At 36.6% G+C, this 130664-nt stretch overlaps 1 protein-coding gene across 9 annotated transcripts; it reads right to left on the bottom strand.

Annotated features, from left to right (window-relative positions):
- Window positions 1-17216: 17216 nt before the first annotated feature.
- Window positions 17217-127598, bottom strand: DOCK9 (dedicator of cytokinesis 9). Of its 9 annotated transcripts, none has more exons than XM_088051585.1 (53): window positions 127431-127598; window positions 91438-91554; window positions 83730-83819; window positions 81928-82010; window positions 80799-80868; window positions 76716-76811; window positions 75970-76104; window positions 72221-72395; window positions 70918-70985; window positions 66981-67055; window positions 66756-66896; window positions 66191-66391; window positions 65938-66060; window positions 63484-63566; window positions 62909-63031; window positions 61098-61177; window positions 60826-61013; window positions 60638-60703; window positions 60010-60102; window positions 59624-59747; window positions 59114-59235; window positions 57669-57755; window positions 56971-57060; window positions 55578-55693; window positions 55374-55443; window positions 55109-55234; window positions 54907-54978; window positions 52531-52677; window positions 51760-51843; window positions 51028-51139; window positions 48476-48654; window positions 47566-47682; window positions 46757-46877; window positions 46130-46263; window positions 42881-42995; window positions 41945-42011; window positions 40467-40514; window positions 38591-38727; window positions 35718-35833; window positions 33872-34009; window positions 33388-33570; window positions 32669-32782; window positions 32313-32528; window positions 30533-30590; window positions 29576-29682; window positions 26483-26605; window positions 26028-26141; window positions 24388-24534; window positions 23396-23606; window positions 22491-22681; window positions 21211-21311; window positions 20866-21004; window positions 17217-18452 (listed from the first exon to the last, which is right to left on the bottom strand). In XM_088051585.1, the coding sequence occupies exons 1-53, from the start codon at window positions 127542-127544 to the stop codon at window positions 18330-18332; spliced, it is 6270 nt and encodes a 2089-aa protein (XP_087907711.1). In that variant the 5' UTR covers window positions 127545-127598; the 3' UTR covers window positions 17217-18329. The 9 variants fall into 9 exon arrangements, with proteins under 9 accessions (XP_087907711.1, XP_087907714.1, XP_087907716.1 ...); XM_088051588.1 differs by having other exon boundaries at window positions 38591-38658; window positions 127431-127597; XM_088051590.1 differs by lacking the exon at window positions 38591-38727 and adding an exon at window positions 38032-38075 and having other exon boundaries at window positions 127431-127597.
- Between the last annotated feature and the right edge of the window lie 3066 nt (window positions 127599-130664).

The raw sequence follows: 130664 nt of genomic DNA, 5'->3' as shown, positions 1-130664 counted from the left end.
ACCAGTGCCTGTGACAAGTTAACTAATATGGCAGATGTAGACCTAATGAGTTAATGGTAAACAATACACTGTGAAGTCACTCCTGCCAAGATGCGGGTTTATTCCTTTTATTTTTGCCAAAAATATAACTTGAGGTTGATAACTCCGATTGTTTTGTTTCCCCTTCATTTACTCTGATAAATTTGTTTCCTTGGTAGAGCCAGATTTAGCCCTTGTCTAGTTCTCTCTCCATCCATCTCCATCTTGCCAGCACCTTTGCTGCTGTTTCCTTCCATGGGTTTTCCCCTTGGGGAATCCGAGTTTAATAGGAAACCTTGGAAATTCTGGAAATGCAGGTCTGTATGGAAACCAGCCTCAGCTGCCAGTTGCAAGGAGGCGTTCAAAATCTTCACTTGGGACTTAGAGATGTGACCACCCCTTCCAGCCCTGAAAGGCCTTTGTGGTTCCAGCCTTCAGCCTCAGTCTTTGTACCACAGGCACAGCCAAATGCAGAGCACTCACTGTGTTGTGCCTTTGCAACACATGAGGCATGAGATGAGGAGAACAGAAACACACACAGTAATCCCAGATTTCATGCTGATTTATGGTCAGATGTTGTGCAACCCATCTCTGAGGCTGGGAGATTCTCTCTGCCAAGGGAGGGCACTCCCAGCAGGTAAATACGAGTGTTAGCATAAGTATTAAGGGCAGCTGGCAAGGGAAGTAGGGCAGAACAAAAGAGCTCCTGATTCAAAGTCTTTACATACTCCTTTCTACTACAGATAAACACCTGTTTCTACCCCTGAAGTATGTGACTGTATTCAAGAAAAAAAACACCAACAAGTGTATGAGTATCCTTCACCCAAAGCTTTCACTGGGTGGTGAAAGCTTCTTCCTTTTAATTCTGAATTATGTACCTCTGCTTTCCTTTATGTTAAACTTGAATTTGCCTGACACACAGCATCACCCTCTCTTACCTAAGGCAGTGCAAGGATGCTGAACGTTGTTCAAAGCATCTTGGAACCATCCAAACATCTCTTCAGTAGTTTTTTTTCTTTGTACTGCCACATTGTTATTCTTCTGAAACTTCAGATCTGTGCAGTGAGACCTGAAATTTTTGAGTGAACTTTTGATCTTCTCATTGCATTTTATCTGCTGAAGTTTCAGTTCTGACATGTTTTTAGCCAAGTTGTGTTCACGTTTTTTTTCATAAGGAGAGCACATGAGAGTGTCAGCAACACAGCAGCTGCTAGGTAGAGCTGGCTGGATTATCTTGTCAACTTATGCAACCAGCCCTACAACATGAATCATGTTGTTGACTGGACCACGCAAGTATAAGTGTCATCTCTTGACCAATCTGTGTTTTGACTCGAGCAGATGTTAAAAGACTGGACTTAAACTGGCACAACATTTAGGAACTGATGTGAGATTTGTATTTAACTTGTGAATATACTTAAGGGATTATTTTTAAGTGATGCACTTATACACACACACTACCCCCAAATAAACCATCTTACAAGACTGAATGCTCACATTTTCAAGGGAGAGCATCCTAACATCCTTATACTTTATACATCATTTTTTTGGTGGGTGAGGCAGTACTGATGTACAAAGCATACCTGATTTCAGATGATATCAAAGTCCACAGTGGAAAAAACATGTTTTGAATTCAGGTAACAGGACTAGATAATATCATTTTCTAGGGACACATTTTCCAGTGTGGAAATCCCGCAGCTGGAGACCAAGAGCTGACACTGTCTACCTGTTGAAGCCCTGTTAGACATTTGCAGATGGACTCATTCCTCCTGAAATGGATTTTCATGTTACTTATACATTCATATTTTCACCACAGGTTACAAAGCTTCCTTTTTTCACTACCCAGAGCTGTCCTGTGTATTGCTCAGATTTAAATGAAAACTTTAACAGCAGTATCTGACAGAATTTAATGTGCAATTGGATTTTGAACAGATTCATTTATATTGCTGCTCTCTCATGAAATTTCTACAAAGCCAATATTTGTATTTCATCTTAGAAATCTTGGTCAGATTGGTTGCTATTGAAAGATCACAGCATCCAGAGCTCAACTGGATTAATTCACCTGTGCACTGTAGAACCCTGACTCCCTGCCTCTCCACTTCTTTTTGGTCTTTTCCAGTAGCACCTCTAACCTTCTCTAGGTAGTCTCCTTATTTTTGTGATATTTGTTCAAATTAGCAAAAAGATGTGTTGGGATTGATCTCTGTAGTTATATTTTTACTTTCTTTGTTCTTGACACTCCTGAGCAACTGATTCCCAATAAGCACCACAACACAATCCAATTGTTGTCAGCTTCTAGAACAGGGAGATCCTCTTACTTTCTCACACTTAGAAAGCCCAGGGTCTGCTATCCATTACTTTGCAGGAAGTGTAAACAAATCCAATAGGTCAACACATTTTCCCTCTTAGGAGAGTGGGAGATTTCGAAAAGAAAACAAACAAACAAACCCCAAAAAAACCCCAAACCACAACAGAAGTCCAACCAATGACAGCTTTTCCTTCTTACACAGGCATCTGGGTAAAATGCATTCCACACAAAGGTTACACTATGACAGTACGTAAACCACCTGAAATTACATAATATATTTCATAAACTGAAACTGCAGCACATAAATAATCTACTTGTCAACATAACATGTTGCTGGGTCATTTGCTGCTTCCCCCAACATAAAAAGCTTTTCCAAGGAACAGGAAACTGTCTTTCAAGAGGAACCAGAGAGAGCAAGAGAAGCAGCAAATTCCCACTGAGCAGTGCTGTTATGAAAACTTACAGGGAACATACTCAATGACAGGGAAATATTTTTTTAGTAAATCATTAAGAATTTTACCATGAAGGTTAATACTTTTTCTAAAGATGAAGCGAATTGTGTTCATTTTAGGTATTTCAGCAATTGTGTTTTTCCTTTGGGAACCCAGCTGTAAGGGCCAAAGAGTACCAACAGGTTTTTCAGCCTCTACCTAAAAATAACTTTGTAAATACAGTCAGATTAATCCACTTGGGCTGAAAACTTTGGAGCATGAATTTCAGAGGAAACCCCACAGATACTTGAAAACATCCCATATGAATATTTTCATGTCAGGACAAAAGCAAAGCCTGGGAGCTTATTGCCTGCTCCTCAAATGGTTGGGCTTCTTCCTGCTCAGTCTACACTCATTGCTGGAATTCACCCAGCCATTTCTCTCTTTTAAGCACATGTTTATTCTTATGTGTTGAAATATATTCCCTTTGTTGTAAACATTTCCTGGAGATACCAACAAAAAAAAGATTGTCTATGGCCTTGTAGTACATTCCTCATCAAAAAAGTAGCATCAGCAACACAGAAATTTTAGTTCTGTAATGAAAATTACTGCAATTCTGGTGCTAAAAGCTATCCTGAAAAGAGTGAGCAGAGACTTTTTGGCAGCTCAGGCTGGAAACATCTATTTTCAGATGTTTTACAGAACCCTAATCCTGGCAGACAGGTTCCTTTCCACCACTGGGTCTTTTTATCTTTGTTTCTCCCTCTTCCTCCTCTCATGAGATTGAAAATCAAATGGCCATCTCTCACTTTCTGCCTAAAATCATTTTGCTGATGGAAGGTTGCAATGGGAAGGAGAATAAAGCATATTACATGATTGAGCTCTTGCAGTTTTCACTTCCTAGAATCATAGAATCTACCCATCTTTTAAATACCTGCAGGGACAGTGACTCAACCACTTCCCCGGGGAGCTTGTTCCAATGTGTTACAGCCCTTTCAGTGAAGAAATTTTTCCTCATATCCAGTCTAAACCTTTCCTGTTGCAACTTGTTTCCTCCTGTCACCTGTTACCTTGGAGACCACCCCCACCTTGCTACAACCTCCTCTCAGGTAGTTGTAGGAAATGAGGTTTCCTCTGAGCCTCCTTTTCTCCAGGATAAATAATCCCACCACCCTCCTCCACTGTTCACAGGATGTAGGTTTCAGACCCTTCACCAGCTCTGGTGCCCTTCTCTGGAGGCACTCCAGCACCACAATATCTTTACTAATAAAAAAACCACAAAACTGAGCTCAAGGTTCTTCTGGTAGGCATGGCTTCTAGGTATGGAGAAGGCAATGATCACAAAACCTACCACTATTTTTATAGTTTAAATGTTTAAAGATAATATGCTGCCTAATCAAAGGTTATATCTTGTTCCATATATTCAGCGAGACTTAATTTTGACTGCTTTCTGAACTGTCAAAGTTTGCATAGTGTGTAGTTACTTTTTGACTGTGCATTTTTGTAAATGAACAAGTTTTACAGAGAAAGCTGTTATTAATCAGAAAGTAACAGCCCTAGCGTGTTGAGAACGAGGGTTCAGAACTGAGAGCTTTGCTATTTCTTTCTTTGCTATTGACACACTGACACTTCAGTGAATCATCTAAACTTTTCAGTCTGTAAAAACAGAACAGCTATGAATCTTTGCAGACATTAATCAGATTTTCATGCTTAAAATTTTTACTTCTTTTCCCTAAAAAGGCTTTATAACATGATGATAACTTGCATTCTAAAATATCACGTCTGCTTATAATGAGATCATCACTTAGCACATTGTGATCCCATACACATGCTGCATGAAAACCTTGTAAAAGAAAGATTTCAAATTGCTTGACCTAGACAACAGATACACTATGTATGCAGGAAGCATTTTCTGTAACAGAAGCAGTCCCTTCACAATGTAAAAGCAGAGCAATCTTTGCCTGTAATCTACACTGAAAAGCAAAAGAAAAAGGAAAAAAAGAGGAAAAAAAAAGGGGGAAAGAGAAGGGGGAAAGAGAAGGGGGAAAGAGAAGGGGGAAAAGAGAAGGGGGAAAGAGAAGGGAGGAAAGAGAAGGGGGAAAAGAGAAGGGGGAAAAGAGAAGGGGGAAAAGAGAAGGGGGCAAAGAGAAGGGGGAAAAGAGAAGGGGGAAAAGAGAAGGGGGAAAAGAGAAGGGGGAAAAGAGAAGGGGGAAAAGAGAAGGGGGAAAAGAGAAGGGGGAAAAGAGAAGGGGGAAAAGAGAAGGGGGAAAAGAGAAGGGGGAAAAGAGAAGGGGGAAAAGAGAAGGGGGAAAAGAGAAGGGGAAAAGAGAAGGGGGAAAAGAGAAGGGGGAAAAGAGAAGGGGGAAAAGAGAAGGGGGAAAAGAGAAGGGGGAAAAGAGAAGGGGGAAAAGAGAAGGGGGAAAAGAGAAGGGGGAAAAGAGAAGGGGGAAAAGAGAAGGGGGAAAAGAGAAGGGGGAAAAGAGAAGGGGGAAAAGAGAAGGGGGAAAAGAGAAGGGGGAAAAGAGAAGGGGGAAAAGAGAAGGGGGAAAAGAGCAGGGGGAAAAGAGAAGGGGGAAAAGAGAAGGGGGAAAAGAGAAGGGGGAAAAGAGAAGGGGGAAAAGAGAGGGGGGAGAAGAGAAGGGGGAAAAGAGAAGGGGGAAAAGAGAAGGGGAAAAGAGAAGGGGGAAAAGAGAAGGGGGAAAAGAGAAGGGGGAAAAGAGAAGGACGAAAAGGGAAGGGGGAAAAGAGAAGGGGGAAAAGAGAAGGGGGAAAAGAGAAGGGGGAAAAGAGAAGGGGGAAAGAGAAGGGGGAAAAGAGAAGGGGGAAAAGAGAAGGGGGAAAGAGAAGGGGGAAAAGGGGGGAAAAAGGGGGAAAGAGAAGGGGGGAAAAAGGGGGAAAAAAGGGGGGAAAAAGGGGGGAAAAAGGCGGGAAAAAGGTGGGAAAAAAGGGACGGGAAAAAAGGGGGGGAAAAAGGGGGGGAAAAAGGGGGAAAAAGGGGGGAAAAGGGGGGAAAAAGGGGAGAAAAAAAAAGGGGGGAAAAAGGGGGAAAAAAGGGGGAAAAAAAGGGGGGAAAAAAATCGTGGGGGGGGGAAAAAGGGGGAAAAAAGGGGGAAAAAGGGGAAAAAGGGGGAAAAACGGGGAAAAGGGGGAAAAAGGGGGGAAAGGGGGAAAAACGGGGGAAAACGGGGAAAACCGGGGGAAAAGGGGGAAAAGGGGGGAAAAGGGGGGAAAAGGGGGGAAAAGGGGGAAAAGGGGGAAAAAGGGGGAAAAAGGGGGGAAAAGGGGGAAAAGGGGGGAAAAGGGGGGAAAAGGGGGGAAAAGGGGGAAAAAGGGGGGAAAGGGGAGGAAAAAAAAGGAAAAAAAAAAGGGGAAAAAAAAGGGGAAAAAAAAAGGGGAAAAAAAAAGGGGAAAAAAAAGGGGAAAAAAAAGGGGAAAAAAAAGGGGAAAAAAAGGGGAAAAAAAAGGGGAAAAAAAAGGGGAAAAAAAAGGGGAAAAAAAAGGGGAAGGGCATGCAAGCAGAAATAATTGCTCTATTTTTTGTTTGTTTGGAAACTGATGCAGAACAGATTAGCCTGCAATGTAGTGCTTTCTTCCATAAACAAGCAATTACATTTGGTCAAAAGCAAAGCTGATTAAAATACTTCTAGCTAGTTACAGGTAAAAACTCAGAAAAAAGAGGCCTAAAATGGATGGGCTTGTTATTATGGAAAGGCCTTAAGACCCTTAAACATTTTTGTTATAGGCTGTAAAATAATCTTCCAGAGAACAAATGTAGTATCAGCTTCTGAAATTGTTTGAACTGGAGTGGCTGAGAACTGACACTGTATCGGAAGTTAATCCAGGTTTATCCATCCAAAAGTGCCAAAGCTTCAGATGGAGCTTACTAGAGTAGTAGAATAGTAAGTTCATAGTTCATATAGTAAGTTCAGATGAACCTTACTAGAACAGGGCCCACATTTATCTGTTTCAATACTGGTGTTAAAAACTTTTAAGTTAAATATTTAACCTTATATGTTGTTACAATTAACCAGTGCTTTATTAATAGCAGTCCCTAGGCCATTTAAAAATTCTTTTTAACTAATATAGTATTGATCAGAAGTGCTTTCTTAACCAAGTCCTGCTACTGCTGCAGCAATACTTCTCTTTTCCTTATGGCAAAAAATCAAGTATGTCCAAGCAGAAATGGTTTATCTGTATTCTCTCCAAAGGAAACAGAAATGCATTTTCATTATGGTGTACATATTGAATTGTTTTTTATTTTGCGTTTTCCTTTCTGATAAAATCACATTGCTTGCCTATTACTTATTGGTGGGTCCCAAAAAGAAGTATCCACAGATACATTAAGCCTCATATTTAAACAGACAGATTTGGGTTTTGAGAGCATTCTTAAAAGGGGATGAGAAAATATAGTTAAAGAAAAAAGTATCATCCTCTCACTCCCATATCTATTCACTTACAGTTCCTGGAGACAAGAAGTTCCTGCATTCTACTAAAATGACTTCCTATTCTTTCTGTTATCAGATAACTGGAACTTCTAACACTGCCTCTCAGCCATACTTGGCTTTGTTAATATTCACACTGACCTTTTCCTTTATGATTCACTTGGTAACAGCTGATGCTGGGTATCTGCCTGGGGCTTGAAATACTCCCTCCAATAACCCTTGATGAGTTCCTCTGAAGGCCAACAAACCTTTCCAGAAAAAAAAAAGTGTTCAATTGCACTCAGCTGAGTCCCCAGATGCTTTTCATAGGGCAAAAATTGCCTACTACAGAAAAACCCCAGTATGCTGAGAAATCATGTGCAGAGATGGATGCTGTCCCACCAAGGATCCTCACTAACACCCCCCATTTGCTGCCTGGGCTTATTAATAAGCAGATATAAGACATCTCTGGTGCAAGATGCCCATGTTCAGAATGGACTGAGGTGAGATTTGGGTCACCATTGTAGTGCAAGTGCACAATTCTACATATTTGTGTCTAGCTCACCTTAAATACGATGAGCTGAACCCTGACATATCAAGATGTTCTGTCTGGTGCTGACCATATTGTTTGAACATCACCACTGCTGACATGTGCTTTGAAAGAGCAGCTGAACACAGCAAAGGACTTTGGATAAATGGCTTATCCACAGGAAAGAAAATTACCTTTTTTTCTCCCCCGGAACACCACCAGATCTGAAAAGAATGAAAATGGCCAAAAAAGAGTGCTCAGAGACTGGGCCTTGCAGATGGACTGGTGAGGGGAAAAAACTGTGGACTTTATCTAAAGAAAGCAATGATATAGACAGGACCAAAAATCTTTCAGCAGCTAGGCTGCTGAAACTGAACTGGCACAAAAGTCAGGTGCAAAGGTCAATCCAGGCAGAAGGGATGCACTGCACCTGACTTATCTTTTCTCATGATTAAGCATGTATTTTTCACTCCTGCTGTTATGCAATGCAGCTGTACAGTATGAAACCATTGCCACATCCTCCTAACAGGTGCTGCCACATTTTGTATCGGGGTGAAGCTGGAATCATATTAATTGTGTTTTAAATTATTTGGGATAGAAAGGTGCCATTTAACTTTCACTGTAGTACCTCATTATTTTGTTTTTTTTAACAGCAGTTTGACATATCTGGTAACAAGAACAGACAGAAGGAACAGAGATGATGAAACACAGCTAATCTTTTATGTAGTGGTTCAGTTCTCCTAACAAAGAGGTTTTAAAGAATTAAGGTTTCAGTAAAGGAGAAGTCAGGCCTGAGGAAAGGTCAGGAAGATGAATGATCACTCTTACAATCCTTATGGGTTTCTTCCAACTTTGAATATTCTGTGATAGTAAGATGCTAATATTGCCAAAAATAAATAAAATAGATATAAATTATTTTAAAATACAGAATCTGAAAAATGGTTCTGATGACAACTTTTATATATAAATAGCTTGCAATACATAAAAAAGGGAAAGAAAATTTAGTGCAGGTTTTGGGCAGGAATTTGTAAATTTCAATGGCAATGTAACACATCCTGCTAGAAGAGGAGGGAGATCTGTCTTAATTTACATACAGTGATATAATTAGCTCAGGATAAAGTCAGGTTGATACGTATTAGTCTTAATTGAAAGGAATAAAAATAATTAAAATATACAAAATAAATGGATTAAGCAAATGGTGTTGAATGAGGTTGAATTGAAATGCTTTCTATCAAATATTTAACTGTTTGACAATTAACTCTGATGTAATATGACGTGTACTTGACTTGCAATTTGGTAGAAGGGGGAAAAAAAAGCCAAAATGAAAGACTTCCAAGCTCCAGGAGGACCACACCCCAATAAACAGCTTTTACAATTAAAGAAGACAACAAAGTATACTGCAAATTTTGTGACATGCTTATTAATTTAAATTAACTCAGTTTGCAGTACAGCCCCAGTCAGATATCTGGAATTTGAGCCAGAACAAGAACAGCTACAAGAACTTTCAGCCATTCCCAAGACATCATTCAATGGTTATATGGAGTTTGAACAGTTTAAAAATGACCAAAAATGACACAAGACACATCATGGGTGAAATTCAGTTAAGAAATTTCAGCTTCTAAGAACTTCAGCCCAGGATTTTGTTGCTTTTGAGAGGATGAGACAAAATACAATTTTCATGCTGCATGGACCAAATGACATACCTGTCTTGTAGAAGCTAAGTACTACCTAAAACTGAGATAAGTTTCTTGTTGCTACCTGAAAAGTGGAGGCAGAGAAAAGGAACAAGATTGAAGTTCTAGAACATTCATGCAAGACACTATTCTCTGAAAAAAGCATCCCATGAATGTCTTCATTTATAAATTTCAAATCACTTCAAACACTAGAAATTTTAGGATGTAGTTGCCTGGAAACTGCTTCACTAGAGCTTGTGGTACAGGTTTCTGCCGTGATTAATGCCAAGCTGAAATCTGGCTGTTGAACACAAGTCTTGTGGTAAGTACCAGTGTGCTGTCCCAAGTTAAAACCCAGTCAACAAGGAGACCATTTTCTAAAATTATCACGTTACAGACTGCAGTCCTCTTTTTTCAGAACATTGTTATAAAATAGCCATTAAACAGAACAGGTTAACAGTAACTAACATCAGCTTAAGACAGCTAATGATTTCAGGATTTCAAATTCTGGTTTTAGCACTTAGACCAAAGAGAGACCATTAGCTCTGAATCACAGGTTAACCATACCTGAAATAAAATTGTAATTAAACAACACTGCATCAGTATCTTTGGAATTCAGCACCTTTGATAGTGCTCAATGTAGTTGCTGACAGGGATTAAGAATCTGATTTGAATTTCTAATCTGAATTTCCCCTGCTTCAGTATCCAATTTCTATTATGTCTTCCTCAACCAAACTAAAAAAGCCTCGCAGCATTCTCTATTCACTTAGGAAAAAATGGTTTTGGGCTGTAAACTCCTCAAATTTCTACTTGGTAAGTTGAAGCACCGTCCTCCAGATCTCATATCACATATTCCTTGAGTATGGATTTTTGTAGCTCTTACATAAATTCTCCAGTACAACATTTTAAAACCTCAGCCCTGGTGTTGACCCAGTAACAGCGTGGTTTAACAGTGGTTTCACAGGTTCTGTAAGACAGGATAAAACCACCACAACGCATTCTGTTTACATCCACTTGCTGCAGTCGTTCTCTTTGCCACAGAATTACATTAGGAGTTTGTTTATGGGAAACTCTGATTCCTTAAATCCATTTCACTGGTGCTATTTACCAAGGCAAAATGTGTATGTTTAAAGTTCTTGTCCTGTTCCTAGAAGCAAGAGTTTGTAGTGATAACACACTAGCAATAGACAGTAGCATAGTGTTTAAGGGTATGGTGCAATTAAAACAGAAGAGACTGGCCTTTGTTTTCATGCAATAGGCACGGTTTTGTCACGTTTGTTCCTGGAATACCAGTGAAAACGTTGAATAGTACCACTATGACACCAATATGTTTGGGAAAGACTTGTAGAAAGGCTCCATCAGTGGTCTCTAAAAACATTTGCCAGGCTGCACTTCAACATTTGGACACATATCTGTTATAAAGGCCTGTCCATGTCACACTGCTCCAGGGAGCTGGAACAGAGACATTAAGAATGGTTTGAATGAAATATGAGTGAGAATTATTTATGTGAAATCATGAGCAGCAGCACAGTTGCAAGGAACAGCATGAAGTGATAAGTGATAACATGACTAACAGCAATTAAGCTAGTAAATGCTGAGGAATGTGCTCTTTACATCAAGACCAGGAGGCCTGAGCTCTGATAAGGCCATGGCAGGATGACTTGTCAGCAGAGCAGGATAGCAGGAAGATGGCAGTGGGGTTCCAGCACAGTGTGTGACCACTGCTTCTTACCCCAGCACGGAAAGGCCATAAAGTTACTGAAATGAGGAAACACACACAGGTAACAACCCTCTCTACGATTTATGGGTGATGAGGTAAGCAAGATTATGATGGAACATCACCTTGTACTAGCTGAAGGATACAAATACCTGGGTGGCTCTGGTGTTTTTATCTGGTATTTAACCCTGACAGGCAGCTCAGCCCCACAGGCACATGTTCATTCCCCTCCCAATGCGATAGGGGAGAGAACTGGAAGGGCAAAAGTGCGGTAACTTGTGGGGTTCAGATAAACATAACTTAGTAAATTTAAAAAAAAAACCAAAAAACCCCCACCAAATCACCATGATGACCCCCTTCAAACAAACAACAAACAAAAATAAAGCTAAAAAAGGCAAAAATAAATAAGCCCTAAATCAAGAAGTGTTGCCAAAAGCCCAACTGCTCATCAGTGACAGATGCCCAGGCAGTCCCCAAGCAACTGCTGCTCTAGCTGACCTTCCTCCCCTCCAGATTAATTCCCGAGCTCAACGACATATGGTATGGGATGTCCCTATGGCCATTTGGGATCAGCTGTTCCAGCTGTGTCCCCTCCTCCCAGCTCCTTGGGCACCCCCAGCCTGCTCCCTGGAGGGCTGAAAGGCAGAAGAGGCTTTGACTCTGTGCAAGCAGTGCTCAGCAACAGCTGAAACATCCCTGAGTTATCAACACTGTCCGGCAAAAATCCAAAACAATCCCATACCAGCTACTGTGAAGAAAATTAACTCCATGCCAGTCCAAATCAGCACAATGAAAGTTTTCCACTGCCAAGGAAGAACCCCAGACACATGGCACTTACTCAAGGGTCACCACTCCTTTTCTCTCATGGGAGGCTGGAGTGGCTGCTTTGACATGGGCTTCTTGATGCTTGTGAACACATGGGTGTGAAAATAGAGCTGGGTGAAATCTCTCAGATTCAACATAAGTGACTGAAATTGGTTGTGTTTAAAATAAAGGCCAACTTCCTTTTCTTTCTGGCCTTGAGTTGAATTTTGTCACATTAATTTCATCCTGCATCTTTTTTGATAAGCAATTTTTACTACTAGCTGTGAGTCATTTTCCTCTGCAGATGTGCAAGGCAAGTTAATCCTCCAGTTCTGAGCCCACATTTTCACAACACAACTCTTCACCAACACATTGATGCCTCGTGCTTTACCAGCTGGTGCATTCCTTCATTTCTGTATCAGTTCCTGCATTTTGAAATTATCAGTATCACCAAAACAGATAACAAACAATTTTAGCGTAGGGTGTCACTTCCCCTATTTTATCTCTCAACTAAATAAGTAAAAAAGAAGAAAATAAAAATCACAGTCACATAATTTGTCTAGGCACATTAAAATTTTTTTTTTTCAAAGCTTTATTACTGTGTATGCATTTTTATAGTCTCCTAGCACACTGTAATCAGGAAATATTCAGCTGTTTCAAATTATGGATGCAGAACAAGATCCGACACTGCTGACAATGAGAGAAAAAAGCTTTAAGCAACCTGAAAAAAAATCCCCCTTCAACAGGCTGTTGTTGACAAAGAGATTTTCTGTCACAGGCCTTTTAAAAGTCTAAATAGTTATGTTGACAATTCTTCCATCTCACAATGCCAATTATAAAAGGCTTTAGTCCCCTTAGTGCCTTGTTATTGATTACTATGGGTAACGTGGCTACTAAAGCTTCACTAAATGAAACACAGCTCTGGGCTTGTCCCTCCCCAAGCAATATTCATGGAGTTCTGAGGGTAATGGAATGAACAATGAATTGAACAGTTTTGCTGAACTAAGGTCCTTTTCTTACAGTTACCTGTATATCCTTGGGAACTTCTTATCTCTTCCTTTTACAGTCCAGGCCACTGAAAAAACCCAGGTTAGTTACCAGTTCTATCAGAAGTTTCACTTCTGTCTTGGTGCTAATAACATTGACTGGAGCAAAATGATGCAGTCACCTTCTTTTCAGACTTCTTCCATGCTTCAGAATCCGTGTTTTTTTCAAACATTAAATGCTAACTCAAATTTACTTATTCAGTGGCTACCAGCATTTTCTTGTATTAAGTCTGATAAATATATTAGTATTGTAGACATCTGCTTTCTCTCATACAATTGGAAAAAAATCTGATGTGTTACTTCAATTAATTTGAAAATTGTATTTGTATAAAGCAGCTTAAATCTTATACCAATTCTTAAAATATTTAATTGAAAAAAAACTAATTTAAAAGAACTTTTATTCTGGGAGATGAGTGTATTTTGAAGACCTCAGCTGCAGTTCTGCCAATTATGTTCACAATTTTCATTGTATCCGGTGTTAATGAATCTTACAGGACAGGGAGAGGCATACAAAAAAAAAAAAAAGATGTTCTAAGGATTCACAGTGAAAGGTCACTTACCTAAATCCCTTCAGCCTCCTCTTTTGGTCTTTCCAGCTAATCTTTTATAGCATAATCCAAACAGCAAAACAGAACCATGCAGCTAGAAAAACTCTCAGTGCTTTTTCCATCATTTAGAACATGTAGCAGTTAAACAGGGTACTCCCAAGGTATTTTACTAATATCAATCACACCTTGTTTTTGCAGGAAAAAAAATAACTTGCAAGTTTTTCATTGAGAGAAGAAATTACAAAACTCCTTAATCAGAAAATGCCAGACAAACACCTCTAATATCTACTACAGTTAACTTGAAAGGGATATACTGCCTAGGCTCTAGTTATAATTTAAATTCAGTATTTGTGTTGAGACCAAAAGATATTTAGAGTCTAAAAGCTTCTAAATAACTCATTGTATATTCACCATAATACTAAAGAAAGGGAAAAACCACCATCAAAATATTTTGAAGATGTTAAAATGGTCATTTCCACAAATACTATAAAAACAATTGAATTTTGTCATTATCTGCCAACACTTTTTTTTCTTCCCCAGGAAGCTCCAGGACTCGTAGTCTTAACACAATTAAATACAGAATTTTTTCTGTTCATGAAAAACCACAGAACAGCAGTCTTCACAAATTTTAACAGCTAACTTTCATGACAGACAGTGACTCAGATGTCTCCTATGTACTGAAGTCTTCTCATGAAGAAATCAAAGATAATAGAAATTAGAAAATAAGAAAAAACGTTGCCTGATTTACTAGACTAGGTGTTTTCATTAAGAGCCAGGTCCGTCTAAATACACTGCTTTATTTGAAATAATTCTATTTACCTAAATACTATTTAAAACAATATTTATAACAGTTTTGTTAAGTTTAATTTACTGCTTACCATGTCCATCCTCAGACCCAACTGCAAAGACCCCCATGACCTCTTCCAAGTTGCTGTCATGTATGTGGCAACAGTAAAACAGAGCACACTCAGCACCATGAAAACAGATTTTTGAAGTGTATGAATCGGAAAGGTCCAGTTTCACTTGTCCCTACGCCTCTTCATCTTTACTGTCCTTAAGCCCAACCTGCCCCCTCACTCCTTGTTCCTTGGCTTCCTTCTTCCCTGTGGAGCACGACCGACTGTGTCAGCACAGACCGATGCAGTCCAGTGGAGGGGTCTCTGCTTTAGCCAGCGTCTGTTTCTATGGCCTCACATCCACACACCCTCTCTTCCCCTCAGCATTCCTAAGCAGTGCTTCATAGCCAAATGTCAGCCCTGGCAGAGCGCTAAGCTGTGTTTCTGCCATAGCTAGGGCATCCTTTTTTATCAAATATTTGATCTCCAAGATCCTGCACTTGTTCTGTGGTGAAGTCCCGGAGTGTCAGAGGCGACAATCCTTGTCACCTGCCCATATTCTCCCACATTTTCTGCTGCCCACAACCATACTGCCTCAGGATATAACCCTGTGTGATAATCTTTAACTAACCTTAGGAAAAGCTGGAAAAAAAATACTTGAAACATGCCAGTAGGAATATTTTAGTTACCAAAGGGTATTGAAGATGCTGAAGAGTTATACTAAAAAGGGAGAAAACATCTACCCTGTAGGAAAAGAAGGGGAAGGTGACACTCTTTGTTTTGTCCACCAAGTGGTTCCTGGAAAAGGGAAAATGTCTCATTGTTCAATGTCTTCAAGTGATGGTTCCCAAAGGGCAGGGAAGGTAACAATGCAGGGCCCAAATACCAGATTAGGCTCAAGGCCAACTCTTTTATCATAGTTCTCCCAGGCAAAACACAACCAAATGACACACTGCAAATTCAGCCTTTAAAAAGCTCTAAAATTTGATGTACAGCAAAATGAATAGGGAGCATGACTGATTAGATAAACTAATACTGTTGATTTACTGAACAAGTAAATCAACACTGTGACCAACAAGTGACAAACAGATAATACTTATCAGTTCCTTCTATAACACACTGTGGTCAAATCTGTTATCTCAAACCCTTTAAGCCTGACAGTGGGTGCCAAAACAGGACTGTTGTGGTTCAACTTCACCCAGCTGCTCCCTCAATCCTCTGCAGCAGGATAGGGGACACAATGAGAAGGGTAAAAGTGAGAACATTTGTGGGTCCAGATAAAGACAGTTTCATAGGTAAAAAAGCCAAAACAAAACCAAGAAAAAGCAATTATGCAAAATCCCCTCAACTGGCTTGGCAGCAGCTGATCAGTGCCCAGCTAGTCCCTGAGCAAGTGCTGGCAAACTGTCTGCAGCTTTTATTGCTGTGCATGACACTTATATGGTACAGGACATCCCTGTGGCCAGCTGTCCTGGCTGTGTCCCCTCCTCCCAGCTCCTTGGGCACCCCCCAGCCTGCTCCCTGGAGGGCTGAAAGGCAGAAAAGGCCTTGACTGTACAAGCACTGCTCAGCAACAGCTGAAACACCCTTGAGCTATCAACACTGCAGCACAAATCCAAAACACAGCCCCATACCAGCTACTGTGAAGAAAATTAACACTACTCAAAAAGCTGCAGAGAGCCCAAGTCATTATAAATAAATTAACCCACACTGGATACTTAATTTATGTGTTACAGAAGTAACAATAGAGAAGGGAAGCTGGTACAGAAGGAATTATTCAGGAGGGAAACGCCCACATTTATGACCTTAATACATATAAAACTAAAACAGTAGAGGGTGTGTTCCCTCATATAAACACATCACAAGAGATGAAGTCTATAGACACATTGCTTATGTATTAATCATTAATAATTTAAGCCCATGTAAACCTACAGAAATGCCAACTAAGTTGTCTGTTTTTCATAGGCCAAGGTTCAGCTAAACAGTTACACATATATTTAGATGTGTGTATATATATATATACATACACAGATACATATTCAATTCTGAATACATACTACATTTATAGGTTAGTTATCAGACATGTCTTCATCCAATTGAGGTCTCAGTGCAAAAGAGAAACTGTCAGTTCTGTTTCCAAGGCAAAGTGGAAAAAGGAAGAAAAAATGAGGCAATTAAAAGAAGCCATCGTGATATACACAATATCTCTTAACACATGGATACAGAAGTCTTCCCAAATGGCAAAACAGTTTCAAAGGATATATTCTCCCAAGAATGAAATACCTTTCAGGTAGGCGTTCCTGCACCCATTTCCACAGATGAACAAAAGTGTGAAGAATTTAGGGCAGAGGAAAAGAAAAGGGTCTCCACTTCTTAGATCATTATAAGTTCACTGTCTAGAAGTGTATGATTGTTTTCCTCTTTGAGGAAAAGTATTTTAAACAACCTGAAATTTTGTTTCAGAAACATAGAGAAAGCAGAGTATATTCAGCATTTCACTGCCAGGATGAGCTGCTTTAGAAAAAACCTTTGATGAGTAATGGCAATATATGTGTTTCATGCCATGCTACAGAAAAACGACAGTAAACCTTATGTCATAAGGAAAAGAAAATTTCTACTGCCATGTGATGAAAAGTTTTGAAGACTGTTCTGGTGAATAACAAACAACCTGTATTTCCTGTAACATGGTACTGGAGTCAAATGTGAGGGACTCAAAACTGATGTCTTAACTAATAATCTAATCCTCTTTCTTGACAAGGAATGTGAAATGAGACCTACGGGTGTCTGCATCTCATATGCAGGATGCAAAAAGACATTTTCTTAAAATCAAGCTTTCATTTTTCCCAAATGTCAGGGATGAATCTGAAACAAAAAAACTCAGCACACAGTGAGAAAAGTAACTACCTTTTTCCTTTTAATATAGATGTAGTACAGAATGTTTAATTACAGCAGGACAGTGCTTCCAGTTAAATAAAATTAAAAACCTTTATTTTCCCCAAATATAAAATTACTAAATTAATGTCTTAAAAGAATAAGAATATGGAAAAAGCTTTAAATTATACCACCATTTACCACAGGAACCATGATTACCAATTACATACTCCATTGCTTTGGCAAAAAAGGTTTTTCTTTTAATAACTGCATATAAACCTAACATAGCAAAGACTGTATACATCTTTATATTGCACTTATTTATATACAGGGATAAATGAACTGTAAAGTCTGCATATACTTGGAATGAGCAAATTTTCAAAATAAACTGAAAGCAGAATGGTAAAAGCTGGTATGAATATTAAAAAAATGCTTAGAAATGTAATACATTTATGTACAGACTGTATGGACTGTATTAACAAACAATATGTACATAACAATTTACTACTATTGATATTTTAGTATAACTCAGTGTTCATTAATGCAGACCTTTGGTTGTATTTAGTTGTTTAGTAAGATCTAAGCTCGTATACCTCCAAAATGCAACAAGGTATAAAATAAAGCACAACAATTTGCCAAATGGTACAAAAACTACTATTGTCAGTTCCATTAAACCCCAAAAACTAGTGTCTCTGTCTAGCCCCAAAATAGTTCTTGTACTTGGAATCTCTATGTGCCATACACAAAAAGAACACCTGAATGTTACATATCTGCAAAATTACATCCCACAACACTTTTTTTGTAATGTGCAATTCATTTTAATAATACTTTCTAATGAAAAACAGAAGCTAACTTCAACTTCATAATTTTCCAACACGCACTTCTGCAATGACATTGTGAACACTTTTAAATTTTACCAGCAAGATTAAAAAATATATATATGTGTGCCTCCCTTATTCTAAAAGACTATTACCAGTAACTGCTATTTGCTAAGTGTGCTCAGACATTCGTATGAACTACGCAGCTTGCATGTGCCCAACATTTAGCTTCAAGGTCAACCTGAGTTTGCACACAATGAAGCAAATCCACAAACTTTAAAAGAAACAAACATACTTTCCTTTACAAAACAATCATGCAACTGAAGAAGAACTGGGCATCCCATGAACTGTTGTGCTTGTCGGAGTTCCACTGATGGCGTTGAAAATGTGTAGTGAGTTGGGCATGACACTGGCCTTTTCTTCCACTGGAGTAATCTTAAAATGAAAGACACACATTTACCAAAACATTACAAAATGGCACAGGCATGTCTAAAACAGATAACTAATTTCTTGATGTGCTGCTTATTGACTCAGCCTCTCAGCACTTTTTCAACTGCACAAAACTTTTTGGAAATGGCTACTCTTTGCAGCCATCTTTTCATACACTTAGGAGAAGTTACTTCTCCAGTATCAGTTCTCCTAACTCAGATATTACACTGTCCTCTGGAGAGGATGCTTGGACAGTTTCTATCATTCCTCCTGTTAACTTTCAAAAGGAGTTTCATAGTGACAAGCTCACTTTTTGCCCTTTTTTGGTTTTCCTTTTTTTGACTTAGAGGTATGATTTGAGCATTTCTTACAAAAAGCTATCAAAGCACCAAAATATTTAATTCTTAACAGCTATAAACAAATTGATGCTAAAATTAGAAATACCATAAAAGGGAATTATATAAAGATTAGACAAACTAATAGTAAAGAAGTAGAGAAAACTAATTACCATCCCATCTGATCATATTGGCAAGCAGCAGAGGAGAAAAAAAAAATCTGTTAAGATTCTTTTATGCATTTTTATAACAAAGTTTTTGCAGTTGTTAAGACCTTGAAGATATAACAGCTAATAGTTTTTTCAGTGATGCAAAGCTCTTTCTCCCAAAACAGCAATAGGCAGATTCATAAAGGAGATATTTTCAAAGATTTAAGTGAAGACCTTCATGTTTCTAAGCATTCAGGGGAATTATCAGTCTAATTGAAAAAGAAAACAACTACAGCAAAACTACCAACAACATTGCATGTTTTAATTACGTACAACTAATTACATTTGTATAAGAACACAGTGGTAGGCTAATAGTACATGTTACTGCAGCCAGTGCTGTACTTCCATATTCTGTTCACAGTACCTTATGGATATCAGTTGTTTGTCTAAATGTAAACCAAGAGAAGAAGGGGTAATGTGATTTACTCCTGATGTTTCAGAACATGCTTTTTCTTATCATTAATCTTTGGAAACTCACATACTTGAGCATTTTTTAAATATCTACATCTTGTATTGAGTTCAAAGTACTTTTTCTTGTGTACAAATTTTCATTATATTCTTTTACTTTTTCCTGTGCCAGGGGAATGCTAATCTTGCATTTATCATTCAATTCTTTGACCAAAACACTTGCCTCTCCTTTCCAAAGGGGTATTCTGTATCACTGTCAAATTCTCTCATGTACTTTGTTCATCTCAATCAGCTTTCCAATCACTTATCCTCCATTCCAAACCCTCCTCTGCTTATCAATAAATCACACTGAAATATAGTCAAACTGTCCCACTTCTCTTAGCTAAGCAAACTCTTTTTCTGTTCCACAAATCTTTCAAAACTGTTTTCTTCTACTACTGTTTTTTATTAAAAAAACACATCCAACCAGATAATTCTGGAAAAATAGTATCACTTCCTATAAACTTTGGTTCACAATGTTCTCTATTGATCATAGTAAAAAAGAGTTAGTTGTGTCATAAGCTCTTCTCTGTGACAGGATATCAAAACAGGGAAAGGAAAATAAAGTCAATATGCTTCAAAATAATTACATTATATCACAGAGCTACTCAGAACACAGAACACAGTACCTGAGAAACCACATTGGGAAATAATGGAAAGCAAGAAAGCATGGGAAATTAATTTTGGACAAGTGGAACATTTTTGAATAGAAAAAAGTTGCCATAAAAGTTTTGGGTACCACCTAAGCAAAGGCAGAATTAAGGCAAATCTCTCTAAAGAATTATAAACCATTCAGTGGTTCTGGAAGAAGGTTATAAAATTAACTGTGGATGAAAGAAAAGGGGGCTGAAGTGACGAATATGATGAATACAAAGATCAAGAAGGTAGGGAACGAGCACTGAACTTCAGCTCTTCCTGTCCTCCTAGAAATAGTATCTTTGCCTTTGAATGTCATGAGACATTTCTAGCATGGAACCCAGGCGCAAAGGTTGAGTGGAACATCTCAATCCACAGAAGTTTTTGTTTTCCTTCCCCCATATTTCTAGCCTGTTAGTGTTGGACTTCCCTCAAGAAAATGTATTGGAATACCTCTTGAAAGACATTTAACTCTTTGTTGCAACAGCAATTATTTATACCTCCAAAATCAAACAAGAAAGGGCTACGCTTGTAGATCATATATATTGATTTCATTACATTTGTTTTATCTTTATTGTAGTCCTCCTTGCCTACAAAAAACCAGGCTGGTGCCAAGGAAATACACAAGCTAAAAAAATGAAGGTCCACAATTTCATGACAGGCTTATAGTCTATAGAAAGAGAAAAGATAAACAATCCTTTTGTGTAAAGCATTACATACATCTCCCACATTCTTTTCACATTATAGTTACGTTCTGAATGATAGTATGTATAACTTAATTTCAGCACATACTTGTTCATGCATTATTTCAGAAAGCTCTTTTGCCATTTCTCTGTAGTTTGCTTTCATTTCTTCTTGATATTCCAACTGATCTTCCTTTATCAGTCGTTCATTTACACCCAGAGCATGCCCACAGGCTTCAACAAATTGCCTGAGTTAGAGAAAATAAGGAAGTTCTCAAATAGAAATTCAAAAGATTGATTTTAAATGTCAGCTTAAAGTATGTTTTTAATGAATCAGAACACTTTAGAAGTTGGAAGTTTCAAAAATAATTTTTATGAGTCTTGGAAAAAAAGGTCCATTTTTTTCCTTCCCTCTCCCCCATCCCCAAGAAATCCCAAACCTTCCATGCCATACCTAAAAACTTCCTTTAGGAGCTTTACTTTATTGTCTGGATATCTTTTGGTGTTAGTGTCATCTAAGAAAGCTCTTGCATATGCTAGTGGACCAGCATTAACCTAAAAAGAACAAGAATTAAAAACCAGTCAGAGATCTGACATCCTGTCTTAGCAATAACAGGTGCTACAGGTGTTGGATTTTTCTCATGAGAAGACATTGATTTCAAAAAAGCTGGACTTGGAAAACAAGAAAACTGCTAGAGTTGGACCATTAGAGCAGGAGAGGTCTTTCCAGTGCTATAAACCTGTCTTGGCACAAAGAAACCACTTCAATGATGTGGCAAAGTAACTGCAGATATTGCCAATTTGTCATCTCTGTTTATGAAATTAGGGTGGAAAAATTAACTAAACCTACTACTGTTTGGTCTGTGTATCTATTGAAAACAGCTTTCCAAACTGAGAATTCTGCAAAAACCTGCAGAAGTTTAATTGTGCTCTTACAGCAGCTACAGGAGAAGTGGTTTCAGTAACTTCTGACTCATTCTTATTATTTCTTCATATTATTAATACAAGTCTCTCCCTTCTCATCCCAAACACTATAGCTTGACCACTTACTGATTCTGGAATCTTGGTTTGTTTTTTTTCCCTTTTCTGGATCCTTTTCTGAATATGACAGCTGGTCATATCACATGACTGTGTTAACAGTTCGTTTCCAATCAGTTTAAAGTAATAGAGCAGCACTTTAGTCACTGCATTTTCTGAAGATCCTTTCCACATTGACTTGTACATCCTTTACCTGCTTCAGGTACCCTGTTTTAGTGAATCTTTATACATTCCAGTTCCTGCCTGCCTTAGGCAAAAAGGCATGCACAATGAGATTGTCTATGATTTTCTTCTTCCTACAAATTATCACTCACTCTTTACCTCCATAGGGTTCTTACAAAAGTATGCTAGACCTACTGTGGGCAGACCTACAGCTAGGCAAAATATGCTAATTTATCTTCAGGTTCATCTGTTATCTTCTAGCAGTTTCAGCTTTATGCCAAAATCTGGTGGGGATTGGAATGCAACATATTCCAGAGATGAATCTTAATTTTTTTTGTGTAACTGTCTCTGACCAGCTATTTATATGAAATACTTTTATTGCTTTTCCAGTTCAGGAAATAACTACAGACAGTGAGCATATTTCTAATTTAGGACACTCTTGAATGTACAGAATAGAAATTAATTATAAAATGCTATTTATATAATTTTTCAAGGACAGAAGCAAATGAAACAGCTGCATGGAAAAGGTCTTACCTGAACACTGACACTTCCTTGTAGCTTCAGCTGCAATTTGATCATATCTACTTCAGCTGAAGAGCAAAGCTGCCTAAGCTCTGCAACTTTTTTACTCATTTCATCAATTGCTACTTCAATTGGGTTTAAATCAGTGTGGTGCTGGTACATCACTGGAATGCGCTTTTTCACGTATGGGAAACAATGTATAGCTGTGGACAGAAACAAGTTTAACATTGTCAGGAAAAGATTTTTTAATAAGGTGTGCTTTGAGAGAACCTTATGCTAAAATCTCATTTTGATGTAATTAGCTGCCCAATTTAATAACTTATATAATTAGAAATACTACCAAAATACAAGGAAACAAGACCCTAAAATGCAAATATGCACAGCCTTACATGCATCTCAGCAAAGAAAGACCACTGTCATTACTGCTACTAACAACCACCAAAAAAATAAACCACTGAATTTATATGATAACTGTGAAAAGGACTGCTTGACATTCACAGATCTCGAAGAGCAAAATCAAAAATAGCAAAGCTGTATTTTCTATTTCTTCACAAGTACTGGCTATAGACACCTACCAAGTCACTTATTATGAAATCACTTTATTATTATAAAGTCACTTGTTTTCACAAGTGTATTAATACAGAAACTCATACTTCACAGAGACAAAACACAAGAAAAAGGAAAGCCAGACTCCAGATTCAGAATTCTGGAAGCTTAAGGAAAAAGAGATAATAATTTTGAGGATTCCCCACTGAAGAAATCAATTTGAAAAACTTAATTGTGGCCAAAAATATGAAAAGTATTTCAGCTGATAGCTATAAAGAACTTAGTAAGGTGAAATGAAAAAAAACCATATAGGACAAAATTAGACCATTTGAACTAATGCTTCCAGTCAAAGCATTCCATTCCATCAGTACCTGTCAAAATAGTCCGTCGCTTACACTGTTCTTCTACTCCTCCTTGCCTTTTGCCACCCTGAGTAAAAGGCATCTCAAACATAAAGCGACGAATGTTATGAGTCCTTTCAAAATCTGTTTTTCTTTCCTGCAGCTCCTTTTCTTCAAAGTATGGAATTACGTGTGTAACTTGAATATATGCATATTTTGAATCTAAATCCTTGGGATTTACCTTCAAAACAGGACCAAAAAAAAAAATAAAAATCAAAAAGCTACATTGTGAATAAAGTGGATCTAAAAGTAGTCACACAACTTTAGGAAACTGAATTCGTTCTCTTAACCTCTAAATTATTGAAAATATGGGAAATGTTCATGCTTTCACAGTTTTTAACTATTAGGAAGAAAGACAGCCAGATGCATTACAGCACATTGTGGATTTTTTGGTTTGTTTTGGTTTGGTTGGTTTTTGGGGTTTTTTTAACTGCTCATGATCATGAAACCCAGCCCTTTCATCAAGTCCTCCTCTACTTTTAAAGTTCCAATATTGAAATGCTCACCATTGCTGCACTTAAAGGCCAGAAAAAGCACAGGAATTTTTGAATAAAGGATTCAAAAGGATCCTTATCAAGGAACCAAAAGAGCCATGAAATTACACTAAGAGAAAATCACCATAAAGTCTAAGGCTGAGGTGTGGAAAAGGGAAGAGCTTCCAAAGGATGACTGTGCGTGAATTTGCGAGAAATATAGCTAAAGTTGGCACAGAATATGATCATAATCCAAATTTGTTCTAAGATACAATTACTGTTTTGAGAGGTAACGCTACAGAAATTAAGCTTTTTGGTTGTTCTAAAAGGCATACTTAGTAGGAGATAATATTCCTCTCATGCCTTTCCAACAGCAGTTTTTAGATGCAGATGTTTGTGCACCAAATGAGTAACAGTGATCCCACAGTATTTCAACTAAACTAGTGAAAACAATATATAAGAATGTTTTAGAAAGTATAAAGATCATACTTTGCCAGAATCCTGAATCATTTTGACATTTTCAGCTCCAAATTTGTCAGAGTAGAGTTTTTGGAGTCTTTGGGAAATTTCTGAAAGAGGTGTGAGTTTAGGCTCTTTATAGATATATTCCTTTCCATCTTCATCCTCAAAGAAACCCTGTAAAAAAGGAAGTAATCAAAATCTTGGGGAATAAAACATAGGGCAATGACTAAGACGGACATAATGTGTGTGGTTCAAAGGAAATACAAACATTTAACATTAGTATTCAAGCAAACATAAATAGACAGACATTAAAATCTAAGTAGAAAGGTCTCCTAAGAGAATTAAAAAAACAACAGAAAAATGTAATTCTCTACTACAACATGAGTGAAAGATAATGGAAACACAGAGTTTAAATTTTAAAAGTTTGTAGAAATTCTATGGTGTGCCAAGCCTTTGAGATAAGTTTCCATCACTTTTAAATAAAAGTGAACTTGCAGCACTGTTTCACTTGCCAAAACTGGTAGTCCTGCCCAATAGGACTATCTGATTCACAAGTGACTATTTTGGCAAAGGTTTGCATAAAAATAATCTGAAAATTTTCCTTAGGCAGTAATAAAATATTAATTCCATAAGATTAAATTTAATTATGCAAAGATCTTAATTTTATGATGTACAACTGGTATATACTTCTTTATTGTATTACACATGCCACTGTTTTTAAAACCACAACTAAGTGCACAATACATGGGAAGTGAAACAGTTCATTGGTTTAAAACAACAAGCCATGTTGAGTTCATGTTTGAAACCAGAAAATAAATATTTTTGTCATAAACGAAACAGACAAAATAGAGAAGCACAACATATCATGTATAAACACAGGCTAGATTGACAAAAATACCCACACCAAACTAAGGTGAAATGCAGTAGTTTGTACTGCATTGCTTGCTTTGTAAGCGATTACTGTAATTACCTCAACATCTGTTTCACTGTCTGTAAACTGGTATTGCTATAAAGTCATAAAAGACAACAGAATACATGTAAAATTATACTGCTATAAGAGTATTTTACAATTCTCCATGCTCAGCTGGACAATTAAGCAACTGGGCTATATGCATGTAGAGAGTGTACTACTCGATACTGCATGATGCCATAGGGATACAGAGGCATTCTAGACACGTACCAGAGGATGTGAAGCTGCCCAATACTCAGCCAGAACTTTGGTTGGAAGCATGCAATACTGATGCATAGAAAAGAGTGATCCGTTCTCTAAATGGAGCTTGATGTTATTTTTGGACTTGCAATGGCTATTAATGCATACCAATCTAAGAAGCAGCCTTGCAAACCACACCGTAGCACTACAGACATTAAGTCAATACATTGCTAAAAACTGATGTTACAGAAAACTTACCGCTGCCTTAAGGTAGTAAACAAAAGAAGAAAAAAGGAAAAAAGGCAAAAAATTTACTGAGGAAAATTATAAGAATTTTACTGGAATTGATAAAAGTTTTAAAAATAAATTACTGATGGTGTTTCTTTATTTCATACAGAACACGTTCCCTGTGCTTTTTATGTCACGGTATCAATACAGATGATGCAAGAGTAAACCTTGTAAAATAAATTCAGGTTTTTCTTACTGCATGGAGCAGACCAGTGAAAGTAACACTCACTTGTCCAAAGAAGGCTACCCTGAAATAAGTTCCCAGCAGCCTTTTGCCTGTATGCATAACTTCTGTAACTTTACTGTATGCTCGATGGAGGGTGTCATATAAGTGAGCCAGCCTCTGAAAGTAAAAGAAAACAATAATGAGGGAGAAGAACAAAGCAGAACTTTCCTATCTTAAAATAACAGATTATGTCCTTAAAGCCAGTAACAACTGAAAATCTTTTGCTGAATGTTAGTATTAGGTTTAGCACTTGTGTCAGGATGATGACATGTAAAACTAATTTTTAATTATTTATATTTAAAGAGAAAAATTTAACTATTTAAAATTAAAACAAGCATTTAAAAAATCAGTTACTATTTTAATACTCTTATTATGTGATGTCCAATGTGCCATGCAGTTAGACTTGAAAATTCAGGATTTTTTTTCTTGCTCAAATTTACTTTTGATGAATTAAGTACCTCAAAATCCCTCCGTTTTTCATAAATGGGAATTATAAGTTTATATATATCAGCAATGAGTTCATAGCGTTCTGCCTTCCAAAGTCCATCAGCACACTGCTCCAACAATTCCATCAGCACATCCTAGATTTGGAAATGTAAAACAATTCAGTATTCATCAAAAGCACAGCAAATAATTATACCAAAATTCTTCCCAGTGAAAAGGGAAATCTTGCCTCAAAACAGAATTATCTGCACTTAGTATTTTAAGTTTTGACTGTGGCAATTAAAAATTGCTAAAAGGAAACAAAACAAGACAGAAAGGTCTGAGTGTACAGACATTCTCCTTGTATTTACAAACAGCACGTTTCTTTTAGATATTCTTGAAACTTCTTTGGACCTTCTTGTATCATTCTTGCATTGCAGTGGTGAAGCCAGAAGCTGGAAAAAAACTCCTTTCATGCTTAGAAGCCACTCAATTGCACCTCCTTCTTCCCTTTGGTAGAGGACTAAACCAGCTTAAAGACATCACGAAGAAAATCAAGTTTTAACACTGCGAGCGAGCAAAGAGACTAAAAATGGTATCCCTATCCACATGTAGCAACAGACCTTAAAACATCTCCTCCTTTCCCCCAGTCATTATGGGGCTGTACAGACTCCCCAGTATCTCCATTCTCAGCAGCCAAGTGGTGACAAGTGACAGACCAGTGTCGCTGCTGGAGCACAAGGGCTGTCCACAAACACTGGTTTATGACACAAGTCTTAGTTCTGACACCAGAGGGCATCCAGATGTAGCAAAGAAGCAAAATTTTGTTTACAAAAGGAAAATAACATCAAGAGTACAAGCTTCATGTGGGATAGCTGATAGGAAGGAGGAAAAGAGCGCAACATTTCTGAGCCACGTGTCTCAATGTTTTTCTGTTCTCATGGGAAAAGTTATTTTCCTTATATGCAATCAGTTTCCCTTGACACCTGTGAGAACAGCCTCTTGCTCTTTGATGGTGCTCTTTTTGGAAAAGTCTGATTTTTCCACTAACCACTTTAGAAGCTGGACTTTTTCCTGTTTGTTGATACCTGTCTTGACTTTTGGGAGTCAGTGCTGGGCACAAGGTTAGAGATGGGGCTCTGATGATTTCCATTCAACATGGTAGACTGTACAGAGATTTCTTTTTTTTTTCTTTTTTTTTCCCTCTGGTGCAAGGCTTTGCACTTATCTTTGTACAGCCTTGAGAGGACACAAGTGTATCCTCTGCAAGGATGTGTTCCTGCAAGGCTCTTTCATTTACCCATCTGCCAGTCAGGATAATGCCTCTCAAGGAATGTCACAGGCAAACAACTGTTTTGATGAAATGCACATGGTAGCCTTGTTAAAAATGAAAATCCCAAACCAAATTTTGTTTTTTTCATCTGGCTAGCTTAGGTAACCCTGGCATTAGACAGAATTCTTTTAAAACGAGAACTAAACTAAGAATCCCAAAATTTCACTTTTTTTTTTTTTTTAATGAGAAACTATATAAAGTCTTCAGAAAAATTTCACTTAAATTAAGACGAGTTTTTATAAACTGGAGAGTATGAAAGAAATTTTGTCCCTTTTAGAAACATGAAGGGATTCTCTCTGATCCTTCAATACTTTGAAATGCTCCTTTGGAGATTTAATTCTAAAATAACTAGCAAAAAGGGGTATCTCAAGTTTTAAAGGAAGAAATTCCACATGGCTTGTTATTATGTATAGGAAGAATTCTCTTCAGAGCATTATTTTGCTAAGAAGTAGTAAAATACAGCTTGAGAGATCATTCTGGTTTTTGACTTCTGTACCAAATGGACCTAATTTTTTCTCAGACAATAGTTCTGCTTTCTTATGAACACACTGAGGTAACACTCCATTTATGAATATATTCCTATTCCTGAAAGAACTGAACTACCTGTTCTGAAGCATTTCTGAAAAGATTTTTAGTCTGCTAAAGCCAAACAGCTCTTCCCTGTTGCTAATCTTGTCATTATTACTAATATTCTCCCCTGTTATTACTTTTTTTGTGTTTCAGATAACTTTCAGAAGTTATGTGAAAAATAGCAAATTTTTTCAATATTTCATCAGTTGGAGTGCTACATGGTTAAGCTTAGAAAGGGTTTCATGCAGGGGAAAAAATGAAATTTGGCCTGGTTTCATCCTTCTGCAAGCTGTACAGGCTTATAATTTCACTCTTGGCTTATTTCCGTTCCACGGAAATACTGAGAGATGGAAATAAATTTGTGTAGGGTTCAATGACCCAGAAAAAGCAGTATATTCTTTTCGCAGGGAGTGACTAATGAGAAGAAGAATAAAGACATTCCAATTAAAAAAAAAAAAAAGCATAATAATTTAACTCTGACACATGGTCTGGCAGGAAAACAGTGACAGAAATTTTCAACAAAACTTTCCATCAACAGTAGTCACTAGAATTCCTGATCTCCTATAACTCAGAGCAGCTTGCATTTTGCTTTGAGTAACATGCTAAATTTCATGCTAGATCAGAAGAATCAATGACTTTAAAAAGACAGCACAAAAACTGCAAAAACGATTTGCACAGTCAAATAATATTGTCATACAACTTTGCCATACACTAATTAAAACACAGAAGAAAAGTATTTTTGTTGTACAATTATGCTTACAAACCAGGGGGTCTTCCAACATGACTGCTGCCAGAAGTGGTCTGTCCCTCTCTTCCACAATTACACCAGCAAATACATAGTGCAGACACAGCTTTTCATAATGCAAGATTATTCATAATATTTTCATATAGGCTGCTTACTAGTAAAATTTGCTGTAAAGCCAGCACAGGTGGATCAGCAAGGATGCAAGGAGGGAAACTTAAGCCAGAAAAAACACATGGACATGAGTCTGGTGTCAGTAAAATGATGTGCTAGCACTATATTTAAAATACATGTATATAGTAAATTCTCTAAATCTGGGACACCTCACAGAATTTTTTATTTCAGCTTAGGGTATGAATGGCAGATGAGAAAACAATTATTGTATCATTCATGTCAGTAATTCTCTAGACTAAAACATAAAATTTGCAAAAAATCCTCAGCCCTTCCATGTATGTACATTTTAACTTTTTTATATTTACTTACTTCATTGAAGTGAACATCTTGCATTCCAACATCCTCCATCATTGAAGCCTCTTCATCTATGTTTGGTGTGATTACCCTGAAAGCAGTACAACCTTGCCTAAACATCCCTGTCATTGAAAAAGAAATATAGGCAAATTTAATTTTCTCCAGCAGGATAACATTGGGCCATTTTGTGATTGTGGATAAAGTAGAAGCCATGTTTAAATATACCTACCACAAAATAAATAAATAGATCAGCTGCATGATTAAAATACAATGACATTATTGTGAATGTACAAATGGGTTTTAAAAGACTCAAAAATACTAATATCTGGACCTTTACATATCAAACTAAGTAGTGTCTAAATCTTCCTACTTTATCTTAAATTTGTGTCTAATCTACTCCACCCTACATGTAAGATACTCAAGGTAACTTTTGCAGTATTTAATTAAGCTGCCATGAAGTCATGCTGGAACTGCATACAGGGGCAGGACCTGGCATGCCATTTTTTCCAGTCTATTCTAATTCTAATTCCACAGAATATACTACAGCAAGGTGAAACATCCTGAGCACTATTATCATTGATCAAACACCTGAAAATTTGTACAAATTTATTTTGACTCCTTTGGCAATACCAGGTTTCCCTAGAGGCAGTGAGAGAATGACTACTTGCAGAACAAGAATATTCACAGATAACTTTGCTTTAGAAAGGATCTGATTTGAGCTATTAGAAGCTCTGGTGTAAAATAAAAATTTTTACTTTCCAAAAATTTTACTTTGCTTTTATCTGAAATGCTGCCCCTTAGATATGCAAGTATACTCTTAAGTATTTGAGTATACTACCTGGTTAGGTCAGAATTCTTTCCCTGGTGAATACTGAAATAGCTACAATTTCCTCAAGGAAATGACTGATTTTCCCAAACTCTAATAAAAAAATATATATTTGAATATATTAAAATAAGATTTTGAAATCATACCTTTTCGCGTGAGATATTCTGCAACCAGTGCTGCTACATGGACATAGCACATTGCTGCCTAAAACAGAAACAGTAGCAATCTTTTAAAAAACAATTAAAATGGGACCATTAAAAACAAGGTATATAAGGAGAGCAACAGTACAAGACAATTTCTTCAGTTTTCCTTTTTTTCTGCTTTGCAGGAGATATTCTATGACTACTGTAAGAATTCTTCACCTCATTCGTGTAAAACAGTAATTTTGCAAGTGCACTCACTCCTCCTTAATCAGAGCACTGAGTGGCATGGACAGCAATTCACAATCTAAGAGTGATTTGGGTCACAAATCACATGGAGGGAACATCATGCTGTAATAAAAACAAGCAAATCTCTTTTTTTGAGGGGAGGTATTTTAAGTGTTAAGCTATTTATGATTCTACTCAACATTTGGTAGCCCTTCTGCTAACCTGTTTTGTCTGGTTTCTGGCTCCAGACCAAGAAAAATGCAGAAGAAACTGGTGACATGCCATTTGAAAGCAGCAATAGAAATCTGACCTATGAATGGAACTTGAAGGAACTTGGTTGGTGCAGTTTGGAAAAGAGAAAAAAAGGAGAAGAGATTAAAAAAAAAAAGAAGATAATAATTTTTAGATATCTGAGTTTTTTACTGGATTTGACACTGACCACTTTTCTCCACAGAAAGAACCAAAAAAAGAGAAGATTTGATATTCTTGTTTTATTAAAAAGGTTTAGGCTTTCAGCAAAGTATCACTCCAACTGTAACTATCAGCTGAACACTTAAATAGGGAGACTGCACAACCTTAAACAATGAAGGAGGAGCAAAAAGGTAAGAATCTACCGAAAATTCTAATTTATACTTTGCATTGACTTGAACTTGATGATTTGCAGACCTCCCCATCTAGTTGCACAGTCAAAGATTCTACTATTTTAATAAAAAAAATATTTTAGTTCTGAAAAGGACTTAGATAGCTGATGCTGCTCAGTTCAAAAGACAAGCAAATAAGAGAGTAATGTGTATTGTAGCCTTCTGTGCTGCTACCATGTAGAAGAGAATTCTAGTACTAAGAATTGAGTTAGGAAGATAGCACCTCCTATTTTCTTGGAGATCTTTACCTGCTTACATGATGCTCATTTTAACAGATGTTTATGAAATACAATGATTTCATATAAAGCAACTTACTTTCAGATGGAAAAGCCTTCCAGAAAGAGACAAAATTAATCTGTATCCAGCTAAAATGGTAATATTTCATTAAGACATATAACAATCCCCACACCCAAATCTCCTTTTTGCTAGAACTGAGTATTTTAAGAGCACAGTAAAATCAGAAAGCTTTCCTTTTTTTCAAAAAACACAAAAAAATATTTGTAAGTTTTAAAAACATTAGGAGTTGTTTTTATTAAGTAATTTGGAATAAAATCAAGCTAATTCTGTAAAGGCAACTGGAGAGGAATTCAAGGAGTGGCTTTAAGGGTTTAAGCAAGTAATAACAAAGATATTTTTAAGAAAAAGGCCTCTCTTCCATGGCTTGCATTGTGCATTCCATTCTTAGCAGTGTGTCAGCTATAGCAGTTAAACATGTTCCTTACATTAATAACCAGAAATTACTTACAGATGTACTTGGCTAGAAACTTATCAGCTATTGAAACCAATCTGGTAATTCGAAGATTATTAAAAATATTTATTATGTTAACACACTACATTTAGTACATTCCCTTTCTATAAAGATAAGCTTATGCTTATGACAGAGCTAAAACTAATTTGATTTTTTTTTTTCCTCTTACCTCTGAAAGATCTCCATTTTTAACATGGATCCTTGCCATGCTGTCTAACCACGTCTTCCTCAGTTCAGGTGTACTCGCGTAAGACTTTGCCAAGCTGTACTGGAGGTCTACAAGCATTTCTGGATCATTCTCATGTTCCTTCATCTGAGCCGTAGCCATCAGTACTGTACGGATCCGTTTGGTTAAATCCTTAACGTCAGAAGGGAATGTAGTGTGCTAAAACATGGAAAAGTCAGGTTAGTTACTATGATTTCCTAGTCACTGCACAACAAAATGATAAAACATAACTGGAAAAGGTGCTATGAAACAGTCTTCAAGCATCCTTCTACAGTATGGAAATAAGAATAAAAACAGACCTTAATAATTCTGTCGTTATTGGCACAATTGTTGATGATGGAAAGAGACTGCTGAAATCTAGTTCCTCCAATTCCAACCACATCAGCAATTAACTGGCTTACTGAAATAATAACCTTGACAGAAACAAATATCTACTGTTAGTGCATATTTCATGAAATACCCTTGAGATGTACCTATGAAGCAATTACAAAAGAAGTTTTGCTCTTTTTAATTGAAATATTATTATCCTAAATAAAATAATGTTTAGGGGTTTTTTTCCCAGTTACTTGTTCAATAACATAGACAAGATAAAAAAGCCTTGTGTAAATTCAAGACACACGACTGACTGCTAGGTGAACTAGCCATTCCCAGCTTCATTAGGACACACAGTTTCTAACTATTTGTTTTATTTTAGACTATTATGTGCATGCTGCTGCATTCTTTTCCTTCTTCAGATGCAACAGGGTGCACCATTTAACAAACAAAATAACGTCTACAAAACAGAATGTTTGCTCTGACAAATAAAATTAATTTCCTACAAAACACAGGGTCATCCAACTGTTTCTAAGTATTTCCTCGTACTGAATATATTTTTATGGGCATCTTCTTACTCTTAGCACCAGCCTTGCTTGAACCCCAAATAAATTCTTTAATATCTTTATCTGACAGGGCTTTGTATATTGTATGCAACTGTGTACATACATTATTAAAAAAAAAAAAAAAAAAAAGATGTACTAACTTGCAGATGTGTTCGAACAAATGACTTCTTCCCCGTGTAGTCAAAATTATTTCTCATCAAAAAGTACAGTAACTGTGAAGCTTCATTACGAATTGAACTCAGCTTGGAATTACAGTACTTCAGAATTTCATAGCACAGTGCAGAACACATATCAGCTCTACCTTCATAAAATGTGGAAGGAAACTGAAGAAAAAGAACAAAACAAAGAACTTAGTCATTAAAACTAGAGTCAGATCTTGATAAAATAAGCATGTCAAGAAAAACACAAATATATTCATATGCTCAAACTGTAGGAAAAAAAAGAGTTAAGAGTAGCTCATGACACAAAATTATTTTTACAGCAAATCAAAGAACAAGCATTCCACACTGCTGAGATCAATCAGTCCTTATTCATCAATTTTATTTTGGGATGTTAGTTCTTAAATATATTGTTAACTAAAGAACTGGACAAGTACTTGAAGATGAATTTTTTTAAACTTCTTACCTTGTAAATAAGCGCCCTTAAAGCACTGAATACATTTTTCAATGCTGTTTCAGACTGATTCTTTTGAAGGAAGCAGAGGTATACATCAAATACTTTCTTCATCAGTGGATTATGTCCATGATCAGTCAGTAGCTGATTCTTTAAAACAATAGCAAGAATTTAGGAGTTTTGTACAGCAATACATGTAAACTACTCTAAGAATATATACAGATCATCAAAAAGCAGGACATTTATAAAAATATAACCTCTGTGGCACTAACAAGATGTTAAATAACACAGACATACTTGCATTCTAACACTTCACTAATTTTGCTTATAAAGGAAGCATTGCGTCTGAATAGACTTATAGAACACAACTGTTTTTATCAGTGGTTAATTAAATCCATTACTATTAATAGCTTTTTGAGGGGCACACTCAAACTATTAACAGACTTTGCTTACACTGGCTTCAGCAGCTCAGACAGGGGAATTTTCTCATAGCAGCATCTCCTACTGCAAAGTGATTCTACAAGGTCTTGCCCCTTCTGCAAGCTCAGCTTGGTGCACTCTGCTCTTTTCATTACAGTACACAGGCCCCCAAAGCAGTGGAAGAGGGTGGCTTCAGACTGGACATGAGGGGGACATTTTCTACAGTGAGGGTGCTGAGGGACAGGCTGCCCTGGGAAGGAGAGGATGCTCACTTTCTTGGAAAGTTCTTTCAAGGCCAGGCTGGATGGGGCTTTGAGCAACCTGGCCTCGTGGAAGTTGTCTCTGTCCATGCAGAAAAGGTTGAACTAGAAGATCTCTGGAAGTCCCTTACTACCCAAAACATCACATGACTCTGATTTTATGTATTTTAGTGCAGTTTATTGAATAGAAGCTCCTGATTCTAAATCTCCTAACAGTTTTGTTTGGATCTTTGAGACTATTCTGGCATACTCTTTATCAATATACAACACATAGATAACCTTGAAGGATTGTCATTCCAAGGATGATGGGTTAATAATTAAAGGATTAGTGTTAATTCCTCTTTACATCTTTATAGCTAGGTATCTTAATTTTCAGTTCTGTCACCAGGTCTGTGGACAGAACTGGCTCTAAACTCTATTAATTAAATTACCAGAAAAAGAATTTCATTGTAAATAAGGTCATATTTTCTTAACTAGATTAAAGATAATACACTAAATTTGAATCTTCAAGCAAGAATCTGGATATGCTGCCTGTCCTGGTTTAGGACACTGCCCTAATAAAATGAAAAACAAGCTAGAGTTGTCATCTCTCTTCTTTATGGCTTCAATTTTAAAGTCTGGAAAACCTCAAAAAAACAGCCAAGAGGGGTAAGTGAGTGAGTATGCTATATAAAGATTCCACAGGAGAGCTACAGCAACTGATACAACTAAAAGAAGTCTTATTAGTGGACAAATGGAAAAAAGTTACACAAGAGGAACACACAAAGCACTATTAAGGAGTGCATTACTATAATAAGTAGCCAAGCTCAATATGAAAGTCTGAGAGTGTCCAATTATGGTTCTGCCATAGATCTTTCACCTCACATGGCCTTTAAAAGCCACTTTCACCACTAATATTAGGTAGACACTAAAGCTTCTAGAACAATTTTTAAGTTAGACTGAGGAAGGAGCTTTTCCCATAGATTACTGCTGGTGTATGATGTGCAGCTGAAGCCAAAGCATTTTGCTGTGAGATATTATCAGTTTTACATGGAAATAATAAAATACAGTGCTAGAGAAGCTAAAAATAGTAATGCTATTTAACTAGACTATAAAAATGTAATTTAAAAAACAGTTTTAAAAATTACTTCTTCTCAAAGATACTTATGGAAAAAGTTAACACCAAGTCATGAACAAACCTTAAAAGCCATTGTGAATAATGATAGAGTGTCCAGAATTGTAATGCAAACTTCAGTGGCAACATTTGCTTCAAGTAAAGATTGGTGAAGGACATCTGCATCTGAATGGCCATAGCCTACAGAAATTCCAAATGAAGTGTAAGTGCTGGATACACTCATTTAAATGTTCCTTATTTCCAAAAGACTTGCTGAACTAGGAAAAGATTAACAAGTAAAAAGCCTGACAGAAGTTAGTATTCAATACAGGAAAATATGCATTTAAATAGTTTCAAATATGGTCAGATAATTATTCATAACAATTTGCACAGGATCATAAAATATATTAAGTAAGAATTTCAACAACAGAAGCATTAAACAGCAGTTAAAAACTGTGGTATTTCATACATATGTACATGTTTACACACATGCATATACATATATATATAAAGCTACACAGTTATATATATATGTGTATACACACATATATTGGTAAGTACTGCAGTAGGATGAAGTTACAGATGAAAATATGTAATTGTGGCAATTTAGTGATGTTACAATGGTCTCAAAGCTAATCACAAGTCAACCAGGATAAAAATACAAAATAGTAAGAGTTGAAGGAATACAATCCTGCAGTTTAACACCCAAGTAAATGAATTCTGCTCTTGTAGCAATCCAATGCAATGCCTCCATATTTAATAAAACATTCTATCACTTCAAGCTCCATAGTGTATTTTAATAATTTTAAAAACATATCCTGCTTCAGCACTGATAATAATGTGTCACTTATGTTCCCTCACTGGTCATCAAGCACCAGATTGACAAATATGACTGGATTGCTTTATAAAAATTTGGTCTGGGTTATGTTTATATGTTAGTTTTACAGACAACTTAGCATCACTAAATCAATGACAACTTGCTGAGATGAAGTAAAGAACAGAAGAAATGCCATACTCTTCTATAATGACACTTGGCCACTTCTTTCTGCACTTTCTTGCTTCCCTGGCTGAACTATGCATGCATACCCACAACTACAAGTTTCTTTAGATTTATACGTTCTTTCTTTAAGCACAAAACTATAGTGAAATTTCTCAGAGATTAAAGGTAACACTTATACCAGTATTTCAGTCCTCTTTCTAGCTTAGGTGGTTAGAAAGGGAGAAAATAAGTTTATAATTTATTAATAGACAACAATCTGCCCAAAGAATCTTGATTTTAGAAACAAGTAAAGCAACTATTTCCACCAGACACTTCCTTTCTTTATGTATCTCACACAAAATATTTACAAAACTATTCAAGCTCTGAATGCTACTTTGGATACATGATAGAGGCAGACTGACACATAAACAAAACTGGAAGTTAACAACAACAAGATCAAAGATATAAAAATCAATTTCACACTTGATGTGGTTTATACAACAACATGTTTTCAATTTGTAAAACCTTGGTTAACACAACGTGTAATATCCTGATATTTATTAACTGTCCATTAAAAAAACACCTATTGTCAGTTTAGACAAAGTTATCTCAATAAAACACCTTCCTTCATAATTTCCTTCAGTTGGAAAAGAACAGAAAGTTTATTTTAACATATGCATGCATTTTTTAAAATCTTTCAGCTCACTGTTTCCTAAAATATCAGTAAACATTGCCAATTTCTGAAAGCATGAAATCTCTTTGCACAGGGACATGTTATGTTTCTCAGAGTTTTTTTTGTAAACCACTCTTTATCTTCAAAGTATTAAACTGTATCAAACGTGTAGCCACATTATGTAAAGGCTTTCTTTTGTGTATCAACAACCATGTAGAAATTATGATGATACACCGCTAGGAGACTGATTGCAAAGGAAAAAAAAGTAATTTCCACAGACATACTTGTCTGGTATTTTAAAAGCAAGCAATCACATTTCAACAGATGTGATAATGCATTTATGAATAGAGAAGTTTTGTGCTTTTTCACTTTTACACAAGACTGTGATAAGTCTTGTGCAATTAGGCTAAGTTTTGCTTTATATTACAGAAAAAGAGCTAAAAGATTTTAAGGGACAGTTAGATATGCTTTGAGAAATCAAAGAATGAACACAGTGAAAATACAGTTAACTCAAATAATTGTTTATCTGCACACAAATCTTTTCAGTACCAGTGCTGTATTTTACTGAATTAGTCAACCAGTTTCATTGTTTTTTGAAGCTGAAAATTGAAAAATGGTGCTTTAGAATACTTTACATACAGTATATTGCAATTTAGAAGCAGAATGTTTAAAAAGATAGGCCACAAGCAGATTTAGTTTTCAATACAGCAGTCTATACAAGCTGACTTCAACCTGATTAAATCTTACCATTGTCTACAGAAATTCCAAGAATACTTGATATCTTTCTCACACTGAAAACAGAAAAATCACTTCATTATTGGACGCTTTTTTACTTCCAGACAAACTAAATAATGGGCTCGCAATCTTTGTAGAAATTCTAAGAAATTTATTTCTCCTTAGTGGATGTCAAAACATGGAGATATGGTCAGAATACATATACTTAATTTTAGACTAGTAATTTATAAAACCATGTAGGAGAAACAAATTGAAGCTTAATAAAGCAAATAGAAAAAAAAAATACATTTTGTAACTGTGTGCAGCACAAGTTTGAGGCATATGTAGCTAAAAGAAAATCCTAAAATATAGTTTTAGGATACACTGTAGTTAACCATACTCCATGTTGTGGCATCAGCCAGCAGTGATTGTTCTAACACAAAGCAGAGAACAGACCATCGACTGCTTCCAGCTATTCGTTTGACCTGGAACAGTAAAAGTCACTAGGATGCACTGGTGTGGCTCTGGGACCTGTCTGTGGTGTTGTGGTACTGGTTGAGGATGACAGATGTTACCATGTCATGAGACTTACTGTGGTTAAAAGTGAGAGAGTTATCCAGGCTGCTCAGCTGCTGCAATCTGGCATGCATCATTCCTGTTCTGTTACGGGAAACAGGCAATGTCTGAGATTTTCGATCATGAACTATGGATCCTAACCCCTCCTGGTTCCTGCAAGATGGGTGAAATGGGATAGAAGCAAAAGTTAGACATGTCAAACTGCAGCAAGACAGGAAGTGCTGTTAGTTAAGCACAAGAAGTTTTATAGAAAGAATTGTAATGCAACCTATTCACTGTTTTCTTTATAAAACAAAAATAGGTAGCTTAAAAAAAAGCATCACAGCAAACTCTTTCTTAAAACCTCAAAGCATGAAAGAAAAAGCAGACAAGCAGCCACTCTTGAAGTGCTAAATTTACTTCAGGGCTTTTGAAAAAAAATAATTTGAAAACATAAATATTCTGAAAATATTCAGAACCCAAAACTCTATTTTGATTGCATAAATTTTAGCAAAAAAGTTAGGACACACAGCAGTAAAATTAGTAAGCACACATGCAACAGGAGAGCAGGAATTTACTGAGATAGTATCATATACTTCTTACCCAAGCAGGAAGGGAGAAGAGCCATAGACTTTGTTAAATTTGCAGCAATTAAATGAAGAAAACAGAGAAGTGATCTGTGTTAGCAATCAGAACAGGCTAACTTCCTATTGTGTACCACCACCAGAGCTGAAAAATGAAAACCAGTGCTCGAACTGCAGAATTCCCTGTTCCCTTTCATTCTCTGCTATTTGTGTATTTTAAGAGTGCGTGCATTGATTGTGATATACTTCAGTGTAGTGACAATGTGAAAGACATGAAAGTTACATTCACTGGGAAAATTCACAACACCAGATGCTTTCAATAGCTCAACATTTTAAACATTAACATGCAGCACACAGACCAGGTGATCAGTAAACGAAAAGGAAGTGTGGTAGTGTCCTCTATAAGCTAGTCAAACAAAGCAGTTGGAAGAATTTTTACAAAAAGTCTGAAAATTATAGACTCCTGTAAATCCAGAGTTTGATGTACATTTGGACACAAAGATTACAATCAAAATCTCAAGAAAGCCAGATTTATTTTTGAGTTTTTTAGATTATGTGAACTTTTTTTTTCTGCCCCCAGAAAAATCTCAAAGGAGATAGTCAAGTTTGTTGAAGAGGATTCACATAATCTAAATTAAAACAGAAAATACCTAACATTATAGTTAGAATGCATTACCATTCAAAGTCAGCAACAACTTTCTCACTGAGTTGAAGAGGGCCAGTATTTTAACCAAACCAGTTTAATTATAACTGTATTACCACGTCAATCACAGTGTAAGGCCTAAAGAAGTTGCTATATTTTACTCCACTAAAAACCACTTTGCATTAAAAAAATTAATGCAATGATATTAAAATAAATTAATACAAGTTTTTGACTCCCACATATTTTCTTCAGACTTAAAATTTAAAAACAGCAGCATTGGAATGTTCACTACTCACCTTCAAGTAAAAACACTATACATACAAAATTTCTAAAACACTTCAATTTACATGGTTTTATGGCCAACTGAATAAGCAAAACATCATAAAAGTTCTTTCCCAAACACATTATTTCAAGGAATAAATGCTGTAAGAGATAGCAATTAAGGGGTGAATTTTAAAGTCATCATTGACAAACAGCTCAAAGTTCATTTGTAAACAAACACCAGACTTCCAGACAGGATACACAATAGTTAATATGGTAACCAGTTACTTACTCCAAAATCTTATGCATCATTTCACAATAACTCTTCTATTTGTACAATTTATTCGTTATAGAGGTTCAAGGCACGTCTTACACAGTGTAATTATTAGCGAACAAGACAGTAAAATTTAAATTCCACACAGTACCTGGCTATGTATCGTTTTCCCATGTACTGGAACTGATGTAAGCACACTCTGCAGAGAACAAAAGTCAAAGAAGCCACACTTAAAAAAAAACTCTTCTAGATTTATGTTCACTGGAGTTATTCAACAGTTATTGTTAACATTAAACTCTTACATCATAAAAATTCTTTATTTCTCCCAGCCTTAAAATTCCCTTCCAGACCCCAAGCCAAGGAAGGTAAACGTCTCACAGCCACAGTTATTTACAAATGGGCAACAAGCCAGGGTAACTAACATGGAAGAGGGAAGCAAAGAGATAACCAGACATTGCCTATTTACACAATTTTTGTAAATTATGTGTAAGCATTCAAAATAAGGGTAAAACATTTCCTTCCCTCCACCCCAGCCTAAACTCAGTTACCAACTGACTTTTTTTGTTTTGCTGGGTTTTATTTAAGGTCTCCAGATTCTAGGAGAACAACAGGGTTTCTGAAAGAACTATTTTCAAAAGGAAATATGCTTTTATAACAAGATGATGACAAAGACAAATAAACAACAAAACAATTTCATTTAAAAATTAATCTATATTACTGATAAGTGCACAACACTAATGACTAATTAAGTAGAAGTCATATTTTCAAATCAAGAGAAGTGGTGTGAGTGAAGGCTGTAATACTCATAATTTTACTCTTTTCACAACGTATTTATTACAACAATACAGAAACAACATAACAGCCCTTGTTCCTCCATTAAGATGTTCTAAAAGTTGTTCTTTCAAGTGTAAAGCCAAAATGAAAGCCAGTTTTCAGGCTCTGTCTTCCATGTGACAGCTGAGAGCGAGAGAAAAGGCTGCCTTAATGCCTCTTCAACTCAGCTCCATTTTTTGAGACCTTGAGTAGCTTAGCTGTCTCCAACCTGCAAAGTCAGAATGATGTTTACCTTTCCCAAACTTGTCATAATGAGCACAAAATAACCTCAATTCCCCTTTGTGATATCTTCTTGTCTTTTAGATTCTAAGTTTTTCAGATGGAGCGTAAGCTGATGGTAACAAATAGTGGACTCATCCTGTATCTACTCCCTTAGACAATAGCAGAGGACACATAAGCAATGCTAGGAGCATGGTTCTGAAGTTATGCAATTCAATCAGTTTCGCTATGCAACCATATATTCCCTATTTAACAGCTGATGCTAAAAGATGCACTTTAATGCAGAACGGTATCAAGACAATTGGTTCCTCTTCCAAGAGCACTGCAACACTCTGAGCACTACTTGTTGTTCAAGAACTCCCTGAGATCCCTTCTGTATAGCCTGATTCCAGAAACTATCATGGAATTGGACAGACATACAATAGTGGACATCGAGTTAAGGACTTCTGAAAAGATAATATTTTAAAAAAAGCCCACAACCATAAAAAACATTTACACATGCTTATATCCACACTCATATGTTGTTAATGGAACAGCCAAAGATACAGCTGCATGACAAGCACAACAAAAACTTACTCTGTAATTGTGAAAAAATCCATGAGTTCAGATTTTGTAGCCTTGTTCCAATATGTAAACAACGCATCTAGGAAAATGAATAGTAATTTAAAAGATAACAATTACTATTTGAAGTTTTCCTTAAAGCTCATTATACAAATGCACTTATAAATTCTCCAAATGAGTTTCTGCAATGTGATGTTAATTATCCATAATATTCCCATCTAATTTCATATTTTACATAGTAATAATTGTGTAGCCTGTAGTACCTACAGCTCTGTAACAAAATAAGACTTTAGAATATTTCAGGCTGTTAGTCCTATAACCTCTTTCTTTACAGATTGGTCCCAACATTTTTTTTTTTAATTCAAATTTATTATTTTTTTCCTTGATTACAGGCAGGGATGATTCCAAAATGTATGATCCTAACAAACAAGATGTGCCATTCACGCTGTATTTCTGTACCTCTGTAATCTTCCCCAGGATAACATGACCCTTTCAAAAATTCAATGGATCATCTCACAGATATCCCAGGAGAATGAAGAAGTATTAACAGCCCCATATTCCAGAAATGGAAATACATACAGCAATCAAATAATTTGGCTCCCTGTAATACAGCAAGATCTGTAGAATGGAGGAATGAACTAGCCCAAGGCACTTCTACAGAGCAATGAATTACTCTTCACCTCTGTTTTCCAAACCAAACTGTACAATCGCATACAAATATTCACTTTCTTAAAATGTCCTCTAGTTGACCTCGCACTTTGAATAAATAATGAGTGCTTCATCCTTACAAGGTTTCAATCAGAGTTTGAGTGCTCACACATATTTGAAAAACGCAGTAAATCATGGTACTTACACCCAAAATATTCTGCTGATTTTGAAAACTTATTGAAATAACAGGCATAAATCCAGCAGATTACTTTGAACTTATAAAAAGCAGGAGGAATTACCTACCATCTGACATGCTTCTTAAAATGTGAAGGAAACACATGAGCAGACTTTTGATCTCTGCTTGGTCAAGTTTGTCATATCGAACAACAGAACTTCCTAGAGTGCTGCTCTGTTGGTTCTGAAAAGCAAACAGATGTATTGTGGCTGAAGAGTTCTTAAACTGATACAAACTATATTGTTTTCAACTGCTTTAATAATTCCTGCACCATAAAAGGAATCTCAGAATGGAGACAGAAATGTTTCATGTAGAGACAGGTCACTAAAACACACAAAGTATACCAAATTAAGTCTCTTTGCTTTCCTTGTTTTTAATTCCTTCTAGGTACAATTTTTTTCCCCTAGGAACAAAAAGAAAAGTTACCTAAGACTGATTATTAAACAAATTAATTATACCTAGGTACTCACATTGTAGAAATTAAGCCTGACCCTTCTGCTTAGATTGAATACTTGAAAACCAAATGCTACTGTTAGGTGGTAAACATATGTCCTTTGCTTTTCAAGACACTTTATGCTGAACCTGTAGACAGAACTGCCTCTACAAAATTTGTTCCATTTAAAGATCTCAGGCAAAATTTAAAGAACCTCAAGAAAAACATACATGAAGAGCAATAAACTTGTGCTTGCCATCCCCTCCTCCCCCAACATACAAACCCAAATAAAAGCAAAACCCTCTCCCTGTTTAATTTTTTAATGTAAATCCTACACTTGTGGGAAGTTTATCAGCAACCCACAATACCATCATCTGTGCAAAAAGAAAAAAAACTCTACAATTATTCTTTCAAAATGTATATCACCAAACAAAACAGAAAAATAAATTTTTTAAAAATATATAAACTGATCTTTGGGTGAAGATGTGTAAAAGAATAATTTCCACACAGTCAGGTGTTACAAAATACTCAGTCTGAGGCTTTTATAGATATCCTGCATAAACTTTTTCAAGTTTCAAGTACAAATTATGCCCTTTATAGTGCCCCATTCTCACATCCAATATGCCACTTATGCAAATGGGAAATGAACCAGACATTTAGTAAGTTTTCTTACTAAAGTCATTGGTCTGGTACAATTGATCTGTACAACTCTAGCTACAAAAAATTTACAAATTCAAAGGTAGACTCAAGGGAGAAAAGCACTTGGGTTCACAAACTAAGCAGGAAGCAACATTAGAACAACCCATCCTGGAATGGTTCTAACTGAAAGCAGGAGACATGCTAACCATGAAGGAACATTTCACAGCAATCACAACCATTGACTGCTGAGCCCTTTTTATGCATTCTGTTGCATTAAATTCCTTTCCTAAAATAATCTGAGTAAATCTGATACCAGTAAATGTGTAAATCACTCAATACTAGTCATTGAATAGATGCACAGTGAAACTGAATGTGAAACTATGATGAATAGTAGCCAGAAGTTACTGTAATTTAGGAGGTGGACATCTCTATAAGCCTGATTATTGCAGATTCTAAAGACCCTCAAACACTGTTTATCTTTGAAATACCTCTGGTGAACAAGGAGGTGCTACTCTACAACTTTTTGAGTGCTATAACAGAGCAATCAATGGGTGACAGAGCAGAAACAGAATTTGTGTTTCCTATACTTTTAGAAACTGCCCAGAGCACCAGATAATATTCCCACTAAGACTGTTGAACATACACATAGATAAAATAGGAATACTACTACTAATAGCTACTCAGAAACTTAGTTTAAAATCACATTGATAATCTATAAAGTATGCATATTTAAATATACTTCCAGTCTATTCTGATTCCACAAGCATAATGCTACAGATTATTCCGAAAGAAAATTAGAACAAAAACATGGCTCTTGACTATAATGATATCAAGCAATGAGCAAAAACTTGGAGATAACATGCACTGAACAACTAATCTACTAAAAAGAAAGTTCAGAAAGCAACAAATAAGAAGCCAGGATTAAGTATTATTTGGGGAAAATATCAACAGCATGCAAAACATAAATCCTGTGTTACCTAAATTGGCAGACCAGAGTAGAATTTTCAAAGGATGCTGACTCCTTTGAAAACCCCTTTACTTGGTGAAAACACTACACATTAGTAATTAGCAACATGACAACTAAGTAATAGATGACAGCATTGCCATTTAGCAACAGTGTATACCAAGATACTGCTTTATTACCTTGGTCAATACCAAAGAGGAACTTCCAGCTCTATCAAAGACCCCAAGACTCAAATTCTGCAGTTATTTAAACCAACTGGATTTTTAATATTTAAACTAGATCATGTGCCTGTACTCCAGGTTGGACACTTGAACATATTTTACATGGTCAAATTGCATTTATTTGGTTTGAGATTCAACTGTTGCAAAGAATTGGCAAAACTACTGACCACACACTTCACTCAGAAGCTTAACTATACCAAGCACAAAAACCAGATACTTCTTGTAACTGAAGAGAGAAAGTAGTATGCAAAATTTTCTCTGGCAAAGCTGGGATTGTCAGAAGTGAAAAATCCATAGTAACACGGTTTTTCTTTGGAGGGTGAGAATTTTCTTCTTCTTCTCCATTTGGGCGCAAAGCATGAGCAGAGTGCCTTCTGAGAAGCTTCTCTCTCTGCCACACGAAGACATGTCAGAGTCAAGGGGAAAAGGTTAACATGTTGTGACTTGCACAACGAGAGCTAAGAAAATGAAACATGATCAGTATTGACCAAACTCTAGAAAGACAGGACTGAATACCTCATAGCTACTGCAGCCAGAGCTCATAATTCGTAACAGCTTTAAAGTGAAATGGTTTAGAAAAGTCAAACGAAGGTAAAAGAAATCACCCAGAGAAAGCACAACTGTTTTTTTCAACATTAAGTATATTGAGCATAGAAAGGGATGGAGTGATGGTCTCCACAAAATCAAAGAAGCTGTTATAACCAGAATTCAATCCTCTCAAACAAACTTCAATACACTTAATCTAGTGCCTTTCTCTAGCAAAGGAAACAACAACTGCTTGCTTTTGTCTCTACGTTGAAAATCTACTTGCTAATAGATTGCATTCTTTGTGAAATTCTGTTGCATTCTTTGTGAAACAGCTCAGTAAAGGCAATGCAAAAGGAGTTGACAAGATAATTATTCTGCAAAAGTTTTATATAAAATACTGCTTTGAAGTTATTCTAGAAAGTTCATTAACAATGGAGATCAGAGAAGTTAACTTCTATGAGACTTATGATGAAATTTTAGAAATACACCATTAGGGTTTATCTTGGTTTGTTTCTTGGGATTGTTTTTTTACCTTGTCAAGGGAATTGCTCTTGTCACTGTGTCTTTCTGGGAGACTGTTTCCTGAGTCTGTGCTTATAAGAGAGCCTCTTGAGTCAGCATTCCTCACACTATTAATATTTGGAGTTGATGTGGTGTATGGGGAAGCTAAAAAAAAAAAATAAAACCACAACACCAAACATAAAAATCTCAAACAATACACACAGGTCACTCCATAGTTCAGTCAGATTTTTTAAATCACCACATATTTTTTTAAGAAGGCAAATAATTAATTCCATTTAGTTATTTTTAATGAAGACAAACTTATTCTAGAATTTCAGCAAAGTGTACGTGTAAGCAAATACACGCAGACTTCTGTACAATTATGTACATGCATAAAAAAACATATGTAGCAATACATACACACTTCCATGAAGAAGCATGTCTATTTAATTAAAAAAAACAGAATCTTTCCCATTTTTTATATCTTAACTATCACCTTTGACAGGGAAAAAAAGCAGCCCTGCTCCAGAAAATAGCTTTAGTTTCAAAAAGAAGAGCAAACCCCAAAGGATCCCAAAAGATAGATTTCATGTACATACTAAAAAAATAAAACAGTTCCTTTTTAATTATTTTATTCTACTTCTTTTTACGTACTTACCAATGCCAGAGATAACACCAAACAGATCTTTAGGAAGATTGTTATCCAGTGTGTTTCCTGATTTTTGTGGTGTTACTAACTGACTTGCAGTGGGCAAAATCTGCGCATCATCCTTTGTGCTCTGTTTGGAAAAGAGAGCAAAATGCGATTATTTTCCTACATTATGGACTTAGTGACTATGACACATCTTCTAGAGGAATATTTCTTAAGTATTTCTTCCTTAAATTTTAATTTCTGTTAAATATGCTCAAAAGAACGGAGACGTTAACATATTTGCACAAGCTTGGGATACTCCAAAACTTAAGACATCTCAGGAAACACGGAAGAAATGAGTATGAAGTTGAATTTTAAACACTATAAAAGAGATATTTCAAAAAGACTCGCATTACTTTTATTTCAAATATTTATCTCCTTGGAAGAGTTTGTGAGTTTTTTTTCTTAATACTAAATGGAACAGAACGAGATAAGGACAGAAGTAAATTACATGAATAATTATATTTTAGATTCAATAACTGTGTGCAACCATATATACCCTTCACAAATTACATTTTAATTAATTCTCCTGTAGCCCTCTTGCAGTACATCTCTTTCAAAATCACACTCCTTTAGGGTTAAGTTCTCTAATTTCTAAAAAATTAACAATCCTTTTGTGGTCCATTTGTTTCAGTGTTGGACTACATTGAAAAATTGCAGGATTCTGAAGTCTATGAAGTTCCTTCCTTGCCAGAAGTATGAAGTGTTTCTTATACATGTTACCAATAAATTATAATAAGAACAATTCAGAACACCAAACAGAAACTGTCACTCACATTGCTGGAAGGGTTAACAGGAAATGGAGACACATCTTTCACATTGATCCGCTGAACATTTTCTATGAGCAGACCAAAGAGTGGCAAATACATAGTGGCTATTCTTGCTTGATGGCCCTAAATAGAGTTTAACAGTCCATTAAAAAATTAGTTTTAATTTTCAATCACCAACTAGTTTTAACCTATTCACTCCTAAATTACAAAAAAAAAAGATCACTTAATAAATATTTGCCAAGCCAGAGCTCCAGAGCTCACATTCATAAATTCATAAGTGGTGAAAGCAGTGATCATCACTGTATTTCATTCTAATTTACAGAGGATCAGCAAATTTTATTTACTGTCTGAATAAAATGCTGAAAAACTCCAAAATTAATGACATTTCAGCTAAGACTAACCAAGTAAAGTAATACTATGTTAGCTTGATGAATCAATGATACTTTTCATTACAAATTTTTTGGCTTCTCCACAGCACTGCTAATGTTAAAAAGAGTCAGAAAATTAAAAATCACTCAAAATTTTCAACCATGACTTTTAGTTTTGTTATACCCATTTCATAAATAATAGATGATGGAAGGACAGCTGTAAAGTATTAAGAGCTAATATTTAATGAAATTAAGAGCTTAAAACACATTTGTAAAAAATCTGACTACCTTCGGTACAGCAGTCAGAGTACACTATGCTAAAATGCAAACCCCACATATAATTATATTAAAAGATGGTCTGTCATTTCATTTGGCAAAAAGATGGAATTTACAGACTGATTTTGATAAAATTTTCACCACAGTCTGAGCAGAAATAATTTTTCTTTGCTGAAAACTAACATGGGTTTCTTCTATGAAAGAAAAAACTTTCTGTATGTGTGCACACCTAATCTTTATTATTTTGTATTATAGCATAGCAATAGACTTACCCTGGTAGAGTATCTATCATCAAAAGAATGCTTTATCATCAAATTCTTGAGCACACTAATGGCAATCTGACGCACATCTCTGAACTCTTGTAAGGCATTGCCCACCTCCCTCAGAAGCAGTCCAACCAAAAAGTGATTTTTACAGAATTCATCAGTTAATGAATAGTCCAGCTGAAGGTCTGGAAGTAAAATCAATTTATCAATCAACTTAAGGCTGAAGTAAAACCCAGCACATCAGACACAGCAAAGTCAATCTGCTCCCTCTTCAAAGTACTTCTTGTCTAATAAAAGAATCCAGTACATTTTTGTATTGAATTTTTGACATCTTAAGAGAAACTTCAGCTTCAAGGGCTCTAATAAACTGAATTTATCAGAACAGCTGTTTACAGCTGAGGTGTCCAAGAGTTTCTCATGTTCACTGTCATTGCTCAATACAGTAATTAAAAATCAGATGCTAATCTCAAAGCACTTTTGTTTCCCAAAGAACTCTCTCAGTAAGGTAATCACTTAAGTCAGAAAGAAGCGTATCTGAGATGGCACAGCCATTATACAGACATTCTACCAGTGTTCTTGCAACTCACTTAAGAGCCAGCCACACCACCTAAGATATCTTTTGCTTGACACACCAAAACAGAGCCAGAAACACTTCTGATAAAGGTCTTCTTTCCTGGCTGAACTCCTAGTTCCCAGGGAGCATTTTATACTCTTCTTTATTGTGCAATCAGAAACACTGTCTTCTCTGGTTTTGCTATTTTTTAAGCTTCCCTAAGCCAGCAGCTCATAGTCTCTTTTCTATGAAAATATTTATGCAGTGTTATTATCCAAGACACTCCCAAAGGCTGAAAAAGCCAAAGACAGAAAGGAGCACTAAGCGGCTGTTCAGTTTGTGGTCTCAAATCTTGCTTTATCTTGCTCTACCTCCATGAAAGTGCTGATTAGTGATACTCAACTTTACTAACTAGCAGAGTCTACTATATAAATATTTCAGAGAAAAAAAAGCCTATTCTACAAAAATATGTTAGGCAGGTTTACTGATTCCTTGTAAAAGCACCTTCCTTGTCTCTCTTTAGTGATTTCTGCTGTAGTTCACTGCCTGGAAGAAATTTATGTGTCTTCACAGCCATAGAAGCAATAGCTAAAATATGACTTGTTTTGGCACCAGACTGGATGTACCAGGAACCCAGCTGGGCTACACAGGGCTTACAGGACTGAACTCCTACACACACCAAAAAAAAAAAACAAAAAAAAAACAACCAAAAAAAAAGAAGCAAAAAGTGGAAGCGAGAACAATCTACAAAAGACAAATATAGAAGTATTCAGGGAGAGTGCCAGGAAGGCTATAGCTCAGCTACATCTAAAACTGGTAATGGACATCAATAACAACAAGTAGAGCTTTTACCACCACATTAGCATTAAACCCCTGAATAAGGAAAACGTGGGATATTTGCTAACTGGGGACTGTGATTTAGCGACAGCAGGTTGTGTAATGCTGATGTACTCCATAACTTTGTTTCTTTGTTACTTTGCTGACATGATTCCAGGCCTTAGCAGTCCAGAGACTACCTTCAAGAAAGACAATTAGTGCCAGTGGATAAGGATCAGGTCAGGGATCTCCTGAGAGACCTCCAGTTATGCAAATCCACCAGATGAGAGTTAACTGATACCATTGGACGGTTGCTCACTATCACCTTTGTTAAGCCATGGTGAAGTCATTTTTCACCAAGTGAAGGAGAAGAGTGTGACTGGGAATGGCCAAAATAAATTTACCCAGAGTAAATCATGCTTTAAGACTGGTCTGTTTTAAGGGGAAAACAGCAGATGTTGACATGGTCATTGTATCCAAGCTGGAACATTTCAGTCTAAGTGAGGAGACACCCAAATGTGAAAAATAACTATGTGGATCACTGGGCTCAAAAGCTGGGAGGTTAATGGTTTGTACCCTACTTGGAGACAGCTGCAAGAGGAGCTTCCCAAGGACTATCTTACTTAATACAACCTTAGCAACAACGTGAAAGGGGAGAAACAGTACACCCTCATGAAGCTTGCAGATAGTTCATTTGCAGTTCATTTGCTCAAAGGGCAGAGCTGCATTTCAGAAGAATCTAGATTCTACAGAAGTGGCAATCAAATTCCATAAGGAACGATGCAAAATTTTGCACCTGGGATGGATGAACTTCCTGCAATGGCACCAGCTGTGGAAGGACTAGTGCTTCTAGAGAAAGGAAGGCCTGACATGATCAGAGCAGAAAATTGGGCTACAGACCTACTCCTTGAAGTCCCTTTAAACCTGAATATATGAAATATGAAAACTGAAATATAAACCTGAATATATTTATATGAAAAAAAGTTTACCATGTCTTTCTTTGGAAAGATTACTCTGCTACATAAGCACTTCCTTAAACTTTCAAAGAAAGGATTGAAACTTTAGACTTCTATTTAAAAATTTCAAGCTTTCCATTCTCTCACAGACCTGAAGTTACACAGTGTACACACCTAATAATAAAAAGCTGGCATACAAGAAATATGCCATACACTACTTTGGAAGAATTTACCTTGGTATCTCTGAACTCTGCCTTTTCCAAATGGCATCGGTAGATTCAAAGGTATATAGTGCTCATGATTACAGACTACACGAAGAAATTCAAATTTGAATTCAAAAAGAGCCTGAAAAAAGAAAGTATAAATTAAACAACTGATGCAGTGATTTGAATAACATATTAAAAACAAATTTCTAACACAATAGAGTGATTCATTTCAGTCTTGCACTATGTTGGATATAGACCTGTCAAAGTTACCCATGTCAGCACAAAATAAATCCAGAGTAACTCATACTTAACAACTGATCCTATTTACTCTTCCCATTGTTCAAAGTTTACAACCTGATTATGTAAGAAAAGTTTGGACACATAGCAGAAATTCTTTGGGCATCTGATACATGCTTTCCCCACTCCAGTAAGTGTAGCTGAAGATATTCAATATCAACTCTTCCAATTTCAGACTTCTTGCACTCATGTTCAAAATTTCTGCCTAGTGTTGTGTTGGGGGTTAGCACCCCCACATCCCAGCACTTCTGTGATTCACACACTCTTGGGTGGCAAAATTGCACCTGAAGATGGAAATCAAAATAGGAAACAGTGGTCTGATGGGAAAAAACAATGCTCTAGGCACAGAGCAGGGACTTCTAATGTAACTGGGAAAAGGTCTGAAGACTTAATGCAGGACTTTATCCCCATGCATCAAAAAGAGACAACACTTAAAATAGCTTGTTTAAAAACACTGAGTACCTTCGGATCTCCGGGGGCAAAGCAGCTGATGTAGTTATTGATTTGCTTGAAAACAAAGCCTCTATCCATAAAAGTGAAACACCTCTGGGGAGAACAAGTAAAACCAAGATAGAATTGATTTACTACTGTCTTGGAGTTCAGTAATTATATTTTTGTATTTAATAGGTTTATTTTCCAAACACATTATTGACATTTCAGTTTGAATATAAAAAACAATAAAAGAAGCAAACTAAATATATGTGTACATATATGAATACTAAATTTTCCCTTAAGAGTGCTCATCTTAAATCACAAATAAAAAACAGTTTAAAAAGAACTCTATCTTGACAGAAATATCATGCCACTAGAAGTTTTATTTACCACTTAATTCCCATCCTTTTTTATCCCTTGTAAATATTATTGGCTGAAAAATGAAAGACACTAAAAATCTTTCTACATAAAATGCATGCAAATAAAGCACTAGTGAAAACTTCTGCAGGATTTAAAGGCAACCCAGATGATATCTTTAAAGAAAAAAAAAAAAAAAAGAAAAAATCTAAATACATTTTGAATATAATGTAAATTAATTTCTTAAATCTGAATGGATGCTGTATTAATTACAGAAGATGCAAATTATACTTCAATGCATTTTAACATGGACATAAAATTATATTTAGAAGGCTTTATGCATATTCAGCTTTATATGAGTTGGCTTTAAGATTCCATAAAATCCATACAGAAGCAATATTATTGAAAGAATAATCACAGAGTCCAAATCTCTTGTGTACCTACTTTTATAAAGGCAGCCAGGCTATGGTTTGCATTTTTTGAGGCCTCTGGATTGTCTCTGTACTTCTGAGTGATGTGTGGCATTAGCATATTAACAACTGTTTCCACTGCATGATGAAAGGAGGCGGAAAATCTCTGGTTTCTCAACAGCTAGAAATTAATTCAGATGCAATATTAAATACAGTTTATAACACTAGAATATATCAGAAAATTTATTTTAGATAATACATAGATAACCTCACAGGGAGAGAGGAAATAGTTTTCGAATTTCCTCCATTTCTAGACATCAGGGGAGAAGGATTATTTGTTTAAAAGCAAATATTATAAAATGCACTAGCTTCTAGTACTGAAATTCAAGCAAGGCAGTCTTTGATGACATAAACCACACGTATAAAAGCTTCTAAGCATAATGCATTAATATTTTTAAATACTGCAATATACACAAGCTTAAGAATAAGAGGGAGTCTTTTAATTTTACCCATCTTCCTCTCCTAAGCAGACAACAGTTGGTTCACATATACTAACTAGATTATCAGACAGCCCTTTCTGTCTTGAAAAAAAACCTCATTTTTTGCTGTTCTGTAACTATCTTGGTAATAACTGCTTTCACCATTGAGGAAATTATCATCCATGCTTTTCTTTCTCTTACTCCTCAGCAACTTCAAAATCTCAGCTCTTCAGGCATCAGAATCTTACTCTCTGTGTTTTCAAGTTTCCACAATCAGAACTCTTTTCTCTTACTTTTTGGTAGTTTGCCAATTAACTTAAAATATTTCCTCTTCATTCATAATTTCTTTCTTTCCACTCACCACCTATATTATCTTCATCAATGAATTTGTACACTCTGACAATTTGGTCAGTAAGTGCCCTTCAGCTCTTTGGCACTGCAGTCTTTTATTTCTCTACATCTTACATCCTTTACTAAAGATTCTGTCTTTTGTGTGAAGAGAATTAATGACATGAGGCTGATGACATCAGAAATTGTTTCAACTGTATGGTCATCATGTCTTTTCTTTTTGAAAACTGAAACCAAAACATTCACGTGGTCTAAGTACTTTTACTTAAATAGTTTTTTGAACTACATTAAATGCAACATTCCTAGACAGAACAAGTCATTGTCAAGGCCCCTCATATATCAATGATTACATAATTTGCTTCCTTTGTGTTTGAATTGTGGTCCAAAACCTCCAGCTCTAGTTTTAAAAACATTAAAGAATAGACAGTAAGGCTGAAAAAGATCCCTTTATAAATATAAACAGTATTGATGCATGAAATAGCAAATAAGAACTAGAGATTGCTGGTGAGTATGCCAGTGTCCTACAATGCCCTTGTAGCTCAGTCTTTGTTGGGCTGTAATTAACATAATTCTTGCTATAGAAATAATTTTGCTGCACATAGAAATGCATCTTTTTAGCAGATATCATAAGCAGGAAATATCTGAGTGCATGTTGCATTTATTACATTATCTAGTAAGGCAGAAAAAATCTAGCTAAATAGCTTATATTTAAGGGGCCTGTAAATCAAGAAGCAATGTTCAGGGGTGAGAATACTTGCAAACTGTAGTAAATTCTGCTCCTCTCTCTCACATTACAGAGAAGGTAGCAATTAGGTTAGTTAAACTGGGACTCAAACTCTACTGATCATACCACATCATATTAAGTGTGGAACTATCAAGCTTTTTTCCTGATCATTGTACAACTATTTTTTCCCTCTTCCAGTTGTATTCTAAATACACGATGAAAATAGTGATAACAACATCACAACAACCTGATATGTTACTCAGCTGAGCTGTATACTTGAAACTGTCAAGACTTGTTACAATCCAAAAGTAAATAAACTAAAAAGTTGTCACCAAAGCAAAAAACACTGCTTACAGGCTAAGCTTGTAAAAAAATGCATTTCTGAAGTTTTAGCATTCTCCTTCCAACGTAGGAAATAACACAAAATTAAATATTGATATTTCTTACTACATACAGAAGACTGCAAATTTCATGACTCACTGTTCTCAGGGTCATTTAATATCACAGCCACAGTACTGCTCAGGAAAAAGCCCACATTTTTTTGGATAGTGCTTACATCAAAGTCCACAGTGTTATCTACTGCTCCCATCTTCTTTGTACCACAAGAATTACAAATTCCTAATAGAGAGTTTGATGATTTACACAGACTGCTCTACTATATGGATTTTAAAGGTTTCTACTCTCTTATACTATTGTTGAATCCCACCATGTATTTTTTTTCTAGCTAATATTTCAACTGATTTTCCTGATGCCTCTTTCTCTCCCTTTCTTTCTAATATGCAATAAGAAACATGTGACTGGAGAAAGAAGAGACCATATGAATCTTCCTTCGAATATTTTTTTGCAGCAGTTGACATACCTTCACTTTAGAGTTTTCTATCAAATGTTGAGCCATTGACTTTATCAGAACTTCAAAGAAAAACCATGAATACTGTAGAGAAAAGAAAGCATTCAGTAAGATTGCCACTTGCATTCAACAAATATTTCAATACACTTAGTTCCTTGTTCTTCAGTTATGACTAGATAAGAGCACACAGTAAAATGTACAGTTCAACACTTACCTTAAGCAGCTTGTTGCTTGTAAGAAAGTCAGCAGATGGCTTTAAAATTGTTGTCATTGACTTTGTCAACTCTTCATGTACTGTCTTATATTCAGAAGCAACATAGGGCTCTGCTTTATATGCATACTTGGGAAGAAAAAATAGAATTAAATATGAAATTATGGCACAATATGAAAGAATTGAAATTAAAGAGATGCAACTGAATTTAAATATATTCTTTCTTAGGGAAATAAAAAAAGAAAATATTCAATTTACTTTTACCTACCTTCACATATGATCTCAGGTAGCTATCCAAGCCTTCTTCATGACACTGAGCAACAATATGGATAATAACCCTAAACAGAAGTCAGAAAACAAGTAAACCTATAAAGAAAATTGTGATTGCAAGAGCAAAAATGCTACTCAGTTTCAGATTTATGTGATAACCCAGTCATCACACAGACTCTATGAAGCACTTAAAATTCTTTACCTTGTCACATTGACTGCAACTTCCTCTTGAGTTGCTCTGGTGAGAACTCTGAACAACTGGTTTAGAACAGTTGGCAGGAAAGCTATCATCACATGGCCTTCCATAGCATGAAGGCTCTAAAAGAGAGTAGTAATACTGTCACTTCTGTGAATCAACAGCATTTAAATCACAAATTCTGAAACCATAAAATTTATTGCAAGTCTTTTTCCTAAAATACAAGCTGCTTGCACCATTTGGTGTTTATTACCAAAAAATATGGCACAGAAAGCAATTGAGGATATTTTCTAATATAAATGTTTAGTAAATGTTTTCTACAGAAAAGTAAAATAGGGATACAATTAGGTGTTATTAACAGCATTTTAGAAGTATTTATCTGTACTTTTCCATTGACATACACTCTAGGTAATGATTCAGTGAAAAGTCTGTCCATGTGCCCAGCAGCACACTGAGACTGACATTGGTATATTTTGGTATTTCATCCACCAATGCAGACATTTAGCAAACAGAAGTTCCACAAAAACATGCAGATTTCTTACCTGTGCTAAGTGCAATACTACTTATACTAGTTACTGCTAAACAATAAACTAGCAACTGTGTCAAAACCCAGGATGAACTAGAATCCCTAACTGCTTAATGGAAATTGGAGACAGTGAGTTATTAATGACAATTTCTTCCTGATATGCCTTTGCATTCCATCACATGCAAAAGATCCTACAGACATAACCACCCTAACAGAAAAGGCAGTGTATGAAATTCATCCTACAGAGTATTTTGCCACAAAATTCCCTGGAATTAAAGAGAATTTGACAAAAGGAATGTATTTGCTGAAAGTGCATGCAGACAACAAATGTCAAACATTTTCATTTATTGTTAGGTGTTAAGCAACTGTCTTGTCTCTGTTTGCCTTCACACCCACGCTATTCAGGAGACAAAATGGTCTTTCTTCCTATGTGATCTGTGTCAGAAAAATTTGAAGTGAAAACCATGCACTCTATTATCTAATCCTGAAAGAGAACTGAAGACATGACAATGACTTTCTAAGTAAAATTGTAGAAAAATCAAGAGCCGTGACTTCTCATAATATCCACACCCTCAATTCAATTTGATTATTTTGACAAACTAAGCCATTAGTATTTTGAAATTACCACTCATAAGGCTGACCAATACTGTCTCATTATTTCTTTGTGGTTTCCTCTTACATTGCAATTGTAAATTTATTTAAAGCAGAAAGTATCTTTGTGGGTTCTTTCCACAGCATATTCCATTAATACGAGTCACAGTCACAGTACTAATTATTACACTGAAAAATGGGACCTATAAAATGTCTGATGCTCCAAGGTTTTGAAAATGCACAAATGAGTTATATAATCTGTTATTCACTGCCATTTTATACCTTAAGATATTTTACAAGATCAGTTCCTAGTGCACGAGCTCCGGACTCTGTTTTCTGACAGTACTGAAAAAAATTATGCAAGTGCTGGTCCTGTCAAAGACAAAAAGAATAACAAATTAAACAATATCTAACATTGCCATCTATAACCCATTAAAAATATTTACATGTATAAATACATATCTTTGTCCATAGATTCAATTTTCTAAAATAACAGTTGAAGTGCACTATTCTGAAGACTTATTAAATCTTATTTTTTAAAATGAAATTTCAAGTGTTTTTTGAATACCTATTATAGAATATGCTACCCATATTTGCTTCCTACTGGCATGCAGAAAATAGCATACTTAATTATCCCAACCAGTCATAATATGTTTTATATGAACAGGTCTAACAGGACTCAATGCTTTGCAGACATGCCAGTGAACAGCTTTTAGACAGCTATAACCTCTCATCTAACTGGAAAATTCAGACTGGAATGGACGACAGGAGACAAAAGGCACATGTTTTGAATAGCTTCCATTTAAGATCTTCTGTTTTTCACATCTGATGTAAAAGAAAGAGACCATGAGAAGAGCCCAAAGAGACAGAACAGGGATGAGCATACTGAGTTTAAGAATCTTCCCATACATTGTATATGCATACTATAAACATACAAAATTCCTAAAATGTTTTCTAATTAAGTTTGTTTTATAACTCACCTGTGTATACACAGTTGACACCAGATGAGTGGATATTTTCAACAGTTGTTTGCCTCCATCAACCCATTTAATTTCAGGACCAGAATGCTGCACACACACAGGAGGTAGAAAAGTAAAATAATGTAGCAGTAAATTAAAGTAAAACAATTAACAGTACCATTAACACTTCTTTCAAAAAGAAAAAAACAGGTTGAAGAAATGCAGTGTGCAATGAATAAAGTCATAAAAAAAGCAAAATTATGCAGGCAATATTTCCAAAAGCATTTATGAAGCTTAAAATGTTTTTTACAAGTCCCACAGTAGTTTCCTTGATGGCTAACAAAATTGATTCTCTGTGAGTCACAGATTTTGTGCTTCCCCTACAACTCTGCAAAGAAACTTCTGACTAGAAAGAAATATTTAGTAGTTTTCTCAGAAAAATAACACAAGGATTTCCACAGATACTCACAAGGTTTAAAAATTAATGCCTGTCACTGATAGGTAGCAGCCAGACCTTCCTTCTCATCCCATTTCCAAAGAACTGAGAATGAGAATGCTGACCCTGACAGCCAGTTAGGGAAAGATTTTATGGCTAAATCTACACCTAGTCATATTGGTCCTAACCTTCTACCCATAGGCATGAGCAGAGACAAACAGCAGAGGCATAAAGAATACACCTACAACGTGAGAAGATGAAAGATGTGAAGGAGACAATGGTTGGAAAGCTTACAGCAGAGTTTAAAAAAGACCAGGTGGTAGAACAGGAGGAGAGCAGCACCTCTTGATGTTGTTGATTTTAGGTCTCTTCCTCCAAGATTAGTCAATTTTGTCTCTGCATTTTAATCTCTATCAAATTCCCTATCACATTTTCATTTTGTATCCTCCTTGGTATGATTTATATTACCACAATTATGCAAGCTTTCTGCTTTGAAAAATACAACCATAAATTTTACTCGTGAAGTATAGAGATCACAAAAATTAAGATGTGAGAATAACACTTGTTCAGGAATAAAGGACTTACTGAAAGGAGACAGCATGAAATGCTAAAAAAAATTTAGTAAAGGACTTCAGATTATTTGCATACCTTTATAAGCTCAAAATAATTTTAAATGTTTAAAAATTACTGTAACTTCAAATTAATTATTACAGAAAATTAAACTTAAGCATTTCTTAATTTTATCAGCTAAATAACAACAGAAGTAAGTATTTAACAACTTTCTTTTTACAAGAATTTGACTCAACCTGCCCTAATATTTTTTTTTTGTTTCCCATATCTCATTGGGTTTGTGTCCTCTAAGTCAGACATCTGACTTTAGCTAAGCATTCCATTTCAACTATAAAAGAAAATAAATTCTACTGGAAAATTACTTAAATCTTATCAGCAGAATAATGGGGAATTACTACCAAGCCTTCTCTCCACAATGTTTGGGTTCATTTTGAGATTATAGCCATTTTCTACAACATACCTTTCCAATACCCACTTCTTGATAACTAAGATAGCCCGATGGAAGATTTGCTGACACTGGGATTTGTTGCTCATTGGTGACCACTCTTCCATCTTTTATCAAAGGAAGCCAAGAATACCCAACTACAGAATATGAAAGGCAAGTAATTTTAAATATTACGAAACTTCACATACACCCTCACAATAGAAGTATTACCAAATAATTCTGACATGTAATTCATTAAACAGAAAACCTTACTGTAAAAGCCAAATGATTTGTACTCAAACAACTACAAAACATTGAAAGCACGAAGTAATTGTCACTGATTTTGAAAAACACTATACATTTGATGGACACTCTAAACCAAAATTTGAAACATTAAAATTAGAAGAAATATCTTATTAAATATTTCAGTCAGTACTATGTAATTAGAAAGCATTATATGGATCACAAAAATTATGGGTTACCAGATAAGCATACTTCAAAAAATTTCCCTACTAATTACCAAAAGTAAAGCATTAGTGTACAAACCTTGTGTTTCAACAACATCTTTCTTCTTTGTACTCCCTTTGCTTGAATTATCACAGCTGACATGGTAGAAGGTGAACAACAAATGGTGCTTTTCATGTAACTGAGTGGGCAATTCTATTTTAATCTGAAAGGCAAAGAAATCTTTGTAGAAGTTTTCAGCTAGAGCCCTGACATGTATTACTGGTTCTACATTTAAAAAGCAATTCCAGCTTGTACCTTACTTGAAGCTAGACCACAAATCAAACACACAAAACTTAAGAAAAATCCTTAGAAATGGGACCTGATTTAACGGAGAACTTTGCAATCCTCTAATATTTTCTTTTATTTTCAAAACTTACATAGTAAGTTTCTGACCGGGTAAAAGTTTCCTCAGAAAGGCAGCTTACCTCATCATAAAACTCTGGATTTTGATGGTGATGCAGAACAGCAGCAAATGCACTCCTAGTAAATACTGGTCCACCAGGCCTACCATAGATACACTAAGAACAGAGAAAAGGAAAAAAGAACAAAATGACCCTGTGATCCTTTTTACTCCAGCTTAGAATGTCTCACTCAGAATCTGAAGTATTTTAACTTGTGTTTAACTTGGTTTCTTTACATGATGTTTAGTCTGCCTGCTGTGCAGTAGAGCTGACCCTGTGATTTCACTTCAGGACATCTCTCACACTTCTCTACTTCTGTTCTTCCAGGCACCTTTTATATATTGTGATAGCTCATAAAATGGAGCTTGGCTCTGCAGCTGATATAAATCCCAAATGTTGAACTTACTGGGGAGCAAGTATAAGCTACCCTTATTTGCAACAAGTTTATTCTTAGAATTTTAGTAAAAAAAATATTAAAGACATTAAATACTCTGAGGACTCTTTAGAAATCTCTTTTATCAGAAACAAGCAAGCCATCCAGAAGTTACTCTCGAGCCACCATCCCAAACTAGATCAATTAATCCAGTACTACTGTTACTTAGCTAACTACTCACTATTTACTTCTATCAGCCACAAAAACAAGAACACTGACCTTCAAAGGCAAAGAATCCTCCTCATCAGAATCCTTGAACTCAACGCACACTGCAATATTTCTAGCCTAAAGCAGTAGTTAAAAACATAAAGCCAAGCAATTAATCATAAGGATCATCATAGAAATAAATATGTAAACAATCTTAACCAAACCTGAGAAAGAAGGTGGTACAGGTTTCCTCTACTCACCTTTGCAAAAGACTTTTGACTGTCATATTTTAAGTGCTTTGGATAAACATAAAGATGATTGTTGTAGATGGTAAAAGGCTGAGTGCATTTTGGTATACAGGGAACAAACTCCTCTATTTCAAATGCTGTGAGTGTCTTGGTACTGTTTTCAAACTGTTTCATGGGAATGTATGATGAGTTAACATAATCTGAAAATACATTGAAAAAAACAAATAAAGAACAGAAAAGGAAAAAGCCTGCATTTCCATTTAACAGTGTTTGTTAATACTTACTTGGAAAATCTGGTGACACATTGTCAATTGTAACATCCAGATTTCCTAAAATAACAGGAAGTTTGGCCATCTTTTCAGGTCTGTAGGAAGGAAAAAAAAAAAAAAACACGCCTCAATGTCAGGCTAAATGCAAATCAGATGCCAGCAAAAAAAGATAATAGGAAACAGAGGCAAAAGTAATATCCTGAAACAGGAGTATGATAGGAAAGATGGTATGAGGATGCATAACTGATCTGGTCTTGCTTTTTGCCTAGATACACAGTTTTCTTTTCCATTAAATTCTCATGGGGAAAAAAAAAAAGTCTTCACACATGTGTGTGTCAAAGTTCACAGGAAAGCATGACTTTTTCTTTCTTTAAACCAAAAATAAACTCTTTGTCAAAGGCAAGTTTTGTCATTATCATTTGCAGCAAAGAGGGAATCTGTAAGTAATTTTTAAATCTCAGTGGCCAGTGATAAACACTCATGGTAGTAGGATAAAGCAGGGGGAAGGGAAATCAGCAAGTTTCTATCTCCTCCTTTTTCTAGACTAACAAGTCACCCTGCAAAACCCACCAACTACAGATGTTATCATGTAGCTATTTCAGAAAAACGAAGTACAAGTATTTTCCATGCCAATACCGTGCAGAACCCTTTATTAGTAAAGACAGTCAGCAGCATGATTTTTAAAAAAATTAAATTTTAAAATTTAAATTTTAAAAATTAAAAATTAAAAATTACTGCACAACAAATGGATGCAAAGTTTTCCCAAAAAGCAATCCCATGCTGTGAAGCAAACATCTGGTTGGAGTCACGATTCTAATTCCAACAGATACTCCTCAGATATTAAAGCCCCTTTCTTACTGTAATTCCTGTGAAACAGTGTACATGGTTCCACAAACAGGATGCTGAAATAACCAAAAGCACTGCCTTTACTGACAACCTAGTGTAGCGGGCCAATTTACTGTTTGTTTCAATTCCAGTCATAGCGTTTATGGCAAGGAATATCAGCATACAGAGCAATTTCATTGCCACATGAAGTTGAAGAAACCTTCAGCCACTTGCTAAAAGTGAGCTAAAATATCTATTACAAACCTCATCTCCTTATCAGATTTGCTAAGCAAGAAGAAAGAAACCATAGCCTGTGCCTTTTCTGCTTAGTGATGGCTCAAATTAACACCATTCCTGCCAACTGTGCTGTAAGAGATGTGGAAATTTCTTTGCAAAGCAGCAGAGATTGCTCTATTATTTGACATCCTATTCAATAAGGGGATTAACGATTTTGTGAACATGGTTATCTGTAAGTAACTCCTAAATCTTACACACAAACTGATGAAGTCTTTAAGAATACTTTGTAAAAGAATGATAACCAATGTTCTGTTATTTAGGTATCTTGAGTCACACACATTCCCAAGGAAGGAGACTTGCTTGAATCCTTTTCCCTTGAATCTGTTCCTTGTCCAAGGTCAGGGAACAGATGATTTATGCTCATACTTGTTTTCCCCTTTGACAAACAGAAGAGCATATTGTGCAAACAGAAGTGCTAGCCCAGAGATACTTCAGGATATGATGATGACTGCAAGTTACATGTGGGATTACACTTCAGTCCTGCTTGTAGCCCCCAAACCCTCTAAAAGATCTGCATCTTGTTTGAAGGCCTTAATTACATTTATACAGATTCTGTACTTGATGTGAAAGACATGTATAGATATCAACATCAACATATTAGATGTTTCAGTTCAACACCATAACAAAATATGGTGTGGCTTAGGGAGTGAGGGGTTTTAGATTGGTTTGTTTCTATTTTTTTCAAGTAAGAAAATCAGACTTACTTCCTGAAATCTGCTAACAATTTCAACATGTCTTCATTTGAAAGTTTATTACTGTCTTGTCTGAAGAGAGCAGAAAATCTTGCATTTTTGTCCAGGGTTCCTGAGGCATCTTTAAACAATGTCCTGAAAATAAAAATCGTGCTTTCAGATGTGTTTATGAAAATGTTGAAATTGATTTCAGGAAAGTTTTGTATTACAAACCAGAATATACTGCACCAACCTTCATTAATATTCATTAAGCATTTAATATTCTTGTCATTGTAGGTGAGTTTAATATATAAATAGCTCAGTCTAACAAATAAGTGTGAACCATTTCATCCTCAATAACAAAAAATACCGACAACAGAAACCAGCTGGCAATATTGACAGTTTGAACAATAACGTAATGAATCTTTATAATTTTTTTCCTACTACAGAGATGAACTGCAAGTTTGTTGGAAATCTTTGGTTAATTGAAAGCAAAAAAAAAAGAAATAATGTAAATAGCACATGACATTTTACAAGAAGGGAGATGCAAAAAACCATGTTAGAGAAAAGTCAGGAAAAAAATACAGATTGACAAGATTTGTCCTCACCTAGCTGCCCAGGCAAAAGGCATTCTATATTGACCTAATCTCTGGCATGCCTGCTTAGCATTCTTCAAAACTTTCTGTGCAACCTACAAGGGACATAAGAAATAGCCATATTTGAAAAGCTACATTTCTCTGAACCATTAGTACACAAGAAAAAAACCCCACATATTGACACTGATATGAATTATAAAATCTTCTTTAGAAGATTATAGATTAATCCTAAGTATGTGAGGGGAAAGACAATTGATAATGCCTCTTAACTATTAATTTCAGGCTAAGCACAGTGGGCTGATTTCACAGCATTTTGTGGGTGAAAACAGACGCATCTACACTTTGGATAAGAAATACTTAATTAAACGTGAGAAATATTAGTATATACAGAACACAGATGGAAAGCTAGAGCAAAATTAAACTGTTTTTTAAAACAGAACTCCAACTCCAAAAAAACCCCCAACATTTCCCCTCTCACTTGTTCCCCCACCTACATCCACCACTCACCCTACGTTCCAGACCACATTCCTGCAGAAATAGTAGTAAAATATTCTGCAAGACTTTTACTAGAAATACACACAGACTATGGGGAAGAGTTGTATGAAGATCACATGGGCAACCCTATGTATGGACATTGCAACACTGTTCCCATTAAAAGTTCAAATTCTTGATTTTGTAAACTTTTAAATAAACAAAAAACTCCATTATGCAGAACCAACACATACAACAATCAGAGCTAGAAACCCACTGGTTTGAGATGTTCAGCACTGAGCTGAACCACTTGGGTTTCTCTTTTCCAGAAATCAGCTTTTCCCATGTGTCCACAAAGAGGAAAACTCTTTGCCAGAGGCAAAACCACCTACAGAGTAAAACCTCCTGAATATTATTCCTTATCTGTGCTGTTGATATAATAAAGAGCTGACTCTATTAGTGTGTTTGAGAGAACTCTCCATTATCCTTTCCTGTAAAAAGGGGGAAATAGCGCTCGAAAGCACAAAACCTTGGTAAGTAATGATCATTAAATCACTGTATTCAACATTTAAGGGGAGAAAACTGATTATTTTTATTTTTTTTTTTTTGGCTACAGTATTTGCTGCTTCCATTTTCCCTCTTTCTTGTCCAGAGTAGTAATTCTGCAGGGAACTGGAACTCACTCCCTACAGTGGCCCACATGGAAGCCCATATAGCTGGTACTGTTCTATTTTGCTTCAGATTAATGCAGTGTAGTTCCTGAGAAGAAGAACAGAAGTTCAAACTAAGCGTCCATTTGCATAAAATTATAAGCAATTGAACACCAGAAAGTGTAAGTTGATATAACCATGAGCATTCCTATTGCCCACTCCCATCGTACAGGGCCACTACAAGTCCAGAACTCAGCATCAAATGTGGGAACACCTGGGCTTACTCAGCTTTCCCACATGGCTCAGGCCCAAGGACACCAAAATCACCTACACTGAGTTCAGGTTTATTTTAACTCAGTCAACATCAAAACCAGACTCCTAAAATACAATGCTGCTGTTTTCCAACAATAGCTGGGGAAAAAAAACCACAAACTCACACATTCCTGGAAAAACAAATCAGTAGGCTGATCTATATTAAGACCAAGTGAAAAATATATGGTTTTTTACATGCAGCTTAGCCAGCATGAAATCTGTAGGAAAGAACACTGATGCCCTGCAGAGACTGAAAGTTAACTGTTTCTTCTTAGCTGAAAACAGGCAGAACATCAACAGTAGCTGACACTGCTTACAAAAACACTTTTCTCTTATATGCTGGTCTGGCCATTTAAGCATAACTGTAAACCAGAAAAAATTGAACCTCTGCTTCTTCATTAACAAGCGAGAAGTAGCAATTAACAAAACTTTTTGTAGGTATGTTTGATAGAACATCAGAATGTTATGCCATCTGCGATTCCTGGAAATCCTAAAATATTCCAGTGGGTTATTTCCAGAAGTGATTTGGGTTCTATCAAATCTGCCAAGAATTTTATACATAAAACCAGAAGATTAATGATCTCAATGATTCTGGAGGAAAAACCAGCAAGAGTGCAGATAAACTATTGTCACCAAAAGGTGAGACAAAAAAATGTCAACTATGTTACACTAAATAAGATGCATCAACTAAGAGAGACATACAGTTATCATCTGTATTTAATATTTCACTGTTCAACAATTTTCAACTCAACTTTCACAATTAAGTCCAATATTCTTTTGTCAAAACTGTTTACACTAAAGATATTCCAAAAGTTACATTGTCACAATTATAAAAAGTGAAATGTTTCCAATAAAATGTTCCTTTATCTATAATGTAATAAGTTACTAGAAATAACTACAACTTACTAAATCAAATTATCCAGGTACATGACTTTACTATAGAAGAACTAAGATTATGATTTATAATTATTAATTTGAAATCAATCTGCTTTGCCTCAGCATTTTTTTCACACCACAGAAGAAAAAAACATACCTTTGATGAATCTGAACTTTTCATATATGGTTCAGCACAATGTGTAATGCTTCCCTGTAATACCTTTTCTACTCTAGCCACAAGGAAAATGTCAGTATGAGGACATGTGACTGAGAATATTCCCTAGAAATGAAACGAGAGATAAATATAGAAGGAAAATGCACATTTTATATCACATAATAGAAAGCAAATGAAATCATGTAGGAAACTTGTATCCAAAATCCTACTGGTACTTCAGGTTCCTAGTTCTTACCTGCTTTGGATATTGCAAGACAGCTTCATTAATGTCCTGAATTCTGTGTAAGCTGTCACCACTGCCATTCATCATTTGTTGAGATGCACTGGACAGCATGTGCCTTACTGAGGCGTGGTTCAAATCAACATGGAAATCTGCTGAAATCTTCCTGTTGTTTTTAATATCAAATAGTGACAGTGTGACAAAGAAAGGTTCTACCTAGACATGATATAGAAAAAAAAAAAGGATCAAGTGTCAGTGCTGGCATCTAGATCACTGTAAAAATGCACATAAAAAAAGATAAGTAACGTTTTCATGAACACACATGGCCATCACCCTAGGTATTATTGACAACATGTAAAAGACAATAAAAGAAAAATGTCTTTCTTCACCACCCAACAAAAACATTAGCAACTAAGTTACTTTTTGTAGGATTTAGGCCTTCATTTTGATTTAAAAGAGTAAAAATCCCCATAATATAAATTTCTCAATCACAGTAAGGAATCCTTGTCATTAAGGACAGTGCCAACCAAACATTAGGACATTCATTTCCGAATTAAATAGAAAGTAATTAATTATTTACATTTGTTGTTGGTCCTTCTTCATTTTCTGCAACGCAGCTTTGCAAATTAAAAGATAAATCATTACACCTCACAAGAATTTTTTTTCCAAATTTCTCTTCAAATGGCTTCACTTCTGGTTCAATACTGGAAAAGTCAAGTTTCTTTAAAAAGAGAAAAGAAAAATTAAGGTCAGTTTGCTTTCATCTCAACATAAAATACCCCGGTTTCCTTGTAAGAAGTCTAACCTGTGCATCTGGGTCCAGGGCAAAAAGTTTAACTCTGCTTTCAGTTTTCAGCTTGATTTCTGCTTCTCTGGTACTCTGTTCAAAATAAGAAAAGAAGTCTTGATATCACACTATTAAAGTTGGCTTTAATTTCATGCCTTTTTCTGCGATGTTCAAAGCTCCACACATCTTTGATTCATGCATTCATTTCTCCCTCACTCAGCTTTGTACCTCCTTAGTTTACACTCATCCAACATGTCTAAGCACAAAGTGAGAGCCTCTTTTCCTAATGTTTTTTTTCCAGCCCTAGAAGTATAAAACCTTACATCAGCAACATATAGCCTTCCAAGCTCATGGAAAGTACACTTCAGTGTAACTTATGTATCTGCCTCCTTAAATAATAACTTTCATAATCCTAATTTATTCAAATAAAAACACACAGTATGATTGCAGGTTAAAGCTCAGAGCTATCCTGAGACCATAAGACTGCTCAGGAAAAAAAGAGATCACCTAAATTAAGAAACACCATCATAGCTCACTTTCTTTTTTCTTTTTCTTGGTTGCTTTTTCTTTTTTAACTTTTCTTGAGCCCTACTGCCAAAGAAGTGGTTTTCCTGTGAGTAGCTGGAGAAAACCCAAAAACTTCCAAAAGATAAATCTCTCACATTTAAAAGTTACTTTGCAGAGTTTGCTGTACACTGCCTGGGATTTGTGAATACATATCTATTAACAGTAAAACAAAAGTGTAACAAAATAGAATGTGAAAACTGATGGTATACATAGGCTACCTTTGAAAAAGGTATTATTTAAGGAGCATTCTATGATTTTTCAAGTCACAGAGCATGACAAATGACCAGATCCATGTACCAAAATTACCCATGCAGGAGAAATGCCATTCTTAAAGTAGCAGCTGGCTAAACAAGGATACAAAATATTACACTACAGGCAGGTGTTTCTTTTTGGATCAGCCTGTATGGGTTAAAAGAAGTTATAAACCCAAAATGCTCATCACTGACCATCAGCAGGAAGTGATCTACTGTCTACATCTGCTTTGCTGGAGACTGAAGCAACTTCTACTATGTCTCAAGAGAAAGAAAAAATAAAACACAACAAAAGAACAATCTCTAAGAGCTCATAACAGGTTCATAACAGGAATTAAAAAATAATTTGGCTTAAAGGATGTATTACAGAAGAGAAATTTCTGAGGTGCTATTTTGAATATAAATGCTCCAATGGTTTTAATTTACTTTACTTTGTTAACTTTAACACAAAGAGAAGAAAAGAGGAGAGTTGCTGTGAAAGAGACGACCCAGATATTCAATACCAGCAGAGTTCTGGCAGAATTAGCTTCTACCAGTTGAACAACTGGAATAATAGAGAAACACAGGAAATGTGAAGAAGTTTAAGGATGGCAAGAAAGTTGTGTGCATGTTTTGCAAAGGTCATATTTAGTGGCAAGAACTGAGGAAGATAACCTAGCCATAGGAGCTAGACAGAAACAGCATCAGCTAAAGCATCTTGAATATTTTTAGATTCTTTAGTGTTTTGCGCATGAAGATCAGATGATTATATGCATTTTTGACTGACAGATCAGAGGCAGTTGTCAAAACTCAAGAACTGAAATGCACCATGTTACCATGAGCCTAGCCTATAGCACAGCAGTGGCTCTGCAATTCTATTTTCTCATCTGTAAAACTCAGACAATATTTTCCCACCTCAAGGTATTCTGAGACCAGTAACAGTTAATGAGGTGCTTGGGAACACTGATCATGACAGTCAAGCTATTTGAGAGGTCAAATTTATTTTTAGGTTAATAAATGCAACAAAAAAACAAACAATCCCAACCAACCACAAAAAAAAATCTACTACAAAACCCCTTCATTTACTCTTGGTAGTTGACTTACAGATAAAGGGAACACGAAATAGGTAGGAAAGACAGACTGAGACAGATGTGTGCGCATCTATGCACTGAAGTGCAAAATACCATCTTGCTGTTCTACACTAACAGCTATTGATAGAAAAAGGAAAGCTTGGAGATGTATGTACTCACAAGGGTTAAACCCTCCCTAGGAAGTCTGGTTTTTCCCTACTGTCAGGTGCTCTACAATCACCCCTGAAGGAATTTCTCTCTCCTCATAAGGATATGAGGTCAGCTATTGTGAAATTTTCCTTCTAGAACCAACAAAAATAATAGAGTAGCTATAAATTCTTCTAAAAGAAAGCCCAATGCCTTGCAAGGCTTCCACTGGGGAAAAAAGAACCAAATCCAAACAACAGCTGAAAAGACAAGGCAAGAAAGAATAAAGGACAAAAAAATTTCCTCCAAACAAACACCATTTATATAAAGAAATCAAGTTAAGACTCAAAGAGTAATGTAAATGGGCAGATTTGCCCTGTAATTTTCCTCAGGAAAAAGAAGGCTAGGATAATACATTAGAGCAAATTATTTTGAAAGGCAGTGTTTAGTAAAAATGAATTAGAAGGGGAAATTTAAAAAAAATATTTTGAAGGAAACAGAAAAGTAAATGGGTTGTAACAATGGAATAAATAATAATAATAAAACATGCCAGTGCTTAAAGAGCTGAGCAAAAATAATATTCTAAAAAATAATGAGCTACAAGAGCTGCATGCTTCTGATCCAAAAGTTATGGAAACAGGAAGTGGCAACTGTAGTACTAAAACTATATGCAGGTGCTGCAGCCCTGAAGTCCCCTCTGGAAGGAAAATGGACCATAAGCACTATAATAACTGACTGTAAAGAAAAATCTTCCATACAATAAGAGCATCTAATTTCTTATTTATTTCTGAAACAAATTTTCACAGCCTCACGCAAATATGCTATTTGATGCTTACAGCCATTCCAAGGAAACCTTCATTATATGCACCATAATCCCAATTAATTTCCAAGTACAGCCATAGCTGGAGCTAGACTACCACATGACAGATTTTTGTGTACATGTCCTAAATTGATTTCAAAGCAGTAACAGAAAGGATTAAGTCAGCCATCTGATTTGGGTTCTAAAAGCTTGTTAATGTGTTCTGGCTGGATCCTTTGGTATGTTAGCTACTATAGTAGATAGAATTCGGTTTGCTTATTCTCAGTTCATAAACTGCACTACCTTCAGGAGTTACTAGGTCGGACAGATCCTCAGAAAAGAAAGGGAGAGCATTCCAGAGAATGGTCAAGGAGAAAAGTTTCAATACTCCAGACTGTACCACACAGAAGAAAGAGTAAGGAAGTCACAAGAAGGAGTTTGGATTCTGAAGCCTCAACAAAAAAGGTCACCAGTTTCAGTTTTTGGGTGATTTAACAGAAGTTTCTCCCTTACAAAACTCACAAATCAAACTGCAACACATAACTCACAGATTTAACTGAAATAAAGTCTGCAAATGGCCTGAGGAAGAGTTACTGTTACTTTCTATTTGGTTCCATTGTATTTCATGCTTGTTTCTATCACACTTCTCTAAGAACAAAATTGAAAAGCAAGAACCATGGCAACACAGGAAGCATCCATGGACCTGCCAGTTCATTATAAACACAAACATCTTAAAATACATTCACTTCATCACTGCTACTAAGCTGGTTTTTAAGTCTAAAAATAAAAATAAAACTTGACTTCAGCATAACCAGATTTCTACAGAAACACTTTAACACTTACCTGAATACAATAAACCAATACAAAATACAATGATTTAATAAAATAATAAGACATGCTGCATTTAAACAGCGTATTAAGATTTATATAGGGAACTTCAAGACAGTATCTTGTTTCCTTCCAAAAGCAGAAAATAATGAGGCTCAATAACCACACCTATTCACAAAACAGCTTCTAAGCTTTCCATGCACCACAAACTGACTGGAAGCTTCAATCCAATGCCTTACCTTTACTGAAAGTTCATGTGGCTAACTTATGTTTAGTACTTTATATCCCAAGTTGACATTTACAATATATATTACCTTGGCAATTTCAGGATAGTAGTTATCAAAACTACTTGATGAGCTTTCCAGTTTGCTTTGTTCATCATCTGAAATTATAAAACCTCATTTTAAAATAAGTATAAAAATTCCAAAGTGCTCGCAAAGCTCCATAGCAAAAGAATGTAATCGTTTTTATTCTCCTACCCCCTCAAAAATGACAACTGCATCATTTTGATGCAGTGATTTCTTGAAAGATACAACCAGTTACAAAAATCATTAAAGCAGCAGTTATTTCTAACCTTACTAGAACACATCTTTAATTTTAATTTTGATATCTGCATGGGGCAATCAGTGCACAAACTTACATTACTCCTTCCACAATGCATTGTAACTTGATTTCAAAACAAGTTCCTTCTGTTCATTAGGTTCCCAGCTCTACCCACTAACAGTTACTGGATTTACAAAGCAGCCATTCAGTTAGCTATAAACATCTTGCAGTGTTAAGGTCAACTAAGGACCACAGACTGAAATGTCTTTCCCAGAGTTAGATGCTTCTCCTTTTCAGATTTGCTTTTGCTGCAAACATCACATTAAATTCTGACAGTCTTTGAAGACTGTGATACCTCATTTTAAACTCTAAGGATCCCTTTTGGTACTTTGTACTATCTATAAAAAACCAACTTTCTAGAATAACCCCCAGGTTCTTCTGGATATGCATACAGTTGGTTTCACACCAGTTTTGCTCCCCATCCACCCTCCAGAGGAAAAGTGAATGAGAGGACATCTACACTATCCTTTTATCACTGAAATACTGGTGACATACATTGCATTCCTTACAGATACTTGCCTTACCTATTCTTAAAGAGCTCTAACAGGATTCTACACCCAAGCAGTCTATTTCAATACTGGCAGGAAATATTTCTGGTCAAAGGAATTATATTTAAATTTAAGCCCCACAATGTAACCATGATTTCTACCTACAGTGACCACAGAAAAGATTATTTCATTTTCAGCAGCATTTTACACATTTCAAAACAAGTCCATCGTAACTTTCTTTTCTCCCTTAAACTGCCTCAGTCCTGATTTTACATTATGGGTTCTACTTTTCTAGATTTAAATCAGCCGCATAATTATTTTCTGGACTTAAATCAATACAGAACAGTACTGTTTTAATGCCCAGAAGGTCGAAATGCTCATCAGTTGAAGTGGATAGTAAAAAGGCCTGTAATTTTTATGAACAAGGAAAACAAAAAAAATTTAGCCACATTAAAGCCTTTCTTTCCAAAATGCATGTAAGAAGACATGGTCACATAACATTAGCCTTGCTAGAAGTCCTGCTTACCTTCATGGGACTCGCCATTTCTTTTTTCTTGCATTGCAGCCTCAAAGTTAAGCTGAAGGATTTTGTTCAGAGTGTTTATCCACTCTTCCATTTCAAGTTCACTGTCTGCAGCTAAAAGGAAACTACTCTTGTCTTGCATCTTGAGCTCAAATGCGAAACGTCTGACTTTATTGTTCTATAAGAAAATAAAAGACCTGTGTAGCACTTCACATACTGTCTAACCACCATCAAAGGAAGTTATACATCTTTCAGATATTCTATACAAAAATACAGTTTGATATTTTGAAAAAATGCATCATAATGACACTTTCTGCTCTCTGACATTTGACCTTTTGAAGTAATTTGTAGCACTGCAACAAGTGCAAGTAGGAAAGAGAACAGCTTGTCTTCCAGTTTCCAGTAATCATTCTGCTTGCAATCATTTTATAAAAGCCCAAATAGCAATTCTTTATGTACTCAGATCACCTAGAAATGAAGCCAACTAAGGTCTACTGAAAAAAAAAAAAGGAAACCAAAAGTCCATATTATATTTGAGTGACAACTGTTTGCAGACTGGGATTTTATACTGGAGGTAAAATTATATCCAACATCAACCCCAAATGCCTCGATATTGTCAGTCATATAGATATACATGAAGCTCTTTTTTCCTCAACCATTTCTGTCATCCTTCTCTGCACAATTTAAATCAGGGTTTCAAATGCTACTTAGCCTGACTCATATTTCTGGGAAAGAATTCAGAAGTCTTAAATGAAAATTCTATATTATCATCAATTTAGTTTTACAAATTGATAATGCACTAGATAAACATTAAAATAAACAGTAAGACAGACTTAATGGTTGGGAGATTTTTTGTTTAAGTTAAATTAAATGCCAAATTACATATTAGTTTCACTGTATCTCAGATTCTTCAATTAGCAGACTAACTACTTGTTGACAAAACAGTCAGCATTCTACCAAAGTTGAGTTTCTGTCAAGTTTACAAACAAAAATGTGAACGTCAGACCTAAGGCAATCTTACTAGTTGAAATTAATTCTGAAATAAATGAAAAATCCTGAGAAAAGTAACCTCTCTGTTTCACAGTATAAAACCTTGACACAGGCAGTAGCTTTCACAGATCTCAGCTTTCACAAAACACTGAATTAGAGCAACTATGCCTATACATATGGCTGGATGTGTGAATAGATACACTGCATATACGATGTGCTCCACATCTCTGATCAGAAAGGTCTCTATAAATTTAGTATTAAAGTAAAAACCACAACAAAATGAAACCAAATTCAAAAACACCAAAGAGAATTCCAGGAATTCTAGTCTCTATTTAAGTTTGGGAAAAAAAGAAATCCACACAAACCAAAAACCTCAACCAAGCAAAAGCCCCCTATTGCACAAATTCAGCATTCCTCTTAATACAAGTTCTGTCGAAGGAGCATGTTCTGGTCTAACACCACCCGATAAGTGAAGTCAATATTTCTCTCAGGCATCTACTGTCTTTGAAGAAATAAGTAAGCAAATGCACTGAATGAACTCAGACCAGAAAAGTGTTATAGCACTGCAATAGGAACTAATCTCCCCTCACTAAAAAGACTGACTCTGAAACAAGAAGTTTCATTCTGAGACCAAAATCTTGTAAGCATAACTACCTATGAAAAAACATTTCTATTAATTCCATGTCAAACTACTTTTAAGTAATTTGGCTGGGGTCCTTAGAAATCTTTTCCTTTGTTTTCCTCTTCTGTTAAATAGAAGTGCAAGTTCAACTGTGTACATACCACTTTTTCCCATATGAGTTTTCAAATGCTAATTCAACACCAATAGTAAGTAACAGTAAAATAATAAGGTCATCCAGAAAGGATACAGAACATAATACAAGATAATTTAACTACAAGTCTGGAATAGGGACACTATGTATAATATTTGGTTGTTTAAATCAGCATTTATTTGGCCCCCACCAAAAATTCAAGCAGAGAAAACAGTTACTTCCAAACCCCTTTATTCTGGCCACTGAATGACTACTTAGCTTCTTGGAAGTGAGCATTAACTGGTTTTGATTTTGCACCTGATGCTAATCCATAACTAGTCTCAAATTTTTACATGCAGTTTTGAAGACCAGGTGCCAGGATGAATGAACACTGAGGGTACTGGACAATACAGTATAGCATTAGAGACACAGCCAACTATAAATTTCAAAGCATCCAAAGTACAGTTTTACTTAAAGATGACTGTATCAGCCCCACTTGCAGAAGAACAAAGGAACAGTAATACATTGTTTGTTTTGAAAAGCAAGCTTCTGGCAGAGTCTGAGGAAACTTGAGGTTAATTGGATTGAACTGACGGAATAGCAAGTATGGAACAGTATGAAAGTATGTATGAGGAAAAAGAGAGTTTCAGGTTTTAAATCCTAAAATGAAAGAACGGTTAGAGGTTAGAAGGTGCCTCTGGTCATCATTTCATCCAACACTCCCTCCTCAAGCACAGCCAATTAGAGCCATTTAGCACAGGATCATGGCCAGGAAGCTTTTGAATATCTCCAAGGACAGAGACTGCACCACCTCCCTGGGAAACCTGTGCCAGTGCTCGGCCACCCTCACAGTGACAAACAGTTCCCTGATGTTCAGAGGTAACTCTTTGTGTTCCAGGTTGTGCTCGTTGCCTCCAGCCCTGTTACTGTCACTGGGCATCACTGAGCAGAGCCTGGCTCTGTCCTCTTTGCACCCTCCCTGCAGGTATTTATATACATTGATGAGATTACAGCCACGTTTAGGAACCACTTTTATGTTTGTTGGCTTGTTTCAAAAACACAAATTAAAGTCATTTCAATAGAGTTGGCCAGAATTGTATCTCTAAGGCAAAATAATTCCTGTAAAATTATATATAGAGCTTGCAACATGATAAAATGTATTACAGTTATAAGATTTTCATAGGAGTTATCTACTAAATGTGTATCCAAACAATACTACAATATTTGGGGGAAAAAATCCTCTGTAAAGCTGCTTTATCTCTTCGTGTAAATCTTCAAACAAGTTTATACTACAAAAATATTATTTAAGCAATACATTTTTATTAAACTTTGCCTATTTCTGTACAAGTTAAAAAAAACCCTAAGACCCATGGGGTTTTTCCAGGTATGCTGTGCCTGTTACATGCTGAACAGTTACATGTTGTACTATAAATACATAGCACAATCACAAAAAAAAAGAAAAACAATCTTTTCTTTGGCACTTGCTACTGACAAACATTTTACCAAAGCCCTTAACTTTTCAAAGTAAAGAAAAGCACAGAAAAGTAACATTAGAAAGGTCAAACAAAAGCATCTGGAAGGGTGTTTGAATTCGATACAATTCCTGCAACAGAAATCCCACACAAGAAGCTATGAAAAACATTACAGCTCATGCAAGCACAAAATCTAACTGAAATAAACTTCAATTTTATGCTGTCATAACTTTGCCAAGTTTGGGGTTCTTTGTGCATTTGTCTTAGAATCTGGTTTGCTAAATACTTGACATGAACTAGTAATTTCTGTTCTTTTCAGAAAGATTTCAAAAATTCAGTCTCCTGCCCTTTGAAATCTTGTTCACTTGCTTTGGCAAGATATAGCCTATTTGTTCCTCTGCATAATAGGTACTTATCTACATTCAACAACACTAATCTATATTTTAAATAAAAGTTCCCTAATCTATATTTTAAATAAAGTTTCCCTTGCTAATAAATAAAGAATTAATTGGCAAACAGGCAGAATAATTATAATTACCTGAACCACTCCCATGCATGAATCTAGAAATATTGATCCTTTAGGTTCTTTTGATATTTTTTCATCTTTGTAGAAATTGAGATTATAGGATCCATCACCAAGTTGGATTAAGTGGAAAAATCTTCTTTTAAATGACTAGTGAAAATAAAGGAGGGAAGAAGAACAGTGACAACACTAATATTAATTAGCTTCATATTACATACTCATAAGTGCTATTTACACAGTTTATAGAAAAAATGCTTTTATTTATAGACAACATAATCAGTATCTGCAGAAAAGGAAACAGAAACCATGAATGAAAAAAAATTAACTTATGATATCTGCAGCAGGATTTTACTATATCATCTGACAGTATCTCTGACCTATTGAAAACTGACTATATAATATACATAAGAGGCAAATTAAAAAATCATAGTTTTATATAAAATACAAGAATACAAACAAATAATGCCCCCTTCCCCCCACATTACACAGTCCCTTTTCCACTAAAATCACACCAGGGTACAGTTATGGAAATTTAACTCCTCTCACATACTAGATTTTTCATGGCTTTTTTTTCTGATTTACATATAATAAAATGAAAGCAAGGTTTCAGATATATGAAGTACATGCAAACTTCCCTCTTTCTTTTCATACAAATTTTTTAGAACTAAACCACATACCACAAATTGACCTCTCCAAGGCACAGGGTTATTTAATATCAGTGTTCAGTTATTTTGTCATATGTAAGATATTCTTGAACTTACTCTCATTGTCACACTGATTGCACTGTTCATGTTGCCTTTGTACAGCCATCCTTGTTTTGTTATTCCACCCTTCTGAGACCCAAGAGATGCTGCATCCTGGAGATGAAGAAAGGAATACAAGGAAAGGAAGAAAGAAAAAAAGAAGAAAAAAGAAAAGGTAAACTTTTGCATCACAGCCCACGTGGTATTTATCAATAATTTCAGAAGTCATTTTAGAAGCTGGAATAACTATGTTCATAACATCATGATAATAATGTACCATGAGTCCCTGCTGAAATTCTATAGCTTTTCCATTATTTTATTTAAAGACCTGGGATGAGATTGACCTCATCTAACTTTTAATATGTAACCTGGCCACTTCTACAGGCTTTATCTACAGCCACCAGGATGATCCAGCCTATAGCTAAATGTTAGTCAAGACAAATCCAAATGAAACAGGGGAATAAACAGTCAAAACTTAAAACATTTCCTTACATTTACCTTGGAACCTTTTCCACAGAGTGTAAGAATTTTTACCAATTTCTATTGCCAAAAAGAACAGTGCCAACACATGCTTATCCAAAACTTCAGTGGAGATTTATCAAACCATTTTGCTTTACATAAAGTACTTCAAAGACATTGCTTTCTTAAGAATTTAAAGAGAATAAATTCTTGAATTGGATCTGCCCTTTTACAGATCAGAATCAAAGCTTTGCAGAGAGAACAAGACTGAACTTGGCAGCAACAGCAAGTTCACAAACAGCAGATCCAATACAAGCATCACACATCACACCCACTGCCTGTACAACACATCCATCTGCCAGTGCAGAGAACTGAATGACTGCATCAAAAACCTTAGGATGTTAACAACTACCAAAAAGCAGCACTCTGCTATCAAAACAGATCAAAAAGACAGATTTATAACTGCCACAGAATAAATATTAAATCACCAGTTCCAAGTAATCTTTTAGAGTACTATGAAGCTGACATAACCATGGTTTCCAGTTGATGTAGCCCATTTTGAAACAAAACTGTTAATGAATTAGACATGTAGGAGGATTTTCATCCATCTAGAGGAGAAATACTCCTGGTAATTTTTACTGAAACATTCAGAATTAGCTGAGCATCCAGCTGAAAACAAGAATCACAAAACATCCTTGAGGTACCTCAAGTACTTTTTCTAATTCCTTTTCTTGGCTGTTAAGAAAACATGCAACAAAAACTGGTTATGTAAGGGGGAGAGAGTCACTAGTTCAACAACTGAACATTAAACCAAATCTTGGAATAATATGAATTTGTTTCTGGAACTGAATCAAGGAACATTCTGTAAAAAGTTACTAGGTAATTTATTTACAGCTTATTCAGTCTGTCTAGCTTGCATACTCATAAGCCCACGAACATGTGAACTTCAAAAAACTGTGAACAGAAGGCAAAAGATGCATCAATCTGACATTTTAAAATTTACAGTCAGCTTGGTACTATTGAAGTTAGGGCAAATAAGGATGACATGGTCATCAACTATCAGAGCATCTGATATAATGGCCCAAAGGCATAGACCAGAAATACTCAGTAAATTTTCATTTGTCCTAAAGAGTTTCACTGTCCAAGCAACACAGTCACCTTTTTTTCATATTTTCAAGTCATTAGCCTCCACTGCTGTTCTATTACCCAGATAATTACTTTTCTTGTACAAGAATAAAGACACAAACACAACTTAAAACACGGGGTTTCCAAATCTGACTCTATATGACTCCTCATCTCCCCTGGCATGAGTTAATCCTAAGGAAAGGGTTGGTTTAAATCACCTTTACAAGTATAAGGTGATGAGTAGATGATGAGTTATAGCCAAAATTTGGCACAAAATGCTTTTCTGCAACTGCACAAAACATGTGCATACGATCATCTCACATGACTAAAATCCATTCATTATCCATTCATTACCTGTGTTAACAAAAATTAAGATTTAGCTCTATTAAGACTCCAGTTCCCAGTCTCTGAGGGGCACAATTTCCCAACTCTGTTGAGCTGCATGCTGTTTTCTAGCAATAAAACTGAGCATCATTTAGGCCTCTCTAGTTATACCATTTCTCTCTGTCAGCCAGAATTCCTGCCTACAGAGCCAAAAAGCTACTGAATCTTTCCAGCTGACCATCTGTTAATACAAAGGAACCCAGGATCCAGTTGTTAACACACAACTCTCACACTGAAAACATACTTCCTGTTTTCAACTGGTAAGGTAATTTCCTCACTTTTATCATTACTGCTGCACACTGTGCTGCACTTTTTAAAGTGATCTTTCCCATAAACTTGGCTCCAAAGTTTACTTCAACAGCAACTGTTTCAACAAAAACAATCCTGTATCTTGATCCCATACTGGATTGAAAAATTCCATTTGCAGACATCAACCTGATGGCCTGATAGCCCTGATAGAATTAGTTTTGGATAGGGTTAATTTTCCTTTTTATTAATGCATGATTAAATTAATCTTTGTCTGATTTTCCACCAATTTTTAATCACTTATAGCTTTTTGTTTTCTATCTTAATAAATCAGTTTTCTTCAAACACAAACAAAAGCAAAACAAAATGACCAAACAACTTTCAATCTGAGGTTTGCATCTGTGCTTTTTGGCACAGATGAGGAAGAAACACCTCTTGCATTAAGTCTTCCCTTGATGAAAGAATTTATGGTCCCCCCCCCTACTCTATTGTCCCACCAACTTCCCTTTTCCTCCTAGCATGTATCTTTCTTGTGTTTATTTTTCAAGTTCCTCAAAGAGCAGCAGACCTCTCCAGTGATTGTACTTCTGAAAGAGATACCCTGTTCCTGCCTGTTCTTACAGGACCCAGGCAATCGTCTCTACTTACACTTCCAAGTACAACACATACTACCTGCTAATAGCCAAATTATAGTTTTTCAGTGCTTAACTGATTCCACTCATGATGTATTTCCTGATAAAAATTATATATCCATTTAATTTTTTAGTGTTTAACTCAGTTTTCTAAAACACTTCTGTTGACAGAAATATTATCACAATAAATAATTCCAAGTCTTTTAAATGTCATAATAGTTATAATAAATGTTATAATAGTAATCATAATTATTCCCACCCTACAAATAGGAAGTTTTGGATACAGATGTATGAAGTTATTTGTCCAAATTTCACAGGGCAGATTAATAGCAGTGCTGGGTAAATGTCAGCCTGGGACACTCTGATTGGGAATGTGTCTACTCAGATTAATTCCTCAAACAACTTCTTCATATTTAATCCCTTCATTTCATATGCAGCAGTTCTGAGTACCAGGAATTTAGAAGCAAAGTAACTGCCATGAGGTAAAAACCACAAAAAAGAAAAATGATTTTATTTTAATTCTTGTTTGAGATGTAAGAGTTTAAGTACTTGTAAGAAAAAGCAACAGGGGCATTTAAAAATGTGTTTTGAAACAGGGTGTGGTAAAAAATAAATAAATCATGAAAACAACAGGCAGTTGTTGAAAAAAGTCTTTGGCATTTGAAAAAGCCTTGAAAATTGCTTGATGCTATACATCTCTTCTTTGCCTAAGTCACTGACACAAGAGAAAATATCTCAGAGTTTTGTTCAATTTTTTATGCTTTTGTTTGTATGACAGCTCTCCAAGTCTTATCCTATACTCAAATTTGTGATGAACTGATTTTGGCTCACACTGTATGCTACACTGTCATGTAGCATGCTGAAGTGTGTGTGCTGTTGTTGTGCTGGAACAGATTCACCTATGATTTTACTTAATTCCATGATTAAACTGTAGGAAACACTTCTCTCTGGAAACCTGTCTACATAGACAGAGTATAAAACAGATTTTATGACAGCTGAATGATTATATGTCACCAAGTACTAAAGCTTCAATTGTATTATCTGTCAAAACTTTTTCTAACTCAACTGACAGACCTCAGAGAACAAGGTTATTTGAAAGGAGACAGGTAAAATAACTAATTTGTTTCCCAATAAGGTGGTTCAAGCATCTCTGTTTTCACGTACAGACATCAACAATTAACCAAACTCACAACCTCTACACACCCAACGTTCTTTAATGAAAACAAAAGAAAGTAAGGAATTGCTATTATCTCACCTCATCTTTATCTGCTTCTTCATCCACTTCATATAAATGAACAGGGAGCTTGTCTGGCTTTGTGCCTTTACTACAAAAGAAAAAGCTTCTGAAGTACTAGGAATTTTGTGATTAGTTATATATTTTATTGGTGCAAAAATTAAGATGTTATTTTCCTTCCAAAGGGGAAAAAGCACAGGAATAACTAAGTAAAAACATGTATTTTTCATTAATTCTATATCTTAGAAAGCAATTTTTCTCACTTGTACATCTGGCCACCACTTCACTTTTGTTCTGCTTGTCACTGTGCTACTGTGTAATTGAAGAGAACAAATGCCTTCTCATTCACTGCATTCCTAATATCTGATGAGTAAGAATTCATACCTGCAACCACTGGCTCCTTGCAGGACAATGCATTTTTTTAAATTCCTATTGTGGTTTCTGTTCAGGGCAAGTGAAAACCAGGTACTGACTTGTACAAAACCTGTGAGTAGATCAGAACTTTCCACAAGGTAAGGTAACTATTTCTTAGCCAATAGATGCAAGAGAGCAATTAGGAAAGACATAGGTCCTTCCAGAGTTGGGGTATTCGGAGCATTTAGCTTCTCTCAGACATTCTGAATTAAGGGTCTAATCTCTATACTCTTCCCAGAAAACTTTGAAAAACTGGAAAAACATTTCTCTAGCAGATGGTTTAGAAAGTTTGTAACAGATGTCAGTTAGGCTTTGAGTCATCCTGTGAAAACCTGCTCTAACCATCTCAGTTAGGTTCTATTCCCCAAGCTCCTAAAGGGAGTTCCAAAAGCTGCCTTTGAAAACAGGATATTACCATTTTAGGTTCATCTAAACATCAGCCTGTTTTAGTTATCATACTTAAATTCACACTGTCAGTGATACAACTGCCTGTTAATAAGGCAATGTTATTACAGTACCCTCCCAGAAAATGGTTTAACATGGTATTACACATTCAAGTTCATCAATTCCATCCTACAAGTCTTTATCATCTCTACTGACCATTAAACATGGATATAGCATATTTCAGTTTACACATATTAACATACTTCTCTAATAAATAAGTCTATATTAAATGCAAAGTTCCTCCACAATTTCAATTTATCATACCACTAAATAAACTAAATAACATACTTACTTTGGAAGCTGTCGAAACTCTCCTGAGTAATCTTCATATCTATAGTTAACAATATGCCAGTCTGAATTGTAGGTTTTGATACACTGTTTAAATGAAAACCAAGTATCAACATTAACTGCCAGAAGATTAAAGGTATTCAATGGACACAGCACAAGAAAAGCTCTTAAGATATGTCTGTTTATGAACTATTATGGTTACATATCTCTGAAAATGCTGTACATTTCCTATCTTTTGCAATTGTCTAATGCAATATAACTTTCTGGAATAAGTTATATGTTTCAATGCAATGTTATCATCTGTTAGACATCTATTTAATAAAACCAGAAAATGGTGAATGCACTCAGCATCTGGATTAACCATCTTCAGTCGTCCAAAAAATTAAACCAGCATTTTGCCACAGCTGAAAACGTGGCCAAGCCTTTAGAAATCTCAGCTGAAGTTGAAAACATGACTGAGCCCTTAGACAATTCAGCACAAAAACAGACACCTTATTAAAATAGAATATTCAATTGTGCACATACTGATACAGAAAGCCAAAAACATCTTTTCCTTGAATTTATACTTCCAGTGCAATTAAATTAATACTAAAATTGAAACTGTATGCTTGCAGTGGTTGAAAAGCAATTATGTCATTAAGTTCTGATCTAGATCACAGGAAATACCATTTTACTCCACCCATATTGTTACAACATAAAAGTACCGATTTATCTTGGCTTTGAACAAAGTAACATAAAACTGACAGAATCTGTTGACAGAAACCATTCTATGCAAAATTTTATGTTACACAATAAACCTACTAATACACAAACACAGCATCCAATAAATCGTAAATACTTTCTTTATATTTCAAAACATGAGTTTAATACTCGCCAAGCAATTGTTTCAGCAGAAACTCATTAAACTTCATGAATTACCTCTAACAGTCCTCCCTCCTCTTGTCTATCCTCTTCAAACTTATCTCAGAAATGTTTAGGTTAGGTATTAAGGGTATGTATCGGTATGGATAAATCACTTTGATGTAGATTCAGCTATCTGGAGCTCCTCCAGTCTTACTGGAGTTACAACAGGCATTTACTTGTTTCAGATGTTAAAATATTGCTTAAATTGTATCAGTAGAAAACCAGTAGATAATATAAAAAAAAAGGAAAAACAATTGAACCTTTAATTCCTTAAAGGCTTCAACAAGACAATAAATGAAGAGCAATCTCACAAAAGCAATGGAATGCCAACATAAGCAAACAGTTCTGAGAAACTTCAGGGTTGAGGATGTTTCTTCTACATATAGCACACAAGTTGAAATGTCATAATGGATTTTGGCCTCCACAAGTCTTACAGTTCTGGATACCTCTGTTCCAGCAATCTGTAAAAGATTACTATGAACAAAGTAAGAATGGCTGGTGTGAGATACTTTATCAGAAAAAACAAGTCACAATGATTCATTCCAGATATACTAGTGGATCCAATATTATGTATCGAAATCACCCACGTTCATCTGGAAAAGACAAAAGCATAATGAGGGTGGGGGAGAACCATCCGCAGAAGCCAATGAGGCAAACAAAATAATTAAAAGCTATCCTGTAAAATTTCTTTTCCAGCCACCAATGGAAAAAATACTGGGTTTTAATACTGGGTTTTCCTGGAAATTTTGCCTTGAAATAATTGACAACTAAGTGGCAAGAAATACTTAATTCTTTTTCCAGGGCTTATTTTTCTGTTTGTTTTAAATGGTAAAGGAAGGAGAAGAAAAATAAGTCAGGTATCATATTGTTATTACACACAATCACATGCAACTTCAGTATTACCTCAGTTACAAACAAGCTCTGAGCCTCTTTCTCTGCATTTTCAGGAACTGTTGAACGAATGTATCGACTCTGTCGCTGCAATAATGCTGTCTGATAAACAACAAAAGCAATTAATGAAGCTTGCAATTAAAGGGAAGATGACACATTATGGCCACACTCAGTTACATTACTATAATGAAGAAAAGCTCAGCAGAAAACATCCTATGAGTATGATGTTTTAGAATAGCATTTGCTTCAAGTAACATGTTCCCTTTTTCACAATAAGGGCAAGACTGGAATCAGTGAGAAATAGATGCCATAGGACAGTTTACCACTACATTGTCAATATGTGGAAGAAAATACTAGAAAAACATAATTCCACCATGACAACATAACTCCAACATGTAGAAGACATTAAGGCAGTGTTATTACTACACATATAAACTATTTTTCCAGGAAGGTAAGAAAACCACACCCAAATGAAAGAGTAATTTAACTGCAGAACAAGTGACAAAAAGTAAGACTACACTAAACTGCAGGTTTAGAGAGAAAGTGTGGATCACTGAAGTATATATGCACTTCAGCCTACCAAGTCAGGACTTATTCCTATCTTATGCCAGAACTCAGAGAGGCACAGGAAGGCTGCCAGAGAGCAGAAAATCTCTCTGTAACCATGAAATTCTGCTTCTCGGACCTGTGCTGAAGTAAGCCTTAGGATTCTTTACATTTGTAAAGTGAAAAAGATGAAAACTTAGCAAAATCTCCTGAACCACAAATGAAAGCAAGCACACAGCAATATAACTTTTTACAGTATGTGGAAAAGAATCCCATTGCTTAGGCCATCAAAGGTGAACAAGAGTTTACACAGCCAGGGTCTGGAAGGGGGTTGTGGTCCCTCACCTGTTAGTTATACTCCACACATCCAGGAAGGATCAGATAAAAATGTGACAAGAGAAAGCTCCACATGTAATGTTGAAAAATAAAGGGCATGTAAGTAAATTACCTTATCTCTGTTAAGAGTTTGATCCATAAGGTGATTGATTATTTTAGTCATTACCAAAGCCTCACTCCATTAACTGGGGAAGGTATTTAAGTAAGAATATCCAATTACAGTAAAGATTGAAAGGGGGAAAAAATAAATCCTGTAGTCATGGAGAACTCACTCATCTAGTCCAGAGCACAAAAAGTGACAATGTTCCTTGGGTGGGAGAGATAGGGAGGTATTAAAAACAAATACCACAAACCCCAAAATATTTCATGGGACCAATAAACCTTGCAAACTACAGTTAAAACAAAACAAAACAAAACAAAAACAAAAAAAACAAACAAAAACCCCCCAAAACCAAACAAAAAACCAAAAAAAACCCAAAAAACTGCAAGAAGATACACATTTATATGCTAACAGCTTTAAAAATGAAGCTTTCTTAACTAGAAATATCTTCAAACCATATTAAGTATTTGTTCTCGCAAGCTATGAAAATAATAAAAACTTCTATTAAGAGTAGTAACCTACGTTAAGACCAGAATTTCTAGATACTATTCCAATGAAATAGTCTGATATTTGATGAGAAACTATTTATACTTTATATAATAAATAAATATTATATGCAGTATTTATATATAATCTATAAGCATACAGTTATACTGTGCTTTCCCAAAAAAAAAATACTGTTTCAAGAAAAACCAGAGACTAAGGTGGCTTCTTTTGAGATGCTTTTCATGGGAAATCCATGAACATATTGATCAAATTTTAATACTGTAGCATAATTTGGTAAACAGAATTTGCTGAACATACTTTTAAAATGTCTGCTGCTGTTACCCTGCTACACAAATATCAATACAACAGTAAGGGCTTTTTTCTAGTTGTTCACACATAAGAAGATTTTTATCTTAGTACTGTATCAATATCAGTGACAAAAGAGAAGAACCTGACTTGTCAATTTTGTTCATATTAGTAATTGCCTTAATGCATCCATCTCCTCCTCAGCACATCCAGCAGCTGCAGTAGTGCATCAAAGAGCAAGGAAATGCAATGAGTGAGATACTGTAATTTAGACAAAATTCCTAAAAATTACTTAAGCAGCAGCACTATATTTTAAAAACAAGCATGCATATAAATACACCTTATAGTCCGAAAGAAAGGAAGGATTATCTTCTCAACAAACTGTCTTCACAACTACATTGGCTGAACTGTTCTGTAGAAACGAAACTTTTCAGCTCTCTGGGTTTGAGTGATCATTTGATTTATGGCAGCATCAGGAACTACAAAGTGTTCATCTCATGCTCTCAAAGAAAATTAAAAAATCCTTTTGATGACTCTGCTGCCAAAACTAAGGAAGGCCACTTGTAACATGAGCCAGGACTCACACACATTTACTGAGGGACACAGTTAACAGACTCTTACTGACACAACTTTCTGACTGAGTCCCAGGGATTTAGGATATGTTGAGGTCTCAGAATAGGCCACAGCAGCAAGAACATTTCACCAAGTCAACCAAGGAGTACTTGCTACCTGAAACCTGGTGGAATATGGATAGTGAACCTGTCCACAAGGAGTGCAGACTGCAATGGATATTCTTTCTGTCAGAAGGTTGTATTTCCCAGTGAGACTGTTACCACAGAGGCTCATGCTCCAGATGTAGAGACAGAAATTTTTCTAAAAGACTCAGTGGAAAAGATGGCAAGCTGTGAAATCCTGCCCTTAAAACACCCATGTGTCAGAAGTGACTTCACCTTTGCATGGGAAGTGTCAGATCCTTTGTATGGGAAGTGTCAGAACCTACATTATAAAGTTATTTCCAAACTAAATCAATTTATAATAGTTGGCTAAAGACTTAAGGAAAAACACAAAATAGATTTCAAAGAGAAAAAGTAATAGAGAAATTATTTTCAAATTTCAAAAATTCAAAATTAGTTATTTGACTAGTTTAATTTATGGTTTCTAAAATGAGGCTTTTACTTTTTATAGGGACTTTTTTTTACTTTTCATATACCAAAGATGTGCCTGTTCATAGAATGACCTGGATTTAGTTTTACTTCTGCAAAGCTGGCATAATATCTATTTTCAGAAGTACTTAACTCACATTAAATAAAAGCTAAGAGCTTTAAGTGAAAGTGTGTTAAATCCATATGGCTCAAACCCAAAAATAACAAAGGTGAAATGATGTCTAAGCTAAGCACCAAACTGCCTTCAAAATAACACTGCAATAACTTTGCAAAGACAAATTTAATATGGGTAGGAAAGCACCCACATTTTATTTGCTACAAGCAAATTTAGCCTGCATTTGCATTATTTGACAAGACAAAGGGGAATGGATTCAAACTGAAAGAAAGCAGGTATAGATGAGATATTAGGAAAAAGTTCTTTACTGTGAGGGTGGTGAGGTACTGGAAGCTGTGGATGCTCCATCCCTGGAGATGTTCAGGGCCAGGTTGGATGAGGCTCTGAGGAAGCTGGTCTAGTGGAAGGTGTTCCTGCCCGTGGCAGGGGGTTAGAAAAAGATGGCTCTATAATTTCTTGAAAAATTGAGATAGTACTCAAAAGTTAGGTATTTTGAAAGAAAAGAGAAAAAAGGTATTTAGGTAAAGGGTGACTTACTGCCACACACTAGTACTGCTTTGGGTTAAGGTTTCTTTAAATAATTTACCCACTGTGCTGTTAACATCAACATCACAAATTTTGCAGTCATTGAGTATAAGACTTTAACGTGATTGCCGCCACAATGAAGATGGCCTGTTTTAAACTAATGCTATTTAGTTATGAAGCCATTTAATTATCGAGCAAATTACTGAAATTCAGGCAAGAAATTTACAAGCCATGAAGAGGCACAAACTTGGATACAAGAGTATCCAATGGATATAGTCATTCATTCACTGCTACAGAGGAGGTGGCTCTTCCCACTAAGAGGCTAGAAGAGGGATAGCCTTGAAAAATTGGCAGCATTGCAACTGAGAGTAGCAAGAATATAAACAGAGATGTTCCAATGGGTGGCAGAAAAGTGGTTCTATCATCATAATTAACAAACACATTGTATAGGCACCAGAATGAAAAAGAGGACAAAAATGAAGCTAAAAAGGAACAGACTATACAAAGCATGAAGAAATTTAGACACCCCACTTACTAAGAATGAAAGCAAACTCAGTGATGCCAACATCAAACATGTCTGCCCCTATAAATGTGTTGAGAACAGGGTAGGGAGTAACCTGATAAGTGAATTCAGTGCAGAAAACTCAGAGCTTGAGCTTGTGAAAAGCAGCTGAAGCAATCTTCAAGTGGTAAATTAAAAAAGACCCAAGATATGGAAACGAAGTTGCTGATTAAGAGCTCTTCTGGTACCTACAGAAAAGCAAATCTTGCTATTATTTAGATATAATAGCATGAAGGGAAAAAAAACCCCTTGAAAGAAAAGAATTAAAAGCCTATTTTTTTCGATTTGAAGCTCTGCACAAAGCTGAACAGAAATCATATTCTTCTGAAAAGTAAATGAACTAACTGCTACCAAACCTATACAAAATGAGAGAAAACATGTTTCGTAACCTCAGCTAATCACGTCTGGGACAATGGCAAATGCACTTAAGTGGAAATCTGGAAAGGTTCCTGTAGCCAGATAACTGGCTGAAGAGCAATCCTTCAAACTTCATGAGTTTTCCAAGACTGGAGCATTTTCTTCTCCATCCTTGGTCAAATGTTTCTTTGGTAGTGATTTGAGCTTAGAGCTTCTTCTGACAGCATGTTTAGAGAACAGTCATACCAGAACAGAAAGAATTATTTTCCCCCTTTGTGTTGTTTTTTTCCCCTCTTTCCCTGACTAGACAATTTTCATCAGGAGAAGAGAGGAAAGCTATATGTGACCCAAAAAAAGGTAATTGCTGTGCTTTTTCATTTCTGATATGGACTAAAAATTAATATTGGTTCTCCTTTAATACTGGCTTCTCACACCTAATAAATTAAACTTTGGTTTATCTAACTGCATTTCCTGACAAAGAAAATATCCAAATCAAGCACAAATATTTATTTCAAATTTCTCTCTAGATGATTTAAACTTTAACAGAAATTCAATGTTGGTGTCAATGGTGCTTTTTTGAAAACATGCAGCTTCCCTAGTAATCTTCTAAAAATTCTAGAAGTGATATCTAGTACTGCAAGCTAAGCATTTTCTGTGCCATTTTAAGTGCTAAGTTTTAGGGCTATGCCGAACAAAATAGCCTTACTCTTAATGTCATTATAAATTAACACTGCTGGGCTTCCTTTCCAGGCAAAGGTTTTTTAGATTGTAATCAATTTAACCTAAGTGTGAGGAAGAACTTTGTAAAGATAAAAACTGAATGGTCTAAAAGGAAATCACTTGAACAGGTTTCTAGACAATGGTAGGCGTTTCCACCTATAAACAGTTCTAAGTGTGTTTACAGGTAGTTCTAAATGCTCTAGCTGAGTATTTTAAATTTTTCTTGAGGGGATGAGGCCAGTATCAAACATTTGAGCTATGGCTTACCCAAGAGCTGCTCACACACTGAGTGACAGCCACAGGTTAAGAGGAACTAAAAAATACAGACGAAGCTGAATGGCAAACACGGAAAATACACCTTAATTTTTTTTTTTAAATTATTCAAATGATACTGACTAGTGATTTCAAATCTGTAAATATGGGTATGGAAAACTGAACAGACTTAAAAGGTTTAACTTTCAAGTTAAAATAATAAGCACTTAAAGGTTTTCTGTTCTCTGACTTGGGAATATTTTCTTAATACATTGGATGACAGATTTAAATGCTTTGTGTTGCTGAAAACAAGTTAGATAGATCAAAGTAATACAGAAGAGTCATGTGTACAACAAAAATATTTGGAATTAATTTGTGCCAGCAAGTCTTCCAAGGAAATAGAAGTTTGATAGTACCATTTGATGTAAACTGTACAAACCAGTCTTCATGTAAATCACATATAAAATGAGACTGCCAAAACTGGGGGAACCCAGAAAATTTGTTCAGATATTATACTGATGATGGATAAAGAAACAGAAAAATGGACTCTATTCCAAAACTGTGACTACTTGAAGGAAACCTTCTGATGTCACAGACACTTTAATGCCTGCCTTGATGAAATCTGACCACAGAATCCAAACAAAGGATGACAAAAGGCATTACGATTTATGACAAAATTCGGTTATCCCTTTTGAAGGGATAATTTTTTTTCTCAGAGACTGAGAGCTATGGACTAGCTTCATTCATACAGGTCTGAGGGTAAGAATTGCAGGAGATCACTAGAAATAGCAGTTAAACACTTCAGGAATACCCCCAGGCTGCTCAAACAAAACACCTGAGGATATTCCTAATAGGTTTGTTTCTTCTCCACTGATAATTCAGAGCTATTCACCGGAATGACCCTCGTAAGTGAACTAGTCAATCAGGTAAGAGCTCACTGAGTGGAATTAACCTGGATTCCTCTTGATCTGTGATTCTGAAGAGAAACGCTACAGAAAGGGATTTTGGTGGTGTAGCCTACTCATGTTTTTCAGTCTGGAAGCCAACATTGCTGTAGGGTATCATCCTACAGAGTGATTCTGTATTCGAAAACTTGTATCAGTACAACATCCTTTTCAAGACATCTTATTTCCATCCTATAAACTTCTACATGTGGCTGTGAACACAAGCAAAAACTCCTCTCTAAATGACTGTAGTTTCCCAAAACTCAAATTTTTCAGCTCAGAGTGGGAAGGCTACAAGTAGAATTATTCATGTCAGAAACAATGAAAAAGAAGCCCCCAGACTATACTAAAAAGGGAATCCAGCTGCATTCAGGTAAACACTCTAATAGGCCAGAGAAAATTCATTACAAATTCAACATGTAATTTATAGGACATTACATGACCTTCTGTAGAAATATACCAACTCATCATCAACTTTCACTACAATAAATAAACTTAGCTTCAACTACTTGGCTGAACAAAATTAATTTACAGGCTGCTCAGGTGTCTGCATACTTTTCAAACAGACATTTTGATTGCAGGTATAGGCATGTGGACAAGAGACTCCTCACTATTTACTACAACTCCAGTCTCTAAGATGCTTTGTAGTTATCCTAAATAGATCTACAAGAAGACTTATTTAAAAGGTGTCTGTAAATAAACTCCTTATTTTGGTAAACATGGTCATTTAAAAAATAAAACAAGATTATCACAAAGCTTGGTTAAGTCTGGCTTAATCAAGTCAGAAACTCTGCTATGCAAGGGATATTTTGCTAGAACAATTTTGACTGGGATGATGTAGGTAAGAGTAGCAGACTGCCTATGAACAGGTTCATGTCCTTCACTATTAAGAAAGGGGGAAAAAAAACTGTTTAAGAATTAAAGAAAGCAGATGCTTTTTTTAAACAGACATCATGTAATTTCCTTCATCAGAAAGGATGGGAATATCTATAAATGACTGATCATCTACTTCAAAAGGCAGTAAAATTGCTGAGTTGCAGAAGTAGATTTTATTATCTGGACAGATGAGGAAATTGTTCTATTTCTTCTGTACCCAAAAGAATAAATCAAGTAGGGTAATGGGACTCATGGCAAAGACTTTGTGGAGATTTTTTGAGCTCAAGAGAGGTAAGAAACAAAGAAATAGTAAGTTATCACCTCATGGCTACTACTAGTAACCTGTGGTAGAAAAAAAAACCAAAAAACAAAACAAACAACCCCAAACAAACAAAAAAGCCCCCACAACAAAAACAGGGTGGATTAAATTACCTGGAAGTCATCATAAGGGAACAGTAGCATCTCCCGCAGAGGATCATTCAAAATCTGTGTTTTCCTCTGAACTATGACATTTTCATAGTCTATTGGCTCTATAAGCTTTGGTTTCGCCTACAGGAAAAAAGGAGAAAACAAATTAATTTAGGTATATTGAGGGGAAACTTACAATTGTTAACTTATTTTAGAAGTTGCTCTTTAAAAGATTGGCAGAATTATATTGCATCTACATCAAAAACATATAGTATTCAAAATGCAGATTTTGTCATATTACACCATATGGGAAATGCAAGTTACAATTAGAGACAAGCATGCTGATTGCATCAGAACTATTTCACAAAATCCAGTAAGCCAGAGCTTATTAGCATAATCACATATGTATTCTCACTGTTAAAAAATTATAAAAAATTACTAGTCTCTTATGTTGATAGCTGCCTTTGCTTGCTATAGCCCAGAAAGCTCTGATCTGGATTTAATAGGAATGAAAACAATCTTAGCCCAGAGACTGAGTTGTGTTTTAATTCAGCAGTAACCTGCAGCAGGGGCAGGCTAATTGACATTCCTTCTTCTTTATATTTCAAAATTCCCATTGGCCATCTACTTCCCTCTTAATTGCACAAGTAGCTTTCCTCAGTAACTGGGCATTGATTCTACATTAAAACCCCTTTCCACAGATGAGACATTACAGCTGCCCTTGCACCATCACACAGGGAAAAACCTTCACCCTGCCAAGCATTCTATTAAGTGGTCAGATGGCAAAGCAGGTTTAGACAGAGCTCTGAACAAGGCAGCTCTGCCTTGGAGTGTGCAAACTAATGCAAAAATGGAGTTACAATCCAGCTTGAATTTTCTGCAACTAAAATTCAGCATCACAGTACTAGACATAAAATTACTTATTTTTTTTGTAAGCAGCAATTACAAGAGACTTTACAAATTGTACTTGCTCAAGATTAGTGGTACTAATTTCCAGGTAAAGTATACTCAAGGTAATTGTAGCAGCAAGACCAGCTTCTGTCATCATTATAGGTAAAATGACAAGACAAGCTTTACATATTGTTTTGTATAATTCATGACAATAACCTTCCAAATTCTAACTGTCCTACGAAGAACAACTATCTCTATCAGTAACTGCTGTTAATCACTAGAATATTAATAATATTCCTGTGAAACCCTACAGGTGTTTTTTTCATCCAAAAGTGAATCAAACAAATTTTTTTTTCAAGGAATTAAGAAAGCTTTGGTCAGAGAAAGTTACCAAAGTTTTCAGGCTTAGATCACAGGCTACTCAAAAGCTATTTGAGATTCCCTCATATGTACCACACAGTAGTTTTATTGGCAAGAAAAATGTGGGAACATAACAAAGCATAACAGCTGAAGAGGCAGAAAAAAGCGAAGTCTGGAAAAATCTTCCAAAAATTATGAACAAAATGTAGCTTTGTTAAGAAAAATAGCTACCATTTACAATCCCACAGGAAGGATTTACAAGAAGTTTAGTAGCTATCTAACAACATACTCGGCACACACCAATACTTCTAAGAGCCATGATAATTATGTTATGTTTGGCATCTTTCTACTCAGATGAGAAGGAGAAGGGCTGTTCAGCTCACTCTGTATTTTACTCTGACACATTTTGAGAGCTTTTCACCTGAACCCCAGCTACTGTCTCATCTTCTCCTGTTATTCATGAACATGAGTTATCACAAAGCCAAGAACTAATGTCAGTGTCCATCAGAAAGGCTTAAGTTTATGTTCATGCACCCATCTGTGGCTGAAATGGTAGGACAATTTAGCTCAGAAAAGCATAAGGCAAACATGACCTAAGAAAAGATTACATTTTCTCTAATGTACTAATTCCACAAACTATTTTGGTTGCAAGTTTGCATTTGAGTGTTCAGACTGCTGCAGTGAATCCCAAGCTAATGAAATTATGTGCTCCATGCTTCCTTAACACCTTGTCCACCCATTTGAAACATTTCCCACACACTGGCATTGCAAAATTACCCCTTCACAACATTTCAGGTTGAGCAGCCCCACTCTAACGGATTGTCATAACCAGTTCTGATTCCAAATAAATTACAGGAACTTCACCTCTTCCAACTCTTCACTACGGCAATAACTGTCCATTACAATTTTTCTTCTTTAAGCACAGAGATAAAAGAATACAAAGAGCACTTCAAACTTTACTGGTCCATAAATGAAGGTTAACACATCAGCCAGAAAACAAAACACCTTTTGTTCACCTTTCTCTCACTTTCAGCGTAACAGGTCTCTCTACCTATCCAGGCAAGATGCCCACCTGCCAACCACGGGGCTCGAGCTCTTATGCAATAGTCTTTCTCAAGTTAAAACAAGGTTTAGCAATTCCTAGAGTAATGTGGCCCAGTCACTCCGTTTGGCCAAGTCTGCTTTTCCCATGTGACCTCAAGAGGTTGTCATGAGAAATTATACACAACATGCTGCGCTGACAGGTTGGTTTGAGAGCAGTTCAGGATGACTGACCTTTAGGAGAAACAAAAAATAAATACTGCAAATTAAACTGTGCCTAAAAAATGGCCAGCAGAGAAGGACAACTTGATTTGTGCATACAATCTGTCTCTGAAGTTAGTTTAAGAGGTTTTGCTACACAATTGGTTTAAACCAATTAAAAGCAGGGCTGACACTAGAAGGACCCTTCCCCTCTCTTGTGGCACATTTCTGAGGCTTCTCACACGAAGACCAGCAACCGAGCCAGAGCTTTTGTGACAGATTAGGAGGTGATCTGGCTTGAAATAACTTCCAACCAGGGGTTTCCAGTCAGATTGTATCTGAAATGCTGATCAGATGGCTGTGTGACCATTTGTGGCAATTTGGGGAGCTTTTCAAAGGAAAGAATAAAGATATGCATAGTCAATATTGTCAGAATGTCAATATGTTCACATACAAGGGACATCTACCATCTGAACTAGCAATTGGATAGATCACAACCCCAGTTCCACAGCCTGGTAGCAAGGGAAAGCTGTCATCTCAAATGGGTAATGGATTTTTACATGGTGCTGCACACGACCAGCATTATCATCCTCTTCTCCCTGGTGCTGAAGAGCTACATCCAACCTCCTGTTAATCCTCTTGGGAAGGTGATAGGTGAAGACTGGAAGAAAGCTAGTTCTGGCTTCTCTCATTTTACCAGCAAAATCAGAGGAAAAGGATTACTTTTAAAGATAATGCAACTAAAATTATTTCATGGGCATGGAAACAAACACACACACTTGCCTAGCACAGCTAATTCAAAACCCAAAAATGCAGCTTTAAAAATCATCCAATTAATCACAAATGCCTCTGTCTGCCCTGTAGTCACAAAACTGCTTTACCACAACTATAAAATTTATGAAAAGGAATCTTAAAAGAATATAATGTTTGCTTACATTTTTTTTGCATGCTGTAAACACAAGATTTAAAAAAAAATCCTCCCTCATGAGAAGCTTTTAAAGAATCTAAAGCTCACTGCAGCTGTCTTTAATACAGACCTCTCCTATTTAATCAGTAAGGTACTTGATTTGCAGAAATGTAATTTATGTAAAAATTAATGAAGAATCTGCTTCCTTGGGTTTCTCCTAAATGTTACTCATTTCTTTCTTAGTGATTTCTCAGATTCAAAAGGAAGAGGATGTTTTATCAGTTTAGTCCAGATATGAAAAAAGAAAACAATAAACAACACACTGATACTGGCATTTAGCCAGGCAAAAAACAGCACTAGGAAGCAGATTCTCTCTCAGGGTCTTCTATATGAAAAAAAACCAAAAAACCTGGTCTATTATTTCATGTAATATAAAAGAAAATATGCTGGGTAGTTACAGGATTGTTACAATTTATGGACCAGCTGACACAGATAAAACCGTGTCAAAACTGCAATATCAAGTTTATAGGCACTAAAAGTCAGCCCTTCCAATAAGGATTAACTTTTCCTATTAATCTACAGCCAACAACATTTTTATTTCTGTAATCTAGGAAAATGAGAGCATAGAGGTTCATGGCTGATCTCGAGCCAGCCAATGCTATATTTGTTGAAAGATAAAAGAGCAAATTTTCTGCTGTACCACTTCGGGTTTTGCCTCACTATTATAAGCATGGAAACTTATCAGAAATAAGAAATATTTCAAAACAGCACTCATGACACCCACACAGAAAGCATTTTAATCTATTAATACAGTTCATACATTTGGACAAACAGTGTGAAAATTCATCAGGATAAAGTAAGTTTTAAGCTAAGAGTTCAGTGATTGCCTACATTACATATTACAGAAAAAAAACCCCAGTACATGTTTTTCTTGTATGCTTAAATTAAGACATTTTTTATTGTCCAATTCTCTTCTCAGAAAACAAAAGATGGTAAAGCTAAGCACACTGAATATTGTTAGCCTCCTGCCACAAAACATTATTTACCTTATAAAAACATGTTTGGCTTATACACCTGCAAATTAAAAAAGTTCTCATGAGGAGTAAAATGGAGCTACAGGCACTAGCAGGAAGCAGCATATAAATAGATGAATAGATGTTATGTATTTCTTAATAGTGGCCTGAGAAAGCCACTGTGGACATACAATAAGATTATTTAATACTAAACATGGGTAACAGCTCCTTGTATCTTACTGTCCCACAATAAACAAAATAAATTGCCTAGGCTGAGCTTTTAAAAATTAATTCAAGAAATTATTTGTATCCTAGAGCTTACTTTTAACTGTTACATTTTATACTTCCAGCAAGTTTCCAAGCAGAAAGATGACCTCCAAAAGATCCAACTTCCCAGAAACACCATCTGTTTTGATAAGCAGTTACTACTTGTGACTATCAAAATGCAGCTGGACAGCAGGCATACTCATCCAGTAACTTCTGCAACAGCTAGCACAACAGCAGCTCATCCCAAGTGGGGTTTTGTGGCACCACCTGGAAAATCTAAATGCTTTTTCCATGGGCCCTTGTTGCTTGTTAACCTCAATGGCAAAGTTATGACACAATGTAATTCAAATCACAGGGACACAAAAGAGCACACACACTGACTTACTGGCACTGAAAGCAGCAGATGACTCTTTCTGTGAACCCACCCACCTAATCAGGAAAAGTTAATTCAGGCAGAGCACTCAATCAAATAACCTTGTTTCAATAACACATGGGATGCTTCCAGTTATAAATACCCAGTTCCCTCAATACTCCAACAGACCCTCAGTAAACGACATTTAAAATATTAAATTAATATGACATAAGTTAATACAACAAAAACCCTGTAGCTTCCTGACAGCTGATTCTATCTCTAGGCAAATCATATCATATTTGCACAAAAGGAATACTACACTTGAAGGAATGTTTTAGACAATAGTCAGTGAGAAGAATTACTAGAGTAAACCAGAAGCCTACTGCTCCACATGCTTTTGAGGATTGCTATCTAATGTAATTCCCAGGTTTTTAACCCAGGAAACAAGAAATTCTGCTGTTTAGAATTTGTTACAGCAACTAGAAACTTTGTCAGTCTTAGTTACTACCGTACTGCACCCTGCACCAGGGACAGGGTACCTACCTACACTGTGCCAGTAAAAATGTAGAGACCATCACAGCCCAATGAAATAGAAATGGACCCAAATGTCAGTATCAAATGAAACATACACCTTATTTTTTGCTTTGTGCCCGGCAGCACACTTGCTGCAGGTTACTTGCACCACTTCATCTAGCTTTCCTCAAAAGCAAGACAAAAAGGATCTATAATTATGCTATATATACACATGTGTGTGTATATATATAAACAGATTAATACCAAAAAAGCAACTGAAATGACAGTGAAAACATTTTTAATGTGACCTATGCAAAAGATAAAAGTTCCTCCCTTTAAAATTGACCTTTGTGTAGAATGCATGCACTTCAACCAAAAATGAAAAAATGAGAGCAAACACTGGAGGTATATTACTCCATGAACATTAAATTAAGCAGTATTTGAAAAATTGTAAGGAGGTACTTAATAAATCATGATAAGTAAACACAGTATTGGTTTATACTTTTTTTTCCTTCTTAAATAAGTACATATGCTTTGCTGATTAGCTGCAGTACTCCAAGTATCTGCAGAAACACTAATATCCTCTCTGAGTATTCATGGGGGAATAAAAACAATTCTAAATAAAGTTAAACATTCCAAAGACAGGAAAGCACACACAAGATTAGTTCATATTGTACTGATGAAAATCTGGACCAGAAATCAGAACACACCCATCCAAAAAAAACCCCCACATTTTACTAACAATTCTCTGAATAGAACAAAACTAAAAAAAACAGTGACAAGGAAAAGAAAGTTTGTCTTACTAGCACACATGTAAGCTTTCAGTTATATACAATAACAATTCCCAAAAAGTTATAGATGAGTATTACTAAATATAGATGGCCAAAATGTTTTAGTTCAATTCTTAAATGCATAGTGTGAAGCTCAAATAAGAGGGAGGGGGGATACTATAATTTGAGGATCACCCCACTAACTTCAACTGCAGGCAGACAAATAAAGAGAGGACCAGAAGCAGCAGCAATTAAGCATGAAATAATACTAAATAAAGTTGAAATTTTAGTAAGAACTATCAAAGTACTTCTTTCTACTTAAATGTAAGTATTAGCTTACCAATCCTCCCTCCTCTGTAGAGAGTTGGTGGATCCATTAAACCTCACTATGTTCTCTTGCTGTGCTATTAAAAGTTCCAACAGAACTAAGTGTCTAGCAGTGTTTCAGGCAAAATAGTTCTTATTTGATTATTTCCCCCACATACAGAAAATTTCCCTTTTCCTTCACTGGAAGATATTTTAAAACTTCAAATTCCTAAATAATGTGCATTGAAGGAATTGAAAAGTAAGACCTTTAACAGATAGATACTTTAACAGAAGTAGTCAATAATGATTTAGATAGTTCTTTGATCATTTAAGTAAAATTTAACTGTTACACACACACTTTAGGAAGTTCAAAGATACATTAATTGGAAGATATGCCAGGCAATTCAAAAACAGGTGCTAGAAAGAGTTTTAAAGCATATGTAGTTTTTATGCTAGGTTCAAAGAGCTGTATAAATATGCTAGACAGAAGAGACTGAAAAGCAGCTAGTCTGAAAGCCAAATTCCAAAGTCACACTCAAAGAGAACCAAAAATCTGATAAACTAGAACACCAAAAATCAATTTAAAAGGCAGAAAACACACAGAGAACCAACCCTAAATCTTAAATGCAAACTATTCTCAAGTAAGAATGCTGGAACTTCTCACTGGCATCAGATTAAGTAGTTTTTCATTGACAGAGAGAACTGGAATTATCAAAGGGAAGAGACAGCTTGTTTAAAGAATTCTTACCAGCACAACCACAGGACTCTCCGCTTGCACTTCACAAGGACCTGCATCCTTGCCCTTCTGCGGGGATTCTACAGCAAACTCTTTCTTAGGATTTCTGTTTGTTCTTGCCTGCATTCTTTCATTGAAAACACAGACAGCAGCAAAACTGTATGCTTTTTGGCATCAAATTAATCGACATGCCAGTGATCCAATGAAAACGAAAGCTTTTTCCCTGGCACAAGCAGCACAAAGTACAAACTAGTCTGACTTCTCAGCTGCAGTTTGCTAAATCTGTTATGGTGGGAATGCATGACAGACAAAGGCCAGCCCCTAAGCATGCCGTATTCCTCTGGGGGGAAAAAAAAAAAAAAAGGTGGATCCATTTTAACGCCTTAAGGTTATGAGCCAAACACAAAACAGAATGTGCATATCTAAACTTACTATGTAAAACAGGCTGAGTCTTTACAGCATGTATAAAATCAAGGCTTCAATAATTCAAAAATATTTTTAGTGTAGGAATTAGTCACTTATTGACAACTGTGCCTTTTTAGAAATATGAAACCCTAAGTACTGTGCTTCTTAAAATTTTTTGCATTAATGTCACTTACTCAGGTGCTATCAACAATCCGCCACAACCAAGGACACTCTTCAGGATCAATGCCCTGGACAGATACATTGCTCTTTTTTGGGGGTAGAGTGGGCATGACCTTTTTTATCTCAGTGCTAAATCCATATTAAAAGTTTTGCTTCACACCAAATTGCCTTCAGAGTAAAAATCTTACATACACTACAAAGATTTTAACTCAAAACAGAATTCAAAAACCTTAACTCTTCAACTACCAGTATCCCTCTGCCTCTTTCCTTTCTTCAGCCAGTTAGCTCACTCCTGTATTGCACATTATTTGTACTCATTCCTTACTCCTCACAACCCTTCAACGCTGTAGGTGTCCATGAGTGATCAGCATCCAGAAACACAGAGAAGACAATGCAACAAAATCTTCACATATTTTGAGAGAAGACACTTGAGAGAACCCTCTGCAGCCATGAAGATCAGCCAGCCATCACTCGCTGCCTTTGGCCAGTGCAAAACCCTGCCAGGTGTCACCCTTGTCTTGAGAACAGCTTGCACAAGTGTCTCTTGGCCTCAAGATATCCAAGCTACAACAGTGCTCAGTAGTTGCTCTCCTCATTCCAATCCTTAATTACAACATAAACTCAAGTCATGTTTCAACTTTGCTTTTTTAACCCCACCTACTCTCTTACCATACCACTACTTACAGACACTGGTCAGCATACACACACAGTGGCAAAATACAAAGCAACAATTTTATTGGAATAATTTCTGTGCAATTGCAAAGTAATTTTGCATGCAACCTTGCTGACATTTTGGAAATTTTTAAGGTTTGACTACTCCAAATTCCCCACACTGTAGTTTTAGCTAAATTCCTCCAGGGGGGGGGAAAAGAAAGTGAACCGTGATGAGCAGTTTTTGCCAGGTTTTGAGAGGAATTTTTTGGTTTTCCCTCTGTTTAGTTTCAACACTAATGAGCTGCAACCTCCACAAACCTCAGTAGCTGTATTTACCAAGCAAAAATACATCTGAGAGAAAATTCAACTCCCCAGAGAAACACATCCTTATTTTAGACTCTCTGTCTACTTAGGAACCAGACAGCTGTGGAAACGAAGCCACCACCTTCATTCAATTCTCAGTTCCCTTGGGACAGTTAGTTATCTTACTTTAATATAACTCACATCCTAAATTTAACTTGACATGAACTTTTATCTATTCTCTAGTAGAAGAGAAAGTCACCTTAAACTGCAGAAAGCAGATGAAGTTGTGGAGAAGCACAAATATCCTCCTTTATTGCAAGTATTTTTAAGAAGGCACAACTTGTGGCACAGATTTCTTATTCTTCAGACCTAAGACGTTGATAACCCTTTCTCTTCCCCTTCTCTCCACTCTCACGCTTGTGTAACATACTCCTATTTCAGCCTGCACTCGTGAAATTGAGTCTGAACAAGAGTTTGCCCATCCCATGCACAATGCAAGTACACTTCTAAAGAGTGCACTTAAAGAAATAATAACATTTTAGTCCAGACAATAATGATTTATTTTTCTCTAGGGAATACAAGTTCAATCCATGTACTTTTTAATCCATGTACTATCTCTCTTATACTGAGAAACCAAATTCCAGAAAACAGTACTTTATGAAGCTTCATTAAAAGTTAAGAAGGAAACCAGCAGTTCAGTCAAATTTACAAAACAGATCTTCCTGTGTAAAGCAAGGTAGACAATAGTTCAAGAACATTTAGTTACACTTTTTATTTTGCACCAGCCCCCTTTGTTTTCAGAGAACGGAAGCACAGAACAGCTTAGACTAAATTACACCATTACTTGAGGATGCAGCTGCCAAACAGGAATTTGTTTCATTGAGATGGTCTGCAATTATACTTAACTGCAACCAGAAATGCACAACCTTATTATGCAAAAGGCATTTCTGAACACTCACATTAATAAAGACTTAATATTTATATACATTGTAAATAGTGTTTCTTCTGCTAAATTTAACAAAGGATTTTTCTTCTAAATGACAATATTATTTTACTCTTTTCAGGTACTTCTCCTGAATGCATCTGGATTACTTTAATTCAGTATAGATGTGACTTTGCCATTCTTCCTATTCTTCTCAAAACACGATGAGGGACAAAAAGAAAGCCAACAGGCTAACATTTTTATAACATCAGCTTAAAGATATAGAAGTTATTTTTCCTTATGAATGACTAATCTAGCTTGCATTTCACTCACAGATATAATGTTTAGAAGAGGTTCTTTCATTTAACAAAAACTTAAGTGTGAGGCAGTACCTCTGGAACTGTATCCTGCATTTAAGAGACCTTAACTGCCAAATTGATGTGTACCTCCAACATTTATTTTCTGCTGAGGACTTAGTGATTACCTCAAGAATTTAATTCATTTAAAAATACTTGAGGGAAAAAACAAACAAAAAAAAACCACAGCAAAAGTATCAAAGCAAACCAACCAACCAAAATCCCAAGAGATATTGCTTATCCAGACATCACAGAGTCAAAATACTTAAGCTACTTTAAGAAAGTAGTGTATTGAAACAATTTACCAATAACATATTAAAATTCAAAAAGTGAAAGATTAAAACCAGAACTTTAAGACATGATGAAACTTTTATCATCTTGTTACATGACACATAGTTTTAGCCTCCTAAAATGCAATTTAAAAAAAAAAGTACTCAATTTGTTGCGTCAGTTAGTTACCTCAATAACTATCAACAGAAAATCCAGGAAAACAGTACACACACAAAAATGTCACTGTACAAAAGTTGACTGCATTCCTAACATGGCTCCCAAAACTGTGGGAAATTACCAGCTAGTGACTTATCTGCAAAATAACTCATATTATTATAGAAAAAATGCAATTCATCTTTTTACAAACATAGTGGCTTGAAGGACTTCATGTGGTATACCTTTAGCAACAGTAGTTTTCACACCACTTCTAACAGTCAAATATTTGTCTCCTGTCTTGCATCATACATGCCTAAGGAACAGCCTAAGTAATTACAAAATTACATAGGTACAAAGTTCTCAGCATTTCTGGCAGACTCCAGTGATTCATCCAGCCAATTTCTGCCCAAAAGAAAAGTTCTTCACATATACTTATTCTTTCAAATCACTTTTCACTTTAAGAACTTGTTTAGCTAATGACAATATCACATCATAAAAAGCAAGTTACAGTAAGGGAACAGGCAGTATATGAGAATTTCCTTTGAACTTTAGTGGAAGAAAAGATGACTACCCAGACTCCCTGTAGGAACAACTTAAAATCTGAGTAGTTTGGTTTGATGGCCCTTCTTTTCCTTCAAGTCCTACTTAAAGTCTGCATCAAGATCAGTAAACCTACTAGCTGTAATTACAGCTATCAAACTTGCCTCTGTAAGATATTCTAAGGAAAGAACTGTCCTTAACATGTAGCAGCTGAGGGGGGTGAAGCAAGAGAAGAAGGAATAATATTACTGTAGGTTTGCATATCCTATACATATGTATATAGGAAAACAGAAGGATTTGATATTATTTGCCAAAACCCTTTACCTGTTCTACTGTTCTGTGGCTACACTCTCTACTTTGTGGCTCTAAATTCCCTGGAAACTCACAGCATCTCTTAAAAAATAATTCAAAAATGAGAAGGGTGGATAACTGGATGGGGGTTGATCCTTTGTTTTGCTAGGGCTTTGGAGGTTGGGTTTTTTGGTTGGCTGGTTTTGGTTTAGGCTGGATTTTTAAGGCAGTAGCTCATCTGAAAATATGGACTCACTTTAGCAGAGTGACAAGAACCATTAAAAGCCATTACTTCTTGCTCTCATCTGTATTAGTACAAAATATTCCAGCACTGCCCTCCCACACTTGGCAGCCTGCCTTGCAGCTGTATTCAAGGCTAACATTTCACAAGTCAGTGGAAGATTCAGTGTTGCAGCTATACCTATCTTAATGCTGCCAAGCTTCATAAGTAACCTACAGATAAGTGCTTCCCTGGAAGAACACATTCACATGTTCAAGAAAACGGCTGATAGCAGATGGAATGCAGCATGCAATTCACCTGGCAATTCCCTGCTATCCAGGCTACATTCAGATGAAACAGAAAAAGTCATACAAAACTCAGGAAGACTCCTTCTATGGCAAACACTGCAAATGTGAAATTTGCAGTCCTACCAATAAGAACATTTTTAATTGGAAACGGGTGAGAAAAGAAAATGTGCAAGACACAGATATGAGTGTGCTACACATTAGGCAACTTTTCATGTTCATCTTCTTTGGCAAGGCAAGAAATAAACCTATTTTGTAACAAGGAGAACAACAACCCCTCTTTGTAGAGGTATCTCTAAATCAGTATGACTGATACAATCTTTAATTTTGCTTTGCCGGTGAAATTACTCTCAAAACACTATTTTTAGGGAGAGAGTTGAGTAGCCTGGATAGGACAGAGATGCTGAGATACTACACAGAAGAGATCTCAATCATGAGTAGGTTGCATCAATGAAAGAAGGCTCCAGGGAGACCTTAGAGCAGCCTTCCAGTACCTATAGGGGGCCAATGATGGCGCTGGAGAGGGACTTTTTGCAAAAGCCTATAGGGATGGGATGGGGGGAATGTTTTAAACTGAAGGAGGGTTGGTTTTGATTAAATATTACCAAAAAATTCACTAGTGCAAGGGTGGTGAGGCCCTGACACAGGTTGCCCAGACAAGTTTGGATGCTCCATGCCTGGAGGTGTTCAAGGCCAGGTTGGATGGGACTCTGAAGAACCTGCTAGGGGAAGGTGTCCCTTCCAAACCAAACAATTCCATGATTCTATGATTTACTTTAACTGCATTTAATTTCATGACATTATAGGGTACCTACATCGATAGGTGAGCCAAATGAGCACTTCAGGCTGTTCCTAAAGCAAGTAGAGAGAAGTATTAATCGAGAGAGAGGAAGAGATGTGGACGCCTGCCCTTATGCTCATTAAGTCTAGACTTTAAAGCCCCACTTATGCAGCTTCTCCACCACAGAAGCTTTCTTCTCATTCCTTAAATTCATATAAAACTTTACAGGGGGGTTCTAAGAGGGTTTTTTATTGGGTTTTTAGGGATGAGGGAGTTTTTATGAGGTTTGGGGTTTTTTCTGGTTTTTTGATTTTTATTTGGTTGTTTTTGTTTGTTTGTTTGATGGGGTTGTGGTGTTCTCTGGGGCTTTTTTAGCTCCACACATTTTCACTTCTTTCAGCACAAGATACCCTCCTGCTCCATTTGAAGGGAACTTGGATGTAAACTGGTGCCAGATTTTTGGGTTGGATATCTTCTTGTGCTAGTCCAACATATATTATCATGGATGAATGATGGTTTACACATGTAGACTTGACCAACTATCCTGAATTTACACCAGGCCTAAAGATTGTTTTCCTGAAGATAAAGTGCTTAATCTTATCTTCTGCATGCCAGTGCACTGAGTGTTTGCCAACCTGTTTCTGATAGTCTTCTCACACATCTTTCAAAGACATGCATTTGATGTAGGTACTACGTGCTTGGTGAATGTGTGCTGCAATTTCCCCTGCTGAGAGGGCAGAGGGATATGAGGAGATGGACATTCAAGCATTCTTCCCAAAGGAATCTAATGAAAGGTCAAAATAAAAGAAGTCTACAGAAACCATCAGGAGATTTAGCCAAAATTATAAGCCAACACATCAGATGCCAGGTTTTCATTTAGCCAGAGCAGTAAGATGAAAGAAGATAATAGAAGTACTCTAATTCAATGACCATTTCCATTTTTTCAATAGGAAAGAACCCATGCCACAGTTAGATGCTGTACTCCTACATAACTGTTTCTTCCTCATTAAGAGGCCTAATGAAGCCTAATGCTCCTGTTGCTCATGAATAAAAGCCACTCATAATACAGTTACAAGTTGAAGCAAGCTATGGGAGTGTAACAACAGATTAACCCATACAAATTGTCTGCCCACCATTACAGAATTGCAGAATAAACTGTTTGAGCATATTAAAATAAGATAACTTCCATTTACTCAGCACAATTACTTCCTTAGAACTCTCTCCTTTTTTATATTTCTATTTTATTTCTACTAAATCTTTCTACCTCATATAAACAAGTTGATATTAATTTGCAAATTCAGATAGCAAGAACACAATATAATCTGTTCAGTAAATAAAGGCTTTAAGGTTTATTTCAAACACAACACAAATTAAGGAGAATCTTTTTAAAAAATTATACATGTATATAGTTTATTTTGAAATTAAAATCTGCAACTTGAATGTCTTCTGCAGTGTTATTTCCAGAACGATGTAGCTCACTGCTGTCATTAGTCAATCTTCCCACATGCCCAGACTTTGGTGTCTCTTAAAGATGTCACAGTTTATTAATAAACCAAATGACTCATGAGTTGCACAGGAAAAGCAGACACCAAAAAACTCAGGAACACCTAATGATGACGCTGCTGTCAAGTCTACCGGTGACAGAGACAAGACACTGCAGCTACTAAAATGTAGCAGGTTCTGTTTCCAGCTAACACCTAAATCTATTAAAAGCTGTACATGTACTATTTCAAAATGCCCCACCTTTCTTCTCAGAAATCGTGTAAGCACAACATAAGTAACAGCTATTTTCCACATCAGACATAAATTTAAAGACTACTTAAAATTATTAGGCCTCATCTTGCACAAGCTACACGTATCATACTACCTTAAGTACATTTACCAAACTACAAGGTTCTAAAGCTTAATGAGAGAAATGGCAGCACTGACTGGGCCATTAGAAGCAAACTGAGCAGAAAGCATTCAAAGTATGGAAAAAAAAGGAGTTGTTTTCCACAATTTTCAGTTAAATATATATATAAAAAAAAAAAGTTCATGTCCTTCAGCCCAGTCTGTCTCACTTCAGAATTTTCTATCTCTTCCACAGACGCTGGTAGTTTACTCACTCCAGCTTCTTCCATCATTGAATATTTCAAGGGGCTTGTTAGCAAGCCTCACACTTTAAATTTTGCTAGTTCTGTTATCATCACATCATTCACCCTTGCTCATTTTCCACCTTTGTCAACCACCCAAAACAGCTGTCTAGGACCTAAATTGTACATTTACATCTGACTCTGAGAAAATGTTTGCTTATACAGTGACACCATTAAAAAAAAAAAAAAAATTTGAATATAAAAAGAAATAACATGCAATATCATTCTGAGAATTTATTTTTAAAAAATCACAGGAAAATTAAGACAAATTAAGTAAAGTAAACAAGCATCCAAGCTTGTATTCTGAAACTATATCCTTCAATTTACAACAAAATCAAGCACATTAAAGTGCTTTCTCAATACTTGCCAAAAATAAATATGCCCAAGATGAGCATTTGGGGAAAATAAAATTTAATTAATTTCAATGCAACTTTTAATAGCATCTCAAACTAAATTTATAATCCTTTATTAAAATAAAGATCCTTACCCATGTGGACCTAAAGACCCTATGAGATCTAGGCGTGAGACCCTATGTGTTCTAGCAATACAAAGTGTTCGTTTAGAAATGTTCCTGAAGCTAAGATATAGCATATTTAATTGCAAGTTTGAATGACATGAGATGGACAGAAATAAACTGTACTCCTGAGAAGACATTCTCTCATGGGCTTATTTCATCTTTCCTTCAAGCAATCAAAAGAGCAGGCCCTCTTAAGATAAAACTGTAATTAGATTTAACCAGGCTTTAGATTTAACCTCCTGACTTCTGGGTTAAAGGGTAAATAAGAGAACCATATGCTAAATCAACTCCCTCTGCCTCCTTATTTTCTTGTCAGAGGACGTGATTTTTTCTTCAAGGGAAGCTACTTCCCAAGAGTTTCCTGTCCACTGGAAATTTTCAGGTTTTCAACACTGATTTTACAAGAGGATCAATTTGTTGTTAAATGAAAGGACTCCCTGAAATCCACTGGTGTTTTGACAATAGCTCTGTATCAGGAGATATTTGATCCAAAGTGGCTAAACAGACCTGATAGGAGGTACAGCCAAATAGGCTAAGCTAAGACATTGCAGCTCAGATATGTGTTACAGCACAGACAAAGAGGTGAAACCACACACCCACTTGCATCTGTTGCAACAATCACCAAAATAAAAAACAACACAAGCAAGTGACACTGGTTTTGGTGTCACTCTTTTGGTCCTGGCCATACAGGCTCTCTTCAGAGGTAAGATTCCTGGAGCCTTCACCTCAATGTACAGCTTCTTGGTGAGAAGCAACAAAATTTCTCCCCCAGAAAGCCACCACTTTGGAAAGGGAAAGAAGCTATGAAGATAGCTTTCATTGCAAGGAGTACAGACATCTTGTAATTTAAGAGATACAAGTCTTAGATACTTCTATGAGTTCCACAAAATCACTTGTCATTGTTGCCAGGATTACAGCATCTTTCCCCTTCTTCCCATTCTTCAGAGAATTCTACTTTCCACTCTTCAGGGGTAAGTCTGTAGCAACTGCTCCCCAGCCTCAGACAACATCTGAGAAAGCAATACTCAGAGCCAGCTCTGATTATCAAGTGCATGACCTTTAAAAAAAGTCCTGTTTCTCTCTTGTAAAACCTTGGCTTTTATTCTTATGGACCACACTGGCCCAGTACAATGAACAGGAAGTTCATTCAGGAATTCTGACCCCTTGATTCCGCACATTCCTCCAAACAAACCTTCAGGTACTTATCCCAGGAAAATATCTTAATCCACTACTTCCAGTTAAACCAAGCTAGCAAAACCAAAGGAAAATGTAAAAAAAAAAATCAAAATCATTATTTAAAAGCATCCAGACATTTTGGAGTTGGGAAAAATCCAACCCCCAAGGAGACAGATGTGGAACTTCAGTTATAAATGGCAGATTAAGCATATTTTGTGCTTAATATTGCTAGTTTGTACCAATTCTGTAGGACTAAATTAAAGAAAAATTATTGCTGGAACAGGATCATGTGAAACAAAGAAGAAATATATACAAAAAAGATTCATTGCATACTACAAGTTACATTACATATTACATTTAAAAAAAAAGAAGTATTTCTTCATTCACTCACCTCACTATATGCAGAATTCCAGGCCAGTAAGGGTGTTAGGTCTTAAATTCAATGGGTTACCGAAGTTATTGAAAGTATTTATTATACCGAATTTAACAAATATCTAACAATATTCTGTATGAGGCTAACTTAAAAATGGCTAACAGTGTAAAAAGGTTTCTAATACCCAGAGGAAGCCATTTTATTTGTAATATCAAATCATATTAAGCAAATGCAATGCTATCATGAAGGGCAAGATACATACTGTAAGTTATTTTAAGCATCTGAGGACAGTTCAGATTATTCTGTGTTCGCTCCTAGAAGCTTGTGTGTATCCACATATAGAAATATACATATATGTGTGCACACATATACACACGTGCCTATACACAGACCTGCACATATGTGCAACCACATACCTTTTTTTTAATCCCTTAAATTTCAGTTCAGCAAAAAAAAATAGCACAAAAGCAACAAAAGCTTTATGAAATTTCCAGAGACTTTCCATAGCTGCAGTTGCACAGCATGGATATGCCAGCAAGCTAACAAGCTCAAAATCTGTCCAGCTATTTCAGTGTACCACGCCCCTCTTATCCCAACTACTGAGCCAGTGACAAAGCAATTAGCAAGTAAACTCAAATTGCTTCGAATTAATATTTAAATCCTTAACTAGCCCAGTTGTGAAGGAAGCCATGCACATTAGCTAGCTCTTGCAATTCCACCCCCTCAAGCCTAAATGTAATACACCTGACGCACAAACACGTCATTAACCTAGGGGGTACAAAGACCACAGTCTCAGTTTAAAGCCTGGTTTCTTTGCATCAGGAAACACCTAAAAAGCCTTTGAGAGCAAAGCAGGTCCAGGAAGCAGTTATTGCTCCCTTTAATGATTTTTTTTTTTTCTTCTAGAATGCTCCTGTATCCCTTTCAGTAAGTTACATAGAAATAGAACAGTTAAACGGCTTCAGAGAAAAAAAAATAAACTCAAATCCATAAGGAAAAAATAAACCTTAAATGTTGGGTTACTGTTTCCTCAACAATGCCTTCCTTAGTTTTTTTCAAAAAACATAATCATCAGTTGTTCCTCAGTACAAGTGCCAAATACATTCCAAGAGTATGTTTAGAAAGATCTAACAGCAGACAATCCTCTGTAACAATTACAGAGTAGAAACTCTTCAGAGCTATCAATACAAATCTAAATGATATAAGGAATATGAATCTTAAGCTTTAACATTAAAGCTGCATGCACACATACATAACATGCCACATACATGCATTAACATCCTACAATATCAGGACAAGATATAGATCCATGTCTGTACATAGCAGACATTAAATAAACATGCTATTCTGGTTTTAGTTTAGCTTTCAATTAGCAGATAAAAGTATTAATGAAACAAGTTTTTATTTACCAGGAATGAATGAATCAATATTTCTGAATCTTCATCTGGCAAGCTGAATGCTGTGTATTCAAGGGCATTGTTTTCCCCTTGCTGTTTGCATATATAACCACAGTTTCTCTCAAAAACTGTACGAATGCCTTTAAACAGAATCACACTTGTCGTGCAACCCATTCCCAATCTGTTGAATTTTGCATTTCTAGCAGCTCTGATTGCATTTGCAGAATGTCTTCTTCTGTTGCTCGACTTGAGTAATTTTCCTGTGCTTTGCAGAAATATTTCTTTGTACAATCCTCATTATGTCCCACATTTAGTATGTTCCTCGACTAGAAACCATCAGCTACTGAAATGTAATCCTATTTGCTTAAGCCAAATACTGCCAAAATCCAGCCGCTGAAGACAAAAAATCAGAGGGCGATGAAAAGCAAAGGATACCTCAGCTGTAGAAGATAGGAGGCTTTCTGCACGTGCTGTACTCCACCACAGAGATGAAAAAATATTCCAAGGGGTTATGGAAAGAGCTTCTATACTCAGAGATCCTTAGAACATAATCAAAGATGAAAGGAAACTGCAAAGATACTGCTGCAGTTTCTGCTGCCAGCCACAAAGAATCCTCATCTGCTGCAAGAAAGCAGTCTCCCAGAATGCTTAGCACAGAGTTCGTACTGGCAAACACTTCTTTACTTGACCTATATGTGCTTTTTAATGTCTGAAACAAAAAGCTGCAATATAAAAAAACTGAAAATATGAAGGGGGAATTCTTAAATCACTGCTGCTATGCAAAGAAAACAGCATGCTATATATACTTCTTTCAATCAAATCTGTATGTCAGAGCATGCTATTATCAGTTCAGGCAAACCACAAGGGAGCTGAAGACTCTCTTCACTTTTCCCTTTCTTTCTTGCATACAAAGTGATCTGTCAATTCACACCTGCCAAAAGCTGAATTTATTAGTCCTTTATTGCAAACAAGCAATAGTAGTAAAAGAAAAGGAAAAAAAAAAAAGATAAATATTATCTACCTCAGATCAACATCCACCTCTAAAACAAAAATACAGAACAAAATTTAAAATACATACACTTCTTGGTTTCAGTGACTCACACCTGTACTGACTGAATTTATCACTACAGGACACTAGTTCACATACTGCACCAGTATCTGTTGCACAAGTACATAAACATCTTTAACTGACACTGAGAAGAAATGTTAAATTTTTAAAACTACTTTTAAAGGCAAACAATTTGCAAAAAATAACTGTCCCAATTCACATCACAAGAGTGCTGTATCACCTAGACAGAGAATGCTGGTAAGTTTTATATTTCTTCTAAACTGAAAGCACTGAGGTGTATTTACTTATTTACTTACCAAATTGTAAAACTGGACGAAAAAGTGATCTTACAAAATCACAATTGTTACAGTGGAGTTCAAACAAGCTAAATTAAAAGCACGGAGGGAGAGAATAAACAGATTCAAGATGTCAGCTACAGATTTGTCCCCACGCAAATTTTCTTCTCAAGGAAATATTTGCAAGTTATAATGATAGTTCACAAGAAGTATTTCAGACTTAATAGCATTTTTCCCTAACATCTGCCTAGGTAACACATGTCACTATGCTTCTTACTACATTTCTAACCTAGATAAAGCATAGCTACTTGCAGACACATCAATAAAAAACACAAAAAACACAACAATATTTGACAGTGATCCAAGTAGTCCCCGTCAGTCCCATATTCATAAAGGCAGAAGTTGGACCATTTCTCGTAGTGGCAGAAATACCAGTTGTTTTAAGGCACTTCTGCTAATAATGAATAGATTTATCAAAGGGGAGAACAAAGAAGGTCATGGCAAAAAATTCAGCGTAAATTCTACTACTAAGGACAGAGAACCTTCATACATAACCATGAACCTTGCACAGCAACATCTCCCTACCCGTCCTACCCTCTTTGAAAGGAAGAAGTAGGTCAGTGAGGGAAATGCAGTGCTCCATTCACTAAGGCTAGATAAAGACATCCTTGCAAACATGCAAGGGAAAACAGTCATGGGAATTATCACAGAAGGCATTATCCAAAAATACATTCAAGTTAACTGTTTCTAGTGCAGATGCTCACTTCATTCCCATTTGAAATGTAGGATTACAGAGACCTGACAAAGTTCAGGTTATAAACATGGTATCAAAAGTTAAGAGATCATTACAAGGAAGCACTATTTAGAGGGTTTTCCATGCAATTTCAAAGACTTCATAATAGCAAATGTCTCTAGGGAAAAAAAAAAAAAAAAAGTAGCTTACGCCTTAAGAGAGTATGAGAAAAACAGGTCAGTTAACAAAAACTTATCATGCACTAGACAGCTCTTCCAAGTGTCTAGAAAATTACCTTACTTGTAAAACGCTAGGTAGGTTACGGAGAAACAAGAAGACAAAAAAATTTAATTTCAAAAGACAAACACCATAGTGTAACTCAGGTTGGAAATGACCCTGGGAGGTGTTCTAATTCAAAACCAATTATGAGAAAATTTAATTGCAACTACATTTTGAATAAATTTAGCATCACGTTTCTAAAGTATTTTAAAAACAGCAACTGAAACTGACATGCATCAACATGATGGTAACACCACTATGAAAGTCATCTTTATCAGTCTACACCTTCCTCATGAGGGGAAGGGGAGGGGCAGACACTGATCTCTTCTCTCTGGTGACCAATGACAGGGCTGAAAGAATGGTCTGAAGTTGTGTCAGGGGAGGTTTAGGTTGGCTATTAGAAAAAGGTTCTTCACCCAGAGGGTGTCTGGGCACGGGAACAGGCTCCCCAAGGAAGGGGTCACAGCACCAGCCTGACAGAGTTCAAGAAGTGATTGGACAATGCTCTCAGGTACATGGTCCTTTGCAGGGCCAGGAGTCACACTTGATGATTCTTGTGTCCCATTCAACTCAGCTTATTCTCTGATTCTGTGATTCCAAATACAGCTTGAAAGGGAAATAATTATGGGGACATGAGGAGTGGGAAGAAACCACACGGAGCAGTCTTTTTATTAATTTGGTGCAAAGTGGAAGTTTCCAGCTTCATTAAGGAGATTCCTTGAATTGTAATGAACAGCCACATTGCACAAACAGTGACCATCCAGGCAGCAGTGCAGTACAATGCAGTATTATTCACTTCAGTATCACAAAGTGAAATGGTGTCATGGTTCAGTAGAGGTATTCCCCAATTTAATGTCCCACTGAAACACTCCAAACCATGCACTCCTCGTTCACTGGCCCCTGCTCTTCCACGATGTGCGTGGCTGGAGAAGAAAACTGGAGGCATAAAAGGTAAAGATCACAGGCTGAGATAGAAACAATTTACTGGAAACAGCAATTAAATAAGAAAACACAGTAACAGCAGCAATACTAATAAGAAGTATACAAGAAAGAGGTGAACAATTCACACAATTGCTCACCCCTGGTAAATACCAGAACCACCATAACACTACCCCCACTGCAAGAGACCCCTTTCCCTGACCCCAGAAAATGATACAAGGTGGTAGAGAAGAACCATGCTCTCTCCTGGTTACTGCAAATATTAACCCTGTCCTGGCTGGAATCAAGACAAATGGGAGGCCAGAAAAATTGTTACAAAGGTCTGACAGCACTTTGCCCACTGCAGAGAGCTAAAAGACAGCCCAAGGTAGGTAAAAGTCTTAATCCAATAGTAAAAATACCAAAGCAGAACAAATCAATATATGAACAAGCCCAGATTATACATATGAGCAGCAAACTACCCATTGCAAACTGCCTTTAGCTGAGGCTGGGTTATGGAAAGGTCTTTTCCCATAAGGTAGAGAGTAGAGGGGAGGAATATAAGGCTATAGGGAGGACACAACACCGGTGCCTGTCTTCTCTTGGTTTATTAAAAAGGGTCTACACCAGAAAGCAGACTTATGAGCTATTTGTGTTAGGATACGTCGCAAATATTACACCCCTAAGCCAAACCACTCATTTGTATGGGGAACAACAAGCTCCTCCCTGCTATATTCAATCTGTACTGACTGCACCATGAGGACAAGAAAATTTATTAGCTGTGTTACCTCCAGATTGTTCAGAAACATGTATTTTTGTGACATGTTCTTTTGGAAAAGTAATAAAGAAGTTCTAGTTTCCTTCCAAAAAACCTAAATTGCTTTAAGGGCCTAACCACTCCTCTGACTACAGTAAATTACCAAAAATCACTTGGCATTTGGAAACTGGAGGATTTCAAATCAACACATGAAGCAATCCTTTGACAACCAAATGAGTTCCAAGAAAACATAATGACAGGGGTAGAAATTAAATGTATGTTAGCAATCAGACAGTTCTAAACAATGTTTACAAGTTTCCCTTTGATAATGCCTAGCACATACGAAGGTTAGGGAATCAGCTTGGGTTGATACAAAATCTTCAACTCATAAAATTCTCAGTATCAAAATGAGAACTTAGAGACTTCTAGACAGAACCTGACGAGTTAAGAGGATAGAGGTCAAACTAGGGAGACCTTCTAATTGAATGGGTTACTACAGAACATGCCTCATAGTGGCTTCAGAAAAGCCACTACTAAAGGAAAACACTTCATAAAGGTATCTGCAACAGAACATACTTCAGGGAGGATTCAAGCACCTAAGCCCTAGCATAAGAGCCACAAAAATATCCTTAATCTCTTGAAACATTAGAAGCAGGTACTTGTATTTTAACCTACCAAGTTGTCCATGACATTTAAAATGCCCAAACTAATGTCATCTTGACATGACTGAATGTCTGGTTCCTTAGAGAACTCAACACATCCTGCCTGAATTCTGCTTTTCACAAAACATGACAGTATTTTTGTAGGTGGAGCACTACTTCTCATCTGGCAGCTGCCTGCATATTGACTTAGAACACTAGAGATGGGGCCCTAAAGCCTCCTCAGTCCAGAGGTGAAAACCAACATCACTTGGCATTTTTGGAGTGCCTTCAGACAATGACAGTATTTCAAAGGCAACATACTCACTTCTGCCTGAAAAAGCTGTGCTGCAGAAAACAACTGAAGATCCAATAGCCCTGCAAGAGTAAAAAGAAGTGTATATAAAACACTTCATACTTAATAGAAGTGTTCATAGAGGACTAGAAAGTTCAGATGCTGGTTCCTTTTGAAAAATCTGTTTCTGCATGCAGATTTCATAGAAGGGTTTTACCAGGTAATTCTCTTCAAGAAGTAATTCTTAAAGTTCTTGAGAAAGAAGAAACTATGCTGAAAGTTTCTTTGTGGTCACAACAGTGAGTTTTATTTTTAAATTCTTAAAATTCTTAAGCACTTGATTAGTCAAAACTAGTGCAGAGGATGTGTTTGAGTATGGATTATCTTTAGTAACCTTCATATTTGCTCTTTGAAATGGTAAGGAAAATATGGAAAACTAGAAGCTGGTCAGATTCACTCCAATCTCTAGGAATGATGCAAACCCTTCTGGAAGCAATTTCTTGACATAAAAAGAATAAGAGATGTATATCAGTTCCAAGTAGACCACACAGATTTGCCAAGGACGAATTATGCCTGTTTGTCTTCTGTGATGTGATGGTTGGTGCTGTGGACTAGGAGACAGCATTGGACACTGAATACTGTTAGGAAAAGAATGCTTCTGACAGTCTCCCAGAGCATCCTTGTACACCAATTAGCTTGCTGTGGTCTGGATGAGTGGATAAGGATGACATCCTGCTGAACAGCAAGTTGAACATGCTGAACAGGCTTCTCTGTACAAGAAAGATATTGACATATTGGACTGAGTCTAATGGAGAGCCATCATGGTGTATCATATGAGAAAAATCTAAGAGATCTTGTATAGTTCAGCCTTAAGTGAGGGCTAAAAGGAAAGCTTATTGCTGTTGCAATAGCTAATGGGAAGCTAGAGAGAAGAGCCAGACTATTCTTGAAGATACAGTCACAGAATAGGAGGAAACTGACACAGAATACTCCACTTGCATAAAAGGATTTATTTACTTCTTTTTTTTAACCATGAAGACTGACAGCTGCTGGAGTTAAAGTATTTCCATCTTTGGATATTAAAACCAGACTGTCAGTCTCTGAGCAACTTGCTCTAACCAGATCTGTTTTGAGCAGGGGATTGCACTAGGTGACTTCCAGAGATCTGCAATTCAGCCAGTGCATTTCCATGATTTTGTGGTGACACACTGAATAGCCACACACTAACCACTGAAACAGAGAAAGATAAAAGCTCCAATAGAATTCCATCCTTCAGAAGAAAGCCAGTATAGTTACTCCAGAGGCAGTCTTGAGAACAGCATGGTTAAATTCCAAATAATTTTGACTGAGCATCTATGTACTCAGCAAGACCTTAAGAAGAGATTTTCATCCAACAGAAACAAAAAGCTAACATGACATAAGAAATACTGAGTAAAGCACCAGGCTGAAGACCAGAGGCAGTTTATCATTATATATATATATATATACACACACACATGTATATATATGTGTGTATATATATGTACATACACACATATATATGTGTATACAAGATGTCACAAATGTCAAAGATCACATCAAAAGTAAAAGGAAATTATTATGAAAACTGGAGCAAGATTTAGTCTGTCCTACCTAGACAAGGTATTTTTTGTGTCTATTAGGCCTTTTATATACTTAGAGAAGTGAAGAGGCATAAAGGAAGCAATCTAAGAAATGCTATTTCAAATCTTACATACATGTATGACAGGTACCACATAGGTGCTGATGAAGAGATGCTCACAGATTTAGAACCCTGCTAGTTGCAAAATTCTAAATATCTTAGCTAGTAGTTTTAGGCTTCATGTTTGAGAGCTGCAGAAAGCTCAGTCTTCTCTCAGGTCCTTATTCTTACATGAGTAACAATACACTTTGATCACAGATGAGCAATAGGATCTGCCAGTTCTGTGCCTTATGTTCAAACTTAACTCAACATTGAGGACAGACATATCAAGAACAACCCAAAGAACTGTGGGAAGTTGTCCAAGCCAATCTAAATTTAATAATTAAGCATTTATTGCTAAGCATGAGACACAAAAACATCTACCCCTTTTAACACTGTAATCCATAACACAGGATTTCTGATACTGAAATATGCTCACTGGACTCCATCTAGTGGTCACATAACTTTCAGCTTTCTGAAGCTGAAGTGACTATTCTGGGATTTTAAGTAACTGATACAATAACCATAACAGAAAAGTATTATTACCATTAGAGAGCTACAAACCAAGTTGGTAATTATAGGATATTATTTTAGAAACACTGATGAAACCATGATGGAATAAATAATGGACAACAGTACAGCAGATTAGGTAAAAAAATTAAAATCCAGTTTTTTAGCAAGCTTTCTGTATTCAGGTAAGAGCAGCAGAAACTTCAGGCTCAGACATCCTTTTTTTACTTTTAATTTGTCTAAGAAGGTCATTCAGGTTCAGGTCTTTCTCCTTTCCTTTGTTCCAAACTCTGCCAGGAACAAGTTCCAACTTCCCCTACAGGAGATGATTTGCTGCCAAAAAATATTATGCTGGATGTATTGTCCCTTGAACTTTATCAGCAAGTCTGTATACAGCAGGATTATTTGATTTTTCTTTCCTATTAGGAACCTCATATTTAATGTGAGGAAAAACCTATTGGATCATGTTGTATGCTCCGGCTAGGAAGAAATTAATATAACAACTGTATTAAGCCATATACAATACCAAGCAAGTGAGTCCAAAGTGATAACAAGCCTGACAAGCAAGAATCCCAAGACAATTTCTGAAGGAAACTAGAATAGCATCCTTCAAATAATTATGATGTGTGTCATCTATTCATTAACCTGAATGCTCTTTTTAAACGCACTGACGTTTGAGGACCAACATGGATTTAAAACCCATTTTGGACTAGCAAACAGTGAGAATGTGGCCTCATTGAACATCCCTTAAAGACAAACACACCACTACAATTTTCACATAAACCACCTACCAAATCAGATAACATGACACTTCACATGTAAGTGCCAGTCCAAGAGGGTGCAAATATGGCAGAAAGACATCTGAAATACCACTTGACAACATCACTGTACTGGGAAAAATGAGACACGGGCTAGGTGAAAACACTTCCTATCTTATTCTCACAAAGCTTCAGTTCTGTATCATTCTATTGCCTGGCTGCAGTCTCTTACCAACATGGCTACAAACAAGCCCAGAAAGGCATCAAGCAAAGGGCAAGCAGATTCTCTGTCAGAATCAGCACCCTGGTGAAAAACAGGACTTCTTCTGAAACCAAGGGATATAAAGACTACTATGCAACATTAAAGAATAGAGTGTGAAATCGTATTGTCAATGTGATCAAATTGGAAAATGGATGACAACCCTTCCATCACCTTAAAACTCAAGCCTCTTTTCTGTATGTTGACGTCCATGGCATTTCCATCTGACTTGACTTCTTGACAAACGTGTTAAAATGAGAACAAGAACTATCTTAGTGACATTTACCTCTCCATGGAAAACATCCAGCTCTTTCTGTGGAGCATCTGCCTTCTCATTCATGTATGTTTCAGCACTCCTTTCAGCCTATGAAGGGCAGCTGGGCACTGGGTAACCAGTAAGGTAGCAAGATCATATATCTCCTTGTCAACTAAAGCATCCAAAGGCAGTGGAGGCTCTAGATTTGCAGGCTGAAATCAAATTTTATGTCTATAAACTCAGCCACTTTGAATTCCAGGCTCCTGAAACTAACTACTTTACAATTTGGGTGTTAGAACAAGTGAAATGTATTACATCCTGCACTGATGTAACCTGATCTTTAAATGCTTTCCCTACTTCAAATTATGCAAGCATTATCTATTCTGATTTAAATTCTCCCACTCTGTTGGAAGAATAATTTTATAGTAGTCAAAATATAAGGTCCTGTCTTATCTCTGAATTCAACAAGCAACTCCTCCTCATGCACAGAGTACTTGGAAGTACTAAAAACAGTTTCATCTATGCCTTAAATTTCCAAACCCAGATCAGTATCTGTCAACGTGCCACTTCTTTTTAAGTCAATAGCTACGCCACCTCAGTATTAAAAAGCATCCAAAAGTGCACAAAGCAGCAGCTAAGGATTATTTATTTACACTGATGGGTCTATGTTACAGGCTTCTCTGAACTCCAGCAGGTATGGATCAGCATTACTCCTTCTCAGGTTTGTTGTGACTACATTTATGTGTTCACCTTCCTTGGTTTTTTTTCATTTTAGGTGGTTTGGCATTGTTTCTCTTGTTTTCTTTGGGTTTGGGGAAAATTTGTGTTTTAAAGCATATTTAGGTAGCTTAGCTAATTTTATGTGAGGTCACTTGATATTTCTGCTGTATGGACAAATATGTTTCTTAGCAGAAGAAATTTCAGAAGGGACTATTTGATTTTGACTTGCAAAGACTAACACTATTCATTCTTCCCTGAAAACTTTAAACTGAAAACTTTAGAAGAGTAAGGTATTATTTTGAAGTGACTACTTATGTAGATTCGGTGTCCTACATTTTTTTATTTCCCAGGATTCTTTCCTAGAATTGTTACTAGAAGAAATTTTCCATGAGTACTATAAATACAGTTAGGAGAAAAAAAGCCAGTCTAAATCATGTTTCCTTGATTTACCCAGAATTATAAAGCTGACACTTTCCTTCTGACCTATCGTTACTGAGAATATAGCACAAAACAAGGTCTGCTTTGCATTTAACCTTTCCACACAAATACTGTCAATCTGGTTTTTTAGGCAATGTGCACCCTCAGCTGACTTATTTCTTCCTCCTCCCAGTCTCCAGATGGAAAAATGATCCAGAACTTTCATGTTTTTTGTTTTTTGGTTTGTTGTTTGTTCTTTTTACACAATTGCAGGGGTTGAATTACACATTTTGTTCTAAAGCTACCTGGCATCCTCTTCATCAGCTACTGAGCTGAAATAAAACTCTAGCTGCTTCTCTAGTGGCAGGGGCCTTTCTATTCAGAAAAAAACAAAACTTGGCCTGGACCCAGAAGTTTAGAACTAGAATTCCTGAAAAGGCTCCCATTAACATTGACACCAACTGCTTGAGCCATGGATGTACTGGAGAGAGCAGAACAATGGGCCATAAAGATGATTAAGGAACTGGAGCAGCCCTCCCATGAGGACAATCAGAGCTGGCACTGTTCAGCCTAGAGAAGGCTCAGGGGGATCCCATCAGTGTATATAAATACCTGCAGGGAGGGTGCAAAGAGGACAGAGCCAGGCTCTGCTCAGTGATGCCCAGTGACAGTGACAGGGCTGGAAGCAACAAGCACGACCTGGAACACAAAGAGTTACCTCTGAACATCAGGGAACTGTTTGTCACTGGTACAGGCTGCCCAGAGAGTTTGTGGAGTCTCCATCCTTGGAGATACTCAAAAGCTTCTAGACACAACCTTGGCAACTGGCTCTAGGTTATGCTGCTTTGAGGCAGAATGTTGCACCAAATGACCTCCAAAGGTCCCTTCCAGGCGTAGGCAGCCTGGGACTGTGTGACAGACCATGGCACTCCTTCACATCCCATCCCTTGGAGAGATCTTTCCTGCTGCCTTTTTTTTCATTCTGGATATTCACCACTAGGCCCAAGGTAACACTGCTGTACACGGAGCCCTAGTCACAAAATGGAGTGGTAGGTTTCACCAGCCTGAGGTGCCAGATTCAGACTTTTTAACAAAAGCTTTTGGTTTCTTCTTCCTCATTTTTTCCCCTCTCTTGAACTGCCAGGAATCTCTGGACACAGCAGGAGAATGAAGAAGACAGTGCCTGGATTTGCCACTCCTCCTCTTATATCTGATTCATTGGGTGCAGATGAGGAGATGACAAACTGTTCTAACAGATGCAGCAATCCATCCTTACATGAATAAAGAATCCCATCCCTGACTCTTTGCAATCAGAGCAAGACTTTTTATTTTCTTAATGTGTCTACAGCAAAGCTGCTCTTTCTTCCAACTGGTCACAATGGGAGTGTGTAAGCCGCCTTTCACAAATCTATTTATCTTCTAAATTAAGGTCTCGAATAAGCTACATGACCAAAATTACTGGATTATCTTCTCATCCTTAGAAATAAGTTATCTCAAAAATACTTCAGTGAGAAAAGCATTGTGTAATTCATGGACTACTTGTGCAACTTTTCTGCCTTTCATAATTGATGCTTTTCATGGACACAGACAATCAAAGGAGGGGCAAAGGAAAATGGATTTGTCTTTACTCTCGTAAAAATGATGGAGCACCCAAGTCCAATGAAGTACTTGAGACTGTTCAATTTCAAAACGAAAAATAAACACTAGCTAAGGAGTTTTAGATATATAGTAAGAAGTTTTATATATATATTATTTTAATACATATTATTTCTTATAGTCATTGCATTAGTAAGTTCTTCAGCCAACCTTAAGAAACTTCATGTCTAAATGAGAGTTTCGTGGACACCAACACAGACGTTATTACACCTTTTATCTCCATAAAGAACCAGTGGCATCAAAACACCTCTAACAATTACAAAAATTCTTAAATAAAAGCAATATAGGCTATATATTTCTCAAGAGGCCACAATCAAGCTTCTTGCTGTCCTGACAATGGAACTCCCCTTATTTGCTCCAACAACTTACAAATAACCTCTCATCATTTTTAGAGCAGACCCACATGAATTTGGCAGACTCTCAAAGTTTCCTCAAAAATACAAATATCTGGTGAAATCGACAAGTTCACAAATTGTTGATATTGCATATACATACATATCTCTGATGGTCATCTAATGTCAGGCACACACCACTCACAAGAGAGCCCAAAGATCACACAGGCTTAAAAGTTACTTGAGCATTCACACCCATGCAACAGAAAAAACAGTTTACACTAAGGATCCCATTTTCAAGATGAGTGGCAGCAGACCTTTTTGAAGCATTTGCATTGAAGCATAATGGAGCATAACCAATGACTTTAAGTGAGATATATGCTCTTAAGTTTATTGCGCAAGATCTTAAAATAATAAAAATATTAATAATATGAATAATATTTTTTAAAAATCAAAGTAATAATTTCACAGTTGTGAAAGTCCCATGTTTAAATGTAGGTGTAATGAGCTCTACTTCCATTGAGATAGAAACATCCTGATTGAGGATTAAAGGGCATGAGTAGGAGGAAGAGAGGAAAGATAAGGTATGCTGTGGTATCCCAAGTTGCGTAAGACTGAAAACCCTAATCAGCATCTGACATTTGCTGTATTAGAAACAACTACTTATAAAGAACTTATTCTTCTATCTTAAATGTAACTGTGCTTGTCTAGCAGGAAAAAAAAAATTCCAGATAATAATAAAGATATTGCAACTTACAAGAATGATTTCATGCTGTTGAAAGGTTAAACATCTACCTGTTCACACAGAAACTCAACTGTCCTGTATATTGTCTCTCAAATTGCCTACCTGAGCAAGAACTTTAAAATTCAAATAATTTTAATGGCATTTCTTAATACAAACTTTAGTACTGTAGTTCAGCCTCTGAATCTTTACAACCAGAGAAATGTCTATCATACCCAAAAAGTCTTCTTTGCAGTATCAGACTTTCCAGAAATAAGTTTTCTACTACTATCTTGTATCCAATCAAAAAAGTTTATATATTGCACTTTACAAAAAAAAAAAAAATTAGCACCTTTATTAAAAAGATCTTGTTCTCTGAGAATTCTTATTTCCTTTACAAAAGTTAAGCAGTACATACCATAAACTAACTTCTTAGGGTCAAGTAATAAGCTTTTTCCCCCAAGTAAAGGAAGTTCAGCAGTTCAGAGTGACTGAATTAGCATCACCCTTTTTAGCACATTCTTACAAGATGAAATATGTTATGGTGATGTTCATTACCGGCAACAATTTTTCCTTTAAAATCTTGAGTGTCATTTCTCATCTGCCTGCTTTCACTCATCCATTCATAACAATTTGCTGCTTCCAAATTCTTTATGTATACAATTTCACATTCCATGTACAGAAAGCTCAAGCTTGATCAACGTTTCCAGCTTTTCTGTACCCATCAACTCTAAAAGATCCCAGTCCTCCCTCATCCCTTTAGCATAACATACCACTTTTGAATTCTCACTTTCCTAAAGGAAGCCATCAGCTCTCTCTTCTAGACACACTACAACTGAAATCTGGCATTTAATGAGGATCCAAATACTCTGTTCATCACATATGAAGAGCTGCTGTGGAGAGAAGCACACAAGCCCTTTGTGCACAAGGCATGTGAAATGATACAGGAATCAGAAAGGAAAATGCCAACCCAAAATAAATACTACATAATCCTCCCAGCATTTTTGGAGAAAAGCTGTATTAAAAACTTGGCAATAATACAGCATAGAATGCACCTCTCCAGCTTTTCTTATGGAGTTGAGATTCACAGGAGGCAGAGATCAGGATTGGAAGGACAAAGACGATGTAAGTTTTCTTATAAAGAAAAGAAGGAAAACCAGTGAATTTGAGAGCAAAGACTCAGTAGGAGATCCAAACATTGCCTTTGTGATGCACTGAATTTCTACCATATCTGAAAAGCTGAATTTCTGGAAGAGTTTTAGAACTCAAGAGCTCCATCGGGTATGTGAAGTTAGACTGTCTTAAGATACAGTTCTAGTCTTAGATAATCAAAATCTAGTCTACATATCCAAATCAAAAAGAAGAAGTGTATAGAGCAATTTGGGAATCTCTCAGATTTCATCCTATTTTGCCATATCACAAGTTTCTTCTGTGCAATACTAATTTTGACACGGGGGGAAACAACTTTTTCTGCATTATGTGGCATATTTAAACATTTTCATTACCTGCACATTCAGAGGAATTTTATTGACAGCTAGACAAAGGCAGATCAAATTTCATATGCCAAACATTATCTTAATTGCTTATTATCCTTAAATGTCAGCTCTAATATAGGTATATTATTATAAATAACCCTAATGTAATTTTGTCACTAAGATGAGTTATCATTAACATACTATTGAACAAGACACTGATCTGTAAGCAGCATGCTTTCAGTAACTCATCATCACTTAAAGACATCTCTTTCAATTATGCATAATACTAAAACTGCATTGAAAACTGCTCTTGGCAAGATTGCTGGTTTAAGAGACACACTTGTCAACCCCATAATCTTCCCTCTCAGACATAAATGTATTTGGGTGGCCAGAGGCATCAAATTAAGTCACATGACAAGTCTGAAGTCAAAACAACATCAACAATGCACAAGAGGATATTCAGCAAGGATGCTACCGTCAAGCAGAAAATAGTAAAAACTGAATCTAAATAATTAAGAAATAAATTTTGTGCCTTACAACATAGTGAAAAGCTGATTGCTAAATAACAAGATTTAATTTCAGCCAACCAAACTGTACTTGTTGGTTCAGCAAACTACATCTAACAGAGAGAATGTATGAGATGTCAAATGCTGACAAGAGAGCTTGCTTCATTCTGTGATGAAAACTAGCTTGGCAAACTGCATCTGTTTCATATTTTTTTACTACACAGTCACATTATTTAGTCTGTCAGCAGGCTGAAAGTCTCTGACTTTTAGATCCAGTGAAGAGCAATCTGAAACTTTAAGATATACCACACTATCCTACTAACGTGCTGGTTTCAGTTCTCTTTCATCAATATAATCTCAAGGCCATTAATAAAATGGAAAAAAATAAGCATATTTTAGTAATGTGACCTAATATACCTCACTTAAAGACAGGCAAAGCTTTTCTTTTCCCTTTTTAACCTAGCCATACTCTGTTGATTGTAAAAATGGATGGAACTGTTAAATAGTAGCCACAATAGCAAATTATAGAATCTACACAAGCCCAGAGATATTTGTAGTTCAGTTCACATTTATCTGCTACTGCAAGTAATAACTGGATGATTTGCATCACTGCTCAGTATATTCTGACGAAGAGATATACAGTCCAAAGCAATAGCTGGTTGTAAAGATCTGGACAGATCACCCGCCATGAACTACTAGTTTGAATTAATTCTTTCCTACCTTCAGATTCTACACAGCAAGTCTAGTCAATGGCAAACAGCTTCAGCAGTTTTTCAATACTGGAAATCTTCAGCACTTCCTCATGAGCAAGTGATGACAGTAAGATCCCTTTAGTTACCAATGCTGAACTATGTTTTAAGCAAGACAATTTGTTGACAACTCAGCTGGAAAAATCCTGGCAAAGTGCTATATCAAAGAGCTTTGAGAGACAGCTTTGGAAGGAAAGTGGGTCTTCTTTACTTTAAAGTCCCACGCCTGACCAGGGTACTCCACAACTACTATAACACTGGTAAGACTCGTATTTTCACCAGGTTGGCCTAAGAGATTTTTTCAGATAACAAAGCCCAGAAACTGCAACAGATAAGAAACAGGTCAACCTGTCAAACTTACAGATGCAAGTATTTTTTTTAAGTCTTTTACAGCAAAAAAGCGGCACTATCCCACCTAAATTTCTCCTATAAAAAAAGTACTGTTTCATTCCAAACATCAGTATTCAACAAAAAGAGTTACAGTATATTAAGTGGGAGAAGAAAATGTATATGTAAGCCTGCAATTACTAGCCTTTTATTCCATTATTTAAACAGTGTCTGCACAAGAACATTGGAGTTCAGTGATAAAATTAACAGCACTTATAGTAAGAGAGACATAGCAACCAGGGCAAAATACAGCTGAAATAGGAAGGTGAACTTCAGCATAAGACTGTATGTGAGAGAGATGGGGATTCAGCTTCATGCATCAAGCTAACATAAAAGGATCAAACACCTGACATGAATATTAAGTCACCATGAATTGTAAGTCACTCCTTTTGCTTTCTAAAAATGCTGATTAAGACCTTATCCAGAATAAAACCAAGCCAGTACAACACTTCGCACCATCACTTCTTTAATCTCCATAAAATTCTGCAGAATATGTTGTTGTGACAGCATATAAACACCTGGGATATTAGTGCCTATCACCCTATAATGTATTTGGTCAACCTGAATTAATGCACACAAATACTTTCCAACTCATTGACACTAGTCATAAGTGAATGAAGGAAAAACCTTCTAAAGGCAGAGGAGGCAATGGCAGGGCTGCAGACTACTACAAAATAAACATTTATGTCATGAAAATACCAAAATCTCCTTTGTGCTCCCTCAAAACAAATAATATTTTAAAATACATATACTCTTCTTCCACAGTTCTCGATAAGCATTGATCCCTGGAGAAGCATTAACATATTTGGATGTTCACTCCATGTATATGTGCTAGCACCTTGTGGAAAGCTGTCAGTATCCAGGTAGACTCCAAACTCTGCATATTAGGTATTTTATAAATTCTGTGACCCATAGATAAGTAAAGAGCAATTTAAGTTTAGAGCCATTGTTTTTTAAAAGAAAGGTATTTGTCTTTCAATCACAGCTACAGCATTTTTTACTCTCACAGCACACAGCTATGACCAGACACTGTCAAAACAGGAGGTTTAAAAAAAAAAAGTACAAGACCACACTTAGCATCAGCAAGAGCAAAGAACAAAGGACAGATCAGCTTCCAGTATCAGGAATCCCAGAACCAAAACTTCTTCACTTACACATAGTTAAATGCTTACTGAAACATTCCCCTTGGAGATAACAAAACCACAGAGAAAACAAATGCATACCATGAATAAGAGTCCCAGGAGAGAAACCCTGAAAAGTCTTACTGAGGATGTTTAAGATGTCATCACCTGCTGCCTCAAAACAGTATTTAACAGAATCACAGAACTGTTAGGGTTGGAAAGGACTTCTGGAGATCATCTAGTCCAAACCCCCTGCCAAGGCAGGGTCACCTGGAGCAGGTTGCACAGGAACACATACAGGTGGGTTTCAAATGTCTCCAGAGAGGGAAACTGCATGACCTCCCTGGGAAGCCTGTTCCTGTGGTCTGCCATCCTCAATGGAAAGAAGTTGTTCCTCGTTTTGGGGTGGAAATTCTTCTGTTTATGGCCATTGCTCCTTGTCATTTTACTGGGCACCACTGAAAAGAGTTTGGCACCATCCTCTTGACACCTTTGAGATACTTATACGTACGGATGTGATCCCCTCTCAGCCTTCTCTAGACTAAAAAACCTGGTTTAAACAACTTTTTACACAAATTTACTTTCAGCAATTCAAATTAAATGAACGCTCCGAACTGTGCACTGGAGAGAGCAGCAACCATGTGCTAGCACGGTACGGGACAGTCGGGATAAGCAACACATTAAAACACTCCCGCTACACTTGCCAGCGCTTATCTTCCATTCCGCACGACACAACAAAAAACTGCATCTTAGTTGCAAAGAGAGCAAAGAGCAGCAAGACGAAAAATCGCTTTCGCACCGCTGTTCCGACACACGCGAAAGCTTCTCGGTCCCGTCAGGCCGGGCGCCAGCCGCTCGCTCCACAGGTGAAGTTTGCGGGGCTCGGGCGGGAGCTCCCGGCCGTGCCCGCATCCCACGGCGGCCGCGCTCCCCCCGCGCCCGGGAGCGCCCGCCCCGCCTGCGGCTGCATCGCACCTCGGCCCGCCGCAGCAGCCGCCGGGGCAGCCAAGGAGCCGCATGCCCGCGAGGGATCAAAGCCCGCCGCCGTGACAGCCCGGAGGGATCAAAGGGCCCGTCTCCTCCTCGGGGGCCACCGCCGCAGCCCCGCGAGGCCCCGGGCCGGAGCCCGGCCGGGCCCGCCGCCGGACTCACCAGGAGGACGGAGCGGCGCACCACCTCGGAGACGCTCTGCCGCAGCTCGGCCGCCGTGCCGGGCTTGCTCAGCGCCCGCGTGAACTTCCGAGTCTCCGGAGCCACGAGTGCCATGGCTGCTGCCTCCGCGCTCCCTCACTCCCTCGGCGCGGGGCCGACGCAGCCCTCCCGGCGCGGCCGTCGCACGGACGGACAGCCGGACAGCCGGGGGTGGCCGTCGAGGGGCGGGCAGGGAGCGCAGCCCCGCCGCCGGGTGCCGCGGGCAGCCCCTCCCTCCCCTCCTGCCTCCCTCCCTCCTTCCCTGCTCCCCTCCCTGCCCCGATTGGCGCGGCCGCCAGCGAGGCGGGGGGCGGGGCCTCGCCGAGCCCACCTGTTCCCGCAGCGCCGTTCTGATTGGCCGCTGGGTTACCTGCCCGGCTGCGGCTCCGCGCCCTCATTGGCCCGGCGCGGGGCCGGGGCCGCGGCGGGGCGGGGCCGGCCCAGCCGGAAGTTGCCGCCTGGCGAGGGCCCCGCCCCGGCGGGAGTGGCGGCGGCTCCGTCGCGGTCCCTCGGCCGGGCTGTGCCTGCCCGCGGTGTGCCCCGGCCGCCGCCGCTGCTGGTGCTGCTGCTTCTGCTTCTGGTCGTACCTGCACGGGGCAGGGAGTCATCCTGCCCCGCTACTCAGCCCTGGTGAAGCTGCATCTGGAGTGCTGTCTCCAGTGCAGTGCAAGAGAGTCCTGGAGCGGGTCCAGCGGCGGGGAACAAAGATGATGAGGGACTGGAGCATCTCTCCTATGAGAAACGGCTGAGGGAGCTGGGCCTGCTCAGCCTCGAGAAGACTGAGACAGGACCTCATTAGCGTCTACCAGTATTGAAGGGAGGGTGCCAAGAGGATGGAGCTCGGTGGTGCTGGGCAACAGGACAAGAGGCAACGGGCAGAGAGACTGATGCACAGGAAGTTCCACCTGAACACAAGGAAGAACTTCTTTACTGTGTGTGTGACTGAACCCTGGAAAAGGTTGCTCAGAGAGATTGAGGATTCTCGATCACTGGAGATATTCAAGAACCACCTGGACACAATCCTGTGCCATGTGCTCTTGGATGACCCTGCTTGAGCAGGGAGGTTGAACCAAATGTCCCACTGTGGTCCCTTCCAGCCTCATCCATTACCTGATTCTGTACCTGTAGACACGCGTGTACATGCACATGGAGCTGTATAAGTGAAAGAGTCCAAAACCTTGGGAAATGGGTGCTGGAGCTGCAGCACCCACAGTGTGGTATGAGCGTGTGTGCTGCTGGTCCACACAGCTGTTTCTCTGAGGCTTTTCTTTGTACTTTTTTGCCCTCACAAATAGTATCTATTTGTAGGTGAAGTTGCACATGTGTCCTTATTTAAGTAAGGGCCACAAAGGTGATGAGGTCTCTGGAGCATTCTTAGGAGGGGAAAATGAAGGAGCTTGGCCTGTTTAGTCTAGAGAGGAGAAAACTGCTAGGGGATCTCATCAAGGCATATAAATGTCTCAAAGACAGGTGTCAAAAGGATAGTGCCAGACATTTCAGTGGTGCCCAGTTACAGGATGATGAGCAATGGCCATAAATACAAGAATTTCCACATCAAGATGAGGGAGCACTTCTTTCCATCGAGGGTGGCAGACCACTGGAATAGGGTGCCGAGGGAGGTCACCTGCTCCAGATGACCCTGCCTTGGCAGGGGGGTTGGATTAGATGACCTCCAGAAGTCCTTTCCAACCCTAAGAATTTGATTCTGTTAAAGTGTGGATGCCTCTAGCATGCTTAATTACCATGAATTCCCGCTGAGAGCCTGGCTAGCAGCACTGCTGGAAGGTATGCAGGCATTAGACACGTTTAAATGCCTGGAGCATTTGAGAGCATTAGAGCTTGTGCACCTTTATCTTCTTAAGCACCTTTTTATATAAACTAACACTTCTCTACACTGAGTGTACAGCTTACCACTGATGGAGGGAGGGGACTGAGTGCTGTGGACAAGGGGTAAGGGGGCTTTCAGGTGGAAAAGGAATAGCACAAAGTGTTTGTGTATGAGGATACATACTCAAAAAATGCCTGCTGGATAAAGGGCCTACTTTTTTGGCTGCTTCACAGATACATCTGTAACTAATAAGATTCCAAGTAATTGAGGTAATTCCTTCAGAAAGACAGGGGATAAAAAATGTTCAAATGCTCAAATTTGTATCTTACACAGAGTTTTTGTCCTTGAAGGATCTTTCCTACAGATACAGTTCAGACCAGCATCAAAGCCTCATTTATTCAAGTGCACAAGCTGAGATTTTTTAGTAGGATGTCTGTCACAACTTGAGTGTTCAAACTGTACCTTAAGAAAGATGTAATGTGCAGAGTGTGGCTTGCCAGGCTCAGTAAAGGTCACTAGAGTTTCTGTTTTCACAAGTCCAAGACCTGGTGTGTTTATGAGTCAATGTTTAGGCTGATAAATCAGAAAATTGCATACTAATGAGAGAGATTATCTGAATACAGAACTGGATGAGCAGCTATATAAACATTTAGCTAGATTGAGCTATCTTATGATCATCTTTTTAATTTTTGTATCTCAGTCTGTAGGATATGTCTAGATTTCAAACCTCCACAAGTAAACATGCCCTAGATTTTATATAAATAATAGATGATTATTTTCTAAAATTAAATAATTTGTTATTTTCAGAGCTCTCAAGTACTTTAAATTCTGTCAATTCTGACCAACATACAAAATAGTCTAATCTAGAGATTTTAACCATTGCTTGAATGTAAAATGGGATAATTTAACTATGTTTGTTATCTATAAATAGTTATCATGTATATTATGAATTTTCCTGGTAAAGAGAAAGTGTCCCAAGTCTGAAAAAACTCTGAATGACACCAATATAGGTATAGATATGTAGGAAAAATAGGTAAATGATAGTTCACTTAAGAAAACCATACAGGATACCCCAAAAATGAGGTTATGACAGTCATCAGAGTTTCTTTTGAGCTAAACACATTCAGTTAAAGAAAGAAAAAGAAAGTGACAATTCTGTGTATAAAACAGAAAGAAAAATACGGAAGCTGATAAGTAGAAATGGTAAATTTCAATTGTGAAATAATGAGAATGAGTCATAGTAGCTAAATATAGGAATGAAAAATCTTGGATCATTGTCTAAAGGGCAAGGGGAATAAACTTTTTAAAACATCGGGATCAAGGAAGAAAAATATCTAGACAATGGCACGGTTTCCCTGCTACTTTGA

This window comes from Pseudopodoces humilis, chromosome 2 (genome assembly GCF_049639895.1).
Source record: "Pseudopodoces humilis isolate 2021_Gansu_Grassland_sample_001 chromosome 2, ASM4963989v1, whole genome shotgun sequence".
Lineage (NCBI taxonomy): Eukaryota > Metazoa > Chordata > Aves > Passeriformes > Paridae > Pseudopodoces > Pseudopodoces humilis.
This window is presented reverse-complemented; position numbering and strand designations above follow the sequence as displayed.

Coding starts and splice junctions, on each gene's coding strand:
- DOCK9 (XM_005516459.3), bottom strand. CDS start 109,922: ATGGGTTGCACGACAAGTGTGATTCTGTTTAAAGGCATTCGTACAGTT. Junction 52,678..54,906: donor TAGAAAACTCTAAAGTGAAG/GTATGTCAACTG, acceptor ATTAATTTCTAG/CTGTTGAGAAACCAGAGATT. Junction 51,140..51,759: donor TTGCCCCCGGAGATCCGAAG/GTACTCAGTGTT, acceptor TTCTTTTTTCAG/GCTCTTTTTGAATTCAAATT.